The sequence below is a fragment of the Nomascus leucogenys genome, chromosome 14 (genome assembly GCF_006542625.1).
Source record: "Nomascus leucogenys isolate Asia chromosome 14, Asia_NLE_v1, whole genome shotgun sequence".
Lineage (NCBI taxonomy): Eukaryota > Metazoa > Chordata > Mammalia > Primates > Hylobatidae > Nomascus > Nomascus leucogenys.
Genome location: NC_044394.1, coordinates 75,925,888 through 76,070,066, shown reverse-complemented (window position 1 = coordinate 76,070,066; position 144,179 = coordinate 75,925,888). Strand labels below are relative to the sequence as shown.

Genomic DNA, 144,179 nt, shown 5'->3' with positions numbered 1-144,179 from the left:
ACTCTGAGTTGCCACCACCTGGGAAGGTCAAGTTGATACCTTTGCCCTTTCTGACCCTGGACAAACCTCAAGCTCAACCTGTTTCTCGGCGGCGAAACCCTCTGGCCTCACGTAGGCCTGCTGTGGCTTACCCTGCTCAACCTGATTCTACTAACTCAGCTAAATCAACTGCAGTCAATCCATCCCGACCAGCTCCTACCAACACATCTTTGACAGGTCCTGCCACACCAGCTCAGCCAATTTCAACTAAAGCAACCGAACCCAGTTCAGCCAACCCTACCCAGCCTACTGTCCCTCAATCTGCTGCTTCTAGGCCATCACCCTACAAAACATCATCTTGTTCTTCTCTGCAGCGGGAGCCTGTTTCCACTGCTGTGACCAGTCTCCGGTCACTGCCCAAGCCTCAAAATCGATTTCTAATCCAAGACTTCAGCCTCCAACCCCGTCCATGGAGGAAACCCACTGTTCCTGAGCCAGTAATGTCAACGCCCATCACAGAAGAGCAGAGGCCAGAGCGTGAGGCCATGAAGAGAAAGGCTCAACAAGAGCGTGAGAATGCTGCCAAATACACCTCTTTGGGGAAAGTGCAGTTTCTCGTTGAAAGGGAAAGAGATATGGAAATTGCTGAATACTACGGCTACACAATCTAAGAGCTGAGATTGTTGGTTTTACTTTGGATACCGCTGGTTTTCCACATACATAGATAGATACTAATTTATTTATTCTGATATATTTTTAAAACATAATAAAGAAATGTAATAGAATTGATTAATAGATAAGTAATAAAAAGGCCTTTTGAGTTTTGAGATGCTGTTGACTGTGGGTTTTCTTTGGTGGGGGTGGGTATCAAAGGCTGCATTAGAAAGAAGGAACTATAGCCAGGCGTGGTGGCTCATGCCTATAATCCCAGCACTTTGGGAGGCCGAGGTGGGTGGATCACCTGAGGTCAGTAGTTCGAGACCAGCCTGGCCAACATGGTGAAACTAAAAATACAAACTAAAAACTAAAAATACAAAAAATTAGCTGGGTGTGGTGGTGGGTGCCTGTAATCCCAGCTTCTCAGGAGGCTGAGGCAGGAGAATGGCTCGAACCCGGGAGGTGGAGCTCGGAGTGAGCCGAGATCATGCCACTGCACTCCAGCCTGGACAACAGAGTGAGACTCTGTTTCAAAAAAAAAAAAAAAAAAAAGAAGAAGGAACTAAAAGTTGGATGGGAGAATAGACAGAAAGGGATAAGAATTGAGGAAACAGGAAGGAACATGTTCCAGGACTAAGAAGGTCAAATGGGGAGAGATTTTATGGGCTTATACAAAGAATCAGAAATGGGGAAAATGACAGAAGTAAGATGCAGAATCTGAGGTTAGGACCACAAGAATAAAATTTGGATATAAATTGAAGATGGCAGAAGATGAGGCTGGGTGGACCAAAAGAAACATACAAAATCTCCCATGGATGATGGCCTTATGTCTCATGGCCTACCAGATAGGTATTTTAGAAAATAAGATTCAGGACTCATCAACAGGTTTGGGTTACCTTATACATATACGATCACAGTTGGGAAAGAGAGGTACAAAACATAGGGGAAATCTACCAGGGGAATGGCAAGGGCTCACAGTTCTCCTAGGTGCAGCTGATAACCTGGGGCCCAGCCAAATGAACTGCAGCAGCATGAAGCTGGCCCAGAACAGACCCCAGAGTACAGATCTCCATTTACTCAACCAACACCTATACAAGGGGCAATGAGACGCACTACTTCAGTTGACCTTCACAACAACACACAAGACCAGTAACACTGTGCCACTTTACTAGTGAGGTTCAGCAATGGGTTTGGGTCACACTGCGTGCAAAGGGGTAAGGCCTGTGGGTCTCCGAAGTCCTCAGCGTTTGCAAGCGCCTGCAGGCAGCCAGCCTGGCTTTCAGACCGTGGCATGCGGAGGTTACGGGCATGCGAAATCAAGCGTCTGGAGGGACTTAAATATTAAGAGGCCGCTAGGTCCTCCTGCACCCATTCCAGCACGTGCAACCTTCTCGGCCGTCACCATTAACTGAAGTACACGAGAAAAAACGGCTCGGAGCGTCCATTTTCAAAGGATGAGTGGTGGGCGCACGCGCGCCCTGGGTCCCCCTCCATAAGCCGAAAGACGCAGGCGCCCAACTGTCCACAGAGGCTCCTTAGGGGGAGCCCCCTCTCCCCTCCCCGCCTCCGCCCGTCGAGGCACAGCGGGAGGTAGAAAGGGTTGGGGGCAGTGGGGGGAGGGCAGGAGAAGAATGGGTAGGGGAAGGGAAGATGGGGGCAGTGGATGGTCACCATGGGAAAATCAGTAATTTACTTTTAAAAAAAATAGTTTCTGATGTAGGTTATGTTAGGTTCACCTAACATAAAATTCACTGTTCAAAATCCGTACGATTCGGCCGGGAGCGGCCTGTAATCTCAGCACTTCGGGAGGCTGAGGGAAGCGGATCACTTGAGCTCAGGAGTTCCAGACTAGCCTGGCCAACATGGTGAAACCCCGTCTTTAATAAAAATACAAAAATTAGCCGGGCGTGGTGGCGCATGCCTATAATCCCAGCTACTCAGGAGGCTGAGGCACAAGAATCGCTTGAACCCGGGAAGGGGAGGTTGCAGTGAGCCGAGATCGTGCCACTGCACTCCAGCCTGGGTAACAGAGCGAGACTCAGTCTCAAAACAAAAAACAAACAAAAATCGTACAATTCAGTGGCATTTAGTATGTTCACAAGGTGATTGTACAATCATTACAACTATCTGAGCCATTACCTTTTCATCATCCCCTGCAAAAAAGCCCTCTACCCATTAGCGGTCACTCCTCATTCCCTCCTCCCTCTGACACCAGGCAACCACCAATCTCTGGATTTACCTTTTCTGGACATTTCATATAAATGGAATCATACAACATGTGACCTTTGGTATCTGGCTTCTTTCATTTAGTATTATGTTTTAAAGGTTTATCTATGTTGTAGTGTGTGTCTGAACTAATTTCAGACTGAACTACTTTTCATACTGCATAGTATTCTTATTGTATGACTACACCACATTGGCTTATCCATTCATCCATTACTAGACAATGGGTTGTTTCCACCAGCAATTTATATTTATTGAGAGTTTATTCTGTGCCAGGCAGCACCTGGCTAAGTTATTCATCCCATTTCACAGATAAAGAGGTAGAGAATCTGAAGAATTTGCCCAAGATTAAGAGCTAGCTAGCAACTGCTAGCGATAGCTGAGATTTGAACACAGGCATTTTAGACTTAAAAGGTAATAGATTCACATGACAGAACATTGGAAAGATACAAAATGGTGACAATGGAAATTCACCCTTTCCCCAAGTTTCCCAGCCACCACCTACCCCCTCCCTTAGAAGCATCTACTTTTGCCACTTTAAGGATTCTTCCAGATAAATTATTTATTTTTACCCCAACATGTATGTATTACAATTTACTGAATAATCTGTCCCATTGATTTGAAATGTCACTTTTATGGTATACTACGTTTCTATGTGTTTGCGTTACTCTTTTCAGAACTGTCCTGACGTTTTTGCCTATCTTTTGTTATTTGCCATTTCTCCAGAATTCTTTTTATTATCTTCTTTTAGATTTTAAAAAATTTCTTCTTTTTTTAAAGGCATTATCCATTATGCTAATTCATTCTTTTCTTTTTCTTTTTCTTTCTTTTTAATTTTTTCTTTGAGGAGGACTCTCACTCTGTCACTAGGCTAGAGTGCACTGGTGCCACCTGGCTCACAGCAAATTTCACCTCCTGGGTTCAAGCGATTCTCATGCCTCAGCCTCCTGAGTAGCTGAGATTACAGGTGCACGTCACCATGCCTGTCTAATTTTTTTTTTTTTTTTTTTTTCCTGAGACGGAGTTTCCTTCTTGTTGCCCAGGCTGGAGAGCAATGGCATGATCTCGGCTCACCACAACCTCTGCTTCCCAGGTTCAAGCGATCCTCCTGGCTCAGCCTCCCAAGTAGCTGGGATTACAGGCATGCACCACCATGCCTGGCTAATTTTGTATTTTTAGTAGAGATGGGGTTTTTGCCATGTTGGTCAGGTTGGGCTCAATCTCCTAACCTCAGGTGATCCACCCGCCTCGGCCTCCAAAGCACTGGGATTACAGGTGTGAGCCACCGCGCCCGGCCTAATTTTTGTATTTTTAGTAGAGACAGGGTTTCACCATGTTGGCCAAGCTGGTCTTGAACTCCTGGCCTCAACTGATCCACCCACCTTGGCCTCCCAAAGTGCTGGGATTACAGGTGTTTTTTAAAATGTAGCCACCATGCCCAGCCTGTTCATTCTTGTGTTCTTCTTACTTTAGTCTTCATTTCTGAAGTTTTTCTTTTGTTTTAAATCCTGTTCTGAGTTCTACCATCTCACCTAATTTTGATTTATATTGTTTTCTCACCCTTTTTATTGCAGTAAAATACACATAATGTAAAATTTACCATTTTAACCATTTTAAGTGTACAATTCAGTGGCATTAATTAGATTCATACTGTTGTTCCACCATTACCACTATCCATCTCCAGAACTTTTTCATCATCCCAAACAAAAACTCTGTACAGTACTCATTCAGTAACTTCCCATCCTGCCCCCCATGGTCCTTTCATCTTTTGCATTGTTTCTTCCTAATGTCTTTTATCTAGTTTAGAAATAGCAGATTACTCTTCGGATCAGCTTGTGGGCCTGTCTTTTCTGACTTGCTTTTATTGTCTGACGGGATGCTATTCTGCTGCTTATTCTCTTTTTCTTATAATACCTTTGTATGGGATTTGACTACGATCCTTTTCTGTTATTCATTTTTAGGTGAAATTAGTTTTTCTGCACTTTGAAAAGGAGATGTTAGGGATAACTTTTCTAAAACTTCCCCAAACTTCTCTTTTTTAAAAATGTAGTATCAAATGACATGGTGGTTTGCTTTTTGACATTTCCTAGCTCTGTTTCCCTCCCTGATTTTTATCCTTTGTATCTGTTGTTCCTCCCAGTAGTTTTTCCTCTGTGTTTCCAGGGCTGCATCCTGGAAAGGAGCTCTGGCTGCTCGGGCTCAAGAGTGGGAAGGGACTAGACTGCTTCAGTGCTTCAGAGTCTATCACAGGTCCCTTGTACTTACTTTGTGACTGGGCAAAACCCCTCAGTTTCAGCTACTGTTCTCACATTGGCCCATGGTACTTTCCAGTGAACTTCTGCTGGCAGTTTGAAGGCATACTGTCTACCACTCCCTCTTGTGTGGATGCCATACCAGGCAAGTCTGGTGCCCATTGGTGATGGTTTGCCCACCCTCTTGTTTTGGGGTTCATAGGGAAAACTGTCTTCTAGTTTTGTGGTAAAGGCTACTTATGGGTTTTTTGTTTGGTTTGATCTATTTCCATGAGAGGATCTGAGGAGATTCAAAACTACACTGCTGCCTCCGTCTTTCTAAAATCCTGCTCAATCTTTTGACATAATTATTTTAAACATGGGAATCCTGTAGTTCTCTGTTCCCTTAAACAGAGCTCCATTTGCCCCAAACTAGTTAAGACTCTGAGTCAGACAAGGCTTGCTGAGTCTCCTCTCTCTAACATGGCACCTCTGTACTTGCTCAGTCCATGTTTTGAGTGAGAAGTCAAAACACAGCAGCCTAAAGGGCTCATGGGTGGACAATCTGGAGAAAGGCCCTGGTCAGAATGTGTACCATTTCCTTCTCTTTGTATCTTCTTTCCTAAACATGTATAAAATTGAATCTCTCATCTGCCCTCCTACCCTCACAAAAAAAAACCTGGTTCATACACAATTTTCTTTATCTCAGTTCATGGTAATGCCATTTTTCAGTTACTTGGGGCAGAAACCTTTGAAGTCATTTGTAATGATTTGTTAGAGCAGCGACTAGAAACTAATACAATGCTCTAACAAGTAAGGTGCCATCTGAAAAATAATATAATTAAGTTAAAAGAAAACTTTACTCTTAGCCACAATCACTTGCTAATGGGATATGTATGCCAGTTGGGTACTGTACATCTCAAACCTTAGGATCAAGTTGGATACTACCAGCATCACTTCCTGTTCCACACTGATTTGCATAGGGCACTTGCCAAAAACCCAGCTTCACAAAGATACAGTATCATTGAAAGGAATGTGGCATGACCTGATGTTGAAACTGTGAACTATACCTACTAGCTCATACAATATCTAACAGATGTTGGGTATTGCTATGAATCCTTCACGAATTTAAAATACCCAGCTGCACCCAGATTAATCTGCTGTAGTGTCTTGGGAGCACATTGGTGCACTTTTTTTTTTTTTTTAAGACAGGGTCTCACTCTGTCACCCAAGCTAGAGTGTAGTGCTGTGATCATAGCTCACTGCTGCAATCTCAGACTCTGGCCTCAAGAGATCCTTCCACCTCAGCCTCCCAAAGCACTGGGATTGTAGGCATGAGCCACTGTGCCTGGTTGGTACACCTTTTGAACCACAGTCCTAATTGGTTTTCCTGTTCCCAGCCTTTTCCCTAAAATTTGTCAACATGGCAGCCATAATGATCCTTTCAAAACACAAATCAGATCCTGTCACTCTTTTGCTCAATCCTTCCCATAACTTCTCATTTCTCTCAGAGTCAAAGTCAACATTGTTATAGTGGCCTGTGAAATCTTACCTACAGCAGGGGTCAGCAAATATTTTCTATAAAGACCCAGACAGTTAAATACGTTAGTCTTTGTGGGATAGATCATCTCCGTCTCAACAACTCCACTCTGTGGTTGTAGCATGAAAGCAGCCACAGAAAATACAGAAACAAATGAGCATGGCCATGTTCCAATAAAACTTTATTTACAAAAACAGGCTGCACTGGTTTGCTGACTCTTGCCCTACATGATTTACTGCTACACTCCCCTTCACTCCACTCCAGCGCACGCTGAGCCCCCTTACTGTACCTTCAATGCACCAGCAAGCTCCTGATTCAAGGCCTCTGCACTTGCTCTTCCCTGCCTGGAAAGCTCTTCTTACCTCCAAGTCTTTTCTCAAATCTTTTCAATAGGAGTTTCCTTGACCACACTATTTGGAATTGCAGTTGCCTCACTGCTTCTCCCTTCCTTCAATCTGATTTCCTGTGCCAGGGCCCATTGCTTTCACAGTACTTTGAACCTTCTCATACACTATGTAATTGACTTCTTTATCATGATCATTTTTAGAATCCACCACTCCTTCATCCATCACTAAACTACAAGATCCCCAAGGGCAGGGAAATTTTTGTCTGCTTTGTTCATTGATATGTGCCTAATGCCTTAAACAGTGTCTGGCACATAGATGATAATCAATATTTGTCAAATGACTAACTAAATATTTTTCGGAGTGGCATGCAATTCTTTATCCCTCATTAAAAGTTATAGTGCTTGGTCATAATTCAGGCCCTATATTTGAAAAGAAATATGTAAACCAAATATAAAATGATAAAATCTCTTATTCAAAATGTCCAATTCTCAAATAGCCATAAAGTTTCATGTGTCATTTAACTCTTGTTGAAATTCACAACCTTGAAAATGGCACTGACCTAAAACAAAGACTTTGACTTACTGGAAAATAAATTATACAGTCCACAGCTGGCAAGCAGGTAACAAAAGAAAAAAATATGTCTAACATAAAACAGATTCCTCATGTACACATTTAAACATAAATTTAAATAATATATACACATTAAAAATATTTCCAAGCATGCGTAAGAACTCATTTTCCAAAGTGGTCATTTTTCCTGGAGATGGAGAGACCAGTCTTCAAACAAACTGTAAGGGGAGCTCCAAACCACATATTCACCTTCATGTTATTGGTTTTAAGTAGCCTTCTTAAGAACAACTTAATTGGGTAATTCCAACTCCAGCTGAAAAGGAACATATATGCATTCATTCATAATGCACAAACTTAAAAGATCCCAGTGCATTTGCTACATTTCCCTTTATTTGAATCAGCTCATTCTATATCTTTTTCTTCCCAAGTGTGTACTTTTCAAATCTATTTGTCATTTTATATCCCCAATGGACTCATAGCAAAAATTTTAACAATGTGAACAATTTGTCTTTAGTACACACTCCATTTCTGCTTTCATAGCCCCTCCATTCCCAAGCAATGTTCAAGATAGGCTGTTTTCGTGTCTCAATGCATGGAGCTCACCTAGCCTCCCCTTGAGAATATTGCTCATCTTTTAAAGAATTTTTTCCTTCTAATGGCTCTAAACCTTTATCCACAGAAGCCTTAAAACAACTGGAACTCAGTTTTTCTTTTTTCTTTTCTTTTCTTTTTTTTGAGATGGAGTCTCGCTCTGTCGCCCAAGCTGGAGTGCAGTGGCATGATCTCAGCTCACTGCAACCTCTGCCTCCTGGGTTCAAGTGATTCTCCTGCTTCCGCCTCCTGAGTAGCTGGGACTAGAGGTACCCACTACCACGCCCAGCTAATTTTGTATTTTTAGTAGAGACAGGTTTTCACTATGTCAGCCAGGGTGGTCTTGATCTCCTGACCTTGTGATCCGCCCACCTCAGCCTTCCAAAGTGCTGGGATTATAGGCACGAGCTACCATGCCCCGCCCAATTTTTCTTTTTCACTGTGGTAGACCCACGCCAGACACAGACCCATGAGCATGAAAGATATTCAATAAACACTTGCTCAATTAATAAAGGCATCTAGCCTTTAGGCTTTCTGCTTCTAACTCTAAGTGCCTTGCAGAGAAGAGTGGGTCCCAAAAGCATAATGGTCATTATTTTTCATTGTTCATCTCAGTAATCAGCATAATTGGCTGATTACATTCCTGTAAATCATTTTGGGGACAGTGAGAAAATATTTATCTCAACAACATTTGAACATTCAACAATGTTCATTGAGTGTCACGTCTGGGTTCGCAAGCCATTCTAGGCAGTGGGGATGGAGCTGTGAGCAAGGCAGAAAAAGATCTTAACTTTCTGGAAATTATATTCTAGTGGGGAATGAAAGACAATAAGCAACCCAAATCATATCAGACAGTGGTAAGGATTATCAAGACAATTAAAATAGGACCAACTAATGAAGGGTGACTGGGTGGCTCCTTAGAATGGGTGGTCAGAGAAGTTCTCCTTGAGGAAGTAACATGTAAACTAAGAAATGAATGATGAGGCAGAACCAGCCAAGTGAAGATGAGGGTAAAAGCATCCCAGGAAAAGGAGTCAACTATGCAAAGGTCTTGAGTGGAAAAGCAGAGGTTTGGATGGTGTCAGTGGAGAGTATTAAGCAAGGAGATTGGGAGATGAAGTCAGAAAGGCAACAGGGGCTGAGTCACTCTGTAATCCCCAGTAAGGAGTGTGGATGTTTATTCCAAGTGCCATGGGAATTCACTGAAGAGTTTTAAGCCCAGGAGTGATGGAATCTGATTTTTGCTTTAAAAAGATCATTAGTGGCCAGGCATGGTGGCTCACACCTGTAATCCCAGCACTTGGGGAGGCTGAGGTGGGTGGACCACTTGTGGTCAGGAGTTCAAGACCAGCATGGCCAACATGGCAAAACCCCGTCTCTACTAAAAAATACAAAAATTAGCCAAGTTGGGTGGCGAGTGCCTATAATCCCAGCTACTCAGGAGGCTGAGGCAGGGAGAATTGCTTGAACCTGGGAGGCAGAGGTTGCAGCCGAGATTGTGCCACTGCACTCCAGCCTGGGTGACAGAGCAAGACTTCATCTCAAAAAAAAAAAAAAAAGTCATCAGCTGCTGTTCTAAGAATGCATTGTAGTAGGTAAGAATGAATGCCCTTCCTGTACTAATGCAATTGTGCCTCTAGGTATGTCACTTAACACAAGAGTACCAACCTTGCAAGTGAAATACACCTGGAGTCTTCCTTGTTTTTACCCTCCCCACCCCTCGAACTCTGCTGGGTCTGTATTTGTCTTTTCCTTTTCTTCTTTTTGCTTTTTAGCAGTAGGAGTCTCACTATGTTGCCCAGGCTGGAATGCAGTGGCTATTCACAGGTGAGATCATAGCACACCACAGCCTTAAACTCCTGGGCTCAAGTGATCCTCCTGGGTTTTTTGTTTGGTTTGTTTTGTTTTTCTTTAGAGGTCTCACTCTGTTGCCCAGGCTGGAGAGCACTGGTGTAATCATAGCTCACTATATCCTCGAACTCCTGGGCTCAAGCGATCCTCCTGTCTCAGCCTTCCAAAGTGCTGGGATTACAGGGGTGAGCCAGCGCACCTGGTCCAGGCCTGTGTTTTCTAAACCCCGATGTTACATTTCAGATTAAGAACTTCACCTTCTAGGCATCACCTCCTGAGGTCAGGAGTTCAAGATCAGCCTGGCCAACATGGTGAAACCCTGTCTCTACTAAAAATACAAAATCAGCTGGGCATGGTGGCGCATGCCTGTAATCCCAGCTACTCGGGAGGCTGAGGCAGGAGAATTGCTTGAAACCAGGAGGCAGAGGTTGCAGTGAGCCAGAATTGCACCCTGCACCCCAGCCTGGGTGATAGAGTGAGACTCCATCTCCAAAAAAAAAAAAAAAAAAAAGTTGTCTCAGTTCATAGCAGCTTGTTTCTAACTATTAAAAGCTGGAAACACCCCACAACCCAAACGTTCGAGTGAATGAATAAACAAAGTTTCACACATCCATACAATGACTGCAACTCAGCAATAAAAGGAAGTCAGCTATGCTATAAACAGCAACATGGATGAATCTCAAAATAATTATGCCAAATAAAAACAGCCAGACATAAAAAGAGTGCATACTATATGATTCTGTTTATGTAAAACTACTCTATGGTGACAGCAGATCAGTGGTCGCTTGAGTAGGGGTTCTAGGATGCAAAGAGAGGATTACAAAGGAGCGTGGGGGAACTGTGGGGTAATAGATGTGTTCTACCTTGATTATGGTAATGGCTTCATGGATGTGTATAGGTCATGTGAATCTAATTGTATGCTTATAAAAATATATAGCATATTGCATGTCAATTATCTCTCTAAGGCTGTTTAAGAAACACGAGACACTACATCTTTTTGTTGGAACAGCTAAAATTAAAAAAAACTAACAACAGTAAGTATTGGTGAGCATGTGAGCAACTGGAGCTCTCATAGCTTATTCACGGGGATGCTATGTAATACAGACATTTTGCAAAAGTTTCGCAGTTCCTTATAAAAGTAAACATACACTTACCCCACAACAGCAATCCCAGTACAAGGGAAATAAAAACAATTCACCCAAAAACCTCCATGCAAATGTTTATGGCAGCTTTGTTCAAAATTCGCATATTGGTAGATAACCCAAATATCCTTCAACTAGTAGATGGAAAACAAATTGTGGTATATCCACAGCATACTCAGCAACAAAAGGGAATGAACTGTTGATCTACTCAGCAACATGGATGAAGCTCAAAAGCATTATGCTAAATGAAAGAAGCCACATTCGGAAGGCTACATGCCCTGTTATTCCATGTATACAACATTCTAGAAAAAGCAAAACTATAGGGACAGAAAATAGGTCAGCATTTGCCAAAGTCTGGGGTTGGTGGGAATGGATTGCTACAAAATGCCATGAGGGAATTTTAGGGGATGATGGAATGGTTATATATTTTGATTGCAGTGGTGGTGGTGATGGTTATAAAACTATGCGTTTGTCAAAATTTGTATAACTGTACACTAAAAGAGGTGAATTTTACTATTTGACTATTTTCTAAGTCACCTCAGAGGTAAAAATGATACCTTATGGCTTGCAAGGGTTATGTACCATAAAATTAGTTCAAAAGATCTAATTTGATAAGGTATTAGATGAGAGCTTTCAAAACAATATCAACTTTTCTCTGCAATATATAGACTTGCATAAATATGCATAACTGTTACCATGTGTTAAAATGAATCTAACCTTGGAAGTGTTATCTGAACAAATGGGTCAGGCAAAATACCCAGACTCCAAACACGATCCCCATGTCTTGTGAAAATAACTTTGAAAATGAAACTTGTAATTCTTGATCAATTGTTATGTTGGATGTAACTGACATTTCTATATTCTTAAAAGGTATAAATATTTGTAGGACTTCAATGTCAAATCAGTCAGAGATGTGGTACTTCCAGCTGTCATACATATGGCTGAATGATTAAACACTTGTGACTGTCAGATTTTTAAACAAATATCTGGGTGTCTTAATCTAGGTTCTCTAGCAAGCAGAGCCCAAGGCAAGGATTAAAGCACTGGTATTTTATTTTATTTATTATTTATTTTTATTATACTTTAAGTTCTAGGGTACATGTGTACAACGTGCAGGTTTGTTACATATGTAACAGCCCAAATGTCCATCAATGATAGACTGGATTAAGAAAATGTAGCACATATACACCATGGAATACTATGCAGCCATAAAAAAGGATGAGTTCATGTCCTTTCTAGGGACATGGATGAAGCTGGAAACCATCATTCTGAGCAAACTATCACAAGGACAGAAAAACAAACACTGCATGTTCTCACTCACAGGTGGGAATTGAACAATGAGAACACTTGGACACAGGGCGGGGAACATCATACACCAGGGCCTGTCATGGGGTGGGGGGATCGGGGAGGGATAGCATTAGGAGAAATACCTAATGTAAATGACGAGTTAATGGGTGCAGCACACCAACATAGCACATGTAAGCACTGGTATTTTATTTGGGATATGTAAGAACAGAGAGGTGAGGGCGAGGAAAAAGGTAAGTGAGGCAAGGAACGATGCATAGCAATGTGATGTAATGCATTACCTCACCGCAGGCTTCACGGTGAGCCAGGAAGACACACGCAGTGTTTGCCAGTGCATTTACTTAGCCAAACACATTTGCCAGACAACCTGTGTGTCTTCTCTGGAAGGCATGCAAGGCAAAACCATGGCCGAGAGGAGTTCACAGGAGGGAGACAGGAGGGGGCATTTGCCTGCCAGGCTCCCTCCTGTCCTCTGCATTTCACTAATCAAAGCCCTCCAGAGGGAGCTGACTCCTCCATACTTCTGGATCATTGCCTTAAACCTGTCAGCAGAAGCTCAAGGAGTTGATGGGGTTGATGGAATCTGAGACAGTGCTCTAGAATCTGTGTTTCATACAGGATGAGATATAAATGAAACAAATGCTAAATAATGACACAAGGTACCTTGCCGAGAGAGGAATCATCCACCTGGAAGGGTAGGCTGTTTGTGAATAATGTAGGGTGGGAGAGAAGGCTTTACTAAGGAGATGGGCTTAAAGAATGTGAAGGATGTGCTCACAGAGGCCACAGGAGAGAAATTATAGCCAGGAGAACAACCTGAAAGACAAAGGACATGGTGGCATAAGCGTATATAACACAATGTACTCAGGAAATGGCTGGCATCCTGAGATATGGAGTGGAATACAGTACAGGGCTTTGTAAACTCAGCTTGGAGTCCGATCACAGAAAGCCTTGACAAGGAACTGAAAATGGGTTCTGAAGGCCAGAAACCATTCAAGATTCCCAAAGGGAAAAACACAAATCAGCTTGTTTTCAGGACATAATTCTGGGGCATTTGCTAGAATTACATCGGAAAGAAGGTTCATACAGCATACTAGAAGGGGCCTCCCTTCCATAGTAGAAGTGTTTGTGGTGAACAAAAATTAAAATTTCAAAGATGGTAACTGTCAGAGTGGAGAAAAATAAAACTTAAATGTGTGCAGCAGGAGGAAAGTAAACAAAAACCAAGCTGACTAACCACCTTATTACAAGGCCACCACGACAAGACTAGAGCATCCATCATCAACTTTTAGTGCCTCAATGTTAAGTACGGACAAATGAGCAGTAAATATGGTCATCGGGTATTTCAACAACACTTCTAAGAGCAGAGACAGAGGTATAAACAAATAGGGGACAGGGAAGAAAGAAAAAAAAAGTTGATTCAAGGAACAGAAGAAATGTAGAAATAATTGACATTAGAGAGAATGAATTCATTTTCTTTTTTTTTATTATTATACTTTAGGTTTTAGGGTACATGTGCACAATGTGCAGGTTTGTTACATATGTATCCATGTGCCATGTTGTTTTGCTGCACCCATTAACTCATCATTTAGCATTAGGTGTATCTCCTAATGCTGTCCCTCCCCCCTCCCCCCACTCCATGACAGTCCCCGGAGTGTGATGTTCCCCTTCCTGTGTCCATGAGTTCTCATTGTTCAATTCCCACCTATGAGTGAGAAGATGCGGTGTTTGGTTTTTTGTCCTTGCGATAGTTTACTGAGGATGATGGTTTCCAGCTTCATCCATGTCCCTACAAAGGACATGAACTCATCATTTTTTATGGCTGCATAGTATTCCATGGTGTATATGTGCCACATTTTCTTAATCCAGTCTATCGTTGTTGGACATTTAGGTTGGCTCCAAGTCTTTGCTATTGTGAATAGTGCCGCAATAAACATACGTGTGCATGTGTCTTTATAGCAGGATGATTTATAGTCCTTTGGGTATATACCCAGTAATGGGATGGCTGGGTCAAATGGTATTTCTAGTTCTAGATCCCTGAGGAATCGCCACACTGACTTCCACAATGGTTGAACTAGTTTACAGTCATGAATTCATTTTCTAATAGCATTTTTTCCAGAAAAAAAACGAGCTAGCTCTTGGAAATTAAAATCATAGAGCAGAAAAAATATATATAGCAGAAAATGTTGATAGCCAAAAGAAAGGTAGAAAATAAAGCTGAGAAAATCATCCTAAATTTTAAAAAAAGGCAAAAGGTTAAAAATGGAAAACAAGAGAAAAAAAAAAACTTAGAGGTACATTTCAGAAAATCCCACATTCAACTAATAAAACTCCCCCCCCCCACAAAGAAATGTGATTAAAATCGAAATATCCCAGAACTGAAGCACATAACTTGCCAGATTGAAAAAGCTCACTAAGTATTTAGTATTATGAATTAAAAAGCACCCACACTGGCTGGGGTCGGTGACTCACACCTATGATTTCAGCACTTTAGGAGGCCGAGGCGGACAGATCACTTGAGGTCAGGAGTTTGAGACCAGCCTAGCCAATGTGGTGAAACCCCGTCTCTACCAAAAATACAAAAATTAGTCAGGCATGGTGGCATGTGCCTGTAGTCCCAGCTACTTGAGAGGTTGAGACAAGAACCGCTTGAACCTGGGAGACTGAGGTTGCAGTGAGCCGAGATCATGCTACTATACTCCAGCCTGGGCGACAGAGTGAGACTGTATCAAAAAAAAAAAAAAAAAAAAAGCACCCACTAAGGCATAACATGAAATTTCAAAACACCTGAGATAAAGATCCTAAAGCTGCCAGAGAGGAAAATTACGGGTCACAAATAAAAGCTCTGCAGTCAGGATAGCATAGGATTTCAACAGCAGAGATGAAATCTAGAACAACAATGAATAACTGCATTTAAAACTGCTTACCTACAATTCCACAATCAAACTATCAAAGGAGTGAAAGAGTAAAATAAACCCATTTCACTCAGGCAAAGGTCTTGAAAAGTTTATATCCCAATGACCTTGCCTGGGAAGCTGAAAGATATACTCCACCAAACAGGAAAATAAACCAAAGGCAGCAGCTATGGGATCCAGAAGACAGGAGAGGAAGAAATGACCAGGGTGAAGGTAAAGAGAAATCCCAGGGCAAAAGCTATGCCTGAGGTCCAGAGAATAACCAAGGTGCAGTGGCTCATGCCTGTAATCCCAGCACTTTGGGAGGCCAAGGCAGGCATATCACTTGAGGTCAGGAGTTCGAGATCAGCCTGGCCAACATGGTGAAACCCACTCTCTACCAAAAATAAAAAAATTAGTTGGGTGTGATGGTGCATGCCTGTAATCCTAGCTACTCAGGAGGCTGAGGTGGGAGGATCGCTTGAACTCAGGAGGCAGAGGCTACAGTGAGCCAAGATCTCACCACTGAACTCAAGCCTGGGCAACAGAGTGAGATCTTGTCTTCAAAAAAATAAAAATAAAAAAAAATAACCAAGGTGCCTGTTCTGGGCTGAGTTGTGCCATTCCAAAAGTCATGTTAAAGTTCTAACCACAGTATCTCAGTATGTGACTGTATTTGGAAATGGGCCTTTAAAGAGGTAAATAAGTAAAAGTGAAGTCACTAGGGTGGGCCCCAATCCAATATGACCAGCATCCTTTTTCTTTTTTTTTTCTTTTAAATTGAGGTCCCATTCCAATTAGCATCTTTTTAAGGTAAGGAAATTTAGACACAAAGGGAAGACCATGTGAAGACACAGGAAGACGGCCATTTATAAGACAAGAAGAGAGGCCTCTGAAGAAACTGACCCTGCCAACACCTTGCTCTTTCCATCTCCAGAATTGTGAGAAAATTAATTCTCTTATTTAAGCCACCCAGTCTGTGGTACTTTGCTATGGCAGCCCTAGTAAACGAATATAGCACCGAACCCAGAACAGGGGAACCAGGAAAGATTAAGAAAAAAAAAAAGAATTTGATGTATATACAAGATTACATTATGCTATCAGAGATTTGGGGGATGAATTCATCATCAATCCATAGGAAAAGGGGCAAACAAATGAAGTAAAAGTGAAGGGGGAAAAGTGGTCTGAGAAACACAATCATGGTACACTATGGCTCATGATGAATATTTAGCTAGTAAATAACATGAACTTAGAACGCTGACTTAACCAAAGGTTGAGAAACAACTGTGGTGTGCTGTGGGTGGATATTATGAAAGAGCTAAATTCTTATCTACCATAGGAGGAAATCAACAGGTAATAACACAAATGGAAAAATCAAGAAGTGGTGATATAAGCACATTATTTACATATGGAGGCAAATGACAATAAATAATGCAAAAATACTTAAAGTGGCTGCCTTTGGGAAATGATAACCAGGAGTAAGGTGGAAGACCGCCCCTTTTCATGATAATCTCAGTGGAGCTATTTGAATTGTAAACAACTCATAGGTGTTTATGAATAATAAAAGAATTTTAAAACCTAAACAGACCACTAAAGACCTTTTTATTATTTTTAAATTCTATATATACATATATTATTTTGAGACAGAGTCTCACTCTGTGGCCCAGGCTGGAGTGTAGTGGGGTGATCTCGGCTCACTGCAACCTCCGCCTCCCAGGTTCAAGCGATTCTCCTGCCTCAGCCTCCCAAGTAGCTGGGATTAGAGGTGAGCGCCATCACACCCAGCTAATTTTTCTATTTTTAGTAGAGATGGGGTTTTGCCATGTTGGGCAGGCTGGTCTCGAACTCCTGAGCTCAGGTGATCTTGGCCTCCCAAAGTGTTGGGATTACGGGCATAAGCCACTGCGTCCGGCCTAAAGATATTTTTAAACAAAGAGTTGCTGGTCCTCTTAGCCAGACACAGAACAAGCGTGTTAAATAAATAAGACATGAAACATCTAATGGTGACAAGATTTTTTAACTAGCCATGTTAACTGAAATGAGGAGGACACAGAGGGGACAATAGGGTCAGGAAACTTTTTGAAGGTGTAGTGTTTATAAGATGGCACTTCTGCTGACAATGTCCTCCTCAGAAGTTGCCTGCCCAGGGGCTCTTTAAAACAGACTAGCTGGATTTCCATGTTTGCCCCTGCTTGTTCTTTTTGCCTCGCCAGTTGTCTTGCTCCGATTTCTTCCCAAGTGGGCTTCATGATGTATTCATGATGAGCCTTCATGACATACTCTACAAGACTAGCCTTTTAGCAAGAACTTTTATATCTCTGTTAAACGTGGCAAGCAGAGAAAAATTGTATAGCCATCACTTAGATGAAATATAGCAATGTGACCAAGCCTATGTTATAAAAATCATGTAGGTTTTACTTATTTTCCTTTCTCTTTGTCCTTAACTTCCTCCAGGCAGGATTGCTTGCATGTAGTCCTTTTGGTAGAGGGTAGTCATTAATAAGTGATTAACTTCATATCCTAATCCCCAGGGGCAGCTTGCAAGATTAATGAACTTGTTTTTCTTGTAAAGAACAATGATCCCTGGGTCATGCTGACCTCCTTGATGGCACCCAGAAGTCTGACTGGCCAAGGGATGCAAGCAGCTTTGATAATCAGGGGATCTCACTTCCCATATACCTACCTTACTCATAAAAGCCACCGGTTACGTGCAAAGGGAGGCTGAATTTGAGAATTTGCCTCTCCCACCCTCATGCTTTGGTCAAATTGAATAAACCTTTCTCTGCTCTGAAGCACTGATGTGTCAGTGTTTGGCTTACTGCACATCAGGTACTTGAACCTAACTTTTGGGGTTCTGCAACAGATTTTGGCAACCATGCCAGGGCTAGCATGGCAGTAGGCCCCAGTCAGGTTAGGCGAACGAGTGCCGCGGCAGCTGCCCAAGTGTGTTGGTCAGGGGGCCCCTAAAGTCGCTCTTCTAGGTCAGCGTAGGCTGCTGTTGGTACTCCAGAAGCTTAGAGCAGAGAAACATCTCAGACTGCTATCTGGACTTCCGGTTTTTGTCTGAAGGGTAAGTCACTGCAGTGCACACAGCCATCTCACTCTCTCTGCTTGCATTGTGAAGAGGGCCCTTTTGGGGGAGTAATAGAATGGTGGACTATGCCCGTTTGCTTGTTTGCTTTCCTGTAGGGAGTTTGGTTTTCTGTTTGTGATTTTGTTTTGTTTTGTTGTTGTTGTTGTTTGGTTTGGGGGATGTGTGTGTGTGTGTGTGTGTGTGTGTGTGTCTGTGGTGTGTGTTATGTGAAAAGACTGAACAGGGCAAATTTGGAATTGATCCCAGAGAGTTGCATCATTGGCTGCATTCTCCAGAATTGGGCCATTTTCAGCTATGAGCCCATGAAGAAAAATAAAATTTTTTTAATTGTAATGCTGCTTGGCCTCAATATGCCTTAGAATTTGGGAAAAAATGGCTGACAAACAGTTCTTTAAGTTATGCTACTATAATACAACTGGAACTATTCTGTAAGAGCAGAGAAAATAGGATGCAATCCTATATGTCCAGGCTTTTATACTCTTGTATCAGAATGAACCTACTCAAAAGAGGTGTAATTTGATGCTACAAAAGGAAAAACAGCCCAAACCTAAGGTTTTAGACTCCCACCATTAGATGGGGAAGACAGGGCACTGCTTGGTGCTTTGAATCCCCTGAATAATCATCCTGATCCTCTGCCCCCCAGTCAGCTAGGGCTCCAGCACCTCCACCTCCTTATGGGATTGTCTGGAGCAGGAGGGGAACACTCCCAAACCTGTCCTCCCCATGGAATTAGGACAGGTTGTGGTCTCCCCTTCCTGCAACTGACAGGAAACCCAGTTTGGCCTGGGATCCACTGGTCCCTTAGTAGGACAGTTTCCTCTGTGTCAATTCCCCACTGCAGGACTTGAATGGACAACAGGTTGGCACGATGTGGTTACATTTCCTTTTCCCACTTTGGAGCTGTTCAGGTGGAAAAACAGTAATCCCCCCTATCCCAACCCAAGCAAATGGCTGGGCTATTCTTGTCTATATTTCTGACCTACCACCCCACAAGGGCAGATACTCACTTTGCTAAAGTGCTGCCCACAGCAGAAGAAAGGCATGTAGTCACAGAAAAGGCTAGGCAAGAAGCAAACCGGCTCCATCTGGAGGCAGGAAACAATCGCCCCTGGCCAATAGACTCAGTCCCTAACGCAGAGACCAGTTGGGATGTAAATGATGGGGCCTTTCCCACTTAGGGCACTATGAGAACTGCATCCTTGAAGGTTTGAAGAAAGGGGTTACTCAGGTTAAGAGCCTCAATAAGGTACAGGAAGTACAGCAGCAAGCATATGAGGACCCTTTGTAATTCCTAGAAAGACTCCATCAGACATGTGGAAAGTAGGTTGACGCTAACTAACCCTGAGGCACCGGACAATCAGAGAATGGTCAATGTGACCTTTAGCAGCCACAGTGCCCTGATATTCAAAGAAAACTGCAAAAGGTAAATGGGATCCTTGGGTTGCCAATCTCACATTTAGTGGACTTAGCTTTTAAAGTATGCTATGCCCAGGATGAGGCTCAGGAAAGTGCAAATTGAAGCAACAAGTAACTCGCTGGTGGCTGTGCTTGACTACCAACCTAGGGGAAAAGGAAGAAATCAAAGAGCGGTTCACACCCCCTTCAGAAAAAACAATGTGCCTATTGTAATAAGGAGGGACTAGGGACTTTCCAATTATTGCTCCACTTTGACCAGTTAAACATTTCCCCTACCCTTCTTCCCATTCACTCTATAAAAGTCTCCCCACACGCTCCTTCAAAGGAGCCCTGAATCATTCTGGCTTGGAGCGCCAGATTCATGAATCATCGTCTGCTCAAATAAACTCTTTAAAATGTTAACGTGTCAGAGTTTACCTCTTAACAGTTCCTATTCTATTTTTTTCAGCTTGCTAGAATTAGAGTTCATACTAGAGGAATCTAATGATTAGTCTTCTCCAAAGAGGTTTTTCATCAGTGGAAGACCCTCCCAGCCCTTCTCCATTATCAGTGCCCTTTCTCTCTCTACATTCATGGGTTGTTGGTCTAGGCTCACAGAGGTTGGTCTAGGCCACAGAGGTGGCCTGTAGGCCAAAAAATCCAGCCATTTAGTATGGCTGGGAGCTATGAATAAACTTTTTATACTTTTAAACAGTTGTTATAAAAACAACAGAAATGACAAAGAAGAATATGTGACTCACAAAGCCTAAAATATTTCCTATCTGGTCCTTTACAGAAACTGTTTTCTGATCCCTAGTTTAGGAGAACCCCCCAGCAGGCCTGTTCTGTAGGCAGAGACCCTGGATGACCATCAACCCAGCCCCACTGTAGGCACCATGGCCATACAGGCACCACTGTTGAACACCTGCTCCATGGAGGGAGGGCAGAGGAGGGGAGAAAGGAACAAAAATTGAGTAAAGCCAAATTTGGTTTTACAAATGAATAAATATTGACAAACACCCTAAGCCCAGCTGTGGCTGGAACAGAGCATACCACAACACCACCATGCATGGCTGGCACAAACATCCAGGCCCTGGAGTCCTCTCTTCCCTCACAGCCTGCCCCATCAGCAGTGCTTTCTCCAGTCTGTACATCTGGGCTCTCTCAGCAAATTGTAATGTCTTGCCTCTCACTGGGTGCTACAGAATCCCTCCTCAGGAAGAAGAGGCAGTGCTCCTCAGAGACCCCTTTTCATCAAGGAGGGCTAAGCATTGGGCTGAGGGCAGCAGGAGTCAGAGACCCTCCGATGGGTCTAAGATAATCAGGGGTCCTCAGCTGTCTGAAGGCCGCCCTGGAGTGCTGCGTCTTTGTTGGCAATGTGGACTGTTTCCAGCAGAGCTGTCTCTCTCAGGGTCATTGCTCCTGTCAGTCTCTGGGCACCACCTTCCACCCAGGGGGCACATTGGGAGAGTAGAGGTGAAGTGGCCATCCCTCCTCAGTGGTGCCCATTCTCTTCCTTCTCGCCCTCCATCCAGCTGGCCCTGACCCATGATCAGTCTCTGCATTTCAGTGACTCCCAAGCACACTGTGGCTTCCACTTTCCACATTCTGCAGCCTCTTCATGAGAACAATCAACCATTCATGTTCCATATGCACCATAAGCAAAGCAAGAAAGAGAGCCCTTGCCTTTCATGAGATTCTTGGTAGTCCTCTGGGAAATCTGCCTCCCCACACAGTCTCTCTGCATGTGCCCAGGGCCACCACATCTTCTCAGGGATACACTCACATGGCCAGGTCCTGGAATTGCCTTACATTGGCAGCTGGTTCTTGGAAACCCCATGGAATGTGTCACACCAACTTCCTCCAAACCCTACCAAACAGAACTCAGGGATTTTAGCACTTTCTGTAAATCTCTGCCTTGGTTGACCATCCCTGAATTGACTGGTTTGTGCCTTAACTGGGGTTAAGTGAAGAAAGTCCAGTCAGAGCAGAGCATGGTTTGAGTTCATTGGACACAGAAAATGTGTCCAAGCTTCCTTCTACCCCAGCTGACAAAGGCAGCCTGCCTCAGTCAGCTCAAGCTGAGTTTCGGGGTTGGCTTGCAGTGGGTCTTATGTGGATGAATGAGAAGGCTCCTGAAGATCCGTATTTGAGGGGTCCTGGGTGAGGATCGCATGAGAGTCCCAGAAATCCAGACATCATCAGACCCTCCCAGCCTTCTTCCCAAAGAGTTCTGAGGAGCACTCCCAACAACGGGAGCCTGTGCATGGTAAAGGGCCTGCCTCCCTTTAAAGCTTGTAGGGGAAGTATGCCCAGCTCTCCAGGCCAAGGGAGGTCCCAGGCCACCATAGCTCTCATGCTCCCAAGGCAGGAGTTTTTCCTCCACCCACCTTCCCACCTGGAAGCACCTCCTGGAAAGTGGTGTACATATTGTGGTCCCAGGAATAAGCAGGTGGGCCCACTATTGTATATGTGGGCCATGATGGCAAGGACCATAAAGTAAATGCAGGTGTAGTTTTCAGATGGTGACCTGAACATGGCCTCCAGCCGGAAGATAAAGATCAAGAAGGGTTATGCATGGCTGATGGACAGCTTTCCACATGTAAGGTCATCCCCAGTGTGCAGGTGGATTGCTGTGGGCTTTTGGGTCACTGGGCCTCCAGGAGCAGTCATTAGTGATGTCCACTCACAGAGTTCAGCCCTAGGTACAAAGTTTAGCAGAAAAAGGTGGACTAACTAACTAGGGTTTGGTCCACCCCTAGATTTAAAACTCCAGAGTCCAGCATGTCCCTAACCAGAAGGCCACTGGCTGCTCCCCTAAGCTCCAAACTGATGGAGAACATCCCCGACCACCACCAGTACCCACCATGGAAATTAGGGAACAATACAGGTGCAGGGAGAGGCAGACCAGGCTGGCTTCTGACAGAAGACTCAGTGTAGAATCAGCTGCAACAGCCAAATAAAAGTTCAGATGCCCTCCCCAGCAACTCACGTGGACATGAGCCCAAGAAACTAGCACAAAACATCTCCAGTCATGCCCCTTGAGGTCCCAGGGAGCTGGAATTTGGGGGAATGTCAGGTCACACCCTAGTTGTAATCAAGCAGGAAACTGCAATCAGTCACAGCACTTTGGCATAACTACACGCCAGGCTGAATGTCCAAAGGTTGTTTGCACAGGAAAAACCTTAGGAGCATCCTGCTAGGGGCTGTTGTGCCAGGCAGACATCATTGTGAAATCCCACAGTGTGCAAGCAACCTGTGGCATCCTGTATTTGGGTTTGGGTTGCCAGAAGCAGATCCTGGTATGAGGGTTTCTGTGCAAGGGATTTATTTTAAAAGTGTTCCTAGGAGAGAATTATCAGGGTGTGGTGAGGCAGGCTAGAGAGGAAGTAGCCAAGCAAGGGTATGGACTTAGCACAGTCCTAGGTGCAGCCTGATCCTCAGGGGGCAATGCAGGGATTGTCCCTACTTAAATCAGGGAACTGAGCTTTCCTGGGGCATCTCACAGTCACTACCTCTGAGAAGCCCCAGGGCAATGTCAGCTCCCATACTTGTGTTCTCTGAGCCTGTGCTCTCTAAGCCTCTGGGCAAAGCCACTTAGTCCCCAAGGTCCAGGCTCATAGAAGAAAGGGTAGGGGATGAGGTGAGGACTGGCAGTGGGGATCCAAGGGCATCTGGACGGAGCACTAGGAACTCAGCTTCATTACCAGGGAGCATCAGTGAGGATGAACCCACTTTTGAATCCCACATGAAAAACTCAGCACTGTGTGAGTGCCACAAAGAACCTTGAGCTCTGTGTGGTTGAAAAGCTTCCTTCCGAAGTTGGAGCTGAGTAGTCGTTGAATACAGGGTGCACATGGGGGCTGAGGATGGCGATGAACTACAGTGGTGGCACATGTGGGATTGATTATCTGCCAGCTCAGCATTGATCTGTGAGCTCTGCCCTGGTCTTTGCCAGCCAAGCTGGAGGGCCTTCAGCCTTAAGGGGAAGTCCCCCTTCTTATCCCACCACACCCTGCTGCCCTGATACAGAGTGTGGCTACTTAGGTAGGAAACCCTAGAATTTGAGATACAACATTCTAGCCCCTTTCCATGGAGCAGGTGGTATGGGTCCAAGCCAGGGAGGTCCTAGGACAGGGTGTTTCCTACTCAGGGCAGCAGGCCCTCCTGTAATTGAGATACCTGGGGTCAGAGTCGAAAGTCACAGAAACGAAGATGGAACCTGAGACCCAGAAGCTGGAAAAGACACTCTGGGGAGGGCCCGAGGCATGTCTCATGACTAAAACACAACACTGAAGGCATAGGGGATGCGGAAGGAACAGGAAGAACAGGAAAAGTAAACAACCAGGGAGGATTCCTGGGAAAATGCCTGACCACTGAGCTATGATGATGACAAAACTCATAGACAGACTTGCTCCACTTAAACTAAAGGGACAAAATAATGTTTGTTTTTTGGGTATATTAAATGGATCTTTACTTAATTTCTGAAAGAAAGCTGAAAATATAAAACTGCTATACTTTTCCACCTGACATTGAATATTATAATGAAATCTCTGTGATATATCAATGATAGATAGATAGATGATAGATAATAGATATAGATATAGATATATACAGACAGACAAAGAAATGTTTTTCAGTGTATTTAGCTATGTAAGTACACCTTGATGCCTGCACGCCATGGGATTTCACAGAGATGTCTGCCTGGCAATCAGCCCCCAGCAGGATGCTCCTGTCTTCCAAGGGTTTGCCTTGGCAAGAAGCCTTTGGACATTCAGCCCGGTGTGCGATTATGCCAAAGTCAATCTAAAGCTGAAAAACTACTTGGAAATAATAAAGCAATCTGAACACAAGGCTTTACATAGTGTGCCTGTGAAGGTCTGTGATCAAAAGCCTTGAATTTCAGCCTTGTTTCTGGAATGTTGTCATAAATATTAGTTGACAATCTATAGAAATGGAAGTCTTTCATTTCCCAGGCACAGGGACCTGACTCATGCTTCTCAAGCACACTTAAACCTCCGTCAACCCATCCAAAGGTATTTCACTTTAAATATATTTCTGATTAAGAGATGGGGGTTCAGGCTGGGCGCAGTGGCTCATGCCTGTAATCCTAGCACTTTGGGAGGCCGAGGCAAGCGGATCACTTGAGGCCAGGAGTTCAAGACCAGCAATGGCCAACATGGTGAAACCCCATCTCTACTAAAAGAAAAATAAAAAAATTAGCTGTCTGTGGTGGTGGGCACCTGTAATCCCAGCTACTTGGGAGGCTGAGGCAGGAGAATCGCTTGAACCTGGGAGGCAGAGGTTGCAGTGAGCCAAAATAGCGCCACTGTGCTCCAGCCTGGGTGACAGAGCGAGACTCCATCTCAAAAAAAAAAAAGAGAGATGGGAGTTCATTGTTTAAAAAAAAGAAAAAGAGAGAGAGAGAGAGATGGAATATTATAAGCTTCCAACTTAGTGGGAGATGGAAATAAGAAAACACTGTAAGGATCCTTCCAACCTAGAGCCTATGAACTTGAAATGCAAATGTGAATAGATCATCTTCTCCCTTCAAAAGCTCCAAATGGAAACTCTGTGATTTGCTCCCACATCTAATTCTCCAGTTCCAAATATTCTGCAGGATTATTATGTTTTCAACTGCCTAGCAGATCTTCCTATCTCCACAAGTAATAACCCTCCATAGTACCTCAGTATTGGAAATGTTTAAAATGACCCTCTTCGTGCTGCTGCTCCTTCTCCTCCTTAACCATTTATTCCTTGTAATTTCTAATTTCCAATTGCTGTTTATGAAAATAGTATTTTATTGGGTATCTTTCCCCTTGATGTCCAGTAACTTAAATACTATGATATAAAAGTAATAATACTTAAGCATTATAATTTAAAAGCAATACATCTTCTGTTACTTGATGGGGATGACAGAAGGAAGAAAACAAGGACTTTGCTTAATATACATTTATATACACACATTCATAACAAAAAATACTCATGACAATTACAGCCTTCATTTCTGTAAACGGTTATGTGGTCATACCTGATATTTATAACTACCTTCTTCCACTACCCATTCCATATTCCTATGCTTCCTACAAACACCTCAGCTAGTCATGCACCATTACCTGGTGAGGTTACCGAAGCCTTCATCCTGAAGGGTCTGGACCATAAGTAGTCCTGCCCGAATTCAACTGTAGTTTTCCATTGAACTTAATCACAAGGCATGGTATACAAACACTCAAAGTTATCTCATGGATTCCAGACATACTCTTGCTTGTTTCTATTGTGGAGCATGGGGGCCATGGACATTTGGGACACTTCTTCATGTAACTTACTTGTGCCTTTAGGGCCTGCTCAAGCCCAATCATGTATACATCACTTCCATTTCATGGTGAGTTGCTGCTCTGCATGCCCAAGTTTATGGCTTTGTGGATTAGATAATAGTTCATGATGGGCATCTCAGGTCATATGGTAACTTGGGTGTCCATGGTTAAGCATTCAGTCTCTACCTAGGCCCAGTAGCAGGCCAAGAGCCGTCTCTCAAAAGGAAAGTAGTTATCTGTGGAAGATAGCATTGGCTTGCTCCAAAATCTTGAAGACCTGTGCTGTGATTCACCTGCCAAAGATTCCACACAGCATCCCTGTCTGCCATTGACACCTCAAGCACCATTGGATCTGCTGGGTCATGTGGCACAAATGGCAGAACAGCTTGTGCAGCAGCCTGGACCTATTGCAGAGACTTCCACTCTTCTGGGTCCTTCTTAAACATAATGAATTTTCAGATTGCTCAGCAAATGGGCTGATGTAAGACACACAAAGAGGAAGATGATGCCTCCAAATTCCCAAGAGGCCTACTGAGCATTATGCCTCATTTTTGGTAGTAGAAGGGAAAAGATGCAAGAACTTACCCTTCACATGAGAAGGGATATTTCAACATGCCCCATACCACTGGACCCTTAGAAATTTCACGCAAGCAGAAGGCCCCTGAATTTTAGTCAATTTATTTCCTACCCTCTGACACTCAAATGTTGTACCAATAAGCCCAGAGTGGTTGCTACTTCTTGCTCACTAGGTCCAATCAGCATAATGTCATCAATAAACCGAACAGTGTAATATCTCATGGAAGAGAAAAGTAATCACATCTCTGTGAACCAAATTATGACATAGAGCTGGAGAACTGATAGACCCCCAAGGAACAATAGTGAGGCGTGTTGCTGGTCTTGACAGCTAAAAGCAAACTTTCTTATGAGCGTTATGGACAGGCATGGAGAAAAATGAATTTACCAGATAAATAGCTACATGTCAGTTCTCAGGGATGTGTTAATTTGCTCAAGCAATGAAACCACATCTGGTGTAGCAGCTGTAATTAGAGTCACCACCCGGTTAAACTTATGATAATTCACTGTCATTCTTTAAGATTCATCTGTCTTCTGCATGGGCCAAACAGGAGAGTTGCATGGGGATGTGGTGGGAGTCATCATCCCTGCATCTCTCAAATCCTTGATGGTGGCACTAATCTCTGCAGCCCCTCTAGAAATGTGAATTTGTTTTTGATTTACCATTTTCCTAGGTAAAGGCAGATCTAGTGGCTGCCACTTGGCTTTTTCCACCTTAATAGCCCTCACTCCACAAGTCAAGGGAATAATGTGAGAATTCTGCCAACTGCTGAGTATGTCTAGGCCAATTGTACATTTCAGAACTGGGGAAATACCCACAGGATGGGTTTAGGAACACACTGGATCCACTGTGAGAAGGACCTGAGCTGAATTCCATGGCTCATCTGACTGCCATAAGCCGCTACTCTGACTGTGGTGGGCCACGGTGGAATTTTGGATCTCTGGAACTTAGTGTCAGTTCAGGGCCCACGTGTTTAGTAGTGCCCCAAGGGTCTGATTATTTTCTTTTCTTCAGTGCATAGTCACCCTGGTAAAAGATAATAAGTCCTTTTGAGGAAGGCTGGAAGAAAGATTATAAATTTTGGTGGTGTACTGAGGCCCATCCTCAAAGAAAGCACAAACAAAAATTAAAAATAAGTAAATGGAGCTTCATCAAAATTACAGACTTCAGACTTCAAAAGATACCATCATGAAAGTTAAAAAAACTACAGAATAGAAGAAAATATTCATTAATCCTCTATCTGACAAGGGACTTCAGCATAAAATATATAAAGAACTCTTACAACTCAAAATAAAAATGGACAAACAGCCAAATTTTTAAATGGGCAAACTTATATCAATCCTTCACATTTCTTTGATTTATGAAAGAAAAAATGTTGCAACATATAGAAGATCAGAGGAAGGAAAGGAGGAAGCAGAAGCTAGAAAAATCTAGATTGTCTTCATGAGCCAGAGGATGGCAGAAGCTGGCCCAACTCTGGAGCTGGCTGAAGATGAGGCCAATCTCTTTGCAGCAAAGCCCCCGAAGCATGTGGATCGTATGGATGGATTTTTTCACTTTCTGCCTTGTCATTTAGTCTAACAACTGAGACTCAGATGAGAGCTGAGTAAAAGGTCTCAGTCAGGCCACATGAACCACCTCCACCTCCACTAATTCAAGGAAGAAGAGGTGCAAAACCCATGCCCACCTGTGTAAGTGCTGCTGCAGGTTTGACAGAAAATCATGCTCAGTCACCAGCTATAGGCAATACATGTGTCTCTGTGAGCTCCACCCCCACACCTCCTCCACCACCTCTTCCATCTCCCCTGTCAATGTCTTCATTAGGAGCTTCAGTGACTTCAACTGCTCTCCACCAAGACCTCTACCTCTGCCTCCACCTCCAAACACTGCCTTGGGAACTCCAGCAGTACCACCTCCTCCAGCTCCTTTCCACATTTTCCCCAGCTGTCTTCACCCAGCTCCTCCTCCAGCTGCTCCTCTACACATCCCTCTCTGCCAGGAACTAGTGCTGTCCCAGTTCATCCATCCCACAAGACATCAAGGCTACCTCCAGCCCCACACTACCTTCTCTGGCTCCACTTGGTATTCAACCATCATCATCTGTCACAGTTGCAGTCCTGCTCATCCTCCCTCTGGCTATATCCAACTTCACCTACTGCTGTCCCAAGTCCCCAAGCTCCATGAATGACCCCATCTCCTCCAACACAAGTTCCGTCTGCTTATGAGCCAAAGTGTCATCTCCCGGCCGTACCCATAGTCTGGGTTGCCAAGAGTGTACTTCTGGAAGCAGTAAGGAAAGGTGTTCACTTACACAAAGTAGAAGAGCAGGGTGAAAAGAGAGTTCACCATGAAGACACTGAAAATGATGTTGCCACCGTCCTGTCCTGCCATACTGCTGTGGAATCTAGTGATTCAGAAAATATTTCCAAATTTGATGAGGTAGACTGGTTGGAGAAATATGCATTGATAAATATTTAAAATTCAAGGTAAGTGACCTTTGTGGTGCTTGTTCTTTGAAAATGTTTGCTCATTCTAGTGTTTTACTTTATTTCCCTTATGATAAATAACTTTTCCTCCATAAATTTTCATTTCTAAGAAAAATATTTCAAACTAAATGCTTTACAGTGGTACATTTTCTTCCCCTAACAAAATCCAATTTGGTCAGATAAACTACTAAACGTTGAGCGTGGACATCTGTTAGAGTAGCAGATTCAGTTTTTGGACACATTTTAATTGTACACTTCATGAATTTTAATTTAAAGAAAGCCACCGAGATTGAAAAGATTGAAATCTTGAGGGCGGCTATATCTGTTAATGAGCATTTGTCCATTTCATGATACTATAAAAGAATAAACTGCCTTGATTACAGAATCATTGAAAAAGTACATTTAGCTTGTAGTGTTGAACTCTCATATAGGAATCTTGAATTTTTTAAATATTATTTTGTTTTTAAATACTTAGCTCTTAGTTGAATGTTTTGTAGTACCCCCTTCCTCCTTATATACTGTGTAGTATGATGTTGCTAGCCCATAACAGTTAAAAATTTTCCACATTAAATGCTCTGGCTTAAACATACATATAATTATATAACTGTTAAAAATGATTTTTGTAATGGGCAAAGAACTTGAATAGACATTTTTTCCAAAGAAGATATAAAAATGGCCAAAAGATACTCAGCTTAATGAGTCGTTAAGGAAGGCAAATTAAAACCACCATGAGACGCCACCTCCTACTCACTGGGATGGCTATGATAAAAAAGGAAGATGATAACAATCATTGGTGGAGGTGTAGAGAAATTTTATCCCTCATACACTGGGGATGTATGCAACTACTTGGGAAAATAGTCTGGCAGTTCCCCAAAAAGTTCAATAGCGTCACATTTGACCCAGTAATTCCACTTCTAGGTATATACTCAAAAGAAATGAAAAGATCTGTCCACACAAAAGCTTATACATGAATGTCTATAGTGGCATTACTCCCAAAGCTAAAAGAAGGAAACAACCCAAATGTCCATCAACTGAAGGATACACAAAATGTAGTATATTCCTGGAACAGAATACTATTTAGCCATAAAAAGGAATGAAGTGCGAGACAGGCTACAACATGGATGAACCTTGAAAAGATAACGAAATTAAAATGTAAGATTGAGAATATTATGAAAGAAGCCTGTCACAAAAGGCCACATACTGTGTGATTGCATTTATATGAGATCTCCAGGCTAGGGAAATCTACAGGGATATAAAGTAGAATTGAGATTGCTGAGGGCTGGGAGCAGGAGGCTGGAGGATGGCATCTAAAGGGCACCGCATTTTGGGAGGGTGATGAAAATGTTCTAAAATTAATTGTGGCACAACTCTGTGAATATGCCAAAAGAAACACTGAATTGTACATTTTAAATGAGTGAGTGAATTGTATGGTGTGTGAACTATATCTAAATAAAGTTGTTACAAAAAGAAAAAAAGATCAGCAATATGGAGACTTCAAGATGACATTGGCAACTCACATGAGGAGAATGATCACAAAGAAGCCAGAGGTGCAGGGAGGAAAAAGTTTACTGAAAGTGACTTTTATGTCAAGTTCAAGAGTTTCCTCTTTATTCTATACAGCAGAGTGGGCAAGCCAAAGCTCACTGCCTGTTTTTGTAAATAAAGTTTTATTGGAACACAGTCCCAATGATCTGTGTAATGTTGTCTGTGGCTGCTTTCACAAATCAGCGGCCGACTTGAGTAGCTGCAACTGACACCATGTGATTGACAAAGCTTGAAGCAGTCACCACTTGGCCTCTTACAAAGAAAGCTTGCTGACCCCTGCTATGCACAGGGTGAAGCCCCGGGATGTTTAGGAAGGTATCTCTGCTGGCTACTTGGAGGGTGGTTTGATGGAGAACAAGGAGAGCCCACTTGCTCTAGTACCATATTCTTTCTTCTCACAGGCCCCCAAAACTCCATCAGTCTCTTTCTCTTCCCCAGAGCTGTCAGCTCCTGCTGGAACCTCCTGTCTCTCTCTCTGCTGGGGACTCCACAAAGGGAAACATGGCCCAGCATTCCACTTCCCCCGGCCCCTAAGACTGGGGTTGCAGACCCTTTCCTTTTGAGATTTTTGTATCTCATCACTATAATAAAGAGGGAAGAAGCAAAATCCACAAGTGCTAAATTCCATAAATCATATAAAGCTCTTATAAAGCTCTTATTTGTTTTCTCAGTTCCTAATGCAGTGCCTGGTGATCAATGAATGGTGAATGAATGAATGAGTGAATGAATGAATGGTGATCCTTGCTAGTCTACTATAGAAATCTCAGTATCTCTGTATGCCTTCTCTTTTATTTCTGAGGGAAGAGTCCTTTGTGCCCTTCTGCATGTTTTTATAGAATTCCTAGGCTCCCTCCAAGTTTCTGGCTTTCTGTAACAGTATCGTGATGCCAGCATCAACATTTAAACTAGTAGCCATCCCCATGAGAAGGATATTTAAGGGCAGACCACTTAAATCTCACAGGAACTGAGGAGAGCATATGGCCTTTTCTCTGTGGCATGATTTTCACAGAAGCTGCTCACTCAGTGATTTCTTCCCACTGTGGAGAATGAATTCACCCTGGGTGTGCTTATCTCCAGAGGACAAAAGTCCAACCCTGATTTTGTACCTAGGTGTGGCCAATGCTATCAAAGGTAAACTCATTAATCAGCATCCTGATAAGATGATCCCAGAAAATGAGTTATTGGAGAAGAAAGCTGTACCAACATAGGAGCTGCAACTCTGCCAGGATGTGGCCACACACCTTGATGGTGGGGCCAATGGCAATCGTGCCTTCCTGATGCCAGTTAACCCTGAGTCAGAGTACTCAGATAGCCCAAAAGCAAGACCTGACTAATGGCCCTTTCAGCAAAACCAGGACCTGGACCCTAACTTCCTCACCCGATGATACACCACTTGTCCTTAAATGCCGAGTGTCAGTAATCAGAGAGACAGAGAGACAGACAGAGAATGTATTTGTAACTTTTCTTTATTTTTTGTTTTGTTGGAAAAAAATACATATGCATTTTAATGTTTTCAATCAGATTACCAAAGGCCCTTCAAACTGTACCATTTTATCTCTTACTAACAGTATTTTTTTAATACTTTAAGTTCTGGAATACATGTGCAGTACATGCAGGTTTGTTACGTAGGTATACACATGCCATAGTGGTTTGCTGCACCCATCATCAACCAGTCATCTACATTAGGTATTTCTCCTAATGTTATCTCTCCCCCAGCTGCTCACCCAGCAACAGGCCCTGGTGTGTGATGTTCCCCTCCCTGTGTCCATGTGTTCTCATTGTTCAACTCCCACTTATGAGCTTTTCTTTTAGTCCTTTAAATGAAATGGATTAAAACATTAAATATAAAATATGCTATTAATTTGGCAAGCGTATGGGATTCTTAGCCCTTTGAAAGACAAGAATAAATTTCAGATGACCTTGGCTAGTAAGAAAAATGTCTCCAAAAAGTGATACTGCTCCACACCTTCAACCATCAAATTACCCTTTGCAGTTAACATGTGAGACCCCAAGGATGAGCGAACTTCCATAGAGAGTGAGTTACAACTGTTTTAAACATGTGGCCAGAGAACCCTCAGGTATTTGGGGAGGGGATTCAAGGGGTAAGCTCTGCCGTAAGAAAGTAGCTGAGGCCCTTTGCCTCCAGAAATCCAGCCTGGAGGCCTGGTCTTGAGGGAAATGACTCAGCAAGGAATACATCTCATGTTGGTGCCAATCCCACTACTCTACATTCACCAGGAAACAAAGCTATAGCAGGTGGCCTTAAAATGGAGAGTGATGTGGTATTCAAAAGCCTCAATTAGAGAAGCAGCCTGCTGGGGTTCAAATCCATGCTTTGCAGCTGTGATGTGGAGCAAGGTATTTACCCCTCATTGTCATCATGACAGAGGAATAATAATAGCAGCTACCCCACAGGGTTACTAGAGGTCTACATGAAGTAATAAAAATGTGAAATTCCTAGAATTGTGCCAGTTATAGAGTAAGACATATTATATCATCATTAATATCATACATAGATATTTTGACTTAAAGAAAAGGTACTAAACAATAAAATGCAGAAGTGTGTTTACTGAAACATGGATACCTTGAAGAACAATAACTATAGTGTCAAAATAGCCCACTTGGATTGCCTGACATCTATATCTGGTACATAGACCTACAGATAAAATATTGGACTGTATGAGCCTGCTGTGTACTTGGATGGCCAAGAACTATAACAATTTCTGGAGAGAATTATATTAGAGTAGGAAGTCTTGGAAGAACTGATGCAGAAGAAATAGGCTTAGCCACCAAGACCCTGTCATTGGCCCCTTAAGACTATTACAGTTCAGTGGGACGGTGAGATACCCAATGTCACAGTCATCTACACTCTACCTGCTGAGATGCTGCAACCCAGAGTCTGTTCCTGCTGAAGTTCTTTTCAGACGTCAAAAATTCTGCCCCTTAAATTACCCTCTATAACCTGGTTCTGTTAATTGCCCCATGCCCTCTAAAGAACCAGTCTAAAACCTGCCATATTTATTTGGATAGATCCTTCAGTTCTGCCCATCTTTTAGTTTTAGTTGCTGAGCTGGAAAACATTAAGAAAACAAGAATCTGCTCTGTAGAAAAATATCATTATAATCTGATTGGAGAAGAACATAAATTGAGTAGAAAATGTGGAAAACATAGAAAGACAGAAGGAAAAAGCAACTGTAATTGGATCCTAGTTTCTCATCATCACTAAAATTTTACATATCCTGACCTTGTGATTTTAGACATTCTGGTGGTTGGGTAGTACTATTGAATTGTGATATAATTTTCAATTGAATTTATTTAAAATAGCATGAGTTGGGCACAGTGGCTCATGCCTGTAATTCCAGCACTTTGGGAGGCTGAGACAAGCGGATCACTTGAGGCCAAGGGTTCAAGACCAGCCTGGCCAATATGATGAAATCCCGTCTCTACCTCTAATACAAAAAAATTAGCCAGGTGTGGTGGTGCACACCTGTAATCCCAGCTACTCGGGAGGCTGAGGAAGGAGAATCACTTGAACCCAGAAGGTGGAGGTTGCACTGAGCCAAGATTGCACCACTGCACTCCAGCCTGGGCAACAGAGTGAAACTGTGTGTAAAAAATAAATAAATACATAAATAAAATAGCTTATTTAATTACTTGATTTGATTTATTTCTCTGGTAATTACTGATGTTAGCATCTTCATGTATTTATTGGTTAGATCATCATTTGTGAAGTACCTGTTCAGGTCTCTTGCCCACTTTTCTATTTGGCTGTCAGTCTTTTTCTCATCGATTTGTAGGAGTTCTTTATATAATCTGGATATAAATTTTTTTTAACAACTTCTATGTTACAACAGAAGAATCTTCTTCCACCCTGTGGCTTGCCTGGTGAGAGGTAGTTGAATCATGGGGGCGGGTTTTCCCCATGCTGTTCTTGTGATAGTGAATAAGTCTCATGCGATCTGGTGATTTTATAAAGGGCAGTTCCCCTGCACATGTTCTCTTGCCTGCTGCCATGTAAGATGTGCCTTTGCCCCTCCTTTACCTTCTGCCATGATTGTGAGGCCTCCCCAGCAATGTGGAACTGTGAGTCCATTAAATCTCTTTTTCTTTATAAATTTCCCAGTCTCAGTTATTTCTTCTTAGCAGTATGAAAATTGATGAATGCAGTCACATTTGACAAGTGGTTCCCACATCCTTCCCCCATTCCCATCCCCAGTGACACATCTCATCCCAAGAGATCAGCATGGCTAATGCAGGGGTAGAGGCTTTGGTGTATCTTTTTCCATACAGTTGTTGATGGACAAAACATTTTTTACAAAGACAGGATCACACCAAACATATCATTCTGTAATATGCTGTTTCACTCACTATATGATCAGTTATTCAGTGTCCTAACATATGTATAAAACATTATTTATTAATTTGAGAAATCCTAAAAGTGTGTTGGGACTATCATGGGTCTACTTTCCTGTGTTTTTTAAAGGTTCAATGATCACATATGATAGACCCAGAAACTTGCACAGGAAGCCCCCAGTTAAAAATTGACTGTGCTCAAAGTATACTTTCAGTCTTTTGAAACTTGAAAGATATTTTCCCAAGAAACAATGCTGAAATGAGTACTAGGTTCTCAAGATTAGAGTAATATCTACAATGAACTCACAAGGTAGCTGAAACACCAGGCACTCCAAATGAATCATAAGTAAAAAGATAACACTACTGCAAAACTAGCTATTAAATGAAACAGATTATTGTATTTACTTGAATGTCTGTGCCTTAAAACAAACTGCCAATTTAGCTGGAGAAAATGGTAAATGAAGTTGAAAACTACCATGGAATTTTGAAAGAAACTTCTACTTTTTCAAAGCTCCAAAAACTGATAGTGTGTTATGGGTTGAATTGAGTCCCCCTCAAAAATGTTTAAGTCTTAACTCCTAGTGCTCGTGAATGTGACTTTATTTGGAAATATGGTATTTGCAGAGGAGATCATTAGGGTGAGCCTTAATCCAATATGACTGATATCCTTATAAAGGGGGGAAATTTGGACACAGGCACACACAGTCAAGACAGAGACTGGGGTGGTGCCTGCAAACCACCAGAAGCTGGGAAAGAGGCATGAAACAGATTGTCCCTCACAGCTCGAGAAGGAGCCCATACTGCACCTTGATCTTGGACTTTTACTTATCAGAGCTGTGAAACAAGAAGTTTCTGTAGCTTAAGCCACCCAATTTGTACAGAAACCCTGGGAAATTAATGCAATGTGATTCTTCATTATTTCTAACTTTGTGTCAATCACATCTCAGGATTCCTCTCTTCCTTAATACAAATGTGCCACATCCCCATGCCAACAGCCATCAGCCATGGCTGGAGTGGGGCCAGGGTCAGCAAATGGAAGGATGAGTAGGAGAATATGAAAGAAAGGAGACAGTAGAAAGTGAGGGAGAAAGAGACTTGTTCTGTCTTTCCCTGGGTGACTGGACAAGAATTAGACAAGAAAAGAGAAAGGGAGAATTAAAGCCAATGAGCATTGCAAAGTAAGAAAAATGGCTTGAGAAACACGTAATTAAGTGAATTGCGGATGGTCAAAAACAGAAGGAAAAAAATTTAAACGACAAGGGAGCACAAGCCAGGAGAATGCTTAGCCAGTTTCCTGGACAATAAGCGAGATCCATGAAGTTACAAAGGAGTCAGAGTTTGCCCACCTAGTACCACACGACCTGCAGGAAACAGCTTGTCTGCTCACTTGTGGACTTGGTCAAAGGATCTGTGTGACTGAGGCAAGTGTTACAAAGCTTGCCCGAAGCAGTTGCAGCTGTAGGAGGTAGTGCACCCAGAAGGAATGGCTATGTCCAGGGGGGAGACCTTTGCTCCCGCTGCTCCTCAAAGCCAGCCTGCTGGAACACAGGCACCTTCCACTTTGTGCCAGTGGCACAAAGCAGCTTGGGTACTTTTCCCAATTTAAAACCATGATCAGATCCCTCACAAAACTCTTCCAGGAGACAATGGTGACTTTGGTCTTTCTAGTGGGACAGAGGCTGCCGTGTGGACACTCCCCTAACTCCAAAGAGGGCACACTTTACCTGGTTCTCAGAAACAGCTCAGAAAGTTCCTGAGGTGCATGAATCACAAATCAGGGAAAAATCCATGTGGATGGATTATGTATAAACCAGGGCAGGGACTAGGGTGAGGTAAAGGAATAGCATTGAAGGAGGCATTCATTCTCTTGCACAGCCCTGGAGCGAGTGTCTCCTTAACATTTTGCACCTTAGTTCCCTCATTCAAGTCCCAGTCCTGATGAAAACTAAAGTTTTTGTTTCATTCGTTTATTCATTCAGTAAGTATATTAATCCATTTGAATGGGTACATGGTACAGGTGGTCTTAGAGATAGGCCCCAGTCGACACACTGGGAGAGTAGTTAATTTCCTCATTAAAGTAAAAAGAGAAAATTGCTGTAAGAGAAAGCCAAATTAATCCTATGGACCACACACTGTATGATTCAATTGACATAAAATGTCCACAATAGACAAGTCTATAGAGACACAAAGTAGATTTTGGTTTCTTAAAGCTGGAGATGGGGGTAGGAGGAATTAGGCATGACTATTAATAAAATGGGGTTTCATTTTGGGGTGATGAAAATATTCCAGAATTGAGTGTGATGAGGGTTGCACAACTAAAAACATTGAACTGTACACTTGGGTGAAGTGCATAGTATGTGAATTTGATCTCAATAAAACTTATTTTTAAAAAAGCATATGGTAGTTCACGGTAGAGATTGCTTCCAGCTATAACCTAAGGAAAGGCTTCAGGGAAAAGATGGGTTTGAAGCTGAAGAATTTGACTCTATGGAAACAGAGTAAGAACATTTTTTTAGAGATGGGATCTCACCATGTTGCCCAGGCTGGACTCAAGTAACTGGGATTACAGTTGCACAGCAGTGTGCCAGGCTAAGAGTAAGAGCATTTTTGGCAGAGAGAAACAAGAGGGAAGCAGGGAGGCAGGAAATTATAGGATGCATACAGGGGACAGTAAGTCATTCAGTTCACCTGTTGTGTGGGGCCCATGGTGGGGATGGTGTTATATTAAAGAAGGCCTTGAGCCAGGCATTCAGGAGGCTTGAAGTGGGAGGATCACTTGAGCTCAGGAGGTCAAGGCTGCAGTGAGCTATCATCATGCCTCTTCACTCCAGCCTGGGCAAAAGAGTGAGACCCTGTCTTATAAAAAATAATAATTAATGAATTTAGAAGGTCTTGAATTCCAAGTGGAAGTACCCAGAATTTGAGGCATAAACAACCAAAAGATAGCCTGATCTGAGCTGAGCTTAATTTATATTTTGAAAGTATGACAGACTAGTAGCGAAGAGACCAGAAATAAGGAGACTGCTAGAAGATTGTGCAGCATCCCAGTTCATCTGCCACAAATGTGGAGGAAGCAGATACTAGCAGTGGTTACTAACTGCAAATTCTGGGATTGTAGAAACTGTGACCCATGCAGACAGCAAAGGCAGGGAGATGCAGCATGCAGTGCAGCATGGCACCAATACTGGCAGACACTTTAGTAGACTTAGGGAATTTAACTGCAGAGAAAATGTGAGGTTGCACTAAGAACTGTGAATCAGCCCTATGGGGCTGAAAATTGACAGCATTGGGAGAAGTGGAACTGGGAAGAGAGCAGAAGTAGAAAAATAAAGTTCAGCCGGGTGCGGTGGCTTATGCCTGTAATCCCAGCACTTTGGGAGGCCAAGGCGGGCAGATCACCTGGGGTCAGGAGTTCGTGACTAGCCTGGCCAACATGGTGAAACCCCATCTCTACTAAAAATATCAAAAAAAAAATTAGCTGGGCATGGTGGCACATGCCTGTAATCCCAGCTACTCAGGAGGCTAAGACAGGAGAATCGCTTGAACCCAGGAGGCAGAGGCTGCAGTGAGCCGAGATTGCGCCATTGCACTCCAGCCTGGGCAACAGGAGTGAAACTCCATCTCAAAAAAAAAAGAAAGAAAAAGAAAGTTCAATTTATTTGAGAAAAAAAAAAAAGAGCCCTTTGGAAACAAGGAGGAAGAAGTGTCGACAAAGAAGCATTAGGAGGTACAGGATCAAAGAAGACAAGGAAAGCTTTGGCAAGAAAGGCAGATGGGGTGCAGAATTATGCTTCAATTCCAGAAAGAAAAGCACTGGGGTAGATACAAGGTTGGGGCTGGCAGAAGAGTAGCAGTTCAGAGATCATTAACACTTGATCCATTTAATTTCCCAGGTAACCAAAGACACCATGAAATATAATCCGCCTCTACTAAAGTGTACCTTTTGTACAATAAGGCAAGGTATAAATAAGTACACACCTAAGCTCTAGACTTTTGTTCTATCCTCTCTGCATTTCGGTGTGGATGAATACAGCTTGGGAAGAAAGGAAAGAAGAACCAGCAGTTTTAAGCACTTACTATTTGCTATGCAAAATGTATTCATTACCATTATTGCTTTCAATCTTAAAGCATGGATTGGAGACAGGCAGTATTACCCACACTTCATAGATGCAGAAATTAAATCTCAGGCTAAGGAGGAAGGAAAAGGGAGTTCACCAAATAAGCAGGAGCCTATCTGAAGCCTGATGCATCGGGGCCTAGAGCCAACCTTCCATTTCCCCCCAGCCCCCACCTGTTTTAAGCTTCTAGGCCAGTGAGAGGAGGGAGGTGCCAGGCAGCTGAGGGCCAGGAAAGATGTGAGAAACTCTAGCTGGTGACCAAGAGGAGTAGAGTGTGCCCTTAGTTCATATGAACTAGAGGGAGCTGGTATTTGCACAGCAGTCAGGGTCACATGAGTGATCATGGTACAGTGAGAAGTTCTCCCTCCCAAGGCGAGGTCACAGGGTTTGTTTCTGTTCAATCCGGATTTTTCCAGTAAGAGCTTCAACTTCCCACACTGAAGCTGAGAGCCTCCCAAACTGCTGGCTACCTGCTGAGCGCCCCTGTAACTCTGACACAGTCGTAATTTGAGCCTCTGCGATTGCCGTCTGCTTCCTGTGAAAGTCCTTTCCGTGCCCCAGACCCTTGAGTGGGCCTTTCAGCTGCTGACTTTCAGCTGGAACTTGAAGGTAGGAATACGGCTTAAAACAAATTCTGTACCTAACTCGTTAATTGATTTTTTAACCTTTAGCCACATAGGTGCGACTTTATAGATGCATTTACTCAAACCAGAAAAGATCCTAAGTATCTGATAAAATAATATAAAAGAGCTTTGTAACAGCCTCCAGCCAAAAATTCAGACCTAGAAATTCAGGACCCCCCTCAATCACCTCCAAAAGCTCTCTCCCCTGTAATACTATCTCTGTCTTCCACCCTGATCTTTTCCCAAATACCCTCCCTGTCCCATCCTCCTCCAGGGCCAGCTCAACTTATCTGGCCAAGACTATTTCTTTTTTTTTTTTTTATTGTACTTTAAGTTTTAGGGTACATGTGCACAATGTGCAGGTTTGTTACATATGTATCCATGTGCCATGTTGTTTTGCTGCACCCATTAACTCGTCATTTAGCATTAGGTGTATCTCCTAATGCTATCCCTCCCCCCTCCCCCCACCCCACAACAGTCCCGGAGTGTGATGTTCCCCTTCCTGTGTCCATGTGTTCTCATTGTTCAATTCCCACCTATGAGTGAGAACATGTGGTGTTTGGTTTTTTGTCCTTGCGATAGTTTACTGAGGATGATGATTTCCAGTTTCATCCATGTCCCTTACAAAGGACATGAACTCATCATTTTTTATGGCTGCATAGTATTCCATGGTGTATATGTGCCACATTTTCTTAATCCAGTCTATCGTTGTTGGACATTTGGGTTGGTTCCAAGTCTTTGCTATTGTGAATAGTGCCGCAATAAACATACGTGTGCATGTGTCTTTATAGCAGCATGATTTACAATCCTTTGGGTATATACCCAGTAATGCGATGGCTGGGTCAAATGGTATTTCTAGTTCTAGATCCCTGAAGAATCACCACACTGACTTCCACAATGGTTGAACTAGTTTATAGTCCCACCAACAGTGTAAAATTGCTTCTTCCACGAGAGCCCTCCTCTTATGCCAGCCATTGACTAAGACACATGCTGGGCCTGCAAGGGGACTGAACTAGATCCTGTGCTCCAAGGGTCCAGACTTATAAGCAAGTAATTGTAGGACATGGAGTAAGAACTATAAAATTTGCACACAAAATACTATAGGATCCCATGGAAAGGAGTGATTACTTCTGTTTACAGAGTCAGGGATGCCTCCACAAAGGAGGCCATAGTGATCTGTCCTGATAAGATGAAAAGGTTCCTGCTGGCTGCTCAAGGGGAAATGTGTGTGTCTACATGCCTGACTCTCCAAGGGCCCGAACCAGGTGCTGATGTGGCCCAGCAATGAGGGGCCTCGGGAGGGTGAGAAGGACTTGGGACTTCTCCTGTGGGAACTGGCAGATCCCTCTGCTCCCACTGCGCTACCCAGCTGCCTCAATCTCTTGCTGCATCTCCTTCTCCCAGCTTTAGCCAGGTTCTGTCACTTCCCGTGCAAGCCTCCAACAAGAGCAATACAGTGGGATCCACAGTTCACTGGACAGCCAAGCCCTTAACCGCCCTGGACCTCAGCAGCAGCAGGTGCCCTTACACACATGCTCATAGCCATGCCCAGGCCCTCGATCGTCAGCTACCTGCCCGGAGCACAACACCTACCACAGAGTTGGTCAATGTGTTGCATGAATGATTCTCAGGACATTATTTCGAGGCCAGAGCCCTAACCTCACATGTACACCTGCCTACAGGTGTACATTGGGAAGTCCCATAAATACATCAGACTCAACCCCAGAATTGGACTCACCATCCCCTCACCCCCACCCTATGGAGGACCTTCTCACTGTGTCCTTACATGGTCTTTCCTCCATGTGCACACATCCTTGGTGTTGCCTTGTGTGTCCTAATCTCCTCTCATTACAAGGATACCAGATTGGAATAGGTCTCATCCTAGTGGCCTCATTTTAACTTATTCACCTCTTTAAAGACATTATCTCCTCTCTATGCTAACATACTATGGATTAGGACTTCAATATACGAACTTAGAGAGACACAATTCAAACCATGATTATGTCCGTCTTAGTCCATTTTGTGTTGCTAAACAAAATACCTGAAGCTGGGTAATTTATAAATATAAGAGGTTTATTTTGAATCATGATTCTGGTGGCTGAAAAGTCCAAGAGCATGGTGCTGGCATCTGCTCAGCTTCTGGTGAGGGCCATGCTGCATCAAGACATGGTGAAGAAATAGAAAGGCAAGCAGGCATCTGTAAAGGGACCAAACTCACCCACTTCTGGGAGATGGCATTACTCTACTCATGTGGAATCCACCCTTATGGCCCAAACACCTCTCACGAGACCCCGTGTCCTAGCACTGCCACACTGGCAGTTCAACTTCAACAGAGAGTTTTGGTGGGGACTAACCATATCCAAACCACAGCAGTATCCAAAAAGTGTTTTGTAGTTTTATGCTTATATATATGTATACTTTTTGTTCATAACTATGTATAAATAGTTTTCTATCACTATCACTGCCATAACAAATTATCAAAAATTTAGCAGCTTAAAACAATACAAGTTTATTATCTCACACCTCTGTAAGTCAGAAGCCCAAACAGGTGTCTCTGGGTAAAATCAAGGTGTTGGTAGGGCTGTGTTCCCTTCTGGAGGCTCTGAAGAATAATCCCTTCCAAGCTCATTCTGGTTGTTGGCAGAATTCAGATTCATGTGGCTGTAGGACGGAGGTCCCATTTGCTTGTTGGCTGAGGTTCATTCTCAGCTTCTGGAGGCCATGCCTTGTCTTGTGTTCCCCTTTGTCTCTAAGCCATCAATGGCAAGTTGAGTCATTCTCATGCTTCCAAACTCTCCAGCCACTTCTTCTGCCACATGACTCTCTGACTGACCCTTCTACACCCTTGTCCACTTTTAAGTGCCCTTGTGGTCACATTAGACCCACCTGGATAATACAGGACATGCTCATTGCCTTAAGGTTCTTAACCTAAATTCCATCTTCAAAGCCCTTTGCCACACAATGTAATGTATTAGGAATTAGGACGTGGACATCTTTAGGGCCATTATTTTGCCTACAACAATATACATTTGAAAAAGACAGATAGAAATACATCAAAATAATAACAACTCTTGTGTGATAGATGTTTTCCTTGTACATTTGGACTGTTTCTGAAGTTTCTGCAATGTATAACTTTAAATTCACAATAAAAAAAACAAGAGGCAATTTTTAAAGAAGGAACATAGGATTTGTATACAGGTGTTGGCTGTGATCCTGGGCAAGTTATTGATCATGTGACTGTCAGCTTCCTCACATTTATGAGGCTGATAATTATTCCTTCCTAATAAAATTGTCATATGAATTAAGAGAGAAGAAGAAAAGTCCATGAAGGACCTAACATAGAAGGCCTGCAAGAAATGTTTGTTCTTATCCCTCCTCTCCTGAATTTGATCATACCATAATCTCAGGAGTACTGTCCAAACTCCACCTTCTTTGATATATTATAAATACAGCTGCTTCTCATATTTGAAAATTTTCAGAAATAATTTGTCTTTCATTTTCCAAAAATTGTCTTCATCTTAAAGGGCTCAGCTCAATCTGGAAGCAGAAGCCACTGTGAAAACTGGCCTCGCTAGTTTTCTCATCCATTCCATGAAGCAGCTGGGCCAGATTATTTTATTCAACCTCTAGCAAGCAGGTACTGTTACATTTTCTGTAAGGACCCTTTCAGCTCTGAAGTTCTATCACTGATATTCAGCAAAAGTTAAAATAAATTAATGTATACAAGACACTCAGCCCAGCATTGGCAAATTGACGTGTTTGATAAATGTTAGCTTTTAACTACTATTTCATTAGTAGTAGTAGTAAGAAATGTCTTCTGGAACCCCAGTAGCCAGTTATCCTTGAGTAACAGTGATTTACATCTTCTGCTTTCTCCTTTTGGTGCATTTAAAAGTGTTCCCTCAATACAACAATGACACACACACACACACACACACACAAACACACACACACAACGCAAAACTGGGCAAAGCAGATATTTCTCCTACAAATGGCCAATAAGCACATGCGAAGATGCTCAACATCATTAGTCATTGGGGAAATGCAAATCAAAACCCCAATGAGCTATTTATCACCCCACAACCATTAGGATGGCTATTATCAAAACCAAAAAAACAAACAAAAAACACAAGAAACAACAAGTGTTGATGACAATTTGGAAAAACTGGAATACTTGTGCACTGCTTGTAAAAATGTAAAATGGTGCGGCTGCTGTGGAAGATGCTGTAACATTTCCTCCAAATATTAAACATAGAATTACCAGATGATCTAGCAATTTCACTTCTGAGTATATACCAAAAAAAATTGAAAGCAATAATTCAAAGAGATATTTGTACATTGATGTTCATAGAGACCTAATTCACAACAGCCAAAAGTTTCCATCAACAGATGAATGAGTAAACAAAATATAGGCTGGGCACGGTGGCTCACACCTGTAATCCCAACACTTTGGGAAGCCAAGGTGGGTGGATCACCTGAGGTCAGGAGTTCAAGACCAGCCTGGCCAACATGGCGAAACTCTGTCCCTACTAAAATTACAAAAATTAGTCAGGCATGGTGGCGGGCACCTATAATCCCAGCCACTCAGGAGGCTGAGGCATGAGAATCACTTGAACCCTGGCAGAGGCAGAGGTTGCAGTGAGCCAAGATCATGCCATTGCACTCCAGCCTGGGTAAACAGAGTGAGACTCTGTCTCAAAAAAAAAAAAAAAAAAAAAAAAAAAGTATATATCTACAGTGAACTAGGGAAGGAAATCTTATCACATGCTACAACACGGATGAGCCTTGAAGAGATTAAGCTTTGGATCAAGCTTTCAGTTAAGCGTAAGATTAAGCTTAATTAATAAGACATTCACGAAAGGACAGATATTATATGATTCCACCTAAATAAGGTATATAGAGTCCATAGAGACAGAGAATAATATGGTGGTTGCCAGGAGCTGAGGGAGGGGGAATGGGAAGTTATTGTTTAATGGATACAGAGTTTCTGTCTGGATGATGAAAAACATTCCGGAAAAGGATGGTTATAATGGTTGCATAACAATGTGAATGTACTTAATGCCTCTGAACTGTACACCTAACAATGGTTAAAATGATCAATTTTATGTTATGTGTATTTTACCACAACTTCTTAAAAAATCTCCTCTATTCTTTTCCCATAGGGACCCCCTACCCTGAGACACTATGGCCCTGACCTCAGAGCTGGGGAAACAGATAAAACTGAAAGAGGTGGAGGGGACCCTCCTGCAGCCTGCAACTGTGGACAACTGGAGCGAGATCCAGAGCTTCGAGGCCAAACCAGATGATCTCCTCATCTGCACCTATCCTAAAGCAGGTGATTGCAGGGCAGGAGGGACAGCAAAGACCTGCTGAGCCAGCATGGGCTCATCACTTAAGTTAGAATTCCCCTTCATAGGAAACCTGCTCCTTCTTATTGTTCCACAATGGGTTTTGGAGCTCAGGGCTCACGCAGGATGCCTGATATCCCTGAGTTTTCCAGGAAAGCTGCCATGCTCTACCATGCACTGGTCTTGGGTGGAGAGACCCTTGCCTGTGCTGCTCCACTCCCTACAGAGATCCAAAGTCCATCCCTCATGGACTTCTATCACTCATGGCAAACAGGATCCTGACCCAAGGGGAGGTTGATGCAAACACCAAGCTCTACATCCTCTTCGTTTACTCGGGACTCTTCAGGGAAGATTGTCTAAAAGGTTTCTGCTTCTTATCCTTCCTTTCTGAGCCTCAGGGACAACGTGGATTCAGGAAATTGTCGATATGATTGAACAGAATGGGGACGTGGAGAAGTGCCAGCGAACCATCATCCAACACCGTCATCCTTTCATTGAGTGGGCTCGGCCACCCCAACCTTCTGGTGAGAGCACCTCCCTCTTTCTTTCTTCCTGCTTTCTTTCTCTCTCTCTTCTGTTTTCCCCTGTCTTTTCTCACTTTTCTCCTCTTCTCTCCTCTTTCTCTCTCTCTCTCCCCCCTCTCTCCTTCCTCTTCTCTCTCTCCCTCCCTCTCTCCTTCCTCTTCTCTTTCTCCCTCATTTTCACTGTCATATGTTTCTTCCTTTTATCTTCCTCTCATCCTCTGTCTACATATTATTTAAGATTTTTTACCAAAAGTGAATCACCAAGTGAAAAGGATGTGTGCTAGGGTCAGATTCTGCCTTATTTTCTTCTTAAGCCCTCCCTCTGATCATGTGCAACTGTAGATCACACTGAAGATGTGAAAAACCATAAGCCATTTATTCCTTCTTCTATCTGTACCCCAACCTGATAAAACCCAGTGCAGCCAGGAGAGTATCCAAGAATTGATAATTCACACACACATACACACACACACACACACACACACACACACCATTGCATTTGGAACCAATTATTTCTGTTCAATAGAGAAGACTTTTCAGGCAATGCTCAACCTGGAAGTGTTTCTCTTCACATCAAAAAATAAAAGAAGCTAAAAAATACAACCAGAATGCTATATTTCAGGTAACTGGAGCTGCTGGAACTACTTTGCAAAACAAGGATAGGAGGAAGGCCTACTTCCCTAAATTACAGCATTGCAGAGATCCATGTGATAGAAAGCTGGGAGCACAGTAGCTGAAGCTATGAAAATGTAATTAATGCAGCTCTAGCATGAAGTCTAGACTTGGAGCAACTGTAGACAGAGGTCTGATAAATCCCCAAAAATGTCCTGAGATAGAAATTCCCTGATCTGATGCATACAAGACACTTGTAACCTGTGGAAGGAGGTGTCTCCAAGTCAGAATAGCCTTAAAGGATTTTGCTTTCCCCTATAATCCTACCATCCAGCCCCTCTGGCTCCTCTGGCTCTCGAAGAAGAGAAAATGGTCACTAGGTAGGTAACCACCGGCTTTGTAACCCAGTGCCTGTTCCCGCCCCTCTCTGATATACCTGTGGGGCTCGGACCCCATAAACAGGCCAGCCTCTGCCTGCTTAACCACGATCTCACTCCATGTGCCATCAGGACCTGCTGTTTTGTGTGTGTCTGGTCTTCTGCTCCTTGAGCAGCAGGATGGTATAATAGTTAAGGACTACCAGGGTTTAAATCCTGACTCCATCACTCACGTCACGATGTTTAAATCCTGACTCTGTCACTCACCTCACAATGTTTACATAACCTCTCCGTGTTACAGTTTCCTTAGCTGCAAAGTGTGGATAGAATCAAGGCCTATCTCAAAGAGTTGTGAGCATTAACAAATTCAATATAGGTAAAAAGCTTGAAGCAGTGCCTGACACTCAGAGGATACTATCTACGTGTTAGCTATCTTTACTAACCACTACTCCAGGCCCCATGACCCCGTGTGTTCCCTGATTATCTAAGACCAGCATTTTTTGTTTATTTAAAGATGGAGGCTAGCTCTGTCACCCAGGCTGGACTGCAGTGGTGCCATCATAGGTCACTGCAACCTGGAACTCCTGGGCTTAGGCAATCTTCCCACCTCAGACTCTTGAGTAGCTGGGACTACAGGTGAACACCGCCACACCTGGCAAATTTTTTGTTTGTAGAGATCGGGTTTCACTATGTTTCCCAGACTGGTCTCAAACACCTGGCTTCAAGCAATCCTCCTGCCTTGGCCTTCCAAGCCACTGGGATCACAAACATGAGCCACCACACCCAGCCCAAGAACAGCTTTTGATCTTTGTTCTACCTCCTGCCCCTGCTGCTGCCCAACGTCTTACCTCTGACAATTTGAGAGATTAAAGAAAGAGAAGAGGCCTAAGCAAGATTTCTAATGAAGTATTCTCAGCAGTAGAGAGCAGAGTGTTCAATCACTAAATCAGCATAAAAACCAGGATAGAGCTGTAGAATCCAGAGAAAGGATGGTAATCAATCGGCCAGCTTCGCATGTCATACAGAGGCACCCTGGCCTCTTTAGGAACCAAGGTGCCCTGTGTGAGAATAACAAACAGTCTCAGGCTTTATGATCTGCCCAGTCATAAACAGCTGAATGCTGGCTGGAGACTCAGCTGTGCAGTGGTTGTTTGTTTTTTTGTTTTTTTGTTTTTTTTTTTTTTGAGACAAAGTCTGGCTCTGTTGCCCAGGCGGGAGTGCAATGGCGTGGTCTTGACTCACTGCAACCTCTGCCTCCCGGGTTCAAGCAATTCTCCTGCCTCAGCCTCCCAAGTAGCTGGAATTACAGGCACCTGCCAGCACGCCCAGCAAATTTTTGGTATTTTTAATAGAGTCGGGGTTTCACCATGTTGGCCAGGCTGGTCTCAAACTCCTGACCTCATGATAAACCTGCCTCGGCCTCCCAAAGCGCTGAGATTATAGGCTTAAGCCACCGTGCCCAGCCAGTGGTTTTCTTTCAGAGTAGATAATCCCTGCCAGTCGAGGTGAGGAGCATCACTGGGAGGAGACCAGTTGCTGACATAGACTCCTGGCTGTCGGCCAAAGGTCTCAACCACCCTTGGAGCATTCTGGAGTGGTCAGGCACTACTGGACAATGGACGAGCTTGTGCCCTGCATGGTCAGTCTCCCTTCCAGGCCCCCTTCTGCTCTTCCATCAACTCCCAGCCTCGTAGCCATTCTGTGACAAAAGGGATTACATCTGTGACCCACAGAAAATTGGTTTGGAAAGACTTTGAAAAGACCCGTGTGCATGTGTGTGTGCATGTGCATGTGTTGGCATGCATGTGTGTGTGTCAACTGTATATAGGTGAAATCTAGGAATGACCCACTCAGTTTCAGCAACATCTATGCTCAAGGGCCTATACTGCTCATAAGACTTCACACCTACTTGCCCTCAATAAGTTATAGTCCCATAGAAGAAACCAATGCAGATGATACAACAATAAGTGTGGAGTGCTACTGGCAGGGTGAGGGGAACATGGCCAAAGAACAGTTCCTGGAGGTGACACCTGAAATGATAAACTGTTGTCATTACTAATTTTCTGCCTTTGTCTCCTGCCAGAATGCAAACTCTTTGATGGCAGGAAACAAGTTCTCTTTAACTTTGTACTCCCATGGGGCTGTTTCTACAGTATTGGCTGAATTGATTTATCCCACACAGCCACATGCAATTTGGCTCAAATCCCAAGGCTAAAATCTTAGTGCAGCTGATGAAGGCCAAAAATGACCTCTTTGCCCCCTTCTTCCCCACTAGTGGGCTTGGGAATGGGCCCTGCAGCCTGGGCTGTCATGCACATTCTCCATGCTGTGCTTCTCCACCCTGAGTCTGAGCAACCATCATGGTATTCCTGGCGGGTGAGGCAACCCCATGGGGCTTTTCTGAATCATTGATGAGACAGAGGTGGGGCGAGGGTGTGGGGGGGCAGAATGTACAATGTACCTATGTTCATAAAAGAAAACACCGGTCAACTGCTTTATGTAAAGCTGCGACTCCACAGTATCTCTCTCCTGTAGGGGATTTTTGGCAGAAAAATTTGGAGTTGGAGCTGGACTGAGCCCACCAACAGGGCTGGATCAGGAGTAGGAGTGGGCCTTCTTACTTGTCATGGGCAGGAAGGATGACTGTGAGCCATCTGAGGACCACAGTGACTGAGTACAGATTTCCCAATTAGAAGACTGGGTCTCTTTTAGGCATTAAGTGGTTACTGCCCACAGGGCATTAAATCAGGTGTAATAGGAAAGAGGACAGCCGCGAGTACCAGGAAGGAAGTCAACCAGCCTGTAGATCTCACTTTCTGGCAGATTCCCTGAATTTGCTCCCCAGCTTGGGACTGACAGTCCAACTCCACCCATAACCTTCCCTTCTGTCCTCTATGTCTGCTAAGGTTTCTTATAGTTTTCATCTCTGTGTTTCTCTACATTGTGCTTCTTTAGCTCTGCCACTATTTTTCTTTTCAGCTATATAAGCTCTGCTATTTAACCCTACTCATTGTAGGTTTTCATGTCCAAACACTTTATAAATCTTCCCAGTCTTTTTAGTAGTCTCTTGTTTCCTTGCTCATGTTTTCAACTTTCTCTTTTATTCCTTTGCACTTTTTTTTGAGACAGGGTCTCACTCTGTCACCCAGGCTAGAGTGCAGTAGTGCAAGCACAGCTCACTGCAGCCTCAATCTCTCGAGCTCAAGCAATCATCCCATCTCAGCCTCCCAAGTAGCTGGGACTACAGGTGCGTATCACCATGCCCAGCTAATTTTGGTATTTTTTTTTTAGAGACAGGATTTCACCATGTTTCCCAGGCTGGTCTCAAACTCCTGAGCTCAAGCAATCCACCTGCCTCAACCTCCCAAAGTGCCAAGATTACAGACATGAGCCACTGCCCCTGGCCTTCTTTGCATATTTTAAACATAGTTATTTATATTCCCTATTAGGTACCCAATAACTGAGGTCACTAGGTGTTTAGTTCTTCCACCTGTTTTTTTCTAGCTCTTGTTCATAGGGCTTTTCCCTCATCTGTTTTGTAATTTTGTATAAAAAGCTCTTTTCTCCCTGTCTTGATCTCACACCTACATTGGAACATTTCCAATCTAGAATAGTTTAAGTTAACTTCTGGTCCAAGCTGGTAGTATGATTTCATATCCATGCATGTAGTATGAAAACAGGATTGTGGTTATGAGTTCTCAAGAAAGCCTCTTTTTCTGCACCCAGAGGCGAGGCAAAGAAATTACCTTACCTCTCTTTGTCAGTAGGTGATGTTTTTCTCTCTCACCTTTCACTGAGGTAGCAGACATTTGAGTTTCTCCGGCTAATGCATGGGTCTCTGTTCCTAATCTGTGCCTCACTAAAGTCCAGGCCTACCAGCCTCTTCCCTGAGCAGAGGTCACTGAACTGAACACTGGGTGTCCAGGGGGTGAACCCACTCAGGGCAGCTGTCATCAAAGCCTTTGCCCACTTCTCCATCTTGCAGCTCCCTCCCTCTTCACTTTGGTCCCTGGAGGCTCCCCTTATTTTCTTATGAGCCTGATTATGCACTTAAATGATATGTTTGGTGTTTTAATCAGAATCTGCAGGTGTGTGATTAACAGGAAAGATCTTCGTAATGTTCAGGCCACCATGTCTCCAGCAGTGAAAGTACTTGGAGAGACCCTTGAAGAGTGAGTGGGACTGTCCAGATGTGTAGAAATGAGGGCTGGGGGGAGGCACAGGGGCATGGGACAGCAGGACCAGGGCATGTGGAAGGACAGAGTATGAGCTGACATAGAGGTGGAGCTGAGGAAAGAGACTAGAGGCAGGACAGCTTTGCAGTTCTTCTAAGGAATATGGACTTCAAAAATGGTTAAAGGTGGTTTTCCAACTTTTCTTTTTAGTACCAAAACACTTTTTTATTTAACAAAAATTACCATGACTATATGATCCAGCAATTCCACTTCTGGGTATATATCCCAAAGAAATAAAAACAGGGTCTCAAACAGATACCTGTACAATCTACATTCAAAATAACAGTATTCACAATAGCCAAAAGGTGGAAACAACCCAAGTGTCCAACAATGGATGAACTGATAAACAAGATGTGGATATACATACAATGGAACATTATTCAGTCTTAAAGAGGAAGGAGATTTCCAGCACTAACTTGACCCAGCTCCTCTGACATGATTTGCATGAGCCTCTCATTCCCATACTAGAGTGGAAGCTCCTTAGGGAGAAGGTCTGTGTTTTTCTTGTCTTTGTTGCCTTTTCCCCTAACCTCAGCTTAACACAATGATTGCACGAGCTGCTCATTAAGGCTTTTAAATGAGAGAGTAGAAATCATGACTCACAGGCCAGCAAGTACATACGTTTTTAGAAATGAAACAAGTGATTGCAAACAGGCCAGGTACATGAGACAGCCTGTTGCAGGCACGTGGGGGTCATCTCTGGCTGGCAGGAAGATGAGGGAGACCTCTGCTCTCTGGTCCTGGCTGACTCTGCCTCAGCAAGACATCACTTGCCCATTCTCAGCTTCTATCACCTCATCCTTAAAGTGACAGAGTAAATTAACTCTAAGGCACCATCCAGGACTCAAGCTGTGTGATTCCACAAAAATGAAAATTATATCAATAATCCCATTGTAAAATCCCGAAAGAACGTCAAGAGACTAGCAGAAAGATAGGTGGGTGATGGGATATCCTGAACAGAGCCTGGATCATGAGGTCCCCGTGTAGTGCTTGTACTACGTAGATGTTTCCTCTTGAACTATTTTAAAGGTGTGGAAAAAGCCAAAGCAATGCCCTCTCCACGGATACTAAAGACTCACCTTTCCACTCAGCTGCTGCCGCCGTCTTTCTGGGAAAACAACTGCAAGGTAAGATACCAACAGCTCCCTGTGACAGAAGGGAGAGTAAGCCAACCAAAGCGAGTCCTGCAGACCCCAACGCAGAGCATTCATCATCACCTTTGCCTCTCCACTGTCTCTGATGCTTACCAGCAAAGAGAAAACGTAAAGTTCTACACTCAGCAGGACATTCACCTGAACAGTTTCAAATAGGACATGAAGGCAGGATCCAGACTGAACTTTTGGAGGGAACTAGAGACATGGGGAGGCAGTGAGTGCAGTAAGCATAGCTGTGAAATGAAGGGGAGAATGTGGTGGTCCCAGGCTGCAGGCCATGGGGAGGTGCTCTAACAGACCAGGGAGGGAAGAATGAGAGGAAAAAAGCTAAAGCTCTCCCCAAAGAGGGCCGGGCGCGGTGGCTCATGCCTGTAATCCCAGCACTTTGGGAGGCCGTGGCGGGTGGATCACGGAGTCAGGAGATCCAGACCACAGTGAAACCCCGTCTCTACTAAAAATAAAAAAAAAATTAGCTGGGTGCGGTGGTGGGCACCTGTAGTCCCAGCTACTCGGGAGGCTGAGGCAGGAGAATGGCGTGAACCTGGGAGGCGGAGCTTGCAGTGAGCCGAGATCATGCCACTGCACTCCAGCCTGGGCCACAGAGCGAGACTCCGTCTCAAAAAAAAAAAAAAAGTTCTCCCCAAAGGGTAAACAGATGAACAAGCAGAGCAACGCTCTTGAGGACACCCCACCTCAGCCTCTGGTAGACTCTGAGTTCTTCGTTTTATTTATTCTGTGACTTTATTTGTATGCACCCTGGTGCCTAATAAGTTCCTGGCACGTAGAGGGCATTAGACAGGTCCTTGCTGAGTAAATACGGAAGTGGCTGTATAGCAAGTGGAGTCAAGGGTACAAACTGAGCTGCCAGCCTTGGTGAGAAAGTGGGGCACTGTTTCCTTACAGGCAGGAATGAAGGGGAAAGAAGGGCTAAGAAAGATATGTTGCTAGGGGACTGGAGTGAAGTTGGAGGACTCAAATAAATGACTTCAGTCCTTTCAGCAATGTTGGATAAAGGGACAAAAACTTCCATTTCCAGAATTACGGCAAATGAGGTATTCTGAACCTCTAAAGCCCTTATATGTAAAACATCCAGGATTACTGCATAAAAAATCACAAGTTTCCTTTTAAATGCGTAACTGAGATAAAAATAAAGTCCCTAAGTTTATAAACTGCAGAGGAAACTGAAACTCAGAGAGGCAAATTGAGACTGGGACTCTCCTGGGGAAATTTGATGACCTGGATAATCCAGCAACTTGAGTTTTAATGGCTGCACAGGGACAGGGCCAAAGCCCATGGCACAAGGAACCAGAAGAACGAGGAGCCAAAGCTGGGACCACTGAAGGGCTACATCCTCAATGGATGGGTGGGGGAGGCAGAGGAAGACCTTAGGGAACCGCTCTGCCTTGACCTAGGCTCTCAGCTCCGTTGAGAATGTGTAGCCACAAGTTTCCTCTCCCAGGGTTTGGGATTCAAAATTGCACTCCTTGCATTGTCCAAGAAACTACAAGCACAGAAGTTACACAAGGTGGTCCCAACAGCCAGTGTTCCCAGGTCCTCTCTGTAGTGACACAGCTACAACTCAGACCCCCATAGGATCCCCACTTGAGCTCACCATCCCACATTACGAAATACACAAAAGAACAAGCCACCATGAGATACAGTCTTCAGAAAGAACCCGTGGAAGAGTCAGACCTCAAGAACTTCAGACAATATAATTATCAGCTTTAGAAATAAAAGAAGGTTCAAGTTGTGTGAATAAATGAAAAAGTGAATCAAAAATAAAATAAAGAAATAAGATGCTACTTTTAGACGAAGAAGTATTAAGTAAATAAATGGAATTTCTATAACAAAAAATATAAAATCATGGAAATTAAAAACTCAAGCATAGGATAAAGTGCAGAACAGCTGCACAGAGAATTAGTGAACTCAGACAGGAAGGTTTGAGGGTAAAGGTTTGAGGAGAGAGGAGAGACCTGTGTCTGGAGCTAAGAGCCAAGAGATGGAGCACGGGAGGGATTAATAAAAGGATTATCAAGCAGCAATGAAGAGGAAGAAAACTGAGGATAAAAAATTTAGAAACTCGGGGAATTTTTTAAATCAGCATTTCTTAAAACCTTTTTTACTGGTGCTTAGCAGCTTGGTAAGTTGGAGAAGAGAAGATGGGCAGTAGGACTTAGTAGACAGTAACAGAGTCAACGCTTTCAGGAGCAGGGTTTCTCAACCTTAGCACTTGCTCTAAAGGGCCTGGGACTTGATATAATCAAGCATGGCAAGACACGCAGGTACAGTGGTGACTGTCATAAGGAAAAAGTGTGTCCTCGCAGATCCCTTGAACAGGAGGCATGGCACACAGAGCCTCACAAGGAAGCAATGGGATAGGTCAGGAGGAAGAGAGAGTGAGTAGGAGACACAGGCAAGAGCCTTGATGTGGTTTCTTTGGGAAGGAATAGATGAGGCAAGGTAGGCAGGCTTGGGATTGGCCAGTTTGAACCACTGCAGCAGGCTTGCAGCCACAAGGGCTGGGCCTAGTGGTCTGGTATCTGACCCTGGGGTGGTCAGGGCAGGTGAATAGTGGCCCCGTGTGTAAAAGCCCAACAGTGGAAGTGTTGGGGGTATAGGCTCTGGGGTGATGTCAGCAGTTCCTCCAGAGTCAGCAAAGCCCCAGGATGTCAAAGCATCAGATACAGAATACAAAAGACATAATTAATACAGCACTCCTGACATTTGAGGCAGATTTCTTTCTTGTGGGTGGGAGCAGGGGACTCTTCTGTGTATTGTAGAATGTTGAACAGCATCCTTGGCCCCTGCATGGATGCCAGTAGCACCACCACTCCAAGTTGTGCAATCAAAAATGTCTCCAGACATTGCCAAATGTCGCCTAGTGGACACAATCATCCCATCATCCCCAATTGAGAACTTAAAAGTGAAAGAATAAAAAAGCACAGCATTGAAATAGGTGGTCATAGATCTGAGATGCGTAGTCAAGAGGTCCATTTGGGATTGATGCCGTTAAACTGTGAACTGAGTACTGGATAAAAGGTCAGATTTGGTAAAATGAAAGGTTGGGAGGGTAGAGGGTTGTGAAGCTGTGGGCAAAGTCGAACTTGAAAGGATGTCTGTAGGGGCAGAGCTGAAATGATTAGAGATGGAAATCATTCAAGCTGAGGAGGCCAGAAGAAAAATAGGAGCTATTTTCTTGCTGTGTGGCTCAAACGCTTAAACATGAAGCTTCTGTGCATCTTTGGGAGGGTGCGGGAGGGGTCATCAGTTTACGCTGATACTGTAGAAGTCTCCTATTCACGTGGCAGGTCATAGTTTATAGAGAAAGATTTTGCTCCTGATACCAAAGGGGCAATCAGGCAATCTAATCCTCACCAATCCCTAATTGATTAGCTAATGAAAAGCACTGAGTTTGAAGTAGAGAGCAGACTTGGTGATGAAGCAGAGACAGAAAGAAGAGAGAGGTCACACGGCCAAGTCGCAGGGCCAGCACTGCAGAACTCAGCCAGAGTGCACAGCAACCCTCAGGATGGCTCCGCCTAGGGGAACTCTGTGAAAGTCCACTTTTTATACCATCTTTTACCCACCTCTTTTCTTACCCCAAAGTTCCTTTATGTAGCTCGAAATGCCAAAGACTGTATGGTTTCCTACTACCATTTCCAAAGGATGAACCACATGCTTCCTGACCCTGGTACCTGGGAAGAGTATTTTGAAACCTTCATCAATGGAAAAGGTATGGGAACATCCTTCACACGCTTGCATTCTCACTCCAGCTAGGCTGGGGCTAGGGAACCACAGGTAGCATTTTATCCCCTAGAATGCCTGTACCTCATCAGGTGTGTCCTACCACAGACTGGGACTGGGCAGAGCAAGCTGGCCACTTTCTGAGTGTATGCCCACAGCCCTCAGCAAACATCTTCCACCTGATTCAAAGCCTTTAATTAGAGCCATCCTCTTCCAAACGGTGTCCTTGTCCCTATGTGATTGCACATAATAGACAGGAAGCCACTTTAGGGAGGATGTTGGGTCAAGTAACCCCAAGGCTGTCCCTATCTACATCACCCTCAAAATCTAACAGATCAGAACCCTTAGGACATATCTAATCCAGAATTTGGGTTTTCTCTCTCTGACTCACTTCAGGAAAATCCCTAATACTCAGAAGGTTTTGTACGATGCCTATGTAGACCATTCTGTTTACTGTGTCTATTTCAGTGGTTTGGGGTTCCTGGTTTGACCATGTGAAAGGATGGTGGGAGATGAAAGACAGATACCAGATTCTCTTCCTCTTCTATGAGGACATAAAGAGGGTGAGTGAAGGCTCTGCAGAAGAACCATTTTAAAGTGGTTCTTCAGGTGCAGAGAAATCCAAAGTTGTTTCAAAGGACATCCCAGAGAATTGTAGTATTTCTTTATGATACTCTCATTCATTCCAGTCCAATGTTACCCTTGCCGCAGGACCCAAAGCATGAAATTCGGAAGGTGGTGCAGTTCATGGGAAAGAACATGGATGAAACAGTGATAGATAAAATTGTCCAGGAGACGTCATTTGAGAAAATGAAAGAAAATCCCATGACAAATCGTTCTACAGTTTCCAAATCTATCATGGACCAGTCAATTTCCTCCTTCATGAGAAAAGGTGCGTGGTGCTGCTTTATCATACATTCAGATTGTCTCGTAACATCCTGCCTGCCTCTTAGCAGACAATATTGAGTTTTATTAATTCCAAGACAATACACTTCAACTATTCCTAATATGTGTTTCTAATAAAACCAGGGATTTGATCCTGTTATAGAAGAGAGCTTTCTAGGGTATTGCTCCAGTATTTGGTTGCAAGAACAGAGAGTCCCTCAAACTAGCCCCAAAGAAAGGGGCTTACTGTGAGGATTCACACTGGACAATAAAGGAAATGCAATCACATAGAAAACTAGGAAGAGGAGCCACCACTGGTCCAGACCTCCCAGGGGCCCCTGGATCTCAGGGTCCAGGACTCAGCAGCAGGAGGGAGGTGTCTTTGCTGCAAAGCTCTACCACTTACAGGACTCAGCTGCTTTTCACATATCTTTTGGGCATGGCTTCCTCTGCTGACCAGCTTCCTGTCTCTGCACCCGTTACAACTTTCTCCCACTTTATAACTTCTGATGACTCAGTTTCTGCACGTAACTTGGTCTTGACCCTTGCCCAAACCTTCTCTACTTCATGAGTTTCAACTACAACTACTGTTGAGAACTGCGTCATCCTCAGTATTTCTTGGTTCCAATTCCCAAAGGAGGAATTCTAATTGGCCCATCTAATATTTTTTAAGAAAAAACTTTATCACTTTCTAATTTAAAAATCAAAACATGTCATTGTTAAACATTAAATTGGGCTGGGCAGATTGGCTCATGCCCATAACCCCACATCTTGAAAAGCTGAGGCATGAGGATTGCTTGAGGCCAGGAGTTCGAAAGTAGCCTGGGCAACACATCAAGACCCCATCTCTACAAAAAAAAATTAATTAGCTGGGTGTGGTGATGCATCCCTGTATTCCCAGCTTCTCAGGAGGCTGAGGTGGGAGGAGCACTTGAGCCCAGGATTTTGAGAATGCAGTGAGCTAGGACCTTGCCACTGTACTCCAGCCTAGGTGACAGAGGAAGACACCAGCTCTTCATAAAAAATAAATTAAATTAGCTGGGCACGATGGCTCACGCCTGTAATCCCAGCACTTTGGGAGGCTTAGGCAGGCGGATCACGAGGTCAGGAGATCAAGACCATCCTGGCCAACACGGTAAAACCCTGTCTCTACTAAAAATACAAAAATTAGCTGGGCGTGGTGGTGCACACCTGTAGTCCCAGCTATTCGGGAGGCTCAGGCAGAAGAATCACTTGAACCCAGGAGGCGGAGGTTGCAGTGAGCCAAGATCATGCCACTGTACTCCAGCCTAGTGACAGCGCGAGACGCTGTCTCAATAAATAAATAAATAAAATCAATATAAAATTATATTTTTTAGAAGTCTCTCCACCAAAACTCCACCCCCAAGAAGTAATTACCAACAGTATGGAAGTCCCTTTCTCCCTCATTTATAACATACAGACTTTTTATTCACAACAGTGAAATCATGGTATACACACTGCTTTGAAACATCTTTTCTTCTTCCTCTTTGGTTTTGCATGTGCTTGAATTTATGTTGTTGCATTTTCCAATCTACAACAGTATTCCATACCAACGAAACAAACCAAGAGAATTCTACCCCTTTTCTCTTTGGATAACCAGTGGTAATGATTTGTCAAGGTGCCCTTCTTCAGGCTCATACATAACCATCTTTCTATACACCCTCCTTCTTCAGACTCATAGAGACACAAAGATATGTAACCATAATGAAAGCTTGCTCCCTAAAATGCAGAATGGGGTCATATTTTATACCTTTACTTACCAGGATATGAGAAACCCCTCTAGGGCAAGGCATATAGACTCATACACCTCATTGATTTTTTTGGTCCCATGTTATACCAAACTAAGGATACATCATAATTCATCCAACTACTCCCTTAATGATAAACACTATAGTTATTGTTGTTTTCAATGTTTGTTTTTATGCATAATGTTACAGTAAATATCTTTGTGCATAAATTATTATTTCCTGATGCTTTTATTTCTGTTGCATAATTTTCTGGAAGAGGCATTGGTGAGGGAAAGAGAATTTCCCCTGTTTAAAATTAGTTTAAGTTGTTGTTTGGTAAAAAATAGTATCTCATTCATATTTTTCCAAAATTGTTTTTTGTTGAGATATAATCAAAATACCAAAAATCCACAGATCTTAAGTATACAGTTCAACCCATTTTGATAAATGTATACACCCACACTACCAGCACCCCAATCAAGATATGAAACATTTTCATCACCCCAGAAAGTTCCCTCCTGTGCCCCTTTTCAGTCGTCTACCTCCAGGGACAACCGTTTTCCAATTTCTATTACTCTAGATTGATTTTGCCTGTTGCTGGACTTCACATAAATGGAATTTCACAGTATTTACTTTCTTGTGTCTGGTGTCTTTTGCTCAACATAATGTTTTGAGATTCCTCCATGTGGTTGTGTGTCTGTAGTTCATCCTTCTTTTATGTCTATGTAGTAATCCATCAGGTAAATATACTACAGGTGGGGCCAGGTCATGCAGGCCACTAGCTGCCTTGGGTCAGTTGTCCAGCTGACTTAGAAGTCCATCCCCCTGCACAGAGTCTCCTGGGACTGCTTCTTAGAGGAGAGCTGCTCGTGGACAGGTGTCCACTGAAGGGGGAGTTGGGTGAGCCAGGTATGTGGACAGGACAGATTCAGTATGGGCACTACACCAGCTTATTCAGGGACACCACATTTTTCAATCAGAGAGTGATACTCCTGTCTGGCCTTCCTTTTTCTAGGAACTGTGGGGGATTGGAAAAACCACTTCACTGTTGCCCAGAATGAGAGGTTTGATGAAATCTATAGAAAAAAGATGGAAGGAACCTCCATAAACTTCTGCATGGAACTCTGAGCAAGATGTAAATAAAATTAAAAGGTGGATGGCAAGAGTGCAAATACTATCTTCAATCCTTCAGTCCCAGCCAGAAGAATCTCTGAAAGCATATTGTGAATGTATACAATGTAGTATAAACGATCTCTGTGATGATTAACAGTATGTCACCACTTCATTTTTTTAAAAAGGATCATGTCTAATGCCCATTTTCCCAACTATTCTTTCCAAAGTAAGATATAAGATACCTTAATAAACTAAGTAAAACATATGACTTGAATACAAAAGGACTGTTTTAATCCCCGTTCTTCTGGAAAGTGTGTCCTAGTCTCCCAGTCTAGAACATCATAATACCTTGAGTATAAGTCCAAATATTAGGTTATATCTATATTAATAACAAAATTTCTGGCATCTGTCCTGGCCATTCAGGCAACTCCCAATCCTGGAGTTCTGTCTGGTCACTATCAGAAGGAACACTTTGAGGGAAACCCTGGTGCAGCCAGCCCTGAGGAAGCATGGCCTGAGTGCCCTCACTGGTGGGTGGGAATAAAATGGAAGTGCACAGAGGAGATGTCAGAAGACCAAAACCTGGTTAATAGTCCTAGTGCTAGGTCATATAGGAAACAGAAAGCATGATAGTGGCCTTTTGGGAACCCAAGTTGTCCTGGTGAAAGCAGAAAGGAGGAGACAGGATGGCTGTCAACAGTGTCAGCATGGGCATGGCTCCCAGGTATGGAGGTAATTGGGTCTTGGCTTCAATGCCACCCTTTTGGGAAGCCCTAAACCAAGTGAGGTGTTCTTTTCCCTTGCTTCCCATATTTGTCCCAGTTGCAGCCCTGCTGTTATGTACTTACTCATCAATTTCTTATCTATACCTCTCACTCAATTGTTAATTCTTTGGGTTCAGTCTCATGCCATATTTACTCCTAGTACCTAATGCAATGCCTGGCACACAGCAAGTGCCCTTGAGAACTTGTAGAGAGAGTAAAAAAATGCACGGATAAATGACTGCAGCAAATCACAAGTTTTCAACTTTGACCCTTTTAGTCCCAAATAGTGGCATTCCATAGCTGAGGGTGGTAGGAACAGTTCACCCTGGGAGCAGGCAATAAGAGGAAGAATGAAGCCAACTAAAATTCTGACTGCTTTTTGTTGGATTTTGTAGGGTATTTTTTTTAGAGTCTTGCTATGTTGCCCAGGCTGGTCTCAACTGACTGCTTTTTATTATTGCCATGCACTGGCAGTTCTAAACAATGTCAGTGTTAAAATATTTCTCCCTGAAAAAAAGAAAAGGAAAGGAAAAAAGGAAAATAAAAGTGAAAAGAAAAACTCCTATTGGCCTAAGTTCTAAATAATAGCTAGGTTACCACTGAGTTTTAACTATATGCATGTAAGCTTCAAATAAGCACCTTTTTATTATGTAAATAAATAAAAGTGATCTGTATCCCCACTACATTGTAAAATCTGTGTTACTTGGTTTCATGTCTTATTCACCTTTGTATGGAAATTAATTCAGAAACCCCAGGCATAGAGTCTACTTCTATAATTCCAGCAGGCAGATATAGCTCTGCCTGCTGCCTTCCAAGGTTAAGTTCATAACAGTTCAGAATCCTGCAAGCTCACTTCAGGTATAACCTGTGTCTCCAACCCTGCAGCATTTGGATATTGCTGTTTAAACAGTAGATTTGGCATAGATGATGGTGGCACAATGGTTGTAAATGAAAAGAAGCAGAACACCTAAGTTCATTCAATTCTCTCATTGGGGTTTTCAGTTGTATCCAGAATTTAAAACAGTAAAATGTAAGAGTGTGAACAGCAACATTCACACATTTGTTTAGTAAGTACAAAGTTGTGCTCATACAGGAAGTTTACTGACTTTGAATAATAACTTTAAAAACAAAATTTATTCTTTTCTAGGTGTGAATTATTTGTTTTAAAATTTAAGAATGAATCAAGAAAATAAAACATTACACCAGTGGTATGATTTAGTAATTGTCTGACTTATACTTTTTGTAGACATTTTAGTTTTATTAAAATTGGCATTCTGATTTTTTTTACTGGCGTTGAGTCTATACACAAAGTTGAATAAAAGAAAAGTTTCACTGATGATATTTCTTTACTATTATTATTATTTGTCTCTATTCATGATTAACACTGAAAATAATTTTGTTGTATAAGGAAGTAATGTTGATATGGCTAGGCTGTGTCCCCACCCAAATTTCATCTTGAATTGTAGTTCCTATAATTCTGACATGTGGTGGGAGGGTCCCCGTGGGAGATCATTGAATCATTGAGGTGGTTTTCCCCATACTGTTCTCATGGTAGTGAATAAGATCTGATGATTTTATAAGGCGCTTCCTCTTTCACTTGGCTCTCATTCTCTCTTGTCTGTCACCAGGTAAGACATGCCTTTTCACCTTCTGCCATAATTGTGAGGCCTCCTCAGCCACGTGGAACTGTAAGTCCATTAAACCTCTTTTTCTTTATAATTTACCAAGTCTTGGGTATGTCTTTATCAGCAGTGTGAAAATAGACAAATAAAGTAAATTGGTACTGGCAGAGGGGGGTGCTGCCATAAAGATACCCAAAAATGTGGAAGTTGCTTTGGAACTTGGTAACAGGCAGAGGTTGGAACAGTTTGGAGAGCTCAGAAGAAGACAGGAAAATGTGGGAAAGTTTGGGACTTCCCAGAGACTTGTTGAATGGCTTTGACCAAAGTAGCTTATAATAATATGGACAATGAAATCCATGCTGAGGTGGTCTCAGATGGAGATGAGGAACTTGTTGGGAACTGGAGTAAAGGTAAATCTTGCTATGTTTTAAGAAAGAATGGTGGCATTTTGTCTATGCCCTACAGATTTGTGGAACTTTGAACTTGAGGGAGATGATTTAGGGTATCTAGCAAAATAAATTTCTAAGCAGCAAAGCATTCAAGAGGTGACTTGGGTGCTGTTAAAAGCATTCCATTTTAAAAGGGAAACAGAGCATAAAAGTTCAGAAAATTTGCAGCCTGACAATGCAATAGAAAAGAAAAACCCATTTTCTAAGGAGAATTTCAAACCAGCTGTAGAAATTTGCATAAGTAACAGGGAGCCAAATGTTAATCACCAAGACAATGGGGAAAATATCTCCAGGCCATGTCAGAGAACTTCTTGGCAGCCCCTCCCATCATAGGCCCAGAGGCCTAGAAGGAAAAGATGGTTCCATGGGCTGGGCCCAGGGCCTTCCCTGCTGTGTGCACCCTAGGGACTTGATGCCCTGTATCTCAGCCACTCTGGCCATGGCTGAAAGAGGCCAATGTAGAGCTCAGGCCATGGCTTCAGAGGGTGCAAGCCCCAAGCCTTGGCAGCTTCCATGTGGTGTTGAGCCTGCAGGTGCACAGAAGTCAAGAACTGAGGTTTGGGAACCTCCACCTAGATTTCAGAGGATGTATGGAAATGCCTGGATGTCTGGGCAGAAGTTTGCTGCAGGGGAGGGGTCCTCATGGAGAACCTCCTCTAGGCCAGTGCAGAAGAGAAATGTGGGGTTGAAGCCCCCAAAAAGAGTCCCCATTGGGACACTGCCAAGTGGAGCCATGAGAAAAGGGCCACCATCCTCCAGACCCTAGAATGGTAGGTCTACTGAAAGCTTGCACAGTGCACCTGGAAAAACCACAGGAACTCAATGTCAGCCTGTGAAAGCAGCCTGGAGGGAGGCTGTACCCTGCAAAGCCAAAGGGGTAGAGCTGCCCAAGACCACGGAACCCACCTTTTGCATCACAGTGGATATGAACCTGGATATGAACATGTAGTCAAAGGAGACCACTTTGGAGCTTTAAGATTTGACTGCCCCACAAGATTTCAGACTTGCATGCAGACTGTAGCCCCTTTGTTTTAGCCAATTTCCCCCATTTGGAATGGCTGTATTTAGCCAATGCCTGTACCCTCACTGTAGCTAGGAAGTAACTAACTTGCTTTTTATTTTAAGGCTCATAGGTGAAAGGTACTTGCCTTGTCTCAGATGAGGCTTTGGACTGTAGACTTTTGAGTTAATGCTGAAATGAGTTAAGACTTTGGGGAACTGTTGGGAAGGCATGATTGGTTTTGAAATGTGAGGACATGAGATATGGGAGGGGGCAGGGGAGGAATGATATGGTTTGGCTGTGTCCTCACATAAATCTCACCTTGAATTGTAGCTCCCATAATTCCCATGTGTTGGGGGGAGGGGACTGGTGGGAGATAATTGAATCATGGTGCAGTTTCCCCCATACCATTCTCTTGATAGTGAATATGTCTCACGAGATCTGATGATTTTATAAGGGGTTTCCACTTTCACTTGGCTCTCATTTTCTCTTCTCTGCTGCCATGTAAGACATGCCTTTCATCTTCCACCATGCTTGTGAATCCTCCCACCTCAGTTTCCCAAAGCACTGGGATTACAGGCATGAGCCACTGTGCCTGGTCTTTTTCATTTTAATTGCAGACACAGTTCTTTAGTACTTGCATGCTTGTGAGGCCTCCCAAGCCATGTGGAAATGTGAGTCCATTAAACTCTTTTCTTTATAATTTACCCAGTCTTGGATATGTCTTTATCAGCAGCATGAAAATGGACTAATACAAAGATAGTTTAAAAAAAAAATCATTCACTCCAGGGTCAGCTATGATCCCAAATGATAAAATGAGTTCTGACTTTTAATTGGTTGGTTGGTTGGTGGTTGGTTGATTGGTTGGTCCTGTTAAAGAAAAAATTATTCAATGACACTTATTAAAGCACGGTAGGGCAGATTTTAGTCAGGACCACCTCCATAGGTGTAGGGACCATGGCAATGGAGTCTTGCAGTGGAAGAGATTGTGTTCAACTCTTAATATAACATGGGCAAGTGGGAATTTATAGCCTTGCAGAAGGGTGGAGAAGGAGGGATAGAAAATTCCTAAGAGGAAACATCATTGGTAAGGAAAGGGATGGGTTCTGGCTACAGTGATCCAACAGGCTTCTTGCTAAAGATAGGCCAGGGTGATTAGGTATTACCTGGGTGGTGGAGGAGGATGAAGAACCTGATCAGATGTTGGGGGTAGGGAGTTCCTGCTACATTGACTTAATAGTTTTCTTGCAAAAACTGGATTTTTCAAAGAATTACACAGAGGGGTATAGGAGATATGTTAAGAGCCTTACTAAAGTTTGGTCAAGAAAATAATCTTTGTCATTTTGTTTAAACTCTTTCTGCTTCCTTTTTCTCCACTCACTAGGACCTAACCATGCCAACTTTGAGGTTTAGTATTTCAAAGAGCTTTGAGGTTTAATGCTGTGAGATTACATGGGGCTGTGAGATTACATGGGACTGTGAGTTTTTCAAACACCCATAAATCACATTTAAATTCAGGCTTCCAACAACCAGTGGAAACTACATGGCAACTGGAACACGTTAGAATCAGGGTCAAGAATGAAAAGCCACTGTGATGGCTTTTCACATGTAAAGCACAGTGTTTTGCAACTCGACCAGTTGTCCACAACTCAAGCAAGGAGGGACCAATCTAACAGGAACAGAGATGCAAGAAATAGAACTAGCCCCAGGAAATTCAGTATTCAAGCTAAGATGCAAAGGGCCCTAGCACACCCTCTCCCCACATATACCTGCACCATAAGTATGTACCAGCAGCTAAAAAGAAATGATTTTATGTTTCTTTCCTCTTAGAGTTACAGCCATTCTTCATTTATTCATTCGTTCATTCTCAATTGTACACGTACTATGGCCAGGTACTGTGTGAATAATGGGGATACAGTGGTGAGCAAAGCCCTTCCCCTATGGATTTTATGGTCTAGCATGTGAAGCAAAAGTCCACTAAGTCGTGACACACGTCACCAACCGAGGAGAGTGCCATGTGAGATGGTTTCAGGCTTCGAGAGGCCAGAGCAGATCAGCTGAGACTGGGGCCTGCGGCACAGCTTTCCTGAGAGGACATGGTCCTTCCTAGGTGTGAAGCATGTGCTGGCTTTAACTAGGCAAGAGACTGGGTAGAGAGAAGGAGACCCAGGAGCAGTCTTGATGATGGGGGCTATTTCAGGGCAAGAAGGAAGGGCTATGAGGGGAAGAGCCACAAGCTCAGGGAGAACTGACAAGATGCCCCAAAGAAAGATGGGCATGTCACACGGGGCCTTGATGATCATAGCAGAATGTTAGACTTTATCCTAGGAGCATCAGGAAGCCCCTGCAGGCTCCAAGAAAGATGGTGAAATACTCAGACTACCACGTCAATATGTCAACTGTGTCTGTGCCATACACACAGCACAAGGGTGGAAGCCACACTGTTCCAGTTGAGAGGGCTGGGAATTGTTCATGGGTGGGGAGACTTTCAGGATTAAGGGTTATGGGGGCCTCCTCCCTCAGCCTCTCACACCTGGTTACAAAAGCAGGAAGTAGAATTTCAGGTTGACTAGCAGGATACTCACTCCTTATAAAAAAAAAAAAAAAATTTAAGACAAGGTCTCACTCTGTTGCCCAGGCTGGAGTGTAGTGTCACAATCGTAGCTCACTGCAGCCTCAACCTCCTGGGTTCAAGCAATCCTCCTGGCTCAACATCCTGAGTTGCTAGGACCACAGATGTGTACCATCATACCTGGCTAATTTTTATTTCTTACTCTGTAGAGATGGGGTCTCACTATGCTGCCCAGGCTGGTCTAGAACTCCTGGCCTCAAACAATCCTCCCACCTTGGATTCCCAAAGCACTGGGATTACAGGCATGAGACACTATGCCTGGTCTTTTTCATTTTAATTGCAGACACAGTTCTTTAGTACCTAGTATGCTAAGTACCACTGGAGATTCATGAGAAGAGAAAGAGTAATAGGAAAAGATTAGGGTGACCAAGCCTCAGATCAGCAAGCAAACTATCAGAGATTCACAGATCTCTCTGAAAAGAAAAATGTGGCCTGAGATATTTAACAGATTCTCTATCAGGACTGTTTCTCATATGCAGCAATATATCCAACCCAAAGGACACAATTTGGTTAATGTCTTAATAATACAGAAGTAAACATACCCAAGCAGGTTGCTGCAAGTCAGAGATCTCAGAGATTAGCCCAATGCTGGTCAGGTTGTCAAGTGTTTGTGAGAGTGACTGGTGTGGTATTCTCTGCCATGCCTGTGGCAGGCCAGGTCTCATTAACAGTTGAACAGGCAGCCCTCCCTAACAAGTGTTTTAGCACTGACTGAGTGGTTAAATATTAAAAGCTGAAAGAACCAGTGCCCTTATACAAAGGCTGGAATGTAATAAAAGCCTGGGCCTTTCCTGGACCTTGAAGCATGACAAATAATGAAGGAATTCTTAACAGGACCCATAAAGGATTAAACAAGTTTTTATGGGTGGTCTAAAGAAACTCCCCAGACCTCCACAAACAGGTTTTATTGGGGGTCTAAAGGAACTCGATAAACCTCCATGATTTAGCAGGAGACAAGATAAGGGTTATTACCCTAGCACCTGGACCCATCTGGATTAAGTAAATTTACTGAGGCTCCAAAGGAAGGTCTTCAAAACTCAGACCTTAACTATAGATTAGAAGACGTTAATCACTTATGTCTTTGGATGAATGCACACTTGCATGTAGACATATAGCTTAGAAGGTATATAATCCCTGGAAAACTATAATTTTGAGTTGGTGTAGCAATATTTTCCAGGCCTTCTCCTTGTACCTAGTTACAGAATTAAACTCTCTTCTTTCCTAGTTCATCTGCATCTCATTACTGGGCCGTGAGAATAAGCAGCCTGACCCTCGGTTTGGTCTGGGAACATGCCTAGTCAAGGGCATCAATAGGGTCACAGAATAGAGGTTGGTCCGTGGCCATTCAGCCTTGCCCTTTCCTGCCTCTCTTCACCCAGCCACACCTTTCCCTCTCCTTCTTCCCACCTCTCCCACTTGTCAAAGGACGAGCTGGCCAATCATTTCCAAATGGGGCATACTAAAAACACAGGGGAAGTGCAGATAACTTCTAGCATTTCCTGTCCCCCCAAGAGGATACTTAACATAGATTTTCAACAAAAGAATACCATGGCCTAACTGTGTGAGGTATTAATGGAGGTTAATTTATAAAAAAGAAGGAGGAAAGCTGTGCTTGCTTTCTCAGCAGGGAAGCCTATGGACTGAGCCAGGTCTGAGTTCTGTGCCTACGCAGGCTGCCCGGATCTAAACTAGGCACTGTAAGCAGGGCGCTGCAGGAGAGAGACTGACCTCACCAACTGCGTGGGAGCTGGGTGAGGCCTCTCGCTACCGGCTATCCCCCACACCCCCACGAATTCTGCTGCACAGCAGAGACAGCCATACTTCCCTCTGGGTCATAATCCCATTGGCCTGAGAACCACCCCTGCATCCCCCACAGTGGCCATGGCAAGCCCCGCCCGAAAGCTCAGACCAGCCTAACCCTGCCCCTAACCGATGGTATTTCTCTACCAGCCCTGGTAGCATAACACAAAAGACATAAACTCTTGGGAGCTTTATGGTCCCACCTATGAGCTGAGAAACAAGAATACTTACCCTGGTCAACTTAGAGCAAGCTTATGTCCCACCACTACTACTGCAGCAGGAGCTCTCTTGCAAATTCCACCTCCGGGCTGGTAGCCATTCAACTCAGACCATTACAGCAACTCTTGGCAGAAAAACACTGCTCCCAGAAATAAGAAAACAACAGCTAACACCACTGCCTGCAACACCACGGTCCTGAGTCTGCCCACATGACAACTTCGCTGCTAGCATAACCAACATTTGAGAAAGTTAGCACACTAAATGTATTCTACAGCCAAGGAATCTCAGAGCCTACATCACTTCCCTGCCACTTCCACCCCTGCAGGTGCTGGTATCCACTGCTGGGAGACGTCAATATGGGTCACATCACAGGACTCTTTGTAGATATTCCCCAGCACCAGACAAGAGCCTGGTAGCCCCACTGAATGGCTAGACCCAGAAGAGCAATAATAATCACTGACGTCCAGCTCTCAGGAAGCCCCATTCTCAGGGGAAGGGGGAGAACACCACATCAAGTGATCACCTTGTGGGACAAAAGAATCTGCACAGCAGGCCTTGAGTTCCAGATCCTTCTGCTGGTGGAAAGTTTCTCACATCAGAGACACAGCTGCAGTGCTGGGCACAATAGGTAAAGTTTAGGTGAGCAAGATCAACTATATCACAAATATCGAGATGAAGAGAATTGAAATAACTTTTCCCAGATTTGTTTTCCTTGTTTTCCCTTGTTCTCTCACCCAAATCCCCTAATGACTGCTTGTGGCCCTTCCCCACTCCACAGAACCCAGAATATGAAGTTCAAAAGGATAATGGAATTTATGGGGAATAAACTAGAGGAAGAGCCTGTCAAAAGAATTGCTCAGCACACATCTTTTGAAAGTAAGAAGAAAAACCAGATGACCAACTATGTAATGATAACCTGTGACATCATGGACCACTCCATCTCCCCATTTATGAGGAAAGCTGCCTGCCAACCATCATGAATTTCCTTGAGAAGAATATTACTATATAACTAGTATTTTGGGAAAGAATATTAATATGTTTATTTCCTTTTTATTCATTTTTTAAAAGATAGAAACTCACTCTGTCACCCAGGATGGAGTGCAGTGGTGCAATCACAGCTCACTGCAACCTTAAACTCCTGTGTTAAGGCAATCCTCCCACCTCCAGCCTCCCAAGTAGTTGAGACCACAGGTACACACCACCATGCCCAGCTAAATTTTTTATTTTTTGTACAGATAGGGTCTCACTGTGTTGCCCAGGCTGGTCTTGAACTTCTGGGCTCAAGCAATTCTCCCACCTTGGCCTCCAAAATGCTGGGAGTTCAGGCATGAGCCACCATGACCAGCCTTATTACCTTTTTAACTAACATGATGCTGCCAATAATTTTGAGGTTTTCTCAAAATATTAATAAGTCTTTGAAAGAAAATAGATTGTGATATGTACCTGTAATAAGAATTTATACTTTTTAATTATCTCTAAAGTTTCACTTTATGGAAAAAGTATTCAGAATAGACTTCCCATTCAATCTCTCAAGCACAATTGCACTGCTTTTCAGGGACCATTGAAGGGTGGAAGGATTACTTCTCAGCAGCACAGAATAAGAGATTTGATGAAGACTAGGGAGGAAAATGGCTGACTCTTCTCTGACCTTCCACACGGAGCTCTAAACAGAGAGACAAAGTCTATACTACACAGGGAGAATTTTATTACCCTATCTTCCAGTTTTTATTCCCCTTATCACTGTTTTTCTCTAGAAATGACTTCCTGAGCTTGCTCAAATGTTCAGGCAAGAACTGTAAATTACCCTTTCCTCTCTGCATGCCCCTGGAAAATAAAATCGTTTTGTTAGCTAAGGAGCTGGGCTCAACATTCTTCACAAACTGACTGAATAGTTGTAAAAGAAATTTGGAACCTTGTCAAAAGTCTGGTGGTTAAGTCTCCAAACCAAAGTTTCGAGGTCTTGAGGTCAGCTGGCCACGTTCTTCCACCTGTCACCTGGCCCTGTCCTTCCCAGGAAGAGTATCTTCTCTGATGGGTGCTTGGCAGGAGAACCCCCCGACAGCTTTGCTAAAGTTTTCTGAGAGCTAAACCAGTCTAAGACTTTGCCTACCCAGTCTTCCTTCCTTCCCTCTTTCCTGCCCTTCTCCACAGGGGTTACTACTACACCAGGCTCTGACAGCCCTGCTCATTTATAAATCCCTCACAAGCTTTGTCCCTCAATAAATCTCTTACTCTTACTCTCTCTCAGTGATAGGCCAAGCATCTGCCTATCACTGAAAAGGGAGCAATATTCTCCCTTTGTTAGAGTGACCATTATATTTATGATTTACTGTTAAATTCAGATGTGCAAATACTAGGTTGAGTCATTTGAAATTGGTATTAAAAAAGAAAGCAAACATTCAAGAATCACAGAGGCAGCAACTTCAGAAAGATGAGAATTACTGAAACAGGATCTTGGAGGAGGGGCATGTGGAGAAAACCCCCACCCCTGGGGAAGGAGCACAACTTGGCCAGGGCTCTGTCCCTGAGGACACTGTGAAGATGCTGACTCTGAAGTGATCTGCACACTGGACTCTGCTGCTGCTACAGGAAGTGAATTATCTCGGGGATACCACTCACTGGAGCAAGAAGGCAGTGAAGAGAGCAAGTCCCTACTCCTCCTTTTGTCTCTCAGTCTCCCTGTGAGCAGAGACTCAGAGAAGACGCACCAGCTGGCCCAGTGGAAACACAGATGGCAGAGTCCCAGCCCAGCATCTCAAAGAAAACCCGAGACACGTGAACTAGGACATGAGAGGCAATAACTTTATAAATAGGCCAGCCAATAGCTGACCTTTTTAAGCTCAAAAATGGCCATTTCAAGTAGTTCAACCTAATGTCTGTGTTTGTGTGCGTGTAAATATAAATGTATATATGTAAATATAAAATATATTCTCATGTAAAAAAAAAAAAAAAACCCAGGCCGAGCACAGTGGCTCATGCCTATAATCCCAGCACTTTGGGAGGCCAAGGCAGGCAGATCACCTGAGGGTGGGAGTTCGAGACCAGCCTGTCCAACATGGTGAAACCTCGTCTCTACTAAAAATACAAACTTAGCTGGGCGTGGTGGCGCATGCCTGTAATCCCAGCTACCCAGGAGGCTGAGGCAGGAGAATCGCTTGAATCTGGGAGGTGGAGGTTGCAGTGAGCCGAGATCATGCCATTGCACTCCAGCCTGGGCAAAAAGAGTGAAACTCCATCTCAAAAAAAAATAAAAAATAAAAAATAAATAAATAAAAATCTAAACTTACCTAAAATAAATCAATAGACTTACTATTGTTGGCAAACACTTCCTCTCCTCCTTCTGCTGGAGACTCCAGGTGGCAGGTCTTCTCTGAAGTCTCAAAGCCCCTGCAAGGGCTCTCAGGAGCAGCGGTAGTGACTGCAGCTGAGGCTGCAAAACGACTGAGAGTGGGATGCCACAGCGGCTATTGTGAACTTGGTAGAATTCTCTCCATCTGACCAACTGAGGCAATGTTTCTCTGATGGCCTTTATAATGGTTTGTTTGAAAGGTGTGGTTAGTGCCAATGCCCAGCATGCCAGGTGACACATTCTAGAAAGTAAATGAAGTAGTATGAGCTCTAAAATCCCTTCAACATGACTGAGGGAAGCACCCTTGCTTGGGTTGAGTCAATCTAAATGCTGAGAGAAATCCCAGCAGAGGTGGTCCCTGGAAAAATCTGCCTCTCCAACACAGTGGCAGGGCCCATTTGTTCAGTGGCCCATTGTTCAGCAGCCACTCATTTCAAACTGAGTGGAACTTACAGCCCCGATAAGGCACACACCTGGCTGAGCCAGCAGCTAAGTGACATAAATAAGGGGCTGCCAGTCCTCCCACACTACCAGGGAGCCAGAATCTCAGAATTAGAAAAAGCACTTAGAGATCATTCAGACAGGTGGTCAGGTAGCTCTTTTGATGTCATTAACTGAAGTGTCATTGTCTACATATGGAAAAACTGGAAGTTTCCACAAAGGTTAAATATACCAATGATCCAGCAATTCAAATCATAGTCATACACCCAAGAGAACAAGAGAGAATGCATCTGTCCCCCACCCCAAAAAAAAAGTGTGAAAATATCATAGAAGCTCTATTCATATTCATAATCACCAAAAACTGGTATCAACCTATATGTCCATGAAAATAAGAATTGAGTAAAAAATTCTGGTATATTCATTCAGTGATATAGTATATGGCAATAGAAATAAATGAACTACTGATACTTGCTGCTGATACTTGATGAATTTCAAATACATTATGTTGAAAGAACAAAGCCAGACACAAAGGAGTACATAATGTATGATTCCATTAATTTGAGGATTAAGAACAGGCAAAACTAAACTATGGTGACAAAAGTCAGAACAGCTTCTGCCTTGAGTGTGGGGCACTGGTGCAGCATCGCCTGGGAAGGAGCATGAGGGAATTGTCCGAAGCAATGGGAATGTCCTATATCTTGATCTAAATGGTAGTTATGTGGGTGCATATAGAAGTATAAATTCATCAAGACATAAACTTACACTTTATGCATTTGTCTGCATGTAAACTGTGCCTCAATATAAAAAAAAAAACTCGTTGTAATAATAGTCCTCAAATATCGCAGTCTAACCTCTCACAGAACAGAAACAGACCTGAGATTTAGGTAACTCTCTAAGTCAGTCTTGGAAGTTGGGATGGAATTCCCAGCTGGACTGTCCCAGCTGACAACATGTGAACCTAACATGGGCACCTAGCATGTGATATGTCAATAGAAGCATGGGTCTCCCTGGGTCTGGGGAAGGTGTTTCTCCAAATCTCCATGGATAACCAAACCCAGAAGGGAGAATCACTTTCCTTTCTGTAGGGAGAGTAACTCCAGGTGAAGAGAAGGAAGAAGGGAGGGAATTCCTGGAGGCTTGCTCCAGGCATTCCTTCAGTATTTTCTCTCAATTCCCCATCTCCATGGGCATCCACAGGACCAGGAAGTGACCTCCTGGACTTGGGCAGGCCCCTAGACTGGTGCCCCACTGCTGTTCTTCCTCCTGGCAGTATGGAGGTGCAGCCCTGCCAGAATCTCACCAGTAGAAAGAGTGAGGCCTATTCTGGCACAATGCTGAAGATTTTGTTCCAGTTCTACCCAGGAGTCATGCAAATTGTCTCTTTGTTTGCCTGAACATATTTACCTGTAATGAATGACCAGAGCTCTGTGCCCAAAGCACTGAATACATAAAACCCGTGTGAATCTCGACTTTCATTTACTTTTTACTTTCCCTTGCTGGTGCCCAAGACCACGGTGGAAGGAATGGCTAAGGATAAGGTGGAGGAGACAAGTGAGTTAGAATGGGGCTTGTTACCCCGAGAAGAATTTTCCCAAGTGAATGGAATCATTCTTCTAAAGAAAGTATGCGATTTCTGGGATAAGATCTGGAACTTCCAAGCCAAGCCTGATGACCTGCTCATTGCTTCTTACCCCAAAGCAGGTATGTACATGTACATGAGAAGAGGGAAGTAGAAGTTGGAGCATGTATCAGCACCTTATGGGGTCATGTAGTAAAGTCAAAGAGCAGAGGAAGGAAGTGTCCTTGTCTATAAATCAGACAGAATGGCAAAGGATCTAAGATTTTTCTATAAAACTATAGGGATTTTTTTAGAGATAGAGTAGTTGGTATATCAAAAATATATAACTAGTCAAAGCAGATTCTTCAGATTAAAAAAATCCGTGTTATTCATTTTTTTTCTTTCATTCAACAATTACCTATCAAGAATCTTCTAAATGCCAGAGACTGGCACCAAGCATAGTGATCGGTAAAATGTTTGTTATCTTTGTCCTGCAGAGATTTACAGTACAGTCTAGAGAAGAACATTAAACCATTAAACAAATCATTTCACAGAATTTTGATTACCTGTGATAAGATCTTAGAAAGAAATGTAGAGGGTGTAATGAGAGAACATTGGGGGGTCCTAATTTAGGTTAAGGAATTAGTACTCTGAAATTCTGAGCTACTGTGATTATTACATAGGGAATGTATTATCAGTTTGCTCTGGCTATGAAACAAAGTACCACTAGCTCAGTGGCTTAAACAATAGATATTTATTGTCTCACAGTTTCAGAGGCCAGAAGTCCAAAATCAAGGTATCAGCAGACTTGGTTTCTTTCGAGGGCTGTGAGGAAAGGCACTGTTCCAGGCCTCTCTCTTTGGCAGGTATATGGCATCTTCACATTCACATTGCACTCTCCATGTGTGCACATCTACCTCCAAATTCTGCCTTTTTATATAGACATCAGTCATACTGGGTTAGAGCCATCATAATGACATCATTTCTATTTGATTACCTCTATAAAGACTCTATCTCCAAATAAGGTCACATTCTGTGGTACTGTGGGTGAGAACTTCAACATATTAATTTGGGGGGGCACACAAGTTAGCCCATAACAGAGAGCATGGAGAGGAAGGTTTCCATATGCAGACAGGAGCAGTAGGACTTACTGATAGATGATATATGGGGGGTGAGAGAAAGAGAGGAGACGAGCTTTGGGGCTGGAATGATCAGGTGGATGCCAGTGCCAAGAACTGACTCAGGGAAGTCCAGCGAGGACCAGGTCTGAGAGGGGCCAGGGCATCTATTAGGCAGTTGAATGGATTGAAAGGGGTCAAAAATGGACTGGGAAACACAAGATGTGTGTGTGTTGCCATTTCCAGAAGAGAAAGAAAGTAGCTTGGACTAAGGGGGTGAGAGTGCAAATGAAGAGTGAGAGAAAAATTGAGATGTATTTTGGAGGTAAAATTACTTGAGACCCGAGAGGAAGTGATGACTTGTGGGTGACTCTCTTCTGGCTTTATCAAGTGAGTGGCCTCTTGTGCTGGGATGGGAAAGCCTGGGAGAGGGAGAGGCATGGAGCCTATGCAGGAGGTGGGCAGGTTAAACTACAGCTCAGTTTGGGATATGTTAAGTTTGGGGTGACCTTTAGACCACTAAGTGTTGACGTCAGGGGGCTGTCAGAAATACAGCACAGAGGGAAGCCCACTCTGGCTTAAGATATAACTGGAGTTGCTACAGATAGTGAAATCTCAGGTTAAATGGCCTACGGCAGAGCCTGAGGCAAGGATTCAGGTACACGTGATTTATTGGAAGGCTGCTCTTTAGGAAAAAAAAGTAAAAAACCAGTAATGGTATGTATAGGATAGGGGAAGGGAAGGGGCCAAGTAAAGATGTGGCATTGGGTAAAGCCTTGCCCTGATGTGGTTAGGGCAGGAGGGGAAGGAGTAGAAGAATGGAGACTTTCTCCATTAGGAGCCTCCCTTCAGAGGAAGACACTTCTCTAGCAAAGCAGGTAGCTGAGAGACATGAGCGGCCAAAGCTCACAGCCATGGAGGAGGTGAGCGGGTGCAAGAGGCTGGTACAGGGGATCTGAGGAAGCCACCAACAGTGTCTACTAAAGATGGTGTTCAAAGCAATGGGAATGAATGAAATCACATGGGAAGAAAGCATAGAGGAAAAAGAGGGCACAGGACCAAACCCCAAGAAGCTTTCTCACTTAGATGTTGGACAGAGAAGAAGTCAGAAGTGGGTAGTGTCCTGGCAACCAGTGGAGTGAATCCTTGAGCCAGAAAGATCTGAACTGAGTGCCTGTTTTGATCGAATTAATCACATGGCTGTCAGATGGGCACTGCACTTGGTGCTTGTAAACAGCCCCAGCCACAGCCTGGAATGACTAGTGGGTTTTCTTTCCTCAAGTTGTCAGTTGTATCAACACAGATTCTATTTGACTCTCCTGGAGGCAGGATTATCCCCTGAAAACTTGAACAGCCTTTTTTACAAAGCAAGTCAAGTTATCCAGGGTCATACTCTTAGTAACTTCCCTCTAGGATAACACTTATCAATGTGGTAGAAGAAATACTATGCTACAAGTGGGAAATAATTATGAAAAGAGAACTTCATTCGAGTGAGAAGTTTATCTCCTTGAGACTCATGAGAACTGAGCATTTTCCCAGCTCAAATCTGGAAAATGAGAAAGAACATTTTTTCTGAGACTAGCTACAGGGCATGACAGATACTTGAGGCATGCAGGAAACAGCTGACCTGATGCTGTGGTGACTTCATCATTTATCCTCCAAACTAAGTCATCTGATATAGAAAGAGACACTGTTAATAATTAATCTAGGACAACAGAATCAAGCTGTATTGCCCTGGGTAAGTTGGAAGGTTACAGTGACCCTACAAAACACAAGCCATCCCAGATGCTAGGTTCCAGGCCCCATCTACTACTTACCTAAGTAAGTCAGCCTGTCGTAATCTGAAATCATGATCCTCACTCCCAAACGAGCCCCTTTTCTTCCCAGGAAGCAGATTCTGAGTTGAAGGTAAGTATGTGAGATGTTTATTAGGGAGTGCTCCTGGGATCACTCCCTCTGGAAGTAAAGGGAAGAAAGCAGGATTGTCCAGAGGGAGAAGTTGAGCTTCAACTCAATCCTAGCAAAACGCCTCCTATGGGATGATCTGAAGCTGGGATGGCCCTGCAAAGTTGGTTCCATCCCAGCTGGGGAGAGGGGAGCAGAGTGTCAGCCAGTCCCTGGATGGAAGATGTCCCAGGAAGGGACCTGGAGAGGGCTGAATAGCTGCAGGCCATCTGCCAGCAGCATCCCCAGCAGCTGATGGAATAAACACTTCCATTCAGAAGCAAAATCTGGGCTGTGCATCCGGCGCCTTTTACAATATCCATGAATAGCCGTAGAGCACAGCCCTTGCCACAGCTTGCCTGAGCCATGCCATGGCTTTCTGAGTTGCCATTCAGGTCAACAACTGTGCCTGGAATTGCCACCTTGTTGGTGGAGTCCACGGAAAAGCAGACATCAACTTGTGCTGGAAACTAGTCCATAGTGGTGACTGAGAAGCATAATCTAGTGGAACTCAGCTCCCCAGGGCAAGAGGGAGGCAGTTACTGGTGAGTACGACTCATGATGCAAGGTGCCCTGTCAGCAGGCTGAGTTGGGAGCAAGTCTGGAATGTGAGGCAAGGAGGTCTGGCAGAAGCCCTTGCACAGTGTGGGCCAAACAGGAATAGGGTCAGGGGCCACTGAGGGAGCCCAGGTTTCCTGAGATGCTCACAGCATCTACGACAGCAGAGCCAATTACAAAGGTGGAGTCTGGAGGATGAGGCACCCAGGACTTCCTGTGAGAGGCTACAGGCAAGCAAGGCCCAAATTCCATGCTCAGAGTTGAGAGGAAAAAGCAGAGCTAGCCTATGTGGAGAAGGGCTCCCTGGAACTGCCAAAGCAGTGTGGATTGGGAATTAGGACAGCACATCATCAGGAGGCAACAAAGGTTCGAAGACGAAGCCAGTGCTGACCCCAGAAGGGCAGAAAGAGAAACTGGTTTTAGTACAGAGTAGAAACTGACCAGGAGCTGAGCAGCTGTCACAAGGGCATAGTATAAACGTGGAGCCAGAGCCATGGCACTGCACCCAGGTACCTCTATCAGGGTACTAGGAAAAGGAGACCAGGATCACAGAAAACTGGTATGGGGGAGCCATGATGAGAATGGCACCTTCTTCCCCAGGGCTTCCCTGAGCACGGTGGTCCCATCTGTTCTAGCTCTGGCCCTCAGGATGTACACTAACACCCTCAAAACATGAAGACAGCTACCACTTCTTTAGCGCCTATGGCAAGCTGGATTCTGCCTATTTTCTCTTCCAACTCACAAAACCACATGAGAATCATTAATATAAATCAGGTTTACGTAATTCATCTGAAACCACCCAACGCATACATCGTATATAGGAGTCGAGTCCATTTGATTCCACAGCCCCACACACATCCAATCCATGCTTCCCCACAGAAAAACAGGACCGGGTCAGCCAAGCGTCCCAGAAGCCAAACAAGGATGCACTTTCTGAGGACAGACACTGCAGAAGCCAGGGCCCAGTCCAAGAAAGCCCCAGAATCAGGAAGGAGATCGCAGATGAGACCTTGAAGAGAAACAAATTTTACCCTCAAGTGCAGCAAACGTCATTTTTTCATTTATAAGGAGTTCACCTTTCTTGTAGAAGCCACTGTTCAACTTTTCTTTGCCTTTGAAAGAGGAATTCATTCAATCTCATTTTTTGAGTTTGCAGATTATTTGAAATTCTTACTTTTCCTTCTTTTTCTTATTATGGACATTGTGTCAGTTCCTTGGTTCTAAAAAAAATAAAAAATAAAAAAATAAAATTAATCCAAGGAAAAAAAACTAGACTACTTATTAGCAGCCAGAGCTTTTAATGGTAAAAGTTGGGGTTTGGGAATTTCTGTGATTTTCTTCAAATGGAAATTTTTTAAATAATCCCTGTTGTTACATATAATAGTTATTTGTATTATTGTTTTATAGAAATACCAATGCATATCCAGATTTTTTAAGTACATCATTGGAGTACAAAAATAAAGAAGTCACATTTCTACCCTTAACCTTTCTGGTGAGGAAAATATTATCTTAATAGTTGGTTTTAATTCAATGTTGTAAGCAACATAAGTGAGGTATTAACAGGCAAATTAATTTTTTATAGCACATTTCTAACTTCTAAGTTGCAGAAAAGCAATAATCAGTTTCTCAGATCTTTATTCTACTCTCTTTTAGGAACCACTTGGACACAGGAAATTGTAGATCTGATACAAAATGATGGCGATATTGAGAAAAGCAGGTGCGCTTCCATTCAACTTCGACACCCTTTCCTGGAGTGGATAAGAATGACACACTGTGGTAAGTCTTCCATTTGCACACCCACAGTCCTCGCGTAAAGATGAACAATTCAAGAGTAGACAGTCCGAAAGTCAAACATATTCTGGTGGGGAAAAACTCCCTTTAATCCCTAATTCTAAGTACTGGATGAAAAATAACTTTTCTTGTGCAAATCTAGATAGATCCTTTCACCTAACGTATTTCGCTTCAACACTTAACAATAGAGAGGTACAATCTCTCAATTAAACAAAGTATTCAACCAGTTACAAGTGCCAACCATTAGCTACACAGTTCTCACCCAACAGAGTCCCGGCTTGCTCATGTGGCACCCCAGTGTCAGTGCCAAAGACATCTGGCACCAAGGACCACAGATTCAAATTTGGGATGAGCCATGCACTTCCCATGAAAAAATAATAAGTGTCATAGTCATAGCTAAGATTTTCATAGCACATACCATTTGTCAGGCATTATTCTTTTTCTATATATATACTTTAAGTTCTGGGGTACATGTGCAGAATGTGCAGGTTTGTTACATAGGTATACATGTGCTATGGTGATTTGCTGCACCCATCATCATCTACATTAGGTATTTCTCCTAATGCTATCCCTCCCCTAGTCCCCTGCCCCCCAACAGGCCCTGGTGTGTGATGTTCCCCTCCATGTGTCCATGTGTTCTCATTGTTCAACTCCCACTTATGAGGGAGAACATGTGGTGTTTGGTTTTCTGTTCTTTTGTTAGTCTGATGAGAATGATGGTTTCTAGCTTCATCCATGTCCCTGCAAAGGACATGAACTCATCCTTTTTTATGGCTGCATAATATTCCATGGTGTATATGTGCCATATTATCTTTATCCAGTCTATCATTGATGGACATTTAAATGGCTGGCATTATTCTAAATACTTTTTGCATATTAACTCACTTATTCTTCACAACTTGTGAGGTAGCTTCCAGGTTATATGTGAAGAAATTGAGATACAGAGGGATTATGATTGCTGAAGGTCCACAATTAATAGGTAGCAGAGCCAAGATTTGGACCCAGGAATTCTGTTTCCTAAGTTCATGCTCTCAACCACTAAGCTATGCAGTGTGCGTGGATGTGTGTGTGTCTCCTATATGGACTCCGGCTATACATATCTGAGGGATAGAGTGGAATTAAATAGTCCAGGTTGGACCAGCATTGGTACCTGGTCATCTTTAATTAGACTTTTTCTACAGAAATCCATTCTAGTTCCATCTGAACAATTGACTTCTGACCTCATCTTTGGGAAATGAATGAACAAACTAATGGCCTAAAACCAAATCTTGCTCGTTGTCTTCTCTCTCATTCCCTTTTTGTGGGTGGAGGGGTACGATGGGGGGAACTAGACTAACATGTGCCAGGTTTTCCAAACCATGCATTTGGTGTCATACCAGTGTGCTTGAGAAAAATGGCCAAAATAAGGGTTAAATATAATGGGGAACAGGTTTTGAAAAGTGTTCTAGTCCATACTAAGTGATCTGGGTTTTACCCTGGAGGCCATCTGTGGACACATCTTTGAAAGTCCTCAAGACCTCTAAAACAATTTCTTAATTATGATTTTATTTTCATGATAATTAAAAAATACATAAAGTAAACACATTCTGGGTCACCTGGATGATCACCATGTAATCTGAATTCTGCCAATGTGGTCTCATTGTCCTCATTTGCATTGGTGCCAACAATCCCTTGTTGCCAAGCGGAACTCTGGTAATTTCTAAAGGCTAATGGGATGAGAAATGGAGAGGACACTTAACAGTAAATAATATACCAAATGAAGGCCAATGTAGCAAAAAATCAGAGGTATGAAAGGAAATACAAAGTGCTAAGTACTAAAAGAAAATAGGGAGAAATGTTTTCTTATCATCTAGGGGTGAAGAAGGCATAACATGGCACAAAACCCGGAAGCCATTAGGAAAAAACTGAAAAGATCAACTGCATAAAAATTAAAACTTTTTTAAAAATTAAAGAATAGCCAGGAAAATTTTTGCAGGGATCGACCAGGCTAATGCAATGCCTTCCCCAAGGACCCTGAAAACTCATCTTCCTGTACGACTGCTGCCTCCATCCTTCTGGGAGGAAAACTGTAAGGTAAGCTTAAAACAGAAAATATTCAGAGACAAATTTTCCTCATGAGAACATAGGGAGCAGTTTATTGTATCATAACGATTGCCCAGCCATCCCTACATTGTGTCTGCCAGGAGCAGATTATGGAACCTACTATCATCTTCCATGTTCTTAATCTCTCATTGATAAGGATGTGCTTAGCATATACCTATATCAAGAAGAAGGAGAGGATAAACATATACTAGGCTCGTTTCTGAGCATCTTAGCCCCTTAATAATGCTATAAGGTAGAGGTACCTGAGCACATTGTAGCCCAGAGGTGTTACATAACTTGTCCAATGACAAACACACGGAAGGTGGAAGAGATGGGCTGCAAATCTACCTCTTCATTACCCAACAGCCCATGCTCTTTCTGTTACTCTACACTACCTACTCTATGCCTTCTATAACGACAGAAGTCTTCCAAAGCTTTTATGTAGTTGGCCTCCCACCAGTCTTAAGATAATGAGTATTTAAATGATCAGAAAGTGGCACTGAAGGAATCTTAAAAATTATATGCTCTCCTATCCTCTCACTTTATCTCACTTGCAAGAGACAGATATCTCTTGCAAACATCTAAAGGTGCCTACAAGCTGCGAGCCCTAGTCATTCTGAGACCTGATGAAAGTCAAATTTTTGTAAACATCAAATTTATTTTCCATATTGAAGCCTACAGGGGCACAGATGCATTTTCATGTATGTCTTAAATTGGTCACTAAGGAATTTTTTTAACTTTTTCAGAGCACCAAGAGACCATTTATTGCCTTTCAATCTAAAAAAGTGCTCCTTTACAGGGAGGGTCTATAAATGGGCCTTGGCACTAAGGTAAAGCAGTCCCCACCCTCCCTTTCCATGTGGTGTTCTGTTCCCTCTGACAGCTTGCCAAGATCCACATCTTTACTGTCTCTAGTTCTCTAGAGTACATCCAGGGTCTTACTCACTCTACCTTATTGACCCTAGTGGATCTTCCTATGTAGATCTGGAGTCTGGGGGGCAGGGGTGGCTGAATGACTGAAAGCAAATGGAAACATATTGTTAGTACAAATAGAGCCAGGCCTGGGATAGGAGGGTCAGTAAAATAAGAATAACTGTAACAGCAATCTAGCAAGTACCAAAAGCATGCTCAGGTACCTCCACCTTATAGCATTATTAAGAGGCTAAGAGGCTCAGAACTAAACCTAGTAGATGTTGGTTCTCTCTTCTTGAAGTAGGTATATACTGAGCCCACCCTTATCAATGAGAGATTAAGAACCAGGAAAAGTGTCATGGGAGCAGAAAATGGGGAGTATGAAACTTCTTGAAAAGGAGGGTCAACAAAAGTGACAGAGGAGTCAGGGCATAAAGAACAGACATAAATTTGTCAAGTGATAAGAGAGGGAAGGACATTCCATGTTACTGAAAGAGCAGAAGCCAAGACTTACAAAAATAGGCCCAAGGCCAGAAAAGAAGCATGAGAGGTGGGAAGGAGCCAGAGATGCCCTGTTGCACAGCCTTGCCTGCTAAGATGTTTGGACTTAACCTGCAGGCTACCTGGATCCCACTGAAGAATGTGAAATGAACAAGGAAGTGACATTATCCCATTTACATTTTAGAAAGCTCCCCTGGGGGATGTGGTGGTGGGGAGGGGTGAACAGAACTGGAGCAAGACTGAAAACAGGATACCAGTGAGGAGATGGTGGCAATAGTCCAGGAAAAGAATTTAAAAGGCTTGGGTTAAGGCAGAGGCAGTGAGAAAATGAATTCCAAATGCACACAACAGATAGAATTTATAAGATCTCTCAAGGGCTGGCTATGGAAGAAATGGAAAAAGAAGCATCTTGTATGATTTTGTCACTGTAACTGTTGATGGTGGTACCATTAATGGAAAGAGATCATAAAAGAGGAGCAGTTAGATTGCATGAAGATGAATTGAATTTTGAACCCATCGAGTCTAAAATGCATGCAGAACATTCAGGTAAGGATACAGATACATGAGTCTCTAGCTCGGGAGACAGACATGTACTAGAAACAAATTCATGAGTCATAAACTTATGAAATTTATCACAATAGAAACAGATAACAAAAAAAAAACAGGAAAAGCAAATATAGTGAAACTAAAAGTAGGCCCCAGGCAGAGCACTAAAGAAGGCCAACATTTAAAGATTTCAAACTTTTAGTGATCATAAACCCCATCAAGAATCTACAGAAAGTTGTGTCAGGAGATATGTACTCCTGACAAAGTACATATCTATAAAAAATTTTGCATACACTTTTAGAGGGAGGGACAGACCTCTTGAAGGTCATCCTTTTAAGACACCCTGATTTAAGAGTAGAATGGCAGAGCAGGACACACCAAAGAAGGACAACCAGAAACATTATAGGACAGCCATGAAATCAGCACTACCACAGAAGAAGGGAAGGTAAGTGTGACCAGGGAAGAGTAAGGAAAGGGAATCAGAGGGCGAGATTACAGAGACCCTGAACACCAGGTTGAGAACTTTGAACTTAATCATAAGAACAAGGTACAGAAATTGACAAGTTTTACACAGGGAAGCAACATCATCTGATTTGCATTTTTACAAGATCATTCTGGCTGCTGGATGATAAGCGTAAGAGAACAAAGATGCATTCATGACCTTTAGGACATGGTTACCAGAACACATATGCTGTGCACACTGAATGCCCAATTTCTAACTTGTTCTATCATTTATTTTGTTTCCTCTCACCATTTTAGATGATCTATGTGGCAAGAAACGCCAAGGATAACCTGGTGTCCTACTACCATTTTCAAAGGATGAACAAAGCACTCCCTGACCCGGGAAGCTGGGATGAGTACTTTGAAACATTCCTGGCAGGCAACAGTGAGCCAAGTGCATGAAACCAGCCTTCACCTATATCTGCAGAGGATAAGCTTTCCTCATCAAATTCTCCTTGGGAAACAAAATTCATCCGTAGAAGGGGCTCAGATTTTCTTGGAGGGAAGGACTAGAGGCAACATCTTGAGAGATGTGGCTAGCCCTGGCTGTCATCTGTGGTCAGTGGATTTGCTTCCAATTGCAGTATATCCTCTGAATGAAGTCAAATCAGTATTATAGGCAAGCCAGCTATAAAAGAAGGTCCCAACTCTAAGCCTATGTTAAATGTTTTACATGCATTAACTTGTTTAATCTTTAGAGCAACCCTATAAGCTTGGTAACAATATTCATCATTTGTAGGTGATGAAACTGAGGCTCAGTGAGTTTGAGTAACTTGCCTGTCATTATCCTGCTAGCAAGAGCAGGGCTAGAATTTGAACACAGGCAGGTTTAGTTAAGCTCAAACCCTGTGTGCTTGGTGGTTGAAGTCTTACCAATTGCCTGCATTTTCAACTGGAAAGAAAGAAAAGGTTTAGTGTGTATGCAAGTTTTCCAATCATTACCATCATTTGAATTGGTGATGCAGTGGTGGCCCCTGACACTGTAGGTTCACAAACTATCATGTGCAAAAATGTATGATCTTTCAGTCAGGCTTCCAGTGTCAAAACTGAGTCTTCACAAGTTTCTTGACATTTTTCTAAGTCTCAAATGCTGCTATATCTTTTAATACATCAACTGTTCTCCTAAAGAAGCCTAAAGAGTACTAAAAGTACTAAACGGTGATGAGATTATTGAAGCTGGATAATCGGTTCATGGGAATTCATTACACTATTTCCTCTACTCTTGTGTATATTGTATATAAATCAGAGAGCTGAGAGGATAGTTCCAAACCCTTGCCCTGCATCAGGCAAGTTGCGCACTAGAGAAGAGAAGCACTGAAGTCAAACAAGGCCTTAGGGCTACTCCTCTACACACAGACACACACACACACAAACACACGCACACATGCACACACACACACGCACACAGGAACTCCTGAAGAATATTTTCATAATAAAAAGATTTCTCAAAAGTTTTTTTAAAAATGGTAATTTAAGCAAGCTTTTACAAGGTTATATGTTTGGGGAAGTACAATATAAATATAATATCAAATTGGTTTGCAAGATGAAGTTGAATTGACAGCTTTGCATGATTAAAACCTAAATATTTGCACCAAAGCACTTTATTATTCAAGTTAAAAATTTATAACTGAAACAATTATTTATATAGTCCTATGGTGAAACAACTGCCTTGTCTCCTATATTTAAGTTTTTTTCCTCTGAAATAATTATAAATAAATGTAATAAAGTAGTCCTTCCCATTAGTAACAAACCACCAGTAATACATGAAAATGTGATACCTTTGATTGCCATTTGACTTTCATAATTTTAAATAACAGAAATTATTATTATTATTATAGTCTTCTCCTTATGAGATACACTCTGAAAATGATCCATTGTACCCAAAGGTATTTTCACTGGTTGAATGTCTCTAGTAAATTTCATTGTAGGTGTTCTAACAATGATGTCAGAATGTCTTTGGACAAAGAGTAATCCCTAAGAAAGTGACCTTGTTGACAGGTTGAGACATTGGGCTTGTGCAGGGCCAGGACTGGGCTGATGTAGATGGCTGTTCCTAAATCAGAGAGCTGAGAGGATAGTTCCAACTCCTTGCCCTGCATCAGGCAAGTTGCGCACCAGAGAAGAGAAGTACTGAAGTCAAACAAAGCCTTAGGGCTACTCCTCTACACATACACACACACACACATACATACACACACACACACACACACACACACACGCAAGAACTCCTGAAGAAGCACCTTCAGGGCCAATAGCATGGAACATGGGTAGAAGGAATCAAGAATAAGAAGTAGAACAATAGCAGCTCCCCCTATTTATGAGGGTCTTAGTACCAGTGCCATGCTGAGGCATTTCACCCAGCTGGAGTAGCACAAGTACTTTCTGCCAAAGTGCGGATAGACTGGCCCTATGTCTCGGTCATCCACCCGTACAGCTTGCCCTGACCTAAGCAGGTTCCTGCAGCATAAGGTTCTCAGTAATTAAACTGACACAGCCCTAGACAGAATAGGATGGCTGGTCACCCTATGACTACGTTGCATGCCAAAAGAGAGAAAGGGGTTGAATAGATACTCTCTAATGATTGGAAGCTATCACTGGGAGTGGGGCTGAAGTGCTCTTAGACATCCTAGTATCAAAGAGACTTTCAGACACATCCTACCTAATCTTTACGCTATGTAAATGAAACATAAGAAGGGCAAATTTTGGCAGAAGGGATAATATAATAGAAGAAAGGGGAAAAATATTACTGAATTTTTTAGTTAAATTTTTAAATGAGTTTTGTTGAGTAGCTACTATGTGTCAGACACTTACTATTATACTGTGTCCTAGGCACTACCAGACTATTGCTTTCATATGTCTTAGCATTGGCCCATGCTATTATTTCTCCCACCCTAAAATAAAATAACATTTAAAAACCACTCTGTTGACCCTACCTCCCCAACCCCAGTTACCTCCCCCATCTTTCCCTCCATTTACTACAAACACCTTGTGGCACTGGCTTACACTATTATCTTCAATTTCTCTCCCAACACCACCAAACCTGTCCTGCCAGGGTCATCATGACTTCCACATCACTAAACCCAATGTTCAATCCTCTGTCCTCATCTCATTTAAGCCATCAACATCATCTCAGCTTAGTTTTTTCCCTGGGTTCTTCTACTCTCAGCTTCTCATGGCCCAAATATGTATGTGTCTTTCTTTCAGTGGTATGGGGGTCCTGGTTCGACCATGTGAAAGGCTGGTGGAAGAAGAAAGACAGTCACCCCATTCTTTATCTTTTCTATGAAGATATGATGAAAGTAAGAATTATATTTGAATTTTAATTTCACAGTATCTTATCTCACAGCTCCATGATAGAAGAGAAGGCAAGTCATACTTGAAAGTTTATCTATGCAAAATATATTTGCATGTCAACTTCGACTTCTCCAACCACCTTGCCATGTAGCCTACAAAATTCCACACAAAATACCTTAATTATGGTTTTCCGTAGGAGGCAGCCTGCTTCTTCCTGCAGTCCCACTGCACTCTGGAGTCGATTCCTACCTCATCCAAAAGCATAGAAGACATGTCCTATTTGAACCAGTTTTCTCCCTCTCTAGGTCTCTAGATTCCTCCTTCCAAAATCTCTACCTCCCGCCATAACTTGCTCTGACTTCTGAGGAAAAGAATTAAGAACCCTGGCAGGAAAGACCTAGTGAGGAAGAATATAGCTGATTTGATTTTTTTTCTTTCTTAAAATATTAAAATTGTGTCATTTTAAACAAAAGATCCTCATCAGCAACATCTTTGCATGTGCAATTCCTAATTCCAAATCTGTCTCATAAGTTTCTATGTAAAATAAATAATTATGGCACAGTGTTCCTGACCGGTCTCCAAGCCTTGATTTAGGACTGGGTTCAATAACCAACTTGTGTCCTTCACTGACCATGGCTTCTATTTCCTCTTCCCCTCTGGGTAGACAGAATCCTGGCTTCTTCCCTTCTATCTATTCAGGTAGGGTCAAAGTTCCTCTTTCTGTTTGTCCTTGCTCTATACAGCTTTGTAGGTGCTAGCACAGCCCTCACCTCCCCCAGCCCTGTGTCTGTGCCAAGGAGCAAAGGAGCAGCACGGGCTGGGCAAGCTGGGCAAGAAGGACAGACGTGAGACAGAACTGCTAGTGAGGAGAGAGGAGGCCTGCAAGGCGAGCCTGGAGATCTCCAAACCAGGTGACTCTCACACCAAACTGAACCCCTCCTCTTCACTTCTGGATGAGATGGGTACTTATCTCAGAGTAAGGGGCTTTTGTGAGATCTATCTGCCAAGAGGTCTCCCCAGTAGGCCCACAGTCAGGAATGAGCCCAGATGTAGAGTCAGGAGACATCAAAAGCAGCAGCAGAGACAAAAAGTCACCATGCTGATTTTGTGCCATGCCAGAGGAGTGAGGATGCCAATATATTTTTTTCTCAAATCAGAAGGAGGAAATACATCTTGCTTATTTTGAAAGATACCCACCTCTTTTCCCAAGTACCTTTTTTTATTTACTTATTATTATTTCAATAGTTTTGGGGGAACATGTGGTGTTCGGTTACATGGATAAGTTCTCTATGTGTGATTTCTGAGATTTTGGTGCACCCATCACCCAAACAGGGTACACTGCACCCAATGTGTAATCTTCTATCCCTCACCCCCTCCCACATTTCTGCCCAAGTCCCCACAGTCCTTTATATCATTCTTATGCCTTTGCATCCTCATAGTTTAGCTCCCACTTATAAGTGAGAACATACCATGTTTGGTTTTCCATTCCTGAGTTACTTCACTTAGAATAATGGTCTCCTAAAAATACAAAAAAAATTAGCCGGGCGCAGTGGCGGGCACCTGTAGTCCCAGCTACTCAGGGGGCTGAGGCAGGAAAATGGGGTGAACCCAGGAGTCGGAGCTTGCAGTGAGCCGAGATTGCGCCACTGCACTCCGGGCTGGGCGAAAGAGCGAGACCCAATCTCAAAAAAAAAAAAAAAAAAAAAAAAAGAATAATGGTCTCCAGGCCCGGCGCTGTGGCTCAAGCCTGTAATTCCAGCACTTTCAGAGGCTGAGGCGGGAAGATCACGAGGTCAGGAGATTGAGACAATCCTGGCTAGCACAGTGAAATCTCGTCTCTATGAAAAATAAAAAAATTTAGCCTAGCGTGGTGGTGGGCGCCTGTAGCTCCTCAGGAAGCTGAGGCAGGAGAATGGTGTGAACCCGGGAGGCAGAACTTGCAGCAAGCCGAAATCGCGCCACTGCACTCCAGCCTGGGCAATAGAGTGAGACTCCATCTCAAAACAAAAATAAATAAATAAGAATAATGGCCCCAAACTGCATCCAGGTTGCTGTGAATACCATTACTTCATTCCTGTTTATGGCTGAGTAGTATTCCATGATATATATATCACATTTATCCACTCATTGGTTGATAAGCATTTAGGCTGGTTCCATATTTTTGCAGTTGCAAATTGTGCTGTTATAAACATGCATGTGCAAGTGTATTTTTCATATAATGACTTCATTTCCTCTGGGCAGATATCCGGTAGAGTTTTGCTAGTTTGCTGGATCAAGTGGTAGCTCTACTTTTAGTTCTTTAAGGACTCCCCATACTGTTTTCCATAGTGGTTGTACTAGTTTACATTCCCACCAGCAGTGTAAAAGTATTTCCTTTTTACCATATCCATGCCAACATCTATCAATTTTTTCATTTTTTAATCATGGTCATTCTTGCAGGAATAAGGTGGTATCGCATTGTGGTTTTGATTTGCATTTTCCTGATAATTAGTGATGTGCATTTTCATATGTTTGTTGGCCATGTGTATATCTTCTTTTGAGAAATGTCTATTCAAGTCCTTAGCCCACTTTTTTTTTATTATACTTTAAGTTCTAGGGTACATGTGTACAACATGCAGGTTTGTTACATATGTATACATGTGCCATGTTGGTGTGCTGCACCCATTAACTCGTCATTTAACATTAGGTATATCTCCTAATGCTATCCCTCCCCGCTCTCCCCACCCCACAACAGGCCATGGTGCATGATGTTCCCCTTCCTGTGTCCAAGTGTTCTCATTGTTCAATTCCCACCTATGAGTGAGAACATGCAGTGTTTGGTTTTTTGTCCTTGCAATAGTTTGCTGAGAATGATGGTTTCCAGCTTCATCCATGTCCCTACAAAGGACATGAATTCATCATTTTTATGGCTGCATAGTATTCCATGGTGCATATTTGCCACATTTTCTTAATCCAGTCTATCATTGATGGAAATTTGGGTTGGTTCCAAGTCTTTGCTATTGTGAATAGTGCCACAATGAACATACTTGTGCATGTGTCTTTATAGCAGCATGATTTATATTCCTGTGGGTGTATACCCAGTAATGGGATGGCTGAGTCAAATGGTATTTCTAGTTTTAGATCCCTGAGAAATCACCACACCGTCTTCCACAATGGTTGAACTAGTTTACAGTCCCACCAACAGTGTAAAAGTGTTCCTATTTCTCCACATCCTCTCCAGCACCTGTTGTTTCCTGACTTTTTAATGATCACCATTCTAACTGGTGTGAGATGGTATCTCATTGTGGTTTTGATTTGCATTTCTCTGATGGCCAGTGATGATGAGCATTTTTACATGTGTCTTTTGTCTGCGTAAATGTCTTCTTTTGAGAAGTGTCTGTTCATATCCTTCACCCACTTTTTGATGGGGTTGTTTTTTTCTTGTAAATTTGTTTGAGTTCATTGTAGATTCTGGATATTAGCCCTTTGTCAGATGAGTAGATTGCAAACATTTCCTCCCATTATGTAGGTTGCCTGTTCACTCTGATGGTAGTTTCTTTTGCTGTGCAGAAGCTCTTTAGTTTAATTAGATCCCATTTGTCAGTTTTGGCTTTTGTTGCCATTGGTCCTGGTGTTTTAGACATGAAGTCTTTGCCCATGCCTATGTCCTGAATGGTATTGCCTAGGTTTTCTTCTAGAGTTTTTATGGTTTTAGGTCTAATATTTAAGTCTTTAATCCATATTGAATTAATTTTTGTATAAGATTTAAGAAGGGATCCAGTTTCAGCTTTGTACATATGGCTAGCCAGTTTTCCCAGCACCATTTATTAAATGGGGAATCCTTTCCCCATTTCTTGTTTTTGTCAGGTGTGTCAAAGATAGGATGGTTGTAGATGTGTGGTATTGTTTCTGAGGGCTCTGTTCTGTTCCATTGGTCCATATCTCTGTTTTGGTACCAGTACCATGATGTTTTGGTTACAGTAGCCCTGTAGTAAAGTTTGAAGTCAGGTAGCGTGATGCCTCCAGCTTTGTTCTTTTGGCTTAGGATTGACTTGGCCATGCGGGCTCTTTTTTGGTTCCATATAAAATTTAAAGTAGTTTTTCCCAATTCTGTGAAGAAAGTCATTGGTAGCTTGATAGGGATGGCATTGAATCTATAAATTTCCTTGGACAGCATGGCCATTTTCATGATATTGATTCTTCCTACCCATGAGCATGGAATGTTCTTCCATTTGTTTGTGTCCTCTTTTATTTCATTGAGCAGTGGTTTGTAGTTCTCCTTGAAGTGGTCCTTCACATCCCTTGTAAGTTGGATTCATAGGTATTTTATTCTCTTTGAAGCAATTGTGAATGGGAGTTCACTCATGATTTGGCTCTCAGCTTGTCTGTTATTGTTATATAAGAATGCTTGTGATTTTTGCACACTGATTTTGTATCCTGAGACTTTGCTGAAGTTGCTTATCAGCTTAAGGAGATTTTGGGCTGAGACTATGGGGTTTTCTAGATATACAATCATGTCATCTGCAAACAGGGACAATTTGACTTCCTCTTTTCCCAGTTGAATACCCTTTATTTCTTTCTCCTGCCTGATTGCCCTGGCCAGAACTTCCAACACTATGTTGAAGAGGAGTGGTGAGAGAGGGCATCCCTGTCTTGTGCCAGTTTTCAAAGGGAGTGCTTCCAGTTTTTGTCCATTCAGTATGATATTGGCTGTGTGTCCTTAGCCCACTTTTTGATGGGTTTGTTTCTTCTTGTTGATTTGTTTGAGTTCCTTGTAAATTCTGGATATTACTCCTTTATCAGATGCATAGCTTGTTAATATTTTCTCCCATGCTGTGTGTTGTCTGTTAACTCTGCTGATTACTTCTTTTGCTGTGCAGAAGCTTTTTAGTTTAATTAATTCCCATCTACTTATCTTTGTTTTTGTTGTGTTTGCTTCTGGGATGTCTTGGCCATAAACTCTTTGCCTAGGCCAATGTCTAGAGGAGTTTTTCCAATGTCATCTTCTAGAATTTTTACGGTTTCAGGTCTTAGATTTAAGTCTTTGATCTATCTTGAGTTGATTTTTGTGTAAGGTTAAAGATGAGAATCCAGTTTCATTCTTCATATGTGGCTTGCCAATTATCCCAGCACCATTTGTTGAATAGGATGTCCTTTCCCCACTTTGTGTTTTTGTTTGCCTTGTCAAAGGCCAGTTGGCTGTTAAGTATTTCGCTTTATTTCTGGGTTCTCTATTCTGTTCGATTGGTCTATGTGCCTGTTTTTATACCAGTACCATGCTGTTTTGGTAACTGTAGCTTTCTAGTATAGTTTGAAGTTGGGTAATGTGATGCCTTCAGATATGTTCTTTTTGCTTAGGCTTGCTTTGGCTATGCAAGCTCCATTTTTGTTCCATATAAATTTTACAATTGTTTTTTCTAGTTCTGTAAAAACTAATGACAGCCGGGTGCAGACGCTCACGCGTACAATCCCAACACTTTGGGAGGCTGAGGCAGGTCAGGAGTTCGAGACCAGCCTGGCCAACCTGGTGAAATGCCATCTCTACTAAAAATACAAAATTAGCTGAGCGTGGTGGCACATACCTGTAATCCCAACTACCCAAGAGGCTGAGGCAGGAGAGTCATTTGAACCTGGGAGGTGGAGATGGCAGTGAGCCAAGATCATGCCATTGCACTCCAGCCTAGACAAGAGCGAGACTCTGTCTCAAAAAAAAAAAAAAAAAAAAAAAAAAAAAAGGATTGTATTTTGATGGGAATTGCATTGAATTTGTAGATTGCTTTTGGCAGTATGGTCATTTTCACAACATTGATTCTACCCATCCATCAGCATGGGGTGTGCTTCCATTTGTTTGTCATCTATGATTTCTTTCAGAAGTGTTTTGTAGTTTTCCTTGTAGAGATATTTCACCTCTTTAATTAGGCATATTACTAAGTATTTTATTTTTTTGTAGCTATTGTAAAGGGGGTTGAGTTCTTGATTTGATTCTCAGCTTGGTCACTGTTGGTGTATAGCAGTGCTACTAATTTGTGTACATTGATTTTGTATCCTGAAACTTTGCTGAATTCATTTGTCAAATCTAGGAGCTTTTTGGATGCATCTTTAGGGTTTTCTAGGTATACAATCGTGTTACTGGAAAACAGCAACCTTTTGACTTCCTCTTTACCAATTTGGATGCCCTTTATTTCTTTCTCTTGTCTAGCCAGGACTTCTAGTACTATGTTGAATAGAAGTGGTGAAAGTGGGCATCCTTGTCTTGTTCCAGTTCTCAGGGAAAATGCTTTCATCTTTTCCCCTATTCAGTATAATGTTGGCTGTGGGCTTGTCCTAGATGGCTTTTATTATCTTAACATATGTCCCTTCTATGCCTATTTTGCTGAGGGTTTTGATCAAAAACGGACACTGGATTTTGTCAAAGGTTTTTCCTGCATCTATTGAGATGATCACATGATTTTTGTTTTTACTTCTGTTTATGTGGTGTATCACGTTTATTCACTTGCATGTGTTAAACCAACTCTGCCTCTCTGGTATGAAACCCACTTGATCATGGTGTATTATCTTTTTGATATACTGTGGGATTCAGTTAGCTAGTATTTTGTTGAATATTTTTGCATCTATGTTCACCAGGGATATTGGTCTGTAGTTTTTTTGTTATGTCCTTTCCTGGTTTTCATATTAGGATAATACTGGCATCATAGAATCATTTAGGGAGGACTCCCTCTTTCGCTATCTTTCAAATAGTTTCAATACGATTGGTACAATTATTCTTTGAATGTCTGATAGAATTCAGCTCTTAATTCATCTGTTCCTGGACTTTTCTGTTGGCAATTTTTTTATACTGTTTCAATATCACTACTTGCTATTGGTCTGCTCAGATTTTCTATTTCTTCCTGGTTTAATCTAGGAGAGTTGTATATTTCCAGGAGTTTATCCATCTCTTTAGGTTTGCTAGTTTGTGTGCTTAAAGATGTTCATAGTAGTCTTAAATGATCTTTTGTATTTTTGTGATATTGGTTGTAATATTTCCCATTTTCTAATTGAGCTTATTTGGATCTTCTCTGTTCTTTTCTTGATTAATCTCACTAATGGTCTATCGATTTTGTTTATTTTTTCAAAGAACTAGCTTTTTGTTTCATTTATCTTTTTTGCTTTAGTTTCATTTAGTTATGCTCTGATCTTGGTCATTTCTTCTCCTGGGTTTGGATTTGGTTGGTTCTGTTTTCTCTAGTTCCTTGACATGTGAGTTTACATTGTCTATTTGTGCTCCTTCAGACTTTTTGATGCAGGCATTTAATGCTATGAACTTTCCTCTTAGTTCTGCTTTTGCTGTATCCCAGAGGTTTTGGTTGGTTGTGTCACTATTATCATTTTATTCAAATTTTAATTTCCATCTTGATTTCATTGTTGACCCAAGGATCATTCAAGAAAAGAGTATTTAATCAAGAAAAGAGTATTTAATTTCCATGTATTTGTATAGTTTTGGGGATTCCTTTTGAAGTTAATTTCCAGTTTTATTCCACTATGGTCTGAGGGAGTACTTGATATGATTTCAATTTTCTTAAATTTAATGAGGCTTATTTTGTGGCCTATTGCAAGGTCTGTCTTGGAGAATGTTCCATGTGAAGATGAAAAGAATTTATATTCTGCAGTTGTTGCATAGAATGTCTTGTAAATGTCTGTTACGTCCATTTGTTCTAGGATATAGTTTAAGTCCGTTGTTCATTGATTTTCTGTCTTGATGACCTGTCTAGTGCTGTCAGTGGAGTATTGAAGGCCCCCACTACTATTGTGTTGCCATCTCTCTCATTTCTCAGGTCTAGTAGTGGTTGTTTTATAAAACTGGGAGCTCCAGTGTTAGGTGCATATATATTTAGGTTTGTGATATTTTCCTATTCGACTAGTCCTTTTATTATTGTATACTGTCCCTTTTGTCTTTTTATTATTCTTCTTATACTTTAACTTCTGGGTTACATGTGCAGAATGTGCAGTTTTGTTACATAGGAATACATGTGCCATGGTGGTTTGCTGCACCCATCAACCATCACCTACATTAGGTATTTCTCCTGATGTTATGCCTCCCCAGCCCCCCACGCCCACAGGCCCGGGTGTGTGATGATCCCCTCCCTGTGTCCATGTGTTCTCATTGTTCAACTCCCACTTATGGGTGAGAACATGTGGTGTTTGGTTCTTTGATCTTGTGATAGTTTGCTGCGAATGATGGTTTCCAGCTTTATCCATGTCCCTGCAAAGGACATGAACTCATCCTTTTTTATGGCCGCATAGTATTCCATGGTATATATGTGCCACATTTTCTTAATCCAGTCTATCATTGATGGACATTTGTGTTCGTTCCAAGTCTTTGCTATTTTGAATAGTGCTGCAATAAACACAAGTATGCATGTGTGTTTATCACAGAATTACTTATAATCCTTTGGGCATATGCCCAGTAATGTGATTGCTAGTTCTAGATCCTTCAGGAATCGCCACACTGTCTTCCACAGTGGTTGAACTAATTTACACTTTCACCAACAGTGTAAAAGTGTTCCTATTTTTCCACAACCTCTCCAGCATCTGTTGTTTCCTGACTTTGTAATGATCACCATTCTAACTGGCATGAGATGGTATCTCATTGTGGTTTTGATTTGCATTTCTCTAATGACTAGTGATGATGAGCACTTTTTCATATGTCTGTTGGCTGCATAAATACCTTCTTTTGAGAAGTGTCTGTTCATATCCTTTGCCCATTTTTTGATGGGGTTGTTTGCTTTTTTCTTATAACTTTTTTTAGGTTCTTTGTAGATTCTGGATATTAGCCCTTTGTCAGATGGATAGATTGCAAAAATTTTCTCCCATTCTGTGGGTTGCCTGTTCAGGCTGATGATAGCTTCTTTTGCTGTGCAGAAGCTCTTTAGTTTAATTAGATCCCATTTGCCAATTTTGGCTTTTCTTGCCATTGCTTTTGGTGTTTTAGACATGAAGGCTTTGCCCATGCCTATGTCCTGAATGGTATTGGCCTGGTTTTCTTCTAGGATTTTCATGGTTCTAGGTCTTATGTTTAAGTCTTTGATGCATCTTGAGTTGATTTTTGTATCAGGTGTGAGGAAGGGGTCCAGTTTCAGTTTTCTGCATATGGCTAGCCAGTTTTCCCAATGGAATTTATTAAATAGGGAATCTTTTCCCCATTGCTTGTGTGTGTCAGGTTTGTCAAACATCAGATGGTGGTAGATGTGCGGTATTATTTCTGAGGCCTCCGTTTGGTTCCATTAGTCTATATATCTATTTTGGTACCAGTACCATAATGTTTTGGTTACTGTAGCCTTTGTAGTAAAGTTTGAAGTCAGGTAGTGTGATGCCTCCAGCTTTGTTCTTCTTGCAAAGGATTGTCTTGGCTATATAGGCTCTTTTTTGGTTCCACATGAAGTTTAAAGTAGTTTTTTTCCAATTCTGTGAAGAAAGTCAGTGGTAGTTTGATGGGGATAGCATTGAATCTATAAATTACTTTGGGCAGTAAGGCCATTTTCATGATATTGGTTCTTCCTATCCATCAGCATCAAACGGTCTTCCATTTGTTTGTGTCCTCTTTTATTTCATTGAGCAGTGGTTTGTAGTTCTCCTTGAAGAGGTCCTTCACATCCCTTGTAGGTTGCATTCCTAGATATTTTATCCTCTTTGAAGCAATTGTGAATGGGAGTTCACTCATGATTTGGCTCTCTGTCTGTTATTGGTGTATAGGAATGCTTGTGATTTTTGCACATTGATTTTGTATCCTGAGACTTTGCTGAAGTTGCCTATCAGCTTGAAGAGATTTTGGGCTGAGATGATGGGGTTTTCTAAACATACAATCATGTCATCTGCAAACAGGGACAATTTAACTTCCTTTCTTCCTATTCGAATACCATTTATTGCTTTCTCTTGCCTGATTGCCCTGGCCAGAATTTCCAATACTATGTTGAATAGGAGTGGTGAGAGAGGGCATCCTTGTCTTGTGCCAGTTTTCAAAGGGAATGCTTCCAGTTTTTGCCCATTCAGTATGATACTGGCTGTGGGTTTCTCAAAAATAGCTCTTATTATGTTGAGATACATTCCATCAATACCTGGTTTATTGAGAGTTTTTAGCATGAAAGGCTATTGAATTTTGTCGAAAGCCTTTTCTGCATCTATCGAGATAATCGTGTGGTTTTTGTCATTGGTTCTGTTTATGTGATGGATTACGTTTATTGATTTGCATATGTTGAACCAGCCCTGCATCTCAGGGATGAAGCCAACTTGATCGTGGTAGATAAGCTTTTTCATATGCTGCTGAATTCAGTTTGCCAGTATTTTATTGAGGATTTTTGCATCAATGTTCATCAGGGATATTGGCCTAAAATTCTCTTTTTTTATTGTGTCTCTGCCAGGCTTTGGTATCAGGATGATGCTGGCCTCATAAAATGAGTTAGGGAGGATTCCCTCTTTTTCCATTGATTGGAATAGTTTCAGAAGGGATAGTACCAGCTCCTCTTTGTACCTCTGGTAGAATTCCGCTGTGAATCCGTCTGGTCCTGGACTTTTTTTGGTTAGTAGGCTATTAATTATTGCCTCAATTTCATAACCTATTATTGGTCTATTCAGAGATTCAACTTCTTCCTGATTTAGTCTTGAAAGGGTGTGTGTATCCGGGAATGTGTCTATTTCTTCTAGATTTTCTAGTTTATTTGCATAGAGTTGTCTATACTATTCTCTGATGGTAGTTTCTATTTCTGTGGGATTGGTGGTGATATCCCCTTTATCATTTTTTATTGCATCTATTTGATTCTTCTCTCTTCTTTATTACTCTTGCTAGTGGTCTTTCTATTTTGTTGATTTTTCAAAAAAACAGCTTCTGGATTTATTGATTTTTTAAAGGGTTTTTTGTGTCTCTATCTCCTTCAGTTCTGCTCTGATCTTAGTTATTTCTTGTCTTCTGCTAGCTTTTGACTTTGTTTGCTCTTGCTTCTCTAGTTCTTTTAATTGTGATGTTAGGGTATCCAATTTATATCTCTCCTGCTTTCTCTTGTGGGCATTTAGTACTATACATTTCCCTCTACACACTGCTTTAAATGTGTCCCAGAGATTCTGGTACATTGTTTTTTTGTTCTCATTGGTTTCAAAGAACATCTCTATTTCTGCCTTCACTTCGTTATTTACCCAGTAGTCATTCAGGAGCAGGTTGTTCAGTTTCCATGTAGTTGTGCAGTTTTGAGTGAGTTTCTTAATCCTGAGTTCTAATTTGATTGCACTGTGGTCTGAGAGACAGTTTGTTGTGATTCCTGTTATTTTACATTTGCTGAAGAATGTTTTACTTCCAATTATGTGGTCAATTTTAGAATAAGTGCAATGTGGTGCTGAGGAGAATGTATATTCTGTTGATTTGGGGTGGAGAGTTCTGTAGATGTCTCTTAGGTCCACTTTGGTCCAGAGCTGAGTTCAAGTCCTGGATATCCTTGTTAATTTTCTGTCTCATTGATCTGTCCAATATTGACAGTGGGGTGTTAAAGTCTCCCATTATTATTGTGTGGGAGTTTAAGTCTCTTTGTAGGTCTCTAAGAACTTGCTTTATGAATCTGAGTGCTCCCGTATTGGGTGCGTATATGTTTAGGATAGTTAGCTCTTCTTGTTGAATTGATCCTTTTACCATTATGTAACGGCCTTCTTTGTCTCTTTTGATCTTTGTTGGTTTAAAGTCTGTTTTATCAGAGACCAGGATTGCAACCCCCTGCTTTTTCTTTTTTTTTTTTTTTTTTTTTGGTTTCCATTTGCTTTGTAGATCTTCCTCCATCCTTTTATTTTGAGCCTATGTGTGTCTTTGCATGTGAGATGGGTCTCCTGAATACAGCACACCGATGAGTCTTGACTCTTTATCCAATTTGCTAGTCTGTGTCTTTTAATTGGGGAATTTAGCCCATTTACATTTAAGGTTCATATTGTTATGTGTAAACTTGATCCTGTCATTATGATGCTAGCTGATTATTTTGCCCATTAATTTATGCAGTTTCTTAATAGCCTCAATGGCCTTTACAATTTGGCATGTTTTTTCAGTGGCTGGTACCAGTTGTTCCTATCCATGTTTAGTGCTTCCTTCAGGAGCTCTTGTAAGGCCGGCCTGGTGGTGACAAAATCTCTCAGCATTTGCTTGTCTGTAAAGGATTTTATTTCTCCTTCACTGGGAAGTTCCCTAGGTAATATCCTGAAGAGTGTTTTTTGTTTGTTTGTTTGTTTGTTTGTTTGAGATGGAGTCTCGCTCTGTCACCCAGGCTGGAGTGCAGTGGCGCGATCTTGGCTCACTGCAAGCTCCGCCTCCCGGGTTCATGCCATTCTCCTGCCTCAGCCTCTCCGAGTAGCTGGGACTACAGGCGCCTGCCACCACGCCCGGCTAATTTTTTGTATTTTTAGTAGAGACGGGGTTTCACCATGGTCTCGATCTCCTGACCTTGTGATCCGCCCGCCTTGGCTTCCCAAAGTGCTGGGATTACAAGCATGAGCCACTGCGCCCGGCCCTGAAGAGTGTTTTCTAACTTGATTCCGTTCTCCCTGTCGCTTTCAGGTACAACAAGCAAACGTAGATTTGGTCTTTTCACATAGTCTCATATTTCTTGGAGGCTTTGTTTATTTCTTTTCACTCTTTTTTCTCTAATCTTGTCTTCTCACTTTATTCCATTTGATCTTCAATCACTGCTATCCTGTCTTCCGTTTCATCAAATTGGCTATTGAAGCTTGTGTATGCTTCACCAAGTTCTCGTACTGTGTTTTTCAGCTCCGTCAGGTCATTTAAGCTCTTTTCTACACTGTTTATTTTAGTTAGCCATTCATCTAACCTTTTTTCAAGGTTTTTAACTTCCTTGCAATGGGTTAGAACATGCTCCTTTAGCTAAGGGAAGTTTGTTATTACCCACCTTCTGAAGCCTACTTCTGTCAACTCGTGAAACTCATTCTCTGTCCAGTTTTGTTCCCTTGCTAGTGAGGAGTCGTGATACTTTGGAAGAGAAGAGGTGTTCTGGTTTTTGGAATTTTCAGCCTTTCTGCTCTGGTTTCTTCCCATCTTTGTGGTTTTATCTACCTTTGGTCTTTGATGTTGGTGACCTACAGATGGGGTTTTGGTGTGGGTCTCTTTTTTGTTGACGTTGATGCTATTCCTTTCTATTTGTTAGTTTTCCTTCAACAGACAGGCCTCTCAGCTGCAGGTCTGTTAAAGTTTGCTGGAGGTCCACTCCAGATCCTGTTTGCCTAGGTTTCACCAGCAGAGGCTGAAGAACAGCAAATATTGCTGCCTGATCCTTCTGGAAGCTTCATCCCAGAGGGGCACCAGCCTGTATGAGGTGTCTGTCAGCCCCTATTTGGAGGTGTCTCCCAGTCAGGCTACATGGGGCTCAGGGACCCACTTGAGGAGGCAGTCTGTCCATTATCGCAGCTTGAACACCATGTTGGGAGAACCACTCCTCTCTTTAGAGCTGTCAGACAGGGACGTTTAAGTCTGGAGAAGCTGTCTGCTGCGTTTTGTTCAGATACACCCTACCCCCAGAGGTGGAATCTAGAGAGGTATTAGGCCTTGCTGAGCTGTGGTGGGCTCCACCCAGTTACAGCTTCCCTGCCACTTTGTTTACACTGTGAGCATGGAACCACCTACTCAAGCCTCAGCAATGGAGGATGCCCCTCCCCCCACCAAGCTACTGCATCCCAGGTCGATCTCAGACTGCTGTGCTAGCAGCTAACAAGGCTCCATGGGCGTGGGACCTGCCAAGCCAGGCACAGGAGGGGATCTCCTGGTCTGCTGGTTGCAAAGACAGTGGGAAAAGTGCAGTATTTGGGCAGGAGTGTACCACTCCTCCAGGTACAGTCACTCATGGCTTCCCCTGGCTAGGAAAGGGAAATCCCCTGACCTCTTGAACTTCCTGGGTGAGGTGACACCCTGCCCTGCTTCGGCTCACCCTCCATGGGCTGCACCCACTGTCCAACCAGTCCCAGTGAGATGAACCATGTACCTCAGTTGGAAATGCAGAAATCACCCATCTTCTGCGTCGAACTCACTGGGAGCTGTATACTGGAGCTGTTCCTATTTGACCATCTTCCCTTTTGTCTTTTTTAACTGTTGTTGCTTTAAAGTCTGTTTTGTCCAATATAAGAATAGCTACTCCTGCTCACTTTTGGTTTCCATTTGCATGGATTATCTTTCTCCATCCCCTTACCTTAAGTTTATGTGAGTCTTTATGTGTTAGGTGAGTCTCTTGAAGACAGGAGATACTTGGTTGGTGGATTTTTATCCATTCTGCCATTCTGTATCTTTTAAGTGGAGCTTGTAGGTCATTTACATTCAATGTCTGTATTGAGATGTGAGGTGCTGTTCTATTCATCATGCTAGTTGTTGCCTGAATACTTTGTGCTTTTTTCATTGTGTTATTGTTTTACAGGTCCTGTGAGATTTATGCCTTAAGGAGGTTCTATTTTGGTGTATTTTAAGGTTTTGTTTCAAGGTTTAGAATTCCTTTTGGCATGTCTTGCAGAGCTTGCCAGTGCTCTGCAAGCACTGAATTCCCCGAGCATTTGTTTGTCTAAAAAAGACTTTATCTCTTTCATTACAAAGCTAGTTTTGTTAGATACAAAATTCTTGGCTGTTAATTATTTTGTTTAAGGAGGCTAAAGATAGGACCCCAATCCCTTCTGCCTTGTAAGGTTTCTGCTGAGAAATCTGCATTAATCTGATAGGTTTTCCTATATAGGTTACCTGATGCTTTTGATTCACAGCTCTTAAGATTCTAGCTGGGTGTGGTGGCTCATGCCTGTAATCCCTGCACTTTGGGAGGCCGAGGCAGGTGGATCACTTGAGGTTGGGAGTTCAAGACCAGCCTGACCAACATGGAGAAACCCTGTCTCTACTAAAAATGCAAAAGTAGTGGGGCGTGGTGGTGCATGCCTGTAATCCCAGCTACTTGGAAGGCTGAGGCAGGAGAATCGCTTGAACCTGGGAGGTGGAGGTTGCAGTAAGCCAAGATCATGCCATTGCACTCTAGCCTAAGCAACAAGAGCAAAATACTGTCCCCCCAAAAAAAATTCATTACTTTGTCTTGACGTTAGATAACCTGATGACTATGTACCTAGGTGAAGATCTTTTTCATGATGAATTTCCTGGGTATTCTTTGAGCTTCCTGTATTTGGATATCTAGATCTCTAGCAAGACCAGGGAAATTTTCCTCAATTATTCTCTTAATTAACTTTCCCAAACTTTTAGATTTCTCTTCTTCAGGAACACCAATTATTCTTATTTTTGGTTGTTTAACATAATCCCAAATTTCTTGAAGGCTTTGTTCATTTTTTGGTACTTTTTTCTTTGTCTTTGTTGAATTGGGTTAATTCAAAAGCCTAGTCTTCAAGTTCTGCATTACTTTTTTCTACTTGTTCAATTCTATTATTGAAATTTTCCAGTGTATTTTTCATTTCTCTAAGTGTGTTTTTCATTTCCAGAAGTTCTGATTGTCTTTTCCCTGTGGTATCTATTTCTCTGGAGATTTTTTCATTCATATCCCCTAATTTTATAAATTTCTTCAAATTGGTTTTTACCTTTCCCTGATATCTCCTTGAGTAGCTTAATAATCAACCTTCTGAATTCTTTTTCTGCCAATTCAAAGATTTCTTCTTGGTTTGGATCCATTGCTGGAGAGCTAGTGTGATCTTTTAGGGGTGTTACAGAACATTGTTTTGCCATATTACCAAAATTGGTTTGTTCCTGTGCTGTAGCTGATGTTAAGAGGACATGCTGAGAAGGGTTTCATCTGGGAAGTTTAGTATTTTACTCACTTTCATTGTTAGCAGATAAGAAGTTATTTTGGAAAAACATCATGAGATGGCTGAAAAACTCTGAAGACAAAAGACATAAACTATTGGGAGCTCTATCACCTGAGAAACCCAAGTACTCATCCTGGAAGATGTAGGGCAAAATTACTTTTCTGATTCCTTCTCATTTGGGTAGACTGTTTCAGTGGAAAGATCTGGAATCCATGGACTGTTGTTCAGATTCTTTTGTCCCACAGGCTAACTCCTTTATGTGGTGCTCTCCCTGCTTTCCTCTAGGATTAGGGCTTTTGGAGAGCCATACTGCAGTGACTGTTATTGCCCTTCTGGGCCTAGCCACCCAGTAGAGCTACTAGGCTATGGGCTGGCACTGGGGAGTGTCTGCAGAGAGTCCTGTGATGTGACCCATCTTCAGATCTCTATTTCCTTCAGTTCTGCTCTGATCTTAGTTATTTCTTGCCTTCTGCTAGCTTTTGAATGTGTTTGCTCTTGCTTCTCTAGTTCTTTTAATTGTGATGTTAGGGTGTCACATCACAATTAAACTACAACTAAACTCTGGGAGTCCCTGTTTGTAGTTTTGTTTAGTTCACTGGTTTTCTTGAATGCTGGTTATGCTAGCAATGCAGTTGTCACATGGACAGACTCAAGATCTCTAGTTAGCCAGAGTGTTGCAGGCAGTGGAATTAGCTATTGTTTTTTCTCCTTCTTTGGAGCAGGGTTGTTCTGTTATGAGTTGCTATAATGAGTTTCTTGGCCTCCAGCCAGGAGGTGATCCTTTCAAGCGAGCACCAGCTGCAGTAGTAGAAAGGCAATATAATCTTGCCCTACATCTTCCAGGATGAGTACTTGGGTTTCTCAGGTGATAGAGCTCCCAATAGTTTATGTCTTTTGTCTTCAGAGTTTTTCAGCCATCTCGTGATGTTTTTCCAAAATAACTTCTTATCTGCTAACAATGAAAGTGAGGAAAATACTAAACTTCCCAGATGAAACCCTTCTCAGCATGTCCTCTTAACATCAGCTACAGCACAGGAACAAACACACTTGTTTTCATATCACTGCACTTTAAGATTGCCGTATTTGTTGAATGACATTTACAAATCTGCATATGTTAATAAGCAAAGCATTTCAAAATTACTTTTAAACATAAACTGACATCGTTTAAAATATTTTAACCCTCATTCCCATAGTTCTTCAAGGTTGGACTGTTGTTATATATTTTCCTTTGTTAGAGAGCTCTCTTTTCTTCTACTCTCCCCAACAGGATCCAAAATGTGAAATTAGAAAGATAATGGAATTCCTGGGGAAGAACCTCAAAGAAGAGATTTTAGACAAAATCGTTTATAATACTTCATTTGATGTAATGAAAAAGAGCCCCATGACCAACTACATAAATGAAATTAGAATGAATCATAATCTCTCCCCATTCTTGAGAAAAGGTGATGTATACTTGCTTTCTTTCCTGACAATGGAAAAAAGTATCAATTTATCAATGTCTTCTCACCTTCAAGCTAGTTGAAACCACTGTTTACAGTGTTTCCTGAAGTGAGTTGTTTAAAGCTTTATTCCAAGAGCATGTGCTTCACCATCAGAGAAGTGTGGGACAATACACACCATGCCCTACACCCTTTGAAGCATATTATAGTTTCTGCAAGGAAACTGGTTTAACCGCATAACTCAGAGCTTCAAAAATGTATGTGACCAGAAACTCTTTCTCCAGTAAAGCCTATTAATCTCCATGAAACAAATATTCCTCCCAATACATTCTGGGAGACAGTGGCAAATGTCGTTGGCCTTAGGAGTCAGAGGGTGGCACTTCGGCTGTCACTCAGTCTGTGTCATCTCACAGAATGGCCAAGGTAGGACTATGAGTCATCATTGTCAGAGCCTAGCCAGACTGGGATTCAGCCTCCAGCCCATTGAGCACCCTCCACTATCCAACAGTTGGCTCCTTAAATGAAGACTAATTTTGTTTCATTCTCTTTATTTTGGTAACTTTTTTTTTTTTTTTTTTTTTGAGACGGAGTCTTGCTCTGTTCCCCCAGGCTGGAGTGCAGTGGCGCGATCTCGGCTCACTGCAAACTCTGCCTCCCGGGTTCACGCCATTCTCCTGCCTCAGCCTCCCAAGTAGGTGGGACTACAGGCGCCCGCCAACACATCCGGCTAATTTTTTGTATTTTTAGTAGAGACGAGGTTTCACCGTGTTAGCCAGGATGGTCTCGATCTCCTGACCTCGTGATCCGCCCGCCTCGGCCTCCCAAAGCGCTGGGATTACAGGCTTGAGCCACCGCGCCCGGCCTATTTTGGTAACTTTTTAAAAAATTATCTAGTACTTTTTTTAAAAAAAAAAAGCAAAAATCTAAGGCTTACTGGAGAAGTATCCTCTCTAATTTAATCAATTAGCCTAGTTTTCTTTTAAACCAACTGATAAGTAATATGACGATATTACTCATAGACAAGCAAATTTACATGGCACACATGAAAATTATGTTATACAGCTCAAAGTGCCTAAATACATTCAATACTCTGGAGCAAACAGAAGAGAAATAGCTTGCTAATGGTTATCTGACCATTTTTTGCTATTGAAGCTAAAAAAAAATTTGAATACTCTATTGCATAAATATAAAACAAAGTTAGCCAACCCTACCATTGCTTCATATTCTATTGCTTTAACTTAATTATATGTTTACAGCAATGAGAATTTAGATTGGAAAAGAGAGTTCTCAGTTGTGTTCAACTGAGAATTTTGTCTGAACTAGAGGCACAGATGGAAGGAGCACATGATACTCTGAGAATGTGGTCATTCGGTGACCTCTGAAGATAGGGTAAGCAAATTAGGTCTCACTAACTTGGATAGAATGTTAGATATATTGAGGTTTAAGAAAGTGCTGGTACAGCAGAGAAATGCAGAGAATTAGGGAACCTGTGGTCTAGAGTTCAGGCCTTACCCAGCAAGTTTTGTGTTTCAGTACAAAACTTGCTATTTACAAATACCTCACTTGTGAAATGGAGTATTCATACCTGTGGCTTCTTTTCTCACTTCGATGTCAGCAGGACAATGTATTAATATCTATATAAGCAATCTAAGTATTGAGAGGAATGAGATTATCTAAATCCAAAATGGTCAAAGTTTATGAAAATATCATTGAATATGCTCTGCATTACTCTTTGCAGGAGTCGTGGGAGATTGGAAAAATCAGTTCACTGAAGCTCAGAACAAGCAATTTAATGAATACTATGAGAAAAATATGGCTGACACTTCACTGTCATTTTGCATGGAACTCTAAAAAACACAGTGAGAGAATAAAACATATTCTCTCACCAGCTTCTGTAAAGTGAAAAGGAAATCTGTTTCCAAATACCACTAATGGTTTGTCTGACTCAGTGTAAGAGTTTTTAAACAAGGGCATGAACATTCTTTATCCTTGAATTTCTGATCTGCTTTTTGGATTACCCACAATCTGACTTGTTATATAATTATTATGTTTTGTGTTTTTCTCCCTTCTCTGCAGATTTTCAGGGTTTAGGTGAATTTCAATATCTCAACATGTAATATATATAAAACATTTAATCATTTCTGTTCCATTTATATATCCTTCTTCTGTATTTTATTATAATTTTAATTGAATTAAAACATTTCTTTCATTACTTGCAAAAGTTCTGTGCAATACAATCTTACTTAGCAAAAATGCCAGCCCCACTGATTTGAAAGCAGACATATTTTGAGCACCTTATTCATGCTAGGCAATGGGCAGCACCAAAAGATGATAAGAATAAGATCCCTACCCCTAAGAAAGTTACAGCCTAATAAGAGATCACAGCATGAGCACAGCCCAGTTATTACCAGGTAAGCACTACACCAGACTGTTGGTGCAGAGGGATCAAAGAGGAGAATAAACAAAGTTGTATGGCATGGAGCCCAGGAAAGCAACAGCAGAATTAAGATTTGCAGCCTTGGATGTTTTTCAACATCCCATGCTCCAGCCTCAAAGCACACATCCCACATTTAGCACAGTCAACATTCATGTCTCCTCATCCTCAAGAGTTCAAGTTTGCCCTACTTAATAGTTTACTTTTAAAAACCTTAGGGACACTCATTTCAGAGGTCACTCCTGAAACCCAGAAATCCTTTAAAGGCCCAATGAAGTAAGTCACCAGTGAGAAAGCCCAAAGGCAGCAAGAAGCAGAGCGATATTTAGGAAGGGAATGTAGCTCTATCATCTCCCCCAACCCCTCTCTCAGAGGCATGTAAACCAGGGCAACTCCATCTTGAATAGGGGCTGGGTAAAATGAGGCAGAGACCTGCTGAGGCATTCTGAGTCACAGGATGAGATAGGAGGTTGGCAAAAGATACAGGTCATAAAGTCCTTGCTGATAAAACAAGTTGCAGTAAAGAAGCCGGCTGAAACCCACAAAAGCAAGATGGCCACAAGAGTGACCTCTGGTCATCCTCACTGCTACACTCCCACCAGTGCCATGACAGTTTACAAATGCCATGGCAACATCAGGAAGTTACCCTATGTGGTCTAAAAAGGGGAGGCATCAATAATCCACCCCTTGTTTAGCATGTAATCAAGAAATAACCACAAAAATGGGCAACCAGCAGCCATTGGCCCTGCTCTGTCTATGGAGTAACCATTCTTTATTCCTTTGCTTTCTTAGTAAACTTGCTTTCACTTTATTCTAAGGAATCACCCTGAATTATTTCTTGTGCAAGATCCAAGAACCCTCTCTGAGGGTCTGGATCGATACCCCTTTCCTGTAACATCTTTCTGACAACCATGGAAGTGACAATAGTGCCAAAATCCCTGAACCAATGACTAACTTTTGGTAAGTGGTGGGCTCAAGTAACATCCTTCTGGCTAACCTTAAAGGGACGATACTAAGAAGACCCCTCCGACCCAAAGGAAACAGACTGCAGCGCTGATAGGCCAAATTTGGATAAGTGGCGGGGTACCTGGGTAAAGGATGGGATTGGGTTAGATGCCCAACTTAGGGGAGTTAGAGTCTCTCCTAAGACAGAGTGGGTTAGAGGCTCCTCTTAATAAAAGGCAAGGACACTTGACTGATCTTGGGTTAGAGGCCCAACTTAGAGGTTTAGAGGCCCCTCTTGGTAAAGTCCCTTTCAGCTAAGAACATGTTTGGCACTATGGGATGTTAACTGCTATTCTCTTTGGATTAATCTGCCTTGCACTGCTTGCTGATGGTTATGGGTGACAGGATTAGGCATGGACAGGACCATGGGACATGGGGAGCTTTTTCCTCCCTAAAAGAGGAAACTTGAGAGCTAATGGGACTGCTGGAAAAGATTCCTTCAAGGAGCTGCCTGAACTTTTCAGTGTCAGCTGTAATGGATGGCTCTTTTCTCTGGCCTTCCTGAGTGCCTTGTCTTCCCCACTCTGCCTCAGGCAATGCTTTCCTCTTTCTTTTTTTTTTTTTTTTTTTGAGACAGAGTCTCGCTCTCTCACCCAGGCTGGAGTGCAGTGGCGCGATCTCGGCTCACTGCAAGCTCCGCCTTCTGGGTTCACGCCATTCTCCTGCCTCAGCCTTTCCGAGTAGCTGGGACTACAGGCACCCGCCACCACGCCTGGCTAATTTTTTTGTATTTTTAGTAGAGACGGGATTTCACCATGGTCTCAATCTCCTGACCTCGTGATCTGCCTGCCTCAGCCTCCCAAAGTGCTGGGATTACAAGCATGAGCCACTGTGCCCGGCCTCCTCTTTCTTAATATCTCTCTCTTTCTCTGTGCAAACTGGTTGAATAAATGGAAAAAAAATCACTGGTTATCTCCTGTAAAGTTTTAATTAATGGGAAAAACGACTTATGAGGCTAGTCTTAAGCTGCAGTGAATTTGGTGTGCTTTTTGTGTCTTTCTGTGTTCTATAATGGAGAGGAGTACCTTATGATAGAATATGGGCTTAGGACACCCGTAAGCCCACTTTTCAAGATGGCCCAGCAAACTGATCAGTTACAGACTTTGCTGCACGTCCCTGAAAAAACTGAATGAGGTTTCCCTCTTGTCTTGGGAGGTTGCCCCTGTAACCATGTGGCCATACTTTCTCTTTTTACAATGGTAGCCCAGGCTCAGGGTACAATTCTTGGCTTAGAAGATGATCCTTTATCTTTTGTCTGTGTATTTATATGTATTATGTGTGTGATGTTTATACATGAAAGAGCTTTAATTAATTGCTTTACAAATAATAAGATCTTAAATCAAATGTTTTGTCAGAAAAGTAAAGAGTGTAATGCCTTTTAGTTCATGTGACTTAAGTAATCTTTGGGAAATAAAGACACTTTTAAAGATTATTGGCTGAGCGTGGTGGCTCACGCCTGTAATCCCAGCACTTTGGGAGGCCAAGACGGGTGGATAACGAGGTCAGGAGATCGAGACCATCCTGGCTAACATGGTGAAACCCTGTCTCTACGAAAAATACAAAAAAATTAGCTGGGCATGGTGGCGGGTGCCTGTAGTCCCAGCTATTTGGGAGGCTGAGTCAGGAGAATGGCATGAACCCAGGAGGCAGAGCTTGCAGTGAGCCAAGATTGCATTACTGCACTCTAGCCTGGGTGACAGAGCGAGACTCCATCTCAAAAAAAAAAAAAAAAAAAAAGATAGGTAAAATATAAATATCTTCAAAAATGTAAACATTTGGCCTAAATTTTTCAGGTCAGATATTAAGTTTATTGAATGCTTTAAGGTCATAAACTGCTCCTTTGACTTTTAAAACTTGTTCAATTTATTTAAGGGCATTGAAGTCTAGATAAGGCCTGGGGACATGTGGAATTATCCATGGCCCCTAGCTATGCAAAGAAGGTTATAAAGAAAAGAGATTTATTACTAGGGGAACCTGCCCCCAATATTTCAACATAGGTCCTTTCTATTTTCCGTAAGTGTCGGCCAGCTGAGAAATAAAGAGAGACAGTACAAAACGAGGGATGTTACAGCTGGGCTGCCAGGAGTGACATCACATATCGGTAAGACCATGATGCCCACCTGAGTCTCAGACCAGCAAGTTTTTATAAAGGGTTTCAAAAGGAGAGGGGGTGTAAGAACAGGGAGTAGGTACATAGATCACATGCTTCAAAGGGCAAAAAGCAGAACTGCTAATAAGGGTCTAACAAAGATCACATGCTTCTGATGGAACAGGACAAAGGGAAAAAAGCAGAACCACTGATAAGGGTCTATGTTCAGTGGTGCATATATTGTCTTGATAAACATCTTAAACAACGGAAAACAGGGTTCAAGAAAAGAGAACTGGTCTGACTACAAATTTACCGGGGGGAGTTTTTCCCCACCCTAGTAAGCCTGAGGATACTGCAGGAGACCAGGGCCTATCTCAGTCCTTATCTCAACCAAATAAGACAGACATTCCCAGAGTGGCCATTTATAGACCTCCCCACAGGAATGCATTCCTTTCCCAGGGTATTAATATTAATATCTCTGGAGGGTGGAGCCAAGATGGCCGAATAGGAACAGCTCCGGTCTACAGCTCCCAGCCTGAGTGACACAGAAGACGGGTGATTTCTGCATTTCTGTTTGAGGTACCGGTTTCATCTCACTAGGGAGTGCCAAACAGTGGGTGCAGGACAGTCGGTGAAGTGCACTGTGCGTGAGCCGAAGCAGGGCGAGGCATTGCCTCACTCGGGAAGCGCAAGGGGTCAGGGAGTTCCCTTTCCTAGTCAAAGAAAGGGGTAACAGACGGCACCTGGAATATCGGGTCAGTCCCACCCTAATACTGTGCTTTTCCAACGGGCCTGGAAAACGGCACACTAGGAGATTGTGTCCCGCACCTGGCTCAGAGGGTCCTATGCCCACGGAGTCTCGCTGATTGCTAGCACAGCAGTCTGAGATCAACCTGCAAGGCGGCAGCAAGGCTGGGGGAGGGGCGCCCGCCATTGCCCAGGCTTGCTTAGGTAAACAAAGCAGTCAGGAAGCTTGAACTGGGTGGAGCCCACCACAGCTCAAGGAGGCCTGCCTGCCTCTATAGGCTCCACCTCTGGGGGTAGGGCACAGACAAACAAAAAGTCAGCAGGAACCTCCACAGACTTAAATGACCCTGTCTGACTGACAGCTTTGAAGAGAGTAGTGGTTCTCCCAGCACACAGCTGGAGATCTGAGAACGGACAGACTGCCTCCTAAAGTGTGTCCTTCACCCCTGAGCAGCCTAACTGGGAGGCACCCCCCAGTAAGGACAGACTGACACCTCACTTGGCCGGGTACTCCTCTGAGACAAAACTTCCAGAGGAACTATCAGACAGCTGAATTTGTGGTCTCACGAAAATCCGCTGTTCTGCAGCCATCACTGCTGACACCCAGCCAAACAGGGTCTGGAGTGGACCTCTAGTAAACTCCAACAGACCTGCAGCTGAGGGTCCTGTCTGGTAGAAGGAAAACTAACAAACAGAAAGGACATCCACACCAAAAACCCATCTGTACATCAGCATCATCAAAGACCAAAAGTAGATAAAACCACAAAGATGGGGAAAAAACAGAGCAGAAAAACTGGAAACTCTAAAAAGAAGAGCACCTCTCCTCCTCCAAAGGAATGCAGTTCCTCACCAGCAATGGAACAAAGCTGGATGGAGGATGACTTTGACGAGTTGAGAGAAGAAGGCTTCAGACGATCAGACTACTCTGAGCTATGGGAGGAAATTCAAAACAATAGCAAAGAAGTTAAAAACTTTGAAAAAAAATTAGAAGAATGGATAACTAGAATAACCAATGGAGAGAAGGGCTTAAAGGAGCTGATGGACCTGAAAGCCAAGTTTCGAGAACTACGCGAAGATTGCAGAAGCCTCAGTAGCAGATGCGATCAACTGGAAGAAAGGGTATCGCTGATGGAAGATGAAATGAATGAAATGAAGCCAGAAGGGAAGTTTAGAGAGAAAAGAATAAAAAGAAATGAACAAAGCCTCCAAGAAATTTGGGACTATGTGAAAAGACCAAACCTACGTCTGATTGGTGTACCTGAAAATGACGGGGAGAATGGAACCAAGTTGGAAAACACTCTGCAAGATATGATCCAGGAGAACTTCCCCAATCTAGCAAGGCAGGCCAACATTCAGATTCAGGAAATACAGAGAACGCCACAAAGATACTCCTCGAGAAGAGCAACTCCAAGGCACATAATTTTCAGATTCACCAAAGTTGAAATGAAGGAAAAAATGTTAAGGGCAGCCAGAGAGAAAGGTCGGGTTACCCACAGAGGGAAGCCCATCAGACTAACAGCTGATCTCTCAGCAGAAACTCTACAAGCCAGAAGAGACTGGGGGACGATACTCAACATTCTTAAAGAAAAGAATTTTCAACCCAGAATTTCATATCCAGCCAAACTAAGCTTCATAAGTGAAGGAGAAATAAAATACTTTACAGACAAGCAAACGCTGAGTGATTTTGTCACCACCAGGCCTGCCCTAAAAGAGCTCCTGAAGGAAGCACTAAACATGGAAAGGAACAACCGGTACCAGCCCCTGCAAAAACATGCCAAATTGTAAAGACCATCGAGGCTAGGAAGAAACTGCATCAACCAACGAGCAAAATAACCAACTAACATCATAATGACAGGATCAGATTCACACATAACAATATTAACCTTAAATGTAAATGGGCTAAATGCTCCAATTAAAAGACACAGACTGGCAAACCGGATAAGGAGTCAGGACCCATCATTGTGCTGTATTCAGGAAACCCATCTCACGTGCAGAGACACACATAGACTCAAAATAAAGGGATGGAGGAAGATCTATCAAGCAAATGGAAAACAAAAAAAGGCAGGGGTTGCAATCCTAGTCTCTGATAAAATAGACTTTAAACCAACAAAGATCAAAAGAGACAAAGAAGGCCATTACATAATAGTAAAGGGATCAATTCAACAAGAAGAGCTAACTATCCTAAATATACATGCACCCAACACAGGAGCACCCAGATTCATAAAGCAAGTCCTGAGTGACCTACAAAGGGACTTAAACTCCCACAAAATAATAATGGGAGATTTTAACACCCCACTGTCAACATTAGACAGATCAACGAGACACAAAGTTAACAAGGATATCCAGGAATTGAACTCAGCTCTGCACAAAGTGGACCTAATAGACATCTACAGAACTCTCCACCCCAAATCAACAGAGTATACATTTTGTTCAGCACCACACCACACCTATTCCAAAATTGACCACATAGTTGGAAGTAAAGCTCTCCTCAGCAAATGTAAAAGAACAGAAATTATAACAAACTGTCTCTCACACCACAGTGCAATCAAACTAGAACTCAGGATTAAGAAACTCACTCAAAACTGCTCAACTACATGGAAACTGAACAACCTGCTCCTGAATGACTATTGGGTACATAATGAAATGAAGGCAGAAATAAAGATGTTCTTTGAAACCAACGAGAACAAAGACACAACATACCAGAATCTCTGGGACACGTTCAAAGCAGTGTGTAGAGCGAAATTTATAGCACTAAATGCCCACAAGAGAAAGCAGGAAAGATCCAAAATTGACACCCTAACATCACAATTAAAAGAACTAGAAAGCAAGAGCAAACACATTGAAAAGCTAGCAGAAGGCTAGAAATAACTAAAATCAGAGCAGAACTGAAGGAAATAGAGACACAAAAAACCCTTCAAAAAATTAATGAATCCAGGAGATGGTTTTTTGAAAAGATCAACAAAATTGACAGACCGCTAGCAAGACTAATAAAGAAGAAAAGAGAGAAGAATCAAACAGATGCAATAAAAAATGAAAAAGGGGATATCACCACCGATCCCACAGAAATACAATCTACCATCAGAGAATACTACAAACACCTCTATGCAAATAAACTAGAAAATCTAGAAGAAATGGATAAATTCCTCGACAAATACACCCTCCCAAGACTAAACCAGGAAGAAGTTGAATCTCTGAATAGACCAATAACAGGTTCTGAAATTGTGGCAATAATCAATAGCTTACCAACCAAAAAGAGTACAGGACCTGATGGATTCACAGCCGAATTCTATGAGAGGTACAAGGAGGAACTGATACCGTTCCTTCTGAAACTATTCCAATCGATAGAAAAAGAGGGAATCCTCCCTAACACATTTTATGAAGCCAGCATCGTCCTGATACCAAAGCCTGGCAGAGACATAACCAAAAACGAGAATTTCAGACCAATATCCTTGATGAACATTGATGCAAAAATCCTCAATAAAATACTGGGAAACCGAATCCAGCAGCACATCAAAAAGCTTATCCACCATAATCAAGTGGGCTTCATCCCTGGGATGCAAGGCTGGTTCAACATACGCAAATCAATAAATGTAATCCAGCATATAAACAGAACCAAAGACAAAAACCACATGATTATCTCAATAGATGCAGAAAAGGCCTTTGACAAAATTCAACAACCCTTCATGCTAAAAACTCTCAATAAATTAGGTATTGATGGGACGTATCTCAAAATAATAAGAGCTATCTACGACAAACCCACAGCCAATATCAGACTGAATGGGCAAAAACTGGAAGCATTCCCTCTGAAAACTGCCACAAGACAGGGATGCCCTCTCTCACCGCTCCTATTCAACATAGTGCTGGAAGTTCTGGCCAGAGCAATCAGGCAGGAGAAGGAAATAAAAGGTATTCAATTAGGAAAAGAGGAAGTCAAATTGTCCCTGTTTCTAGATGACATGATTGTATATCTAGAAAACCCCATTGTCTCAGCCCAAAATCTCCTTAAGCTGATTAGCAACTTCAGCAAAGTCTCAGGATACAAAATCAATGTACAAAAATCACAAGCATTCTTGTACACCAATCACAGACAAACAGAGAGCCAAATCATGAGTGAACTCCCATTCACGATTGCTTGAAAGAGAATAAAATACCTAGGAATCCAACTTACAAGGGATGTGAAGGACCTCTTCAAGGAGAACTACAAACCACTGCTCAATGAAATAAAAGAGGATACAAACAAATGGAAGAACATTCCATGCTCATGGGTTGGAAGAATCAATATCATGAAAATGGCCACACTGCCCAAGGTAATTTATAGATTCAATGCCATCCCCATCAAGCTACCAATGACTTTCTTCACAGAATTGGAAAAAACTACTTTAAAGTTCATATGGAACCAAAAAAGAGCCCTCATTGCCAAGTCAATCCTAAGCCAAAAGAACAAAGCTGGAGGCATCATGCTACCTGACTTCAAACTATACTACAAGGCTGCAATAACCAAAACAGCATGGTACTGGTACCACAACAGAGACATAGATCAATGGAACAGAACAGAGCCCTCAGAAATGATGCCGCATATCTACAACTATTTGATCTTTGACAAACCTGACAAAAACAAGAAATGGGGAAAGGATTCCCTATTTAATCAATGGTGCTGGGAAAACTGGCTAGCCATATGTAGAAAGCTGAAACTGGATCCCTTCCTTACACCTTATACAAAAATTAATTCAAGATGGATTAAAGACTTAAATGTTAGACCTAAAACCATTAAAATCCTACAAGAAAACCTAGGCAATACCATTCAGGACATAGGCGTGGGCAAGGACTTCATGTCTAAAACACCAAAAGCAATGGCAACAAAAGCCAAAATGGACAAATGGGATCTCATTAAACTAAAGAGCTTCTGCACAGCAAAAGAAACTACCATCAGAGTGAACAGGCAACCTACAGAATGGGAGAAAATTTTTGCAACCTACTCATCTGACAAAGGGCTAATATCCAGAATCTACAATGAGCTCAAACAAATTTACAAGTAAAAAACAAACAATCCCATCAAAAAGTGGGCAAAGGACATGAACAGACACTTCTCAAAAGAAGACATTTATGCAGACAAAAGACACATGAAGAAATGCTTATCATCACTGGCCATCAGAGAAATGCAAATCAAAACCACAGTGAGATACCATCTCACACCAGTTAGAATGGCCATCATTAAAAAATCAGGAAACAACAGGTGCTGGAGAGGATGTGTAGAAATAGGAACACTTTGACACTGTTGGTGGGACTGTAAACTAATTCAACCATTGTGGAAGTCAGTGTGGTGATTCCTCAGGGATCTAGAACTAGAAATACCATTTGACCCAGCCATCTCATTACTGGGTATATACCCAAAGGACTATAAATCATGCTGCTATAAAGACACATGCACACGTATGTTTATTGCGGCACTATTCACAGTAGCAAAGACTTGGAACCAACCCAAATGTCCAATAACGATAGACTGGATTAAGAAAATGTGGCACATATACACCATGGAATACTATGCAGCCATAAAAAATGATGAGTTCATGTCCTTTGTAGGGACATGGATGAAACTGGAAAACATCATTCTCAGTAAACTATCGCAAGGACAAGAAACCAAACACCGCATGTTCTCACTCATAGGTGGGAATTGAACAATGAGAACTCATGGACACAGGAAGGGGAACATCACACTCTGGGGACTGTTGTGGGGTGGGGGTAGGGGGGAGGGACAGCATTAGGAGATATTCCTAATGCTAAATGACGAGTTAATGGGTGCAGGAAATCAACATGGCACATGGATACATATGTAACAAACCTGCACATTGTGCACATGTACCCTAAAACCTAAAGTATAAAAAAAAAAAGAATCAGCACAGTTCCTGGCACTTTCCACCCATGGTACACCCAGAAAGAGCCAGAGAAAACAACTCACCTTCTACTTCTCCTCAGAGAGAAAGACAGCAACATCCAGGGCAAAGAATTGCCCTGTTTTCCAGACAGGCTCAGCAGACAGTTCCACAGACAGGAATACAAAACGACAAAAATCCAGGGAGGTCTTGTGGGTCTGTGGCCAGGCTGAGGCTCTCAGGAGCAGCAGGGCATGGTGCTGAACTGGCCTTCCAGGCTCCAGGGCAGTTGTCTTTACCCACTAGGTGGCATCTTTGGCTAGATTATCCACCTCGTAGTCCTTCTATAACATCTGGGAGAAGTAGGTTGGTGATTGACCTTATCACTGGGTTGTTGGAGGCATTAAATAAGTTAATGTGTATAAAGTGCCTGGCATATAATATGGGCTTAATTGGTATAGTTATTTAGTTATTGTCAGATTTTTTTTTTTTTGAGACGGAGTGCAGGGGTGCAATCTTGGCTCACTGCAACCTCCATCTCCCACGTTAAGTCAGAGTGTGATTCTCTTGAGTAGCTGGGATCATAGGCGTGCACCACCACACCCGGCTTTTTTTTTTTTTTTTTTTTTTTTTTTGAGATGGAGTCTCACTCTGTCACCCAGGCTGGAGTGCAATGGTGCAATCTCGGCTCACTGCAACCTCCGCCTCCTGGGTTCAAGTGATTCTCCTGTCTCAGCCTCCCGAATAGCTGGGATTACAGGCATGTGCCACCATGCCCAGCTAATTTTTGTATTTGTAGTAGAGACAAGGCTTCACCATATTGGTCAGTCTGGTCTGGAACTCATGACCTCAGGTGATCCACCCGCCTCAGCCTCCCAAGTGCTGGAATTACAGGCGTGAGCCACTGCGCCTAGCCTAATTTTTGTTATTTTTAGTAGAGACAGGGTTTCACCCTGTTGGCCAAGCTGGTCTCGAACTCCTGACCTCAAATGATCCACCTACCTTGGCCTTCCAAAATGCTGGAATTACAGGTGTAAGCCACTGTGCCCAGCATCAGATATTTTATTCATGAGAGACATTCTCACGTGCTGGAAACACTGTAGGTTTAAAGCTGACATTCCTTGGTTTGAAATAAAGCTGCCATTAAAAAGCTATTTTGTATTTGGAAAATTACTTAACCATTATTTTAAATAACACTGCTTAATACATAGGGTTTAAATTTGGAATAATGTAAAAGAAAATAACTCAGGCACCCATCGCACATGACAGGAGATCCAGTATTCTCCTCAATGTATTGGGTTTGTCTGTAGTTAACAGAAAATCCAGTGGTTAAAACAAGATAAAATTTTGATAGAAGTTTATTAATCTCTAATATTAAATCCAGATTTAGCTGCCCAGGGTTGGTCTAAACAGCCCCCTATGAAGATGTTTCAAAACCAACAATTTACTCCTGTCTGCAACAATAAAATACCAAGAAAAAGAAAAGGAGGATGCTCAACAGGTAAACCTCTCTGAGACTTCCAAGGACTCCAGTGGAGGAAAGAAGAAGTGGAGATGGAGGGAGCTACCATTCTGCTGGAGGTGGCTCTTCACCTCCTGCTCTCAAGTCTTGCAGCTGATTCAACCCCCAATCCCCTTTGCCTGCCTGCCACTTGTCCTACATATTTTGGACCACATGCTTGCTCCTCTTAAGCCAAATAGAGAACAACCTCCCCGCACTGCCAGGGAACCACAAATGCAAAACTATTATAGCAGACCTTTGCTGAAGATCGGGACAAATCTAAGGTACTTGCATCAAATAAGAAGAAATAAAATCTAACACAGACCTCATTATTCTTCAATTCATCAGTCAATAATTGCTGGGAAATTCCTTACCCAGTCCTCTTCCTCTTGGGTCCCTGGCTTGCTGCCATTTCTCTCGCTCTGCTAAGACCCTCTCTCCATTCTTTCTTTCCCAAGTTCAGGACCCCAATCTTCTCTCTTTCTTGTCAGACTACTTTGAAGTAAGGTAAAATGTCTATGGCTAATTATATACAACAGAAACAAGGCCAAAGGCTGGCAAATATAAAGGAGAGGATTCCAGAGAAGGTGGCTTTCACCCAGAGAAAATAAAGATTATTTAAAATATGATCTCTTAAGATAAGCAGACCCATGTGGGAACATCTTTCTGCAAAGAGAGAACCCACAACAACTCTCGGAGGTTACACCCAGCTGCCCTGCTTAGACAGGTTGCAAGCTACAGACTTTCTCAGTTTATCCTGGCAAAAGAGGCACTCATGGGAGGAGACAGGACAAGGGCAGCTGAACTGGAAGTGGTAGCCTAGGCTGATGAAACTTTGTTTCTCTGTGGTCTGCCTGGCTCCCTTTCACTGCTGCTTCCAGCCAAGTAGGGACTCCATTTTCCTCTTGCTCCTCCCCAGCATTTCTTCTACTTTTTCCTATTTTCTGTCTCCCCGACACTTTCCTTAGATGGGCCATTTTCACTACAAATTGACAAGCTTTCTGTATTTTTGCTCCAGTGTCCAAGAGGGAGAATCTGAGTCCCACTTTCCTGAGGTCATCCACTCCGATCCCATATTTTCAGGGGTATGGTATGGCAGGTGTGGCAGAGGGATGGAGGAGAGGAGACACCAGAGGAAACAAATAAAAAACCAAATCCTGTTCACCCAGGAGGTCAACAACGGAAGGAATACAGAGGAGAAAGCATCAGGAGGGCATAGCAGGCATACCCCAAGATGAAGAGGGGTTTGGGCAAAGTTGGATGTGCAAACAACTCAACCCCACCATCACATGAAGGAGGCCACCACGTGAGCACAGGGCCTGGAAGAGCCTTGTCCCCATTCAGTAAGTAACTGAATGAATGAATCAATTAATTAACAATCCTGGAAACTGCCTATCTTGAGAAGGTAGAGTAGCACACTACAATGGGTGTAATGAGTTACTGCCACATCAGAGAAATTGATTGCTCCTGTTGATATGGTTTGACTGTGTCCCCACTCAAATCTCATCTTGAATTGTAGTTCCCATAATCCCCACATGTTGTGGGAGGGACCTGGTGGCAGATAATGGAATCATGGGTGGTTACCTCCATGCTGTTCTCATGATAGTGAGTTCTCATGGGATCTGAGGGTTTTCTAAGGGGCCTTTCCCCTTTTGCTCAGCACTTCCTTTTGCTGCCACCATGTGAAGAAGGACATGTTTGCTTCCCTTCCACCATGATTGTAAATTTGCTGAGGCCTCCCCAGCCATGCGGAACTGTGAGTCAGTTAAACCTCTTTTCCTTATAAATTACCCAGTCTCAGGTATGTCCTTACAGCAGCGTGCGAACAGACTAATACACCTGTCAATGCCAAAATGATATATTTTGGTGGATTTAAAATTAGCAAAGCCAGCCTGCCCAATCACAAACACCTCCATCTCATGCAAATGGTACTGTTTTAAATAAATATCAGCAGGACATGAAAGCTTGGGTCTGAAAAGTCATCACCCACCTAACTTCCTCAGATTCCTACCTTTTTTTATATTGATCTTGAAGCTTGCTCTCCCTATCTAATTTTATATATATCTAGGAATGTTAAAGGTGTGGATAGGCTGATGCTATAGGTTGCTTCTAGGGGGAGGAATCTGCCAAGAGATACTGACCCCTGACCCTAGTCAGACTGTTCTCACTTCACGGTAAGTCAATAAAATGATAGCCTTCCTGTTTGAGGGATGCCCAAATTCTTTGCAAAATCTAATTACAAGTCTGAATAAGCAGTAAAATTTGTTCTTGCTATTTATAGAATTGTAAATTTTAACTCAGAAATGGACATTATAAGCTGTTCTCAGAGTATCCAAAGATAAGGTTGGCACCAACAGGTCCCAAGTAAGTCAGGTTTTCTTCATCCCTCCCTGTGTCCCTCTGGGGACCGAGCATGTCGAGGGAGCAAGCAGCAGACCAGTCAGCAAAATGTAAAACCTGTCTTAACCTGGAAGGTGGGGCTGACTTATCCACATCTGGCTCTTCACCTCTGAGCTAACTTCTGATTAAAGCTGATCTAAGGAAACGACTGTGGTCTTCTGTGTGTTGGGAGTCCTCTGGTCATGCTGTCTACCCACACATGGTAGCTTCTCTAGATCTGTACAAAGTCAGATGGGGGGGCTTTGAAGATCTATACAAAGTCAGATGGGGGTGCTTTGAGATCAATCGGAGGCTTCTGTGGCCATGGATGCTGTGAGGCAGGTCAAAAAGAGATTAAGGACACTAGCCTACGATAATACTTCTAATAATGAGAATTAAAAATATTAATAGTATTAATAATGAGTATTAAAAGTATTCACACTTTTAATAATGAGTATTACAGGTTCACAGCTGACTCTGTAGACCTAGTGCCAGATACTGGAGAGGAAAGGAGGAATCAGACACAGCCCCTACCCTCGAGGTGCTTCTGTGGGGAGACACAGAATGAACTATAAATCTTGTTCTTGCTTTTATTTTCTCTCTGACCACTGGGCATTGAAATGGTTAGGCAACATGCAGAATTCTAATTTTATGTAACCCAATGTGAGTACTAAAATCTTTTGACACCAAGTCCTGTGTTACTAAGGATCGTCTCAAAACAGAACTTTGGAATTGCCACACACGTTCTCACACATAACTGTTTTGTTTTGAAAACATCAGGAAGGGGGAGCATGTGGCAATTTGCTGGTCTCTCCTTACAGAGAAATGAATATGAGCCTTCTCACAACGTTTTGGGTCTGTTTCTTAATGCACAATTTCATGATTTCGATCAATAAGCATATGCCTTAGGAGCTGAGGAGAGTATAAAGGTGAGAAGCTTCTAGATTCTGCCCTTAAGGAGCTCAAACTCTGGACCCAGAAATAGCAAACTAATACTGCTTGGTAACATCACAGCTGTGGGAGCCAGGCTAAACTCCACCTAGGGAAAATATCTTGGTCTCAAAGACAAAATTCCACCTAGCTCTCCACTTAGAGCAGAGGTCTCCAACTAGTGGCTTTTAGGTTGAATATGGCTTGCAGATGTGCTGTTTTTAAAAAATTTTGAATTAGTTGTCAACATGTAAAAGTCAGGAGATGTTCCATAAACTCCCAATTTCTGGCACCAATGGCCCCCAGAGCTCCATAGCCTCCTGCTGTAAATGGGGCTGACACTCACCAGATGCCAACAAGTTCACTCCACCTGCTTACTGCCCTGCCCTTGCAGGCATTGGGGTTGCGACTCTAACAAACGATGTGGCTCAGAGTTCGTGATTGAAATGCATAAATCCTATCTAGAAGGACACAGACTTTAACAGGACCCATGCAGGAAAGGAGATCCAAAGCCTTGGAGCCAGGGGATTGTGCCAGCCAATGGAGGCAGACTACTGAGTAATAATCTTCAGATGAATAAAATCACCCATTTCCATGTACTTAATTTTATTTCACATTTTTGTTTCCCTTTGATAAAGTTAGTTTTGTAAAACTTTCTCAACCTAAGTTAGAGAAAGGAAAATTTTGTATGATGATAGCCATTAAGGAGAAAATGCAAAGACTAAAGGAGTGATCAAACTTCGTCAGGAGAAAGTGCTAAAGTGCAGCTGCTCTGCTGACGCATCCTCACACACACACCACAGGCTCTTCTTAGAGGTCTTTTCTTTTTTTTTCTTTTTTTCTTTTTTTTTTTTTTGAGATGGAGTCTCACTCTGTCACGAGGCTGGAGTACAGTGGCGCGATCTCATCTCACTGCAACCTCCGCCTGCTGGGTTCAAGTGATTCTCCTGCCTCAGCCTCCTGAGTAGCTGGAACTACAGGCTCCCGCCACCAGGCCCAGCTAATTTTTTGTATTTTTAGTAGAGACGGGGTTTCACCATGTTAGCCAGGATGGTCTCTATCTCCTGACCTCGTGATGCACCCGCCTCAGCCTCCCAAAGTGCTGGGATTACAGGCGTGAACCACCGCACCTGGCCAACAATGTTTTATGGTTTCATTTCTTAATATTTATTCTTTTCAATGCTATAATAAATGGAATTATTTTCTCAATTGCATTTTTGGATTGTTCATTATTAGTGTAAAGAAATATGAATTTTTGTATATTGATCATGTAATCTGCAACATTGCTAAATTTATTTATTAGCTCTAATGGTTCTGAAGGGATTCATTAGGGTTTTCTGTATACAGTCGTGCCTTGCATAATGATGGGGAAATGTCTGAGAAATGTGTCGTTAGACAATTTCATCACTGAGTGAACATCATAGAGTGTACTTACATAAACCTGGATAGTATACCCTTCTCCATTATATAGTTCCATTATAATCTTATGGAACCACTCTCATATATGCAGTCCATTGTTGACCAAAATGTCATATGGCTCATGACGATATAAGATCATGTCATATGCAAATAGAGATAGTTATACTTCCTCCTTTCCAATCTGGATGTCTTTTTCTTATGCAAGTTTTTTGACTAGGACCTCAAGTGAAATGTTGATTAGAAATAGTGAGAGCAGACATCCTTGCCTCATTCCAGATTTTAAAAGCAAATATCTCTCTTTCACCATAAGTATAACGTTAACTGTGGGACTTTCATAAGTGCCCTTTATAAGAATCAACAAGTTCCCTTCTATTCCTATATGGGTGAGTGTTTTTATCATGGAAATACGTTGGATTTTGTAATGTGACTAACAGATCTGCATTCATTTCCTATGGCTGCAAAACCCTCAACAAATTACCACAAACTTGGTGGCTGAAAACAATACATATTTACTCTTTTACAGAGGCCAGACGTGTAAAATCAGTTTCACTGGGCCAAGATCAAGATTGCAACAGGGCTGGGCTCCCTCCAGAGGCCCTAGGAGACAATTTGTACCTTGCCTCTTCTAGCATGTGGTAGTTACTGGCATACCTTGTCTTGTAGCCACATCACTCTAATCTGCCTCCATGGTCACATTGTCTTCTTATTTTCTGTGGACAAATCTCTGTCTCCCTCTTTTAAGCATACATGTGATTGCACTTAGTGGCCACCCAGAATCCAGGAAAATCTTCTCAAGATCCTTAATTTAATCACATCTTCAAACTCCTTTTTGGCACACAAGGTAGTATTTTCAAGTTCCAGAGATTAGAACATGGATATCTTTAAGAAGACCATTATTCAGTCTAGAACATCTTCTATTACTAATTTGCTTTATTTTGTTCATGAAAAGATGTTGGATTTTGTCAATTGCTTTTTCTACATTAAGAAAATTATGTTTTTCAAATTATTAATAATTCTATTAATATTGTACATTACATTGATTTTGATATGTTGAATTAATCTTGCATTCCTGGAATAAATCCCACTTCATCATGGTGTATAATCATTTCTCTGTGCTGCTGGATTCAGTTTATTTTATTTTTTGAGGATTTTGCGTTTATATTAATAAGGAATATGGGTCTACAGTTTTCTTTGCACGTTATGTATTTCTCTGGCTTTGGTATTAGGGTAATGTTGGCCTTATAGAATGAAGTAGAAAGTGTTCTCTCCCTTTCTAATTTTTGGAAGAGTTTGAGAAGAATGGGTGTTTATTCTGTGAATATTTGGTAGAATTCTCTATTGAAGCCATCTGAACATGAGTTTTTTCTTTATTGGAAGTTGTGTCATTACTGACTTCTTTGCTTATTATAGATTTATTTAGATTTTCTATTTCTTCTTTAGTCAGTTTCAGGAGGATGTGTGTTTCTAGCAATTTGACCATTTAATCTAGGTTATTTAACTTGGCACAAAATTTTTCATAGTTTTGGTTATTTGAGTCTTCCCTCTTTCTTTCTTGGTCAGTCTCACTAAAGGCCTGTCAATTTCGTTGATATTTTCAAATAACCAAGTTTTAGGGTCATTGATTCTATTGTTTATCTATGTTCTATTTCATTTATCTCCACACTAATCTTTAATATTTTCTCCCTTCTTCTTGCTTTAGGTTTAGTGTGCTCTTATTTTTCTAATTTCCTATGGTAGAAAGTTAGGTAATTTGATTTGAGATCTTTATTTTTAATGTAGGAATTTATAGCTATAAATTTCCCTCTGATCACTACTTTTCCTGCATCTCATAAGTTTGAGTATGTTGTGTTTTCACTTTCTTTTATAGTAAAGTATTTTCTAATTTCCCTTGTGAATTTCTCAGTGACCCATTGGTTATTCAAGAGTGTGTTGTTTAATTTGCACATACTTGTAAATTTTCCAAATTTCCTTCTGTTATTGATTTCTAATTTCATTTTATTGTGGCTGGAGAATATATTTACCTGATGTCAATCCTTTTAAATTTACTGAGGCTTTTTTTGCGATCTATCATATAGTCTATCTTAGAGAATGTTCCATGTGCACTTGAGAAGAATGTGCATAATGTTGTTGGCTAGAGTGTTCTATAGATATGTTAGGCCTAGTTGGTTTATAGTGTTTTTCAAGTATAATTTTTTTTTTTTACTTATCTTCTATCTAGCTATTATGTTCATTACTGGAAATAGAATATTGAAGTCTCCAACTATCACTGTTGAACTGTCTTTTTCTCTAAATTATGTCAGGTTTTGCTTCATGTATCTTGGGGCTCTGTTGTTAGATGCAAATATATATATATATATATATATACATTTTTTTTTTTTTTTTGAGACGGAGTCTCGCTCTGTCACCTGGGCTGCAGTGCAGTGGTGCGATCTTGGCTCACTGCAACCTCCACCTCCTGGGTTCATGCCATTCTCCTGCCTCAGCCTTCTGAGTAGCTGGGACTGCAGGCGCCCGCCACCATGCCCAGCTAATTTGTTGTATTTTTAGTAGAGACAGGGTTTCATCGTGTTAGCCAGGATGGTCTCCATCTCCTGACCTCATGATCCACCCGCCTCGGCCTCCCAAAGTGCTGGGATTACAGGTGTGAGCCACCACGCCCGGCCCTATTTTTCCTTTTCTATACCTGCACTCCACACACTTCTGTGACCAGGGATTGAAGGGATGTCAAGGAATACTCTGACACCAGCAAATGGACACCAAAAGTGAGCAGGGTAGCTATTCTTGTATCAGACAAAACAAACATGAAAGCACAGCAGTTAAAAGAGACAAAAAGGGATATTATGTAATGGTAACAAGCCTTATCCAACAGGAAAATATCACAATCCTAAACATATATGCACCTAACACTGGAGCTCTCAAATTTATAAAACAACTACTAACGGGATTAGTAAATGAGATAGACAGCAACACAATAATAGTAAATGAGATATACAGCAACAAAATAACAGTTGGGGACTTCAATACTCCACTGACAGCACCACACAGGTCATAAGACAGAAAGTCAACAGAGAAACAATGGATTAAAAATATACTTTGGAACAAATGGACTTAACAGATATATACAGAACATTTCATCCAACAACCACAGAATACACATTCTATTAAACAGTGCATGGAACTTTCTCCAAGGTTAGACCATATAATAGGCAAAAAAATAAGCTTCAATAAATTTAAGAAAATTGAAATTATATCAACCACTCTCTCAGACCACAGTGGAATAAAACTGGAAATCAACTTCAAAAGGGACCTTCAAAACCAAGCAAATACATGGAAATTAAATAACCTACTCCTGAACGAGCATTGGGTCAAAAAAGAAATTAATATGGAAATTTAAAAATTCTTCAAACTGAAGAACAATAATGACACAACCTATCAAAACCTCTGGGATACAACAAAGGTGGTGCTAAGAGGAAAGTTCATAGCCATAAATGCCTACATCAAAAAGACTGACAGAGTGCAAACTGACCTTCTAAGGTCACACCTCAAGGAACTAGAGAAACAATAACAAATTAAATCCAAACCCTGCAGAGGAAAGGAAATAACCAAGATCAGTGCAGAACTAAATGAAATTGAAACAAAGAAAAACAATACAAAAGATAAATGAAACAAAAAGCTAGTTCTTTGAAAAGATAAATAAAATTGATAGACCATTAGCAAGATTAACCAAGAAAAGAGAAGACTGGGAGTGGTGGCTCATTCCTGTAATCCCAGCACTTTGGGAGGCCAAGGCAGGCAGATCACCTGAGGTCAGTAGTTAGAGAACAGCCTGGCCAACATGGTGAAACCCTGTCTCTACTAAAAATACAAAAATTAGCTGGGCATGGTGGCAGGTGCCTATAATCCCAGCTACTCGGGAGGCTGAGGGAGGAAAGTCACTTGAACCCAGGAGGAGGAGATTGATGTGAGCTCAGATTGCGCCATTGCACTCCAGCCTGGGCAACAAGGGCGAGACTTCATTATAAAAAAAAAAAAGAGAGAGAGAGAGAAAAAATCCAAATAACCTCACTAAGAAATGAAATAGGAGATATTACAACTGACACCACTGAAATATAAAATATCATTCAAGGCTATTATGAACATCTTTATGCACATAAACTAGTAAACCTAGAAGAGATGGATAAATTCCTGGAAAAATAAAACCCTCCTAGCTTAAATCAGGAAGAATTAGATACCCTGAACAGACCAATAACAAGCAGCAAGATTGAAATGGTAATTTAAAAATTAACAACAAAAAACAGTCCAGGGCCAGATGGATTCACAGGAGAATTCTACCAGACATTCAAAGAAGAATTGGTACCAATCCTATTGAGCCTATTCCACAATGCAGAGAAACAAGAAACCCTCCCTAATTCATTCTATGAAGCCAGCATCACCCTAAATAACAACACCAGGGAAGGACATAACCAAAAAAGAAAACTACAGACCAATATCCTTGATGAACATAGATGTTAAAATCCTTAACAAAATACTAGCTAACCAAATCCAACAACATATCAAAAAGATAATCCACCATGATCAAGTGGGTTTCACACCAGGGATGCAGGGATGGTTTAACATATGCAAGTCAATAAATGTGATACGCCACATAAACAGAATTAAAAACAAAAATCACATGATCATCTTGATAGATGCAGAAAAAGCATCCAACAAAATTCATCATCTCTTCAGGATTAAAACTCTCAGCAAAATTGGCATAGAAGGGACATACTTCAATGTAACTAAAGCCATCTATGACAAATCCACAGCCAATGTAACACTGAATGGAAAAAAAGTTGAAAGCATTCTCTCTGAGAATGAGAATGAGACAAGGATGCCCATTCTCACCACTCCTCTTCAACATAGTACTGGAAGTCCTGGCCAGAGCAATCAGACAAGAGAAGGAAATAAAGGGCATCCAAATCGGTAAAGAGGAAGTCAAACTGTCACTGTTTGCTGATGATAGGATTCTTTACCTTGAAAACCCTTAAGACTCCTCCAGAAAGCTCCTTGGCACTTCAGAATAAGTTAGATCTTGACCTGCCAGGGTGTGTCCAGAGGAAGGTAACTGAAGTGACAGGTATCTTAAAATTATGTAGCATAAGAAACATTTAAAGAATCTTAGAAAAAAGTAGACTTGGGGAAGATATAATTCTTCAACTGTTAAAAAAGTTGTCATGAAAAGCAGAATGAGCTTATTCTACATGGCTCCAATGAACAAGAGTTGGACAATGGATGTATGCTGCAGTGAGGAGTTTAGCTCAGGATAAGAAAAAAAAGTTCTAAAAATAGAGCTGATAAAAATGGAATAGACAACCTGTTAGGTGGTGATAACTAGGCTGAAAAAGTATAACAGCAACTACAGAGATGTGGTAGAGGAGACGCTTACACCATCTGGGAAGTAGGAGTAAGATTAGAACACTTGCAATGTCCTTTCCAACCCTAAGATTCAAGATTCTGGACTCTGGCTCCCATCTTCCCCCACTCCGACGTTTTTTTGTTTTTTGTTTTTTGTTTGTTTTTTTCACTACAGTTAGGATGATTTGTCTAAATCAGAACTCTGATTTTCTCACTTTTCCACTTAAATCCCTTCAGTAGCTTGCCATTTTCCTTAGGATGAAGTTAAAATGCTTCAGCATGACCCTACTCCTTCAGTCTATTCCTATTCCTTCCCACCTACCACCACCACTGGTGGATCACCTCTGCATCACTACATACCTTTCTCGCACCTCGAGAAAACAGAAAAATAAGAGTACACCAAACCTAAAGCAAGAAGAAGGGAGAAAATAGTAAAGATTAATGTGGAGATAAAAGAAATAGAACATAGAAAAACAATTGAATCAATGACCCCAAAAGTTGGTTCTTTGAAAATATCAACAAAATTAACAAACCTTTAGAGAGACTGACCAAGAAAAGTAGACAGAAGATTCAAATTACTAAAACCAGAGATGAAAGAAGTCCCTACTGAATTCACAGAAATAAAAGGATTAGAAGAGAAAACTATGAACAAATTTATACCAAGCTAGATAACCCAGAAGAAATGGCCAAATTGCTGGACATACACATGCTACTGAAACTGACTCATGAAAAAATAAAAAACCTAAATAAATCTATAATAAGCAAAGAAAAAGTCAGTAGTGACACAACTTCCAACAAAGAAAAACTCATGTTCAGAGGGCTTCACTAGTGAATTCTAACAAATAACCACAGAATTAACACCAATTCTTCTCAAACTCTTTCAAAATTAGGGCCAGGCTCAGTGGCTCACGCCTGTAATCCCAGCACTTTGGAAGGCCGAGGTGGGCGGATCACCTGATGTCAGGAGTCCGAGACCAGCCTGGCCAACGTAGTGAAACCCCATTTCTACTAAAAATACAAAAATTAGCTGGGCCTGGTGGCGGGCGCCTGTAGTCCCAGCTACTCAGGAGGCTGAGGCAGGAGAATCTCTTTAACCCGGGAGGCAGAGGTTGGACTGAGCCAAGATTATGCCACTGCACTCCAGCCTAGGTGACAGAGCAAGACTCCATTCTGAAAAAAAAAAAAAAAAATTAGAACAGGACCCATCCCTGGATGGGTCAGCTGGTAATGACTCAGGGAAGGCAGAGCTTACTTTCAGCTTCTCTAGATGGCTGGACTCCTGTTTTTGCTCTGAATTTAAATGGGACAGATGGCTAGGCTCTGCTATCTGGCAAAACTACTGGCTGAGCTCTGCCATCAAGCTGAGCCGGTCAATTGGCACTACAATGGCTTCTGATCAGGCAGGGCCACATGCTGTATTCCCTGGTCAGATAGTACTGATATTTGAGTTCAGCAGCTAAATAGTGTTGCAGGAGGGACCCTGAGGTTAGGTGGAGTCACTGATTGGGATGGATGAACCAGCTGCTATGCTTAATAGCAGTGGATGGTTGAGGTTTGCTGCCCTGCCTAAATGAGTCCTTGGGGTGGGCTTTGAGGTTGGGCTGAGAACTGTTTAAACTCCTGTGTGTGGCAGATCTAGCCTTGGCTCTTTGCCAAAGTTTGCTGCAGCAGTTGTCCCCCTCTGTGGGTGGGGTTTGGGGATGGGCTTTGAGGATGCTTCAAATGCTGTTTGAACTTCTGGGTGTGGCAGAACTAGTCCCTACCCTTTACTGAAATTTGCTGCAGTGATCATCTTCCTCCTTGAGTGGAATCCCTGGGTAGGGTCTAAGGTGGGTCATGGAGGCTGACCATCAAGCTAGGTAGAGCATTACATCACATCTGTTAGCTGGTACCTCTGATTGGGCTCCATCACTGACAGGTACACAGAGTTACCACCAACACTGCTTTGTTACCACCTCCTTGCTTTGCTTCTACCTAACCCCAAGTGTTCTAGCCATGCTGTTTCCCGCTGTATTTCCTATGAAGTAAAACTGGAATGGGCTTTCTGGGAAGCATCTCCGAAGACTAGGGAAGCTGGATGTCCTCCTCTGGCTCTACTTCCCACTGTAGAAATCATGGGCCCTGGGGAATCCCCTCTGTGTGGCACTGTGCCAATTTGGGGGAGTGGAAAGGGTGATATGGTTAATGTGCGACTATTTCTATTACCCCTTTAATGTCGTTTTTATTCAGTTCTGTGGATAATGCAGGAAACTTCAGCTTATACCCAAAGTTTGGGATTTTTACCAAGGTGTTCTTTGTTGTTAGTTGAACTTTCTGTTGGCAGTAGTGAAGCCTGGGACCACCTATTCTGCAATTTTGCTGATATCACCTATCCGCAGCTTTTAAAGTGTTTCACTACAGTTTCCTGAAAACCACTTCTGCTTTGGTCTTCACGATATTTTCATTGCCTTGGCTTTCAAAGCTTCGTGCTAGCTTCTCCTTTTCTCCTTTTTCCATGAAGCTGGCTTCTAAATCAGCTCTGTTAGCAACATCTACTTTTCTTTCCGCAGTCAGTCAGTCATAAAATCCTGTGTGTTCTTCTTGTGTCCTGTGTTTTGGATCTCTCTTTCCTTTCAATTCCATTGTCAAAAGTCAAATCCAGGCCCTCACTGACTCATGCCTTAACAATTGTCTTTTCATTGGCTATCCTTACTCCAAGGTTTTTCTCCAATTCTTTGAAAAGCTTGTTGTCTTAAGCACTGCCTTGTTACATTTTTCCTGCCCAAAAATCTTTAATGTTCAGGCACCCAAGAGTGTCTGATTACTACTATATCCCCAAAATATATATAACTACCATTTATCAATTTACAATATAAATAAATGAGCTTCAGGAAGACTTAATTGAACAGGAAACATTCTTGGATTTTTTTTCTCATATTCATAGTTCTTTAGTGATTCTGATAAAAGAACCTATAGAGAGAAAAAGTAAACATCCAAAAACAACCAAAAGTTGTTCTCACTTAGAGGCTGCCTCAGAATCCTAATCCTGTTATCCTTCATTATCTAATTTTTTTAAAATCTGCTTTTAATAAGAAAGATTTGCAAATTCTCATCCCCTAAAATGTTAATTATTTTCCAATATATGCAATTTTTCTAACATGAATCACTTTCCTTTGTTTGACCATGGCAGTAATCTAAAGGAGAGGACACAGGAAGAAAAGCAAGGGGAATCTCAGATCTGTTTTACTATTTGCTAATATGTAGAAAATGAAATAAGTAGAGGTTCCTCTTCAAAGGTACTTTCCTCCCAGTCTAATTGAGAATAGATAGTAACCTCTCTTAGAAGCAAAATTTACTCAAAGACCTGTGCTAATATTCTTAAATATCTGCTAGCCATAATAAAGAAATCAATATACTCTGTGTTCTCAGCTCCCACATTCTAGCCTAGATATTTGCCCTGGCATGCCTGAACCAGTCCAAGCAAGCATTAGGTCATAGCGAATTTCTCTTTCTTATTGGGAAGTGTTTTTGCCTCTCTCAGCATTCTGCAAGTTACTTCCTCTCTTCCTTTGTTCGCCTCTGCCTTTGCCTGTTTTGGGAAGTTCTAGGTTGCTAGCCAATCGAGTGGAATACAGAATGTGAGGTCCTGTTCCAGCCAAAGGAAACCAGACACAGCAGTAGAGCGGACACGTCAGGTTATAAATGACCCCGTCTCCTTTGTTCATGTGTGCTCTCATGGCAAGACTGCTAGAGAGCAGCACCCTTTCTGCAGAAAGTAAACTAGCCTTGCTGAGAGATCCTTTGTCTCAGTGTTGATTTTTGCGACACCGAGCACCCATTCCCGACATAATACGATCACTAAAATTAGACTTACAGATTTTCTGCAAATTTCTAGAGTTATCTTTGCCAGCCTTGCTCCTTATTCCCACTTATAACTTAGTTTTTCTGTTCATCTTTTGCTAAAATTGCCATCATAGATTTCACTTTTTACTATAGAAAGTTTCTCTAACTACTATTTTATAGATAATTAAAGTACCTTTTTTTCCTTGTATCCCATCAGGAATCACTTGGACATGAGATTATAAATATGGCACAGAATAATGAAAATACTGGAAAAAGGCAAGCTCCCATTCAACCTCAGCATTCAGTGCTTGAGTGGGTAAGACCAGTCCACTTTGGTATCTGAAGCAAGCAGTTTCCCATACAAAATCATCTGACTTATAAGTAACTCAGCCACAGGAACCAGCAAGGAAAACATTCACACCCTGAATCCACGCCCCAGTCAGAACACCTAGAAATGACCAGCATCCATTACTTGTTACCCTTCTTCAGTGAATGCAAAGGAGTAACTCATATATGGAAGTGGCTTATCAGCTGTAGATACTAACTTCAACAACCAAGAGACTGGTACTTGTTGTTTATTTAATAAATTTTCTGCCCCATTCCTTCCACAAAACAAAAGGAGATATTTATCTCTAGCGTTCAAAGTTGGGAGATAGAATACATCTGCCACACAAACAGTTCCATGATTTGCAGCACTTGAAATGTTAGTATTTATTAATGTTTGGGAAGTAGGCATGAGTTAAATAAACATAAAGATAGATGATCAGGATCTTAGCTCTACCACTCAAGCTATGTAATCTTGGACAAGTAACTCAATCTTAGCAATCCTCATTACTAAGAAATAAATACAACCAGGAATCATGGTGCATGCCTGTATTCCAGATGCTCAGGAGACTGAAATGGGAGGACTGCTTGAGCCCAGGAGTTTCAGACCACCCTAGGCAACATAGTAAAACCCTATCTCTACAAAAAAAATAATAAAATGGCCAGGCATGGTTAGCTCGCACCTGTAGTCCCAGCTACTTGAGAGGTGAGGCAAGAGAATGGCTTGAGCCCAGGAGTTTGAGACCAGCCTGGGCAACACAGTGAGACCCCCATCTCAAAAAAAAGAAGAAAGAAAGAAAGAATGCTCCCCAAATGTCAGATTTCAAAATGTGTGATAAATGCAAGTGAGGTTGGGCAGGAGGCTTCTCCCACTCTAGTAGTGGAACTGGAGGCTGTGTTTGAGGAGGGGTTGGTGTGAGGTCAGAGGCTGGCTATGGAGTGGGCTCAAGGGGGCAGCTGGCATCCTAGAGTGCCATGGTACCAGCAACCCACAGACTTACTGAGCCCAAGCCACAAGAGCAGGCCATAGGCCAGGACACAGAGAAGGCCCAGTGGCAATGATGGCCTGGTAGCTGAAATCCCCTACTCTAAGGAAGCTGGATGAGGGTACCAGAGACCATCCACCACAATATGTCTTTAAAGAAAACTGAATGGCTTAAGGTGGCATTTGGCTCACTGAATCAAGGTGACGTCTTAACGAAAGCCAGAGAAGTTACTGCTATTTGAGCAGCAGCTCATATGCTGGTAGCAGAATAGCTTAACTCAGCAATGTAGTGAGAAATGAAATACATGATTAATAAGAAAACCACTGTGGCCGGGTGCATTGGCTCATGCCTGTAATCCCAGCACTTTGGGAGGCCAAGGCAGGTGGATCACCTGAGGTCAGGAGTTTGAGACCAACCTGGCCAACAACAGTGAAACCCTGTCTCTACTAAAAATACAAAAAAAAAAACAAACAAAAAAAAACTAGCCAGGTGTGGTGGTGGGCGCCTGTAATCCCAGCTACTCAAGAGGCTGAAGCAGGAGAATCACTTGAACCCGGGAGGCGGAGGTTGTGGTGAGCCGAGATTGCGCCATTGTACTCCAGCCTGGGCAACAAGAGCAAAACTCCGTCTCAAAAACAAAATAAAAATAAAAAAATAAGAAAACAATTTGTGGCTCTCACACATCAATAGAGAGGTATGACTCAATTCAATTTTTTTTAGAAAGGTGCAAAATGTGTCTTAAATGGCTTCTAAACAAGTTGGTGACTCACCCATGTGGAACTTTTTGGAAAACATTGTAAAATCTCATGCAGCAACTCCTCTGTGTTCTAACCCACTTATAACGTAAGGAAATAGTGCAGTTCTTTCTTCTAGTGTTGTCTTGAAATAAATCATTAATGCTGCCTCTAAATGAAGCAGATGCCAGGTTTCCCAGGTGTATTTAATTTTTTGAGGACCATGTCTTCCGTAAAACCAAAGAAGGAAAAGCATTTCACTGGTGAGGCAAATCAGATTAGGTCACATTATCAATGATCTGTCATCCCTGGAATCCTCAACCTAGGCATCCTCCATATACAAACAGCAATGGTTTGCCATGTTCAAAGAGCAGAAGACCATGACGTTGAAAATGAGAAAGTCAAATTAAGAACACCTTGAAAAGAAAGTATGAGTTGTAAAAAGCATGCCAAGGCTGGGGAGCTCAGCTGGTAGACAACAGAGTTTAAATTCAGCCTTGACTTCCTGCCACGTATCAACTGCAACATTAGTTTCAAGTACAACACATAGAATCATCATGTAGCAGAGTACATCTGGAATTCTTCCAGAGCAGTGAGAAATTTATTTGCACTGGAACTAGTAAATATCATATCTTCACCCTTAAAAATAACCAGGAATAAAGGGTGATGAAAATGAATGGGAAACTTCTCATTTTTCTCTTATGTATCTGCTGTAATTTCCTATAAATAACATTCCAAAAGAAAAAATACAATGAATGTCAGAAATGCATAAACATTGTCAGGAAGCATATGTCAATAGCATATGTCAGGAAGCAAAACAGGATCTCAGTCGCTACAGTAGCTGCTGTATTATTTTTGGCATGTCTTTATGGATGTGGAATTTAAACAAAGAAAGAACTAGAACATAGGCAAATATCACAGTGTGCATGGTACATTGTGGTACACCTTTTTTTTTTTTTTTGAGACAAAGTCTTGCTCTGTCACCCAGGCTGGAATGTAGCGGCACACTCTCAGCTCACTGCAACCTCTACCTCCTCGGTTCAAGCAATTCTCCTGTCTCAGCCTCCTGAGCAGCCGGGATTACAGGCGTGCACCACCATGCCCAGCTAATTTTTGTATTTTTAGTAGAGACAGGTTTTACCGTGTTGGTCAGGCTGGTCTCGAACTCCTGACCTCAGGTGATCTGCCCGCCTCAGCATACCAAAGTGCTGGGATTACAGGTATAAGCCACTGCGCCTGGCCAGCTGGTACAAATTTAAAGCATTGTCTCTCTCCAGGATGTTGATCTGGCACACCAGTTCCAACAGGCCAGCACAGTCCCTTTGATCACCTGAGTGATCACATTAATATTCTACCTTTTTGACCTAGCAAATGGCATCCATTGCCCCAAAAGTAGATTAGAGCTTGATTCTTTTTGAAGCAATCTAAAATCAATTGTTTTAAAACTTTCCCAACATACAGGAAAACTAAGTATCCATTCCTATTCCTAGGAAAAAATCTACAGCACACTTCCCATTATTTTTTTGTCATGTCCTTCTTGGTGTAACAATTAGAAATGTATACTTCACAAATTCTGAATTTACAAAGTGCTTCCCCTAAACCATATATGCCTCTTATTTTGAGTTGATACCATATTTACCAAGTAATTTAAGGTGAGAGCACCAAAAATTCTTTGCATTGTGGTAATTCGATGTCATTGGGTAAGATCATATGCTTAATATTATTTACTATTTATTACATGAGGTTCAATTATTTGTTCACATTGCTGCCTCCCACCGCACTGTCATAATCTTCACAAGGGCAACCACTATGATTTCTTTCTGCTTCCTCATTACCTTAGAATATACTTGATACAATATGGTTAGGTATAAATGAAGGAATGAGTTACATTCTACATTCATATCTTTCTATCCTGTTGTCCTCAAAAGAGACAAAGCATAATAAATATAATGCCATTTCATATATATCTTTTTCCATTTTACAGTCTCTTGCTCTATTTTCAAAAATCTATTCCAGCTAGTTTATGAGATAAGAAATGTCAATGATGATATTATATCTTTTTGCCATAATCACAGGATGAATAATGTACTTCCTAATCTAGGACCGTGAACACTCTGAAGCATCCTTTCCTAGCAACAGCAAGTGATGCACAGTAGGTGATGCTCTCCAGATGTCTTCCATTTTGAAGCAAGTGAAAAGCACAGTAGCATTCGCTCTATACATGCCATACATACATCAGGTACACAGGAAGTGTTCATGAGTAAATGATGGAAAGGTGAGTCTGCAGGCAACAGCAGTGGTCTTCCTAGGGAACAGGACAGGGGCTTTGGTATAAAGAGATTTCACAAACAAAGCTCCAGCTGAAAGTCCTGTGCAAAGGATGTGATGGGAAGTTCTTTTGTTTCTATCCATAATGAAAAACCCTGTCTTGAACATCACCCGGCACATTAGTAAGGAGGTGGCAGTAGATGACAACAGAAGCTTAATTCTCCCCAAATTTAAAATGAATCCATGATTATTTATTAAAATGTAAAACCACCTCTAACTGCACCCAGAAATGTTCTATTTGTAAATTTCCTTTCAGCATCATATGTATTTTTTACATAAGTGAGATCACACCACATGAAGCTTTACATCTTGCTTTTTTCTTTTAATATAACAACCAATTCCCAATTACCTGGCTCATAAATTCTTCAATAACAAGAGAAGCTGGAAGCTCCTAGGGCAATATTGAGTATGTCTGAAACAAATATGGCCAATTCTATCTCTTCTTCACATTACTTTCCCTCTGGATTAAATGTTCAGGGAGAAGGTGTAGATTTTAAAATTAGACTTCAGAACATCAGTGGTGCTGGAAATTTCATCTGAACTAAAGAATCAGACAGTGGAGGCCGGGCGCGGTGGCTCAAGCCTGTAATCCCAGCACTTTGGGAGGCCGAGGCGGGCGGATCACGAGGTCAGGAGATCGAGACCATCCTGGCTAACACAGTGAAACCCCATCTCTACTAAAAATACAAAAAATTAGCCGGGTGTGTTGGCGGGCGCCTGTAGTCCCAGCTACTCGGGAGGCTGAGGCAGGAGAATGGTGTGAACCCGGGAGGCAGAGCTTGCAGTGAGCCGAGATCGCGCCACTGCACTCCAGCCTGGGGCACAGAGCAAGACTCCGTCTCAAAAAAAAAAAAAAAAAAAGAATCAGACAGTGGCTCCAGCCACAGCTCTCTGCACTTCCAATACCTCTGAAGATGGGGCTGAAGAGCAGAGAAATAAGGGGTTCTATTTGTTTAAAAACTGTTTTACTTTGAAGACCAGTTTGTAAAATAAATATTGGTATAGCGTAAGCTTGAGATGAATCACCTGGGGCCTATAAATATTGACATAGCATAAGCTTGAGATGAGTCACCTGGGGCGTTACAGTTAGTATGCTTTTTCTGTTTTGAGGACAACAGGATAGAAAGGTACGAATGTAACTCATTCCTTCATTTATACTTAACCATATTGTCTACTATGTATCAAGTATATTCTAAGGTAATGACGGAGTGGAAAGAAATAAATCATAGTGGTTGCCCTTGTGAAGATTATGAGTGTGGTGCAAGGCAGCAGTGTGTAACAAATAATTGAACCTCATGTAATAAATAGTAAATAATAATATTAAGTATATGATCTTACCCAATGACACTATCCCTGGCCATTCCCCGCCCTGTTCCTCCTCCCATCCCTATGCACAGTAACCTCTGGAAGACAATACATGGAGGCCTAGGGCTCCCAATAAAATGGCTATAAAAACTGTTATAGGTGGACTCCATGAAATTATAACATATTGTCATTCTGTCAGCATTTATCATACATGTCATTTGTGAGCATCCTTGGTCATCACAGAAGTCAAATTAAGAAGTAAGAATCTTTGTGAAAGGCAGCTGTTGATACTTAGGGCAGTGGCCAAATTTCCTGCATTCAAATACCGGTAATGCCACTGATGGGGTGTATTACCTTGGACAAGTTACTCAACTTCTCTGTTCTTCTGTTGTATCTTATATAAAATGGGAAGAATATTAGTATCCACTTCAAGTAGATGTTGTGGACAGTAAATGAATTATTACATGTAAAGAGTTTAGGAAGACGCCTGCAACATCACAACCCCTCCTCAAAGAGATACAATTAACACAGAGGTAGGAATCCGAACACCAGACTCTTCTGATCTCTCATTCATTTGTCCAGAACAAAATTACAGAACTTTCCTAGCTCATGTTTCCTGATATATTATAGGGACCTCATAATAATTCATTTCTCACTAAGATGTTAGAAGAAAATCAACTTTGAGACACTTTGAATCTCCAAAAAAGTTTCCCATTATATTTAAATTATAAACTGTTCTAATTTTTAAATAACTTTCATATTATAAAATAACATATACTTATTGAAGATTACGGATGTATATTAAGTTATGTCATCCCATCTTCTAGAGATAACTTTAACGTTTCAGCATACATTTATCAAGATTTTCTACACTTTTTTTGTTTTTGTTTTGTTTTGTTTTGTTTTGTTGTTGTTTTTTAGACAGAGTCTCGCTCTGTCGCCCAGGCTGGAGTGCAGTGGCGTGATCTCAGCTCACTGCAAGCTCCACCTCCTGGGTTCATGCCATTCTCCTGCCTCAGCCTCCCCCCAAGTAGCTGGAACTACAGGTGCTCACCACGGCCCAGCTAATTTCTTTTTGTATTTTTAGTAGGAGGGGGTTTCACCGTGTTAGCCAGGATGGTCTCGATCTCCTGACCTCATGATCTGCCCATCTCGGCCTCCAAAAGTGCTGGGATTACGGGCATGAGCCACTGTGCCTGGCCACTACACATGTATTTTTATGGTAAAGTATTTTTTATTGCTACGTTTTAAGTACCATTGGAGGCTGGAAAAAGTCACTTCATAGTGGTTCAGAACAAGCAATTAAATGACTATGAAAAGGTATTGTACTTTCTGCAGGGCTCTGAAAAGTAAAGCTAGATGTCAAGACAAGTGATAAAGACTACCTCATCACTCACATTGACCAGTTACAATGTAGCCAAAGAACATTTTGTTTTCAATGCAATTAATAACCCATGTGGTTCCTTGTAACACTTTTTAAAATAATAACCTAAAGTAAAAGAAATATGCATTAGTTTTCTCTCTAATGGCCTTTCTAAACCTCTGTGAGGCCACAATTTGATCATGGCACAGTCCTTCCTGATCCTGGACACATACCCGGGACCATTTCCCTGTAATTCCTAATCCAGAATCCACTACTAAGAAATCCCAAATGTCATCCTTCAATGGTATGATTACTAAAGAGATGTAAAAGTTAAGGATAATACAAGTTTTTCATACAGCTAGGTACATTCAATTTTCTTTTTACTCTGAGATTACGCTCTCACACTTGATGTTAAAATGTCCTTCTTAATGAAATGGAAGTGTGATTGTAAATTTTTTTGGAAATACCCTTACTTGGGAAAATAAACATCAGGCCCCACGTTTTTTACATTAATTTATGAAATACATAAGTCAGTGAGCCTCCCCTAAGAGATATCTTCTTTTAGTAGTGCTTTTACATTTTAGAAATTTCTCTTTTTTTTTTTTTGAGACAGTCTTTCTCTGTCACCCAGCCTGGAGTGCAGTGGCACAATCTTGGTTTACTGCAAACTCCGCCTCCCAGGGTCAAGCGATTCTCGTGTCTCAGCCTCCTAAGTAGCTGGGATTACAGGTGTGTGCCACCAAGCCCGGCTAATTTTTGTGTTCTAGCAGAGATGGGGTTTTACCATGTTGGCCAGGCTGGTCCCGAACCCCTGGCCTCAAGTGATCTGCCCACCTCAGCCTCCCAAAGCGCTGAGATTACAGGTATATTTTAGAAATTTAATTGAAAAGAAACGGTAAGAGAATATGACATACATGAGAACTGCCTAAATACCTTATTGTTTGTTAGTGACAATGTTGCTGTTGTCACTATGGCTACATTCTTCTCCTAGGGACATGGAAAGATTGGACATCCCCACCTCTGAAGTTAAGACATGCCAGATGGCCCGCTTGGTTAAATAAATATAAGATGAAGTTACATGTATTTATCATGGGTAGAAATGTTAAGAGTTAGAGCATGGCTTACCTTTGCCATGCCAACCAACAACACTCCAGATGGGGCCAGGTGCCAGGCTGGGTTTCACAGTGAGAAGCCTGGACTAAGGGATTGGGAACAGATCTCAGGTGACCCATGATAGACAGGCACCACGAGAGAGAAATAGACTGATGCTAGTAGCCACTGAAACATCAGGACTATTTGTTACCAATACTGAAGAGTAGAATTGCTTTTCAACAGAATAAAAAATTTGAGAATATAAATTCCCTTACAATTTAAAAAGAAGCAAAAGATTTGAACATATGCTTCACCAAAGAAGACATGTGAATGGCAAATAGGCACATGAAAAGATGTTCAATCTCATTACCCATTAGAGAAATGCAAAGTAAAACCACAATGAGATACCATAGAACACTTATCAGAATGAGTAAAAAAAATACGGACAATACCCGAATACAAAAATACAATTTAACTGGATCTCTAATACATTAATAGTGGGAATACAAAATGATACACCCACTTTGGAAAGTAATTTGGCAGTGCATTGATAACATTAAACTCACGCTTACTACGTGGCCCAGCAATCACACTCCTAGAAATTTACCTTGAATAGTGGTTGGCAAACTACTTCCACCGGTCAAATCCAACTTATTTTAAGAGTGTGGTATGGCCGGACGCAGTGGCTCACACCTGTAATCCCAGCACTTTGGGAGGCCAAGGCAGGCAGATCACGAGGTCAGGAGATCAAGATCATCCTAGCTACTAACACTGTGAAACCCTGTCTCTAATAAAAATACAAAAAAAAAATTAGCCAGGTGTGGTGGTCGGTGCCTGTAGTGCCAGCTACTCAGGAGGCTGAGGCAGGAGAATGGCATGAACCCAGGAGGCAGAGCTTGCAGTGGGCCGAGATCGCGCCACTGCACTCCAGCCTGGGCAACAGAGCGAGACTCCCTCTCAAAAATAAATAAATAAAAGAGTGTGGTACACATCCACATTCATTCATTTACATATTATCTCTGCCTGCTTTTACACTGTAACAGCAGAGTTGAGTAACTGCAACAGAGACCATAAGTCCACAAATCTTAATATATTTACCATCTGAGAGCCAGGCATGGTGGTATGCACCTATAGCCCCAGCTACTCTGGAGGCTGAGGCAGGAAGATCACATGAGCCTATGAGTTTGGGGCTGTAGTGCACCATGATCACACCTATGAATAGCTACTGCACTCCAGCCCAGACAACAGAGTGAGACCCCGCGTCTTTAAAAAACAGAAAAATTACCATCCGGCCCTTTATAAAGTTTGCCAACCTCTTCCCTAGAGAAATGAAAATTCATATTTACAAAAGAATATATGTACATGGATATTTATAGCACATCTGTTCATGATTGTTAAAAACTGGAAACAGCCCAAACATCATTCAACTAGTGAATGGATATATAAACTGTAGTACATCCATAAAATGGGATACTATAGCAATAAAAATGCACAAACTAGTAATATAGGCAACAACTTGGATGAATCTCAAAAACATTTCGGTGAGTGATAGGAGTCTGTTTCAAAAGGTCACATGCTGTGTGATTCCATTTACAACACATTTGTGAAGATAAAATTATAATGACAGAGAACAGATCAGTGGTGTCCAGGGGCTAGAGGCCAGGGGGAAATGTGACTACAAAGGGAAGTACAATGGAGTTTTTGGGGATGGTAGGACCAGTTTCCTGACTATGGTGGTGGTTACACCACCTGTTAAAACTCATAAACCTGTAGACCAAAAAAAGTACATTTTAGCATATATTAAATGTTTAAAGCAGGTGGAGTACTGCTGTCTCCCATGAGGCATATACAAGACCTTTAATACTCTTCTTAGTTCCTAATGAATAATAGCTAATACTGCAATTTTGGCCAAGTATTTAATATTTCCTAAGACATACCTCAAGAATATTGGTAAAAATGCAAAACACACCAACTTGCTAATCCAGTAATCAAAGCAAAAATTATTACTTCACTAAATGAATAGTCTTAGAATTAAAGTCTATTCAGAGCAGAATTCCTGATGCTGCAAATTGTTCATCCCCTCTCTGGTTAGGTTACGCATGCGGGCTTCCACAAATGGGCCATAGCAGACCATGCCAGGGGCCCAGCTCATGCCATCAAGTGTCAAACAGGACATGTTTTATTCTCTGAGAGTTTATCTCTGACTATGTGATGAACACACAGGGGAAGTTAAACAACTGGACCAAAAGGGTTTGAGTCTGCAGAGTGGTCCCCCCACCCCCATGAGGGTTTGAAAAGCCTGTCTGCACTATAGATACCAATAGCTAACAGGTCAGCCTGATAGTAAGGCTAGGAGAGAATCGAAAATGGGTCTGAGCTCCAGGCAACCAGAGGCAAGTAGGTCCTTTCTTAGCCCTGCAGGAGGGAAATAACAGAGAGGGGGAGAAGAGAGACACACTTTGAAAGTGAAAGACGACAGCCTCCAAAATAGGAAGCCTTGAATGTTCTTGAAATGAAGAACAGTCAGAACCTTCTCACAGGTGTTTATTTGCTCCAGAACATTGATTTTGTACCTGTAGCTAGGAGCAGGCACAAACTCAGCTGGAGGCGCTACCTGTCATATTTAACCAGGCAGTCTTCCTTTCTTCCTGTTCCAGTCATTGCCCTTTGCCCTTCTTGGCTGGCTCTTCAATCCCTCCGGGCGCATGCATGTGCACACACAGGCACGTAGCTCTCCACCTCAGCCCCAGCATGTGCTCTAGCACTGCTTTAAGGCATTCTTTGCCATTGTGTCCCCTGACCTCTGTACCCCAGCTCCCCTCATTTTTTGCTCACATGGTAGGACCTGGCCTCCCACTTTATCTAGTTTCTTCCCCAGGAATAGAGATGGGACAACAGCAGACACTTTGTGCAGAGAAAATTTGCCCAGATGCCTTGTCTCTGCTAAGTTAGATGCACATTTTTTTCTAGCTTGAGAAGTAAGCAAGGCTAGATGACATAGTGAATAACAATTGAACTTTCACTTCAACCTGAGGATGAGCTTAACAATATACCATTTGCCAACTGAAGAACTTATCTCATAACTGTGTTTGAAAGTCCTGGGGATACATTTGAAAAATGGATGTTTTCTTGTGGATGCTAAATATCCCACTAAGCTCAGGGTAGTGAAACCTACTGCATGAATCAGGGCATCTGCAGAAAGCAGCACTGAGAGTGGGTGCCCCTTGCTAAAGGGGAAGATGGATGTGCCCCATGCCAAGTACGAAAGAACTTAGAGTGTAAGGAGTCTTTGCACCAGACACTGTGCTACGCATTTATATGTCTGACAGTTCAAACACATTCGAATGTTCAGCAATACATGAGGAAGGTAATATTACTCCCATTTTACAGATAAGAAAACTAAGGCTTAAAATGTTAATTTTTTTTTTTTTGAAACAGAGTCTTGCTCTGTTGCCAGGCTGTAGTGCAGTGGTGTGATCTTGGCTCGCTGCAACCTCCACCTCCCGGGTTCAAGTGTTTCTCCTGCCTCAGCCTCCCGAGTAGCTGGGACTACAGGTGCATGCTATCACACCCAGCTAATTTTTGTATTTTTAGTAGAAACGATGTTTCACCATGTTGGTCAGGCTGGTCTCGAACTCCTGACCTCGTGATCCACCCACCTTGGTCTCCCAAAGTGCTGGGATTATAGGTGTGAGCCACTGCACCCAGCCAAAATGTTAAATAATTTTCCTGAGGCCTCACAGCTACAGAGTGGCTGAACTGGAATTCAGACTCACACATTAAAGGTCTTGTTTGAAAAATGTAGACCTGGCCGGGCACCAAGATGGTTAAACCCCGTCTCTACTAAAAATACAAAGAATTAGCCAGGAGCGGTGGCAGGTGCCTGTAATCCCACCTACTCAGGAGGCTGAGGCAATAGAATTGCTTGAACTCGGAGGGTGGAGGTTGCAGTGAGCCGAGATCGCGCCACTGCACTCCAGCCTGGGCAACAGAGTGAGACTCCGTCTCAAAAAAAGAAAAAAAATGTAGACCTAACTCCATTTAGTAAGAACATGTTTTCAGGCTTGCCCGAAGTCTGTTATTTTTATTAAGCCTGATAGCACTGTCTTGTTTTCCATGAATTCCTAGGTTGTCAGCTTTGAAATGACCCCAAAGTCTCTGATTCCCATTAGACTACCAACTACCTCCCTAAAGCCAACTCTGGAGAAAAATCCAAGTGAAAGGAGTTGTGGATTCTAGGAACAAACAATAAGTCCTGTGAAAGCCTGGAGAGCCCCTCCACTAACTAACCTACACTCAGATGAGTGTTGGGATGGGGCAGGACAGGACAGGCAGAGGAGAGCTGCTGATGTTCTGCTCTGCCTGTCTCACACTCCCGCCAGGAACCATTATGACCTGCCCCTGAAGGGTGAGAGTCAGTGATGGCAAGCCAACCAACCACGCCTGCACCCTTCTTGCAAGATTAGCAGAGGCCAAAAGCCCTGCTGCAGATAGCTGTTGATAAAACAGATGCAGACAGAGCAGTTCACCCTGGCAAAGCCCCAGAGCTGCTGGTGACCACGAAAGGCGCCTCCTCCCAGGCTGCTTCACTCTA

The 144,179-nt window shown here is 42.3% G+C and overlaps 3 protein-coding genes across 4 annotated transcripts in view; all 3 read left to right on the top strand.

The window, feature by feature from the left end:
- Positions 1-949, top strand: part of LOC100601602 (uncharacterized protein C2orf78) — a 12,603-nt gene extending 11,654 nt beyond the window's left edge. The window contains exon 3 of the mRNA XM_003282229.3: positions 1-949. This exon is cut by the window's left edge and continues 1,275 nt beyond it. Coding sequence (XP_003282277.2) covers positions 1-650 — 650 coding nt within the window. The 3' untranslated portion in view covers positions 651-949.
- Positions 950-39,390: 38,441 nt separating this feature from the next.
- On the top strand, positions 39,391-59,840 carry LOC100581434 (sulfotransferase 1C2). 2 transcript variants are annotated; one of them, XM_003277442.3, is made up of 8 exons: positions 39,391-39,818; positions 44,995-45,167; positions 45,579-45,704; positions 51,958-52,055; positions 55,689-55,815; positions 56,295-56,389; positions 56,538-56,718; positions 59,475-59,834. In XM_003277442.3, exons 2-8 carry the CDS (start codon positions 45,017-45,019, stop codon positions 59,585-59,587), a joined length of 891 nt encoding a protein of 296 aa, XP_003277490.1. In that variant the 5' UTR covers positions 39,391-39,818; positions 44,995-45,016; the 3' UTR covers positions 59,588-59,834. The 2 variants fall into 2 exon arrangements, with proteins under 2 accessions (XP_003277490.1, XP_012367879.1); XM_012512425.2 differs by having other exon boundaries at positions 39,583-39,818; positions 51,916-52,055; positions 59,475-59,840.
- A 13,328-nt stretch (positions 59,841-73,168) lies between these two features.
- LOC100586885 (sulfotransferase 1C4-like) lies at positions 73,169-105,714 on the top strand. The gene is made up of 7 exons (XM_030827106.1): positions 73,169-73,549; positions 78,680-78,802; positions 80,793-80,890; positions 83,618-83,744; positions 86,564-86,658; positions 103,692-103,866; positions 105,602-105,714. Exons 1-7 carry the CDS (start codon positions 73,372-73,374, stop codon positions 105,712-105,714), a joined length of 909 nt encoding a protein of 302 aa, XP_030682966.1. The 5' UTR covers positions 73,169-73,371.
- Positions 105,715-144,179: the final 38,465 nt, after the last annotated feature.

Excerpts from the sequence above, each read along its gene's own strand:
- LOC100586885 (XM_030827106.1), top strand. The coding sequence starts at position 73,372 with ATGGCTAAGGATAAGGTGGAGGAGACAAGTGAGTTAGAATGGGGCTTG. Across the intron at positions 86,659-103,691 it reads TCTATGAAGATATGATGAAA|GATCCAAAATGTGAAATTAG; the intron begins GTAAGAATTATA and ends TCTCCCCAACAG. Across the intron at positions 103,867-105,601 it reads CTCCCCATTCTTGAGAAAAG|GAGTCGTGGGAGATTGGAAA; the intron begins GTGATGTATACT and ends TACTCTTTGCAG.
- LOC100581434 (XM_012512425.2), top strand. The coding sequence starts at position 45,017 with ATGGCCCTGACCTCAGAGCTGGGGAAACAGATAAAACTGAAAGAGGTG. Across the intron at positions 52,056-55,688 it reads TCTGGGAAAACAACTGCAAG|TTCCTTTATGTAGCTCGAAA; the intron begins GTAAGATACCAA and ends CTTACCCCAAAG. Across the intron at positions 56,719-59,474 it reads TTCCTCCTTCATGAGAAAAG|GAACTGTGGGGGATTGGAAA; the intron begins GTGCGTGGTGCT and ends TCCTTTTTCTAG.